The following is a 134,883-nucleotide window of genomic DNA, read 5'->3' as shown; positions in this document are numbered from 1 at the left end:
CTTCTGAAAGACGTATCAACTATAACCACATCTGATAAAGATTAACATGTAAAAGATATACATAAAGTATAAACAATTTATGAAAAAAAGAACTTTGTTAGCAATAAGTGGGTAATATAATTAGGATTGATATTTGTTCTATATTTGCTGCTTCAATGTAGAATAAAGATAAGCGTTGATTGGCACATCATTACACCATTGTCCAGAGAGCTGCAGTTAACGGAGAAATAATTCAATTCTTTTTCCAGCCCAACTGAAGCTGGAATTCCCAAGTTGGATGTCTATGATGAGCTGTTGGATGACTGTTTATATGCTCAATATTTGAAGGCTTCCTCTTTTCTTTCGCTATCCCAGCGATTTCTTTAGTTCACCCATCAATAATTACTGTGTGCCACAGACAGCTACAAACTTACCTCTATGAATCGATCTCTTTCTCCAACTTTTCGAGAGAAAGTATGGTGTGAAAAATTTGTCATGCACATGAGATTTCATTGTAAGAAGTATATACAGCAGTACTGGCAAGAAAAAAGATCTATAATTCATTGGCAGTGCTGACATATTCAACTAGTACAAGCCAACAGAAAATCTAAAGATGCAAGCCCCTATTCCTAGACATGCTGTGGATAAGAGAAGAGAACAAGAGAACAGACAAAGACATTACAAATACATTTCATCAGGTCCCTAACCTCTTACTGCCACACTCGGAGCAGAATTTAGAAGTCTCTCTCAAATAGGGGGAACCACATTCGTCACAAAACTTTGCAGGACTTGTTGGCTGAAACATAAAACCCATCAAAGTGTAAGCAGGAAACTTTAACGCAATAAAAAAAGGCAAAATAATGTATCAGTTGCTTAGAGACAGTTTCTCATAATTTGATTTTTCAGCAAACCATAAAGATTAAAATAATCTTTTAATACCTTTTAGCGTGTAACAAAAGAAAGGAAATTTTCTCACCACTAGATGCAAACGCCCTGCAAGATGGCCCACAGAGAGTGATTGCAAACAAGGCACGTGTTGGGGCATATTACGAGGTTGATGCTCTGGAGGAATATCAGGTACATGAGAATTATGTCCACACTGATGTATGCGAGGAAAGTGTGGAGTATGTTGGCTTTGCTGAACTATTTGGTGATGTGTTTGCTGGAGATGGTGAAACTGGGGTTGGTTTGGCAGTTGTTGCATATGCTGCTTTGGTGGAGACTGCTGCTGATTTTGTGGCTGAAAGAGTAGATGAAGCAAAGTTAGTACCTTTTCTGAGTACCTTTTCTGCCAAATTGACACAAGAGATACATTATACCTATAAATCATCACTAGCAACTGAATAGTTGAAAAACATAATTTCTTAGATTGCACATATGATCACTGAAATTGCAAAATCATATCAACTATCTATTTTACAACAGTCCTGTTAAATATCTTTGCAGCCCTTATTGCCCTGTGATCCTTTTTATCCTTTCATATCCAACCAATCGGCGAGATTGTAACCTAATGCCAACCGCCACTTTTCTCAACTTGACAAATGCCTTGCCTTTAGGTGAGCCCACACTTGAATAAACGAACCAGGAAACATAATTCACATGACACAATGCTGATGTTAGCAGTTCATTTTCTTGCAAGTGCACAAAAGTAATGATATTCATTTAATCCCCCTTTGTAAGGACATTTAAGATAGAAAACTTCATCTCTGTCAACCAACTAGCAAAGGATATTTTCTTTTATGACATCCGAATCTCAGGTGGAACATGACAAGCAAGTAACATACTCATAGAACAATGTAGACAAGGAATGACATCAGGCGCTCTTACCTCATTCAGTGGTGCACTACCCAGTGGTGAACAATCACTCCCTGAGAATGCCTAATTAAGTATAAAAGAAAACAGAATGACAGAAATTAGTTGCCCTCTGTGTAGCATATAAATCCCGAGGCATATATTACTTAATATGCAACTTACAGTGGAACCAGGAATGCTAAATGTTGGTTGAGATGCAGTTCGCCTGTACTTGTGACGAGGGGAGTAAAATTTATAGTCACTTGCAGATATAGCAATCTCATTTCGACCAGTCAAGCGTTTGAACCTGTTGTCCCATGCATATTTGTCATGAGAAGATAGATAAGACAGCAATCTCATTTCGACGAGTCAAACTCATGTTTTTCCATCAAACAACTAATTCATCCAAAATAAACTCTTTCTCAAATATTCTCGGAAAAAGATAAATAAAGGTGAATGAATTACCATAGTTCATTATTCTACTTATTTCTAATATACTGTATTTGCCTTCTAGATTAATTTGCTTCTTTAAGCATCTCGATGCTGAATGATCAATGCCCCTATCGAATTCTAACGATTTCTTCCCTTTCTATCCCTCTTGTTCGACAGATTCCTGCTAATAAGGAAGGTTCCGATAGTCACAACGATAGTCGTGCCATAGGCACGACACAGCACAGCACGGCACGACACGTGCCGTAAGAGAGGAAGAGAAAAAGGTAAAGGACTACTCCCTTCACCGCTCGCCGTCGCCGGCTCGTTGCTTGCCGAGACAACTTTGCCGCTCGCCACCACCTGAGCTCGCAACGCTCGCACCCTTGTCGGGTGCCCTAGCTTGAGGGAGGAAGAAAAAAGGGAGAGAGAGAGGGTCAGATTGGTCAATTAAAAATTTAAGTTGCAGATCTGGATCGCGACAGGAGTCTGAGCGATGCAAGCTCTAGCCACTGGCACGACCATCCATGCCTATAGATAAGTTAGATAAGCCTATCCAGTTTAAACCCCTTTTAAGCATACACCATATGACAACCAAAAGAAGTGATTAATGTCCCCTTCAGACATGAAATATCATTTTACACCTACTCTCTTTAGGTATTTGAGTCACTGATCAGGCTTTTATTTTTATATTTTGCAACTCATGCATGATAGTTTACTTGTAAATAAAATAAATATGCCTAAATAAAGTCATAACCAAAGGCATCATAAACTCAGATTTTTGTAAATATACATACCATTCGGCATCCTCCATAGTCATACTGATTGGTTTCTCGACAATTTCCAAACCATTGATTACAACAAAACGAACTCGCTTTTCTTCTTGCACTACAAGCTCAGGAAATCTTGTCCTCGTTGAATGAGAAGTTGCCAGTTCCCTTCTCTTAAAGCTACAATGACCTAGTACATCACAAACAGGAAAGTATAGATAAACAAATCAGTCACACAGAAAGTTAGCTCCCATCATCTTGCATATGCATGTAAGCTCCACTGTACCTTTTCTCGAAAACTTCTTTGCTAGCTTCCTATACAAACCACCAGCAGCTTCAAGAGCTACTTTTATTGTTTTCTCTCGAATACCGTCCAACGAAGCGAGGCGGATGTTAACATCATTTACTAATGTCTCATACAAATTTGCAATATACATTAATGGCAAGGCAAACCTCGGGTCACCTTCATAACGAACTTCTCGTGGCTTCCTTTTGTTCAATTTGTCGTGCCCTTGAACATAATCCACCGCAGAAGATTCTGCTACCTCAACTACATGCTCAGTGATAAAATGATCAACAATGACTTCCAAGAACCTCGCCCTTGCTGTTTCAAGCGGCAAAACATCTGCTCCAAAGTTGGAAATGAGAAGGACCAAAACAAGTAGGAGAAATCAAAGTTTGCAATGTGATACCAATATTATGAATCTGCCAAGATAAGATACCTTCAGTGGTGAGGATGTTGTAAGGCGGAGTAGAAGACCTGCTACTGTTCTCGAGTACAGAACGCTCTTCATCTACTCCTACACCATGCAGAGCTAACGAATTCCTATACGATTCATGCATGCAGTCCTGAGGAACCATCAAAGACAAATATTTTGTGTAAATGAAAACTCCAAACTCCAAAATCCAAACAACCCAAAACCCCATATCTAATCAACTCCTCATGCCACGATAAAGAACAAATCTTCTCAAAATTCAAACTTTTATGAAAAGACCAAGAGACCGAGGCATCATACCACGGAATTGGACTCCTCATCCTCGTTCTCCAAGCTATCCTCAGTAACCGCCTCGCGATCCACATCGCTGATCCCTTCGATCTCGTTCTGGCGACCATCCACGGTGTTAAGATCGTGCAAAGAGCCACTGATGTAAGAGCTCCCTGCTCTCATGTTATAGTGCTGCATCGGAACCCGAGCTCCCATGGCTCCAAGACCTCCCTCCGCCGTCTCCTCCACCGCCACCGCCGGAGCCCTAGCGACAGCTCCCCTCCCCCTTCCACCTCCTTCGACTCCCCTCCGAAGAAACCTGGGAATTGGATAGAAAACCCTAGCGCCATTTCCGGATTTGGCTTGGAGAAGCCCAAAATTTGAGCTCTTAGAGAGAGGGAAAGAGAGGTACAGAGAGAGAGAGAGAGTTCCGAACCTGATGACGGAGCTGAGCCTTAGAACGGCGGAGCCTGTCTCCGAGGCTGTCTTCCGGCAACTCCACACCTGCTTCCGAGCCGGTAGTCTCCCCGCAGCCTCTTATAATTCCTACTACTAAGCTGAATAGGATAGTTGTTTAGTAGTATTAATAGGTACTATAATAATAATTTAGAGGCAATAGGAGGGTCGAATTACAAATAGCTTGAAATTTTCGTAAATACTAAAATATAGGGTGTAATTTGAAATTTTCTCCCCCCCCCCCATAAACCTCACCGATAAAGCCCCCAAAAGAAACCCAAACTCCAACCCACCATTAATGGCTCTCCTCTTCCCTCACTCGTCCCTTCTCTCCCACCCCATCAAACTCCTCCCTCTTTTCTCCTCTCCCAATTCCGCCCCTTTCACTCCAAGCCCAACCCTAACCTTCCCATATCTCACCTCCAAATCCCCAACCGTCCTCTTACGCACCTCGGCTCGCCCTTCCTCGTCCTTCACCATCTCCGAGACCACCGACTTCGGCATCGTAGATGATTGCGTCGACGAGGACCTCGCCGGCTCGCCGTGGGAGGGCGCCGTCGTGTACCGGAGGGACCCGTCGGTGTGCCACGTGGAGTACTCCACCACGCTCGAGCGGCTTGGGCTGGGGAAGCTCTCCACCGCCGTGTCGAGGTCTCGGGCGTCGGAGATGGGGATAAGGGTTCCGGCGAGGAGGGGAAAGGAGGCGCCTTTGGGTGAGGAGGAGACTCCGGTGCTTGTATCGGTAGATGTGACGAGGCGGAGGAGGAGGTTGAGGTTGGATGGGATCGTTCGGACTGTGATCACTCTCGGCTGCAACAGGTGGGTGTGTCCCTTTCCCCTTCTTGCTTGCTTATCTTCGTGTCTGGAAAACTTATTTCTTCTCTTTTTGGGTAATTGGATTTCATCGATGTTCTTTCTATTCTATGTATAACTTCACCACTTATATTAAAATGGCATATATTACTTTGATTGAATGATGTCTAATTGTTCCAAAACTGGATGTTTCTGGAGTAAAATGGGACCTCATTTATAGAAGAGGCGTATTACACTTAGAGCAAATTGACACTCTGATAACTGTGTGTGTGTGTGTGTGTGTTTGTCATGCCGAAAAAATTGTTGGATTTTCTCCTCTCTTTTTAAGATTTTTGCTCCTAGCCTTCTAGTACTACTTGGGTCTTCCATGCAAAGTGAGGAAAGAAGTCTGAAGACATGGAAAGAGATTTAGCTCTGTCTAAGAATGATATTATAGTTTCCCTTGTGTCATATCTTTATTTACCTTGCTTTCTTAACTGAACCTTGGTTTCTGTTCTGGAATGTGGAGTTCTTACAACTTTACAAGGAGAAAAGAATCCTACAGAAAATGATGCAGACTGTTGCTTTCACATGCATGTAGTATGTTTTCTGTCAATTGCTCTACTTGTTTGTCTCAGTGTATACCTTCCATCATGTATTTTACAGCAGAGGTTGAGACAGATGTGCAAACTCTTCGGGCACGCTTCTTGTATAACACAACTAGAGTTATGAAATGTTCTGCACCAATATACATATTCAAAATACTGTTCAGATCAGTAACGTTGGAAAGTTTGGGACTTTCACTTGGTATTACTTGGTCCACTATTGAGTAATAATTTCGTCCCTGATTTGTTCTTTCCACTGTCGCAATTACTCCTTGTTTTCTTTTCTAATGCAATGGCTGGCAGCCTGACACTGTTAGTATATCTGCGAATAACATTTCCTTTTCCCAGGTGTGCTGAACCAGCTGCTGAGTGCATATTCTCAAACTTTACTCTTTTATTAAGTGAAGATCCTATAGAGGAACCCGATGTAATCAACATGGGAGTGATGTTTGGACAGGACAAGTCGAAAAACTCCTTCGGAAGCAGCAATGAGGAAGATGAGGATGAAGACATAGACTTGGATGACAGGCTCTATTTTCCATCTGAAGAAAAGGAAATCGATATATCAAAGCACATTCGCGATATCGTGCATGTGGAGATAACAATAAATGCTGTATGCAGTTCAATCTGTAAAGGTTTATGCCTCAAATGCGGCACAAATCTGAATAAGAGCAGTTGCAATTGCAGCAAAGAGGTGATCGAAAGTACGGACGAATATGGACCTTTGAAGGGATTAAGAAAGCGGATGCAGCAAACTTAACATATTGCCGAAGCAACATTATATTAGCTGAGTTTTATCGAACAATCTGCATACTGATGACTTCCTTGCAGCTGCTTCATTGCTCTGAGATTCTATTTTGTTGTGTCATTCTTACAGTTGAGACATGTAAACCAAATCAATTTTTTTTTCTTTTTTAATGTAATTTGAAGCATGATCAAGGATCAAATTACTACTATTGGCTGGTAACATTATTTAAATGGTGACTTGAAGAACCTTTTTGTACGTTGTTGTGTCTCAACAGTCAATACTTATCCTACCGATTGAGTGTTTGTTGTTTCCGTCTGAAAAAAGGAAAAGGAAAAGAAAAAGAAATCACGTATTTATGGGATTTTATTCTATCCCACCTATAAGTTGAACTCTGTTAGTTGAGATTTTGTGTAATCCTAAACTAGTTAGTTAAGATAGAATTTTAATGTATACAGTAACCTTATCCATCTGAAACTCGAATAAGATCGTATCATTTAAAAAGTCCAACTCATCCTCTCCTTAACATCTTTATCATCTGAATTTATTGGTTCTCATATTTATCGTCATCTCAGATTCTCAGCGGGATAATTCTCTCTTCATTTTATACTGGAAGTAGAGAGATTCCATGGAGAAAGAAGAGAAGCAATTAGTACGAAGAAAGGAAGTTGTTGCTCCACAGCCCTCAAATGAAGCCACCTTGAAATGCATAGAGAAGGTGGCAGGAGTGGTGGCGTTGTCTCCGGCAGCAGAGTTATTCATCAGGCAGATAACTCTCGACGACGAAGATTTCGCGTTCATGGAATCCGAGAACTCTTTGCATGATTACTACAAGCACCGGGTTGCGTTGCTTCGTAGAAAATTCTACCGTTGCTAAGGATGGAATAATGCTACTGTCTTCCTGCATAGATCTACTCGGTACCAAAATTTAGTAATATTTTCTACAACAAAGTTTGTAAAAGTAGTGGTATTTTTTATCATTCTATCACGTTTTATCTATTTTTCACTCTACCAACTCTAATACTCCGTTTAGATGGAGAAAGAAAGAGAAGAGAAGAAAAAATTTAGTGGAGAGAAATATTTTCTCTTCTTTAGATTAGAAGAGAATAGAGAAGAAAGAGAGAAAAAAAAGGCAATCAAATTTTTTCCCTCTCCGAAATAGAGACTTGGATGAGAGAAATAAAGATATAACCAAACCTTTTTTTCCTTTATGTCTCTCGTAAATATAAATCTGGAGAAAAGAATTATTTCTCTTCTCTTTTCTACCTTTCTCTTGTATTCTTTTCTCACTCTCACTCTCTCTTTTTCTTTTTCTTTTTCATTCCCTCAATTCAAACATAAATGCCACATATACGTACAAAATAAATGCAAGATGTGCTTGTGATGCAGAGCATCTGAGATGTTGATAGTTTAAAAATTGGCAAGTAATAATATACCCTCTGCATAAGTAATTCATTATCTCATCTCTTTGACGCATAGATAGACAAAACAGTTGCAGTCAGTCAAGTAAGTAACACAATAAAAGGTGACCACAAGGATCAGAAACTCAGTAAAGCAACACTGAGTCCTCTCAACTCTCCTCTTCTACTCTCATCCTAGGCTTTGCTACTGTAATAATAATAAAAAATAACAGCGCCACCAAATTCTGAGATTCGAGAAGCAACAGACTTTTGCTTCAGTCACATGAATAAAGAACCACGAGTGTCTGTTTACTCAAATCTCAGGAAAACATAACATCAACTTTCCTGGCAAAGTCATCCTCATCGTCCAATTCATCGTCGACCTCCTGATATGCCCCCTCTTCTGCTTTGGAGTTCTCCATTTCCTCATAATCAGAATCTCCATCCTTCTGATCATAATGCTCTAGCTCTTTTCCATTCATAGCACCCATATCCCTACTGCCTACAGTTCCAAGCACATCACCATTAGCTGAAGACTGACCATGATAAACTAAATCATCAACTTCCGGATGGATCAGACCCTCCTCTTCTCCTTCTTCACTGAAGTTATCATTGTGTTTCTCATTGTGTTTCTTCTCCACCACCGAAGTAATGCACTGAGCTTCTGCATCTTTTTCACCTTCTCTTTCATCACTGGACAGCACACCACTGCCGGAGTCTGCCTCTCTTTTCCTCTTCAATATGACACTGAGAGACTTGGGGCCTTCAAATGGAAGAGTACCTTCAGATTCTCGATGCTTAACTACTTTGCCAACTTTAACGCAATCCAGCTCTAAACCAGTAGTTCTCTCACTGGTCTTTGGATTTTTAAGCTCTGCAAGACTTTTTGGACCAGCAAAGTTCACAGATTCCACACCATCTCTTTTAATCAGCCTGCCTCTGTAGCTCCTCGCAACCAAAGAAAACTCCTCATCTGGCTTCCGCCTTAGTCTTCCCTGGAGCCTCCCTTGGAAGTCCATTGGCCTCACTGGTGATAATCTGTGTCGAGGTCCTCCGTCTCTTTCTTCAGTTCGTAAATCAATCCTATGTGGTGAAGACCTCCCAGGAAGCTTTATTCTACCTTGCAGGCGGGTGCTAATGGAGGCTTCACGAGGAACCTGCTGCCTATCACGAGGACCATCCCGTCTCTCCTCAACGTAGTGATCCCTCCGGTGGCGTTCACCATGAAGAACATCAGGATTAGCAGTGGATCTTGAACCGTTATGCCTTCTCCGCTTTAGTAGCCGATGGCGCAAATCAGAACTGTCCATATCACCATGCTTGGTCTCCCTATGCAAAAGTCTTCTTTCAGATAGGGATGGTCTGTCTGAAATCTTCTCAGCGGAACCCTCATGCCGTCGTTCCCATTCGTAGTTATCATGTGCCTGTCCAAGCCAGTCATACTCCTGCATTCCACTGTATCGATCTCTTCCATATTTGGCTACAAGTTCATCATCAGTGTGGTGGTATTCATAATTATCAAAAGCATTCAAATCCCTTTCACCTTGAGCTGATGCTCTACAAAGGTCTTCCTCATTGTGCATGTAATCAGAATCATCATCCTCATTGTCCACAAGAACATCAAAACCAGGAGAAGACTCCCCTAAGAACTCATCAGCCTCCCGACCATTTTGGGATTGGTCATCCGAAGGCTGCAGTTGGTAACTTTTTGTTCTGTTTTGTACATAGCAACTATCAATAGAAAGATGGTTTTGCTGGAAACTGTGATGGTCATCATCTGATTTTTCTGAATTCCCCTTCAGTGATTGTACACTATTAAATGCACCCTTAGCCCTGGTAACAGGCTTTGCTGAAGTCGCAGGTAAATTGACTGGCTTATGAACAGCCATTTTTGACTTATCAACACCAACTACAGGGGTATTTAGTTGACTAGCTACAATTTGTTGTGTGCACTCCTTTAAAAGCCAAGAATCTGTTTTCTGAGTCTGAGGTGTTTCAGTAATAGTTGTAGAAACCTTTGCCACCTGATGTGGAACAGGCTTGCCAGCTGCAGGTGGTCCATGCATGAAAGGACATTTATCACCTTTTATACAGTTACCCTTCTGAAAGTAATAACATGGAACACTCTGTTTGCTCGTGTTATAAGCAGAGTAATATGCAGGAATTGGCGCTGATGCTGGAGCTTGTGACAGAGAAGGTACAGCAGGTCCTGAAGTTGCAGGGGCTCCAAAAATACCATCAAGTGGCTGAGGAAAGTAAAAGCAGCCGTAAGCTTCTAATACAATATATAACATATACCTAATAGAGAAATGTTCAAGTGTTGTGTTTGTGCGTGCATACACACACACACACAGGACTAACCGGGTGCCGGAATGAACATTTTGGATTCAAGCAGTTACCATTCAACCAGTACCAACAATCCCTGGGATTAACTCTGGCACCTTCACTATGACGATATTCACATTCACTGCCCTGTTAAGAGAAAAATATGTTAAAAATGATAGAAGCTAAGAAGACTCAATTGAATCCTATATTTATTGAGTTAATCCTATATTTATTGCCCTCCGCATTTATTGGACAATACCTACAATAGAGCAGAAAAATACGGTCTATAACGTAAAAGAATACCAAACAAGAAGTGTGAAACATATTGTCCAATAAATGCACAAGCAAATTAGAGTGAAGGTTCAAGACAATAACAGTTACAACACCTCAATGAAGTCATCAAATAAGTCAATAACCAATTGATATCTGAACTCCATACAAATTTTCCAATTTACGGAACTAAAGATTCAGTCATTAGTATATAATTTGTTATTTTCTCCAAATTTCATCATAATAAATTCAAGCCACTATATTCCCACTTAATCTTCATATGATAGATAAAAGGAAACACAATCAAGTCCTACTAGATGCCAGAAGCAGATCAAATCCTCAAAAAAAAATTTCACCGAGAATTCCATAAAATTTATCATTGTCAACTATAGGGAAGAGATCAATTACCAGAAGGGAAAAATTACAAATGCTAGTAAGTTCTCTGGTAAAAGCAGATTGAAACAAAAGCACGACTTTATAGATCTAAATACAAAGCTCTTTCTTTATCTGTCTCTCTTTTCAAATATATGTGTACTGTATACAACCGTACAACAGTTTTAATTATGGTAAAATTGCAATTTAACTTGCAAGGATAATAATTAATAAATTTGTTTAACAAAAAACTGAGACTTCAAACTAACTAAAGTTTGCACAGTTAATTGTTTATTTATTTGGCCATTTTGAAGCAAAGCCATCCACCATCAGTAATGATGGCAGGCAATCATACATATTTTGACTAAAAATAGCCCCTATAAGAATTTAAGTGAAAGAAATAAGAAACTTAGGAAGATAAACAAGAACATACTAAAAGGACAAAATTATGCTTCCTTTTCTTCGAAGAAGTGTCAGTAAAATGGAGGTTTCACGAAGAATCCAGAAACTTATATAAAGCAATATGATGAGCTTAAAGCTAGCTTGTGACAAAGATCTCCTCTGCCGACTCAACTAAAGTGCAGAGAGGGAAAAAGGGGAAGGGAGGAAAAAGAAAGGAGAGACTAACAGAGAAAATAACTCTCACCAACTCTGACCTTCAATACAATCTTAACAAACACATTTTTCAGCTGAACTGAAGAAATATTTACACTATTTTTGCACTGGAGGAACCAAAGAGAAGGAAAATATATGAAAATTTCCATTTCATTGTTTGGAGAAAAGAAGACAAGGAATAAAAGGAGGAAAATATATGGAACGTATCCTCAGGAGACCCTCTATCTCTAAATTAATCAGGTTTGAATGAAAAAAGGTAGGAAATAAGAATAAAATTTGGGTTGTAATTGCCATTTTGTGCTTCTTTCTCTTTGCTTCTCTTGTCTTCTCACTGAAGAGGAAAAATCACTTTGCCCATCAACACAACAAAATAATGTTTCATGGTGATGTGGTCGTATGCAGTAAATATTTTTAAAGAAAATATGTGTAAAACATATATGATATATCCTTTAATGTTCAAAAAGCTAGTTAATCTGCACTACCTATATCTGAAATGTTTAGCCTTGGTGGGACTCTTAAGTATCTGCTATGCAGCTCAATTGACAAGTGGGTACCTAGATTCCGCGTAATGCAGAGCGTGAACTACATATTCATGTGTGGTTGCATATAAGGTATATAACTGCATTATCCAACAAAAGTAATAAGTTAAAGAGATTGGCAAACAGTTGCTGATATTGAAAGAAGCACTGATTGTGAATTTGCAACTATTCACTTGCCAAAATCTGACAGGATAATATTCTTCCTATTCATAGTGAACTGGGATTTTTTGGCATGTGATCTGAATACATAATAACATTACAATACTGATTAGTAATGAGAAATGTCGATTAAAGGGCATTAAACATTAAATGGTCTCATGTCTGTGTATGGAACAGTTAGCATTCAATTAATACCAATTTAAATTTGATTAATTCAAATAAAAGGTTACATCTTACATAAAAAGCTTTTGAACTTCTCACATGATAGAAAGAAAAGTACATCACATTAGTGATTCTACTCAAGGTAAGGTCTTTCTATGCTAGGTAGTTCAGGTCCTTCAGGATTACACAACCTAAAGGTGCACAGACCAGTTATATGAATGCTCCTACTACATGATCTTTCCCAACATTATTAACAAAATTACCAAATAAACAGTAAGATGAATAACACCTGAGTTCTGATTAGGTGATTGTTACCATGCAGCAGGTCATATAGCACTAGTAATAAAAAGCTCAACATAGAGCATGCCTAAATGTAAACCAAAAATCTTCAGAAAGAAGATAAAAGAAATAAGAACAAGTATGATGAAAGAGTAGTAAAATGTCTACAGCCAATTCCCACGTCAGTTTCTCTTTCTTCCCAAGAAAGCAATACTACCGAGATTTTGATCTGATTTATCTCAATCAAAAACCTGAACCACACAGACATATCAACAACAACACAAAAAAAAAAAAACTTTTTCCTACACACCACCAGTTTCCCGCTCTTCCGCAACCAAAACCCTAAAATTTCTAATTTTGCACTACCCAAAATCTCCAAGAACACCTAAACCTAACATAGCAAACACAAAAGCAAGGAAACACCAAATATATAAAAAAGAAACCGCCATACAGCATATAATCGGAAAAGGAAACAACAGAAGGAAAGAGAAAAGTACCTTCTTGCAGGTCAATGGCGACGCCAGGAAGTAGACGCAATCCGTATTCCTCTTCTGCGCCTCCTCCTCAGCCGTCATCGTACGGACACCCTCACGGCCGCTGTCGGATTCCATTACCCAAACGAACAACCAACCAATCCAAGGTCGATTCGACCTCCCCCCTGCGCGGTTCCAAGATGGAGAAGTCGATCCGTGAAGAGTATCCCAGAGATTACGGCAGAGGTAGAAGTTCGCGGCGTCACGGCGGCGGGAGAAAAAGAGATGAAGGTAGTGAGAGAAAGATAGGGTAAAGAGAGAGAAATATATAAAAATTAACAGATCTAAGGAGGAGAAGGAAGCACGAGAGAGATTAAAAAAGAACGCCGGGAGAGGGAATTACATTAAAAGTCTTTGGGGCTTTTGCAAACAAGCCCTTTAAGTATCCATAAATTATTTTTTACTCTACATTTTAATTAAGAAAAGGGGGTACTTGGCAGCCTCTAACCGGGTCGCAATTATAGACCGGAAAGTTCCCGAACGCAGGAAATTTCTGCGGTAGGAAATGTAAAGGATCTGCTCACGTGAGTGCGAGTGCTTCCCAAAAAGGAAGCCACTTTGTGTCTGTGTATTTCCCTTTTTATCCTCCCTATGTAATTACATTAGTTAGAGGATTCTTTGGAAAAGGACCCTCTGTTTGGCGTTATTATTACCAACAACCGGACCACTTCAAGGAATAGAAGAGTGAAGGGTATTTTCGTAAAATGAATATTTGGTTAAGAAGGTGTCATTAGATTAAAGTACCTAACTATGCAACGTGTTCAAGTGAGAGGATTCAAGAAAGCTTAACATGAAGATTATGTGACTCAGACTAATAACGTGATGCTTTTGGTTGGAGATCGATCACAGCAACTTGAACACCTGGCTGTAGTATTCAACCTTACCAAATACCACCAACTAGTACATTTGGATAGAGTTAGGATTGATCCGAAAGTGGTCAGTATAATAGTACTTACATTGATTTAAACAATACAAACTCAAAACCTCGATATCATATTAATTAACACACCAAATATTCTAGATAACTGCATAAGATTTTCATACTAATGCACAATGCTTTTAGAAAGAGGCAATTTGATCTAGATCTCTTGTGTGCAAATTATACATATTTTATTATAAAAGGATGTATATCTAATATAAAAAATAAATGTACTCAATTTCAAGAGACCAATATTGCCATTGCAAAAGAAACGGCATAAGGCTGCTGCATACATCTTGCTCTCCCTAGAATCCATGGAAAGACTAAGTCAACTGAGATCAACCTTTCTGTGTTTTTGTTCTTACATAGCAGAGAAATTAATTAGCTGCTAGACTTGCAAAAGAACAGAAGAACAAACAACTTGCATGAGGAAATCACTTTTTATTACCTTGTAATACAGTTGTTCAAGCTTGCACAATTGGTGGAATAAAAGAATTAACATTTTGAAACACTCTACTTCAGAGAGAGAGAGAGACAGAGAACTAGGAGCACCAACTCCAGCAAGAAAATGGGGGAGGAACGCGGCCAGTTCTTCGGATATACTCTGCTTGCTGTGCTGTTTTTGCAGCTTGTTGGCTTCTTTTGGCCTCTGCTAATGCACGCATTTCCTCGGCCTTATGCCTTGAAGCTGCTAACTTGTTCATAAGCTTCTCCTGCGAGCGTGCTCTCATCCTTTCTACCTCAACCTTCACATACATGGCGCAGTTTAATATCGTATAGAGCAAAGCATATTGCAGCAGATACTAACTATTTTTTAGTAGCCTTCTTACTATCTTTACCAACTGGACAAGGATCGCATGTGTCTGAGAGATAAGTTATGTATGAAAAATAAAACAATATTGCATATATGAACTATGCCATATTAACCTTGTCTCTCATGTCCTTCAGGTGGCAATTCTACCATATATCAGATTAATAGATACATGACTTTCTCCGTAGAAAAAAGAACATGACAGTTTTGTTCTACCAATTCTCACGGTGTTTAAATGCTTAACTTAATAATAGTTGTTGAATATTTCTGGTATAAGCTTTTTAAATGCTTACTTTGATACTATTTTGCCAGTTGCAAAGTGAAATATGAAGTTACAAAATAGACTTCAAACTACTTCTTTCACTACCAGCAATTAATTTTGGTTTCAGAGCAACTTAAGATGACTAATATTGCTAGAGCAACCTAGCAATCATTCTACCACCAGGTATAGGCACCATTCCTAGGGATCGTCCACAGTTCTTTCTTAACATACAGTACAAACAATGTTGCAGCCTAAAAAAAATGCATGACGATAAGAAAGGAACCGAAATGACATCACAATCCCCTTTTAATTTGATTAATGCCTCTTCACAAAATTCTTATTCACAATGACAGTTTATTACCTCAATTTTTCTCAGTTCAGCTTCTGTTTTTGCTTTTTGATGATTTTCCCATGCCTGGATCTTGATCTCTTCCCGTTGAAATCTGAAAAATGAATCCTTTATTGTCCCAAAGAGGAATTCAGAATGTGCATTCACCTAGAAAAGACTACTTAATCGTTGGAGCATTGAAATGATTAAATGACAGTGAATTGCTTTTTCTTGTTTTCTGATTTAACAGTGAATTGCTTAGGTTCAGAACCTGGCTAAATATATCGACCCAAAAGTATAAATGCAAAGGTTCAGAACCTGGCTAAGTACTTGGCTGTCTCTGCATCCTCCCAGGCAGCAGCACGGATCTCAATTACACTTTTGCCAGGTTGATCCACTGGCAAGGTTTTAAGGTAAACAGATGCAGCCGTTTCTTCCTCCTCTTTGCTTGCCCATGCTGCAATATTGGTCTTTCCTAACTGAGTGCCAAGAATCATTATCTCTCGTCTAGTTTTCATCTGCAGTTCCTTTTCACTGAGTTCTTTTGTGCTACAGTCACCAAATTTATCTGAAGTATCAGCACTGTTGGGACTTTGGTGCTGTTCGTCGTGGAGTCGATTGTCTAGAAGAGTTAGGACTTCTCAAAGGTGTAGTCGCCGTAACAGGAGTTCCTGTCCGAGAAGGCTCTTGGCTAGCAATAGGAGTCATTTCAGTGCCCATATCTCTCATGGAAACAGATCTGACTGTTGACAGGGGAGTCACAAGTGTCGTAGCACTTTGCAGTGATGTAGAATCATGACATATATGAGAAACTGCATAATTAACATTAAAACAAAAATCTCAAACAAAACTTGCATAGAGACAAGTTTTAAGTTTCAACACCAAGGAATCCTTTAAATAAAGACAAAAGATGTAGCCCATATACTTTATAAATAATTTTAAGTATTTATCAGCCATAAAGTAACCACTTTTTTTCATCATGAAGATATCATTGTCAACAAGGTACAAATATGATCTTAAAACTTTTCTTCTTTCTAGGAAATGGCCAAATTCCACGGTACTGAACAATTCTCGAAAAACTGCTTTCAGGAACAAGTACATAATGATAATAGAAAAGGTTTTTCTATTTGCAATTATTCTGATTATGGATATGCAAGTGGAAAACAAAATTGTCTTACTTACCATATAAACAGGCTACCATAGGAAGACATAATGAAGTAATGCAAAATCTAGTATTGCTTACTTGAAGAATCAGCAACCACATTTTCGATAAATGCAGTCTTGGCACATGAATCTGGTTCTGGTAAAGGGTCTGGCACCCAATTCACAGCCTTCGGCCTACCAATCTCCTTCTTCACTTGGCTATGATCAATCCTCTTAGTTTCTATTTCATCTGCAATCTCCATCACAACCTTTGCCGCTTGCTGCCTGCTGCTAGCTAAACCAACCTTCTCCATCTTCTTTTGAGCTCCGCTACCCTTGCTTTGCCGATTTGAAGTGGGGCTTGCGATCCACTTCTGGGCATCATCCCACTTGGACGGGGCAGGTTTTGAGAACGGCGGCACAATAGGCGATCGGCTAGAGACATGTTCCTTGTGGAATTCAAAAGTGGATGATCCGTTCTCAGAATCAAATGAATCCTCCTCCTGTGATCTAATCCTCGAGATCAATAAGGCGTTATCTTTCAACTTAGTAGAGCATTCCGAGAGGGAGCTCACCATGTTGACATCCTTACATTCATCCAAGCCGCTACCACCTACCAAACCCCATTTGCAGCTCTATCAATTGAATATTGAAAGGTCAAATCTTTCCCACAAATTTCACAATGTGGAGAGAATATAGAAGGGGAAGTTAGAAATCTTACGCATTTCTTCAACCTCTGTGCTTCCGGTTTCGGATCTCAGCGAGAACTTAGACTCCATCTCTTCCTCCTCTTTCCTCCTTTTCTCCACTCCCAGCAGCATCGCTCGAAGCTTCTTGGGAGAAAACCCTCCTCCCTAAATATTAACAAGATATTAACGAAATTACGTATTTTGCTTCACAAAACCCTAGTTCTTCACACCAAACTCTACCACCGGATCCCGGACGCCAGTCGCATTTCCTCCCAACTACAAATCTCGCTCTTGTAACTAGAGAAAACATTCCTAGTCCCACGAATTCGCACAGTATCGAAGCAATAGGAATCCAATCTAGCAACTAGACTAGGTAGCAATTGGAGAAGCGTATCATATATATATATATATATATATAGAGAGAGAGAGAGAGAGAGAGAGAGAGAGAGAGACGGAGATTACCTGAGAGAAAGGCTTCTCGATCCGCTCATAATCCATGGATGTCTTTTACGTAATTACGAGCTCAGAAATGGCGGCGGAGGTGGCGGCGCTGTCACTTTTGTCGGCGTACCCGCCGGAGATGCGAAGAAGCTTGAGACTAAGACTTCACTGGGAGGAGGATCCAAAACTGGCTGCAGTTAAAAACTCGTTCTAAGCTGATGATACTGACTCTACTGAAATTGGAGCTATACTTGGCTGATATTACACTCATTGCCACTGTTCTTCCATCACCTGCCCAGCTCCCTCTCTCATCTGTTACCTGACAATAGATAAAGTCTTGTCATATTTATCCATGATATAGGAGAAGACATCCAAAATTATGTTGGTATTAATAAGTTCTAAGAAGATGATTATTATTTAACAGCCGGCCACCCTTCCTTACCCTTCATGTGCTGGTTGTGACGATATTATGGTTTGTTTGTTATAGGGTAATTGTGAAATTTGTGGTGGTTGTGAGGGTGTTATCAAGATGAGGACGCGCGGAGTACCTCAGTAACGGCCAGTCCTTGGAGGGGCCCTATCTGGAGTACGTAGCGGGTCAAATCAGAGTCCGAACGCCGTCAGGCTGGACATTGAAGGCTTTATCGGGAGTCGCTTGTCTTCTACTTAGACAAATGTCGCTATCGTACTGGCTTGTTCCTGCTACGTCCAAATAATGTTGCTGTCGTGCCCACACTGCATTCAATAGTTAGCATACTATCCATCATGATGCCACATTTATGCCCCTTATAATTGTAAAGATTCCTCGAGTTTTGCTTACATGGATTTTGATCATCATACCCATAACGCCAACCAATTACTTATCCGTGGAGAGGGCTAGTTAGCGGATAGTGATACGTAGTCTGGTAAACTAATTATGAGGTTCTTGCGAGTTTATCCACCTCATGCGCTCTCCTCTCGTGCCAGAGAGAATAACACCACAAATTACACAAAAAAACATTACACCTTTGTTACCTGTTGCCTAATAAAGAGACTCTAAATCATGTAAACACAACGGAATGTGACGTGGAATAAAACGAGGCGACTCACCTCCTCCCATGATATCAATCTCGCAGACGAATGCATTGCTTTTATAACACTATAAACTTGAAGGCGTAGTACATTTATTCGTTCGAATGGAAGAAGCAGCAAACTGGGGAGCTCCAAAAGAATAAAAAAGAAATATAAGCCCTGTTTTATGAGCAGCAGAAGGTAGCTGAAACAACAATATGATAACTGGATGTTTCCTTTGAGTTTATTTGTCACACAACTGTCATTTTTATGCAAAAACAAGCTTTGAGACCAAGTGAATATTTCCCACTTTAAATACATTGCAATTGCAAGATAAATTGTACCTTGATCCAAAAGTGTTTCATGCAAGCGTGACAACGAGCCTGTCATCTAACATTCGTTTCAGAATACAGAGTAAACATATAGGCTTCCTCTCCAACCTACTTCATTGACATGAGAAGCATAGGCCATGAAATGTGTAATATGTTATGGCATTCTAAATGCTTTTTATCTTCTGACTAATCAAAAAGTCGGAGGTCCACAGATAAAATAAGGGATGAAAGGTAGTCAAGGAAATGACAAATAAATAAAGAAAGAATACAGATAGCTCAGTCATCTAAGTGGCAGCAAAGAATTAAATAGACTCAATATTACATGCTTGATCCAGCTTCACTGGCAGTTTTACTGAATAAAGATTGAAATTTGCATATTTTGGCTTGAATCAAGATCCATTTCCTTAATCAGATAGTGATAATCTAGTAATCTACATACCTAACGCTAAAAACAACAATATACTAAGTCTGGAGGAACTCATTGATTGTAAGTTAGGTAAGAGTAATTGTCTTCCAGTTGTCTTAAATATGCTATATGTTTATGTAATAACAGATACATATGGATGCACAAACTAATATGGACTTATCTCCAAGCTCATATTCATATCACTATTAAGCAAATACGATTATTATGTTTGTTATCTATTTAGCATTTATATTTCACGAGGAGACTAGCTACGGATGCAAATCTGCCCACTATCGGATTTGTTTTCTACGCTATTTGGATGGTCATACAGTACTAGAGATGCAGGCAAAAATGACCATATTTATACTACATGACAATTCTTGGGCAAGCACTACTAATACAACTGCCACCACGACGACCATCACCACCACGAATGAAGCCTATACCTAGCTGTTTGGGATACCAACTGAACCCTTTGGTGCAATTCAGCTGGAGCTCCATCCTTCTGAAAAGAACAACCGATATTTTATAAAAGATATCCTAGTAATGAAACAGGGAATAAAAACTAATGGCAGAGGTGACACCATGACCAGATTTCACTGTACAATGGCAGTCTACCATTTGTACTTAGGCCTTCCAAATGAGCTGTAGTAAGCATTTTTACACAATGATGAAAAGAGCATAATTACTCCAATCTTCTAAAAACTGCCGTACATTTAACTATTAAGAATAAATAATTGAGGATTCAAGTCAGTTACCTGGCAAAAAGGGGAAATGGAGAGACTTCTGGTTTGCAGAAGGAAAGTTATTGTGATCTTAATCTCATGACAGGCAGAGCCATCAACACACAGCTCAATCATAGGAGGGGATCAGAATCTCTGATTTGTCTTACTATACAGACCTCATCCATTTAGTAGTTTTTGCTACCATTCATCAACATGCAATTCATGATCCAATATTTGCAACGAAGGGCACTAGACGCTTGTGATCCCTCTTCCTACCTAAAGCACAAGTATCAAGCACACGCCCAAGAAGCAAGCGAGTAGTTTGCAGTGCCACTTCTCGCGGGGCCAAGCCACCTTCTGCTGTACTTCCACCACCTTGTCCTATTGCAACCCCAAATCCAGATACATACTGCAAGGGTCCACTCCTAGCCTTGAATGATGTCTGAGGTGCAAGAGTACCTGATGTAAACTTCTCTCCTAAACCATAACCATTCTCATTCGATCCTGGCTCATCATTATGCCCACCTGCCACACTGCTACAACTCCGCAAGAGTGCTTCTGACACATTCAATGCCTCCAAAAACAATGTGCTCTCCACAAGCTGTGAGACAATATTGTACACATGTGGGATCTGTGATGGATCCACCGGAGTTTGGTACAACAGTGCTTTTAGCAGCAAGAGTATCACTTGTTGGTAATCCATGGGACCCCTCTCAAGCAGCCTCAGTAAGTGTCCAAATGCCAAAGATAAGTGTTTTGGGAACCACTCAGCACAGATTGGTGGTGATGCACGTATAAAGAGATCTTCAATAGATGTGATCTCACCATGGGAATAAGCTAGAAAAATTTCTGCAAGATCATCTAATGATTTTACACGGCACCATAACGAAATATTGGATGCCACATAGCAGGCTTTCTGATATTGCTCTTGTAGAGGCGAAGCTGACCCAGGGGAGGCCGCTTCACTAATGAGCTGCAACCCAAGCCACGGCAGCAAGCCCATGATGTGCATTAAAAGTCTTGTCTCTGGGTTACCAAATACAGAATCACAGGAGGGAACTGTTATTCGAGATAAAACCTCAATTGCTGAGCCATGGCTAACAGTGGACATGAGCCCTTTTAGCACAAGGGGCTGCACCCCTTCAAAGGCAGGCACTTTTCCACCCTCAGGTGGCAATCGTTCTCCTCCAGATCTTGATTCTTGTCTGTGAAAATCTGCTGCATCATAATTGCTGTTGTCCAGCTCATCACGTGGCATGCTGGATATTAATACATTCTCAGTTGTCTGATCATGGAAGGATAGACGATCAATTACTCGGGAAAAAAGTTCAAGCACCTGACAGTAGATGTGCACAAAGTCTGTATGCATCATTGCAACACAACCCCAAAAGAGCTGTGGATAAAGTATTACCTTCTCAGGCTCCATATTCTCTACCATTACTTGCAGAGTTAACAAAATCTCCATTGCAAAGCCCAGAGAAACTGAAACAGGATTTCCCAAACACCTGTGAAGGCATCGAAGGAGCAAGACACAACTATCACTTTTAACACTAGGTCGGAGAGCACGATATATCTGGTGGGAACGGCATGCAAGGTGCCTGGATGTGCATTCCATGGCCCATTTTAGTGCTTCAGCACCCCATGTTTCACGAAGGTCGCCTTGGAAGAAAATGGCATCAACCATGCTCAGTACAAGTGCTGATAGTAGTGAGGTACTAGGAAGCTCCGTTCGTACAAGAGAAGGATCCTCATTCTCCCACATCAAACTGCCACGCTTAGACTGAATGTACTTTATTAAACTCACTACATGATGTTTATTCTCCCCTTCACTGCTCTCAACCTCATATAACTCTAAGTGCCGTCCAGCAAGTGAATAAAGCAGATTAACAAGCAAATCTTGACAGTGTTCAAGCACAATATCTTCTGAACTATCCATTGAAACACATATAACATGGAATAGCAGGGGCAAGTTTTCACGGAAATCTTCATCATTTTCATATGCAATTTCAGCAAGAAGAATTAGAGCTATGTCAGCACGTGAAAGTAAGTGCTGATGGTGACCTTGCAAGGCTGATTGGAGCTCACTTGCATTGATCCCATGAAGTCCGCTGCCCCCTTGATGCAAAATATCATCACCTGAGTTGGGTGTATCAATTAAGTAATCTCCACTGTCTCGGGAAACATGACGGCTCCTTAAGTTACCAGTTGAACTTCGGACACCCATCAATGGCCCTGACATGTTCATCAGCGCTGGAAGGAGCTGACCTGATCGGCCAGCAGTAGGATTCACAATGTTAACCTCCGGAGGCAGCGGGCTCAAGGGGCCCGAGATACTCCGGCCAGTTATAGCTGAAGTCCGCCAGCTCAAACTTCCACTGGCATTTCTAAGTGGGCCATCAAGGGAACCACGGACAAGCAAGGGAGACATGTGAGGCTGGCTATCTACAACAGTTGCTATCTGGGTTGCACTAGACCCTTGAGAGAACTCCAATATAACGTTGGCAGATGCCTCACCCTTACTTGGTCTAATAGGTTCCTCACAATCCTCCAGCATTCTCTGAGATAACTCGCAGACCAAGTGATCAATAGTCTGTTGTGGGCAAATGCGAGCAAGATATAAACTAACACGCTTAGCAACTGAAAAATATGTAGCAAATGCACCAGTAATCTCTGCTGACGGATTGGAATCACAGTCCTCAATCCCTTTGGTGATCAAAAAATCAAGAACCGGAATAATATTACGGGTATTGCTAGCAACCGTGCTCCAGAGTTTCTCAATCTCATCAGGAAACTGATCACCGTGCCTCCATGTCACATAATAAAGACTTTTCAGCAATCTCTCACTCCAACCAGATTCCCATAGTTTTAAGAAATTAAGATTTTCTATCCAAGGAGCCATGCACGTTAGGACCTGATGTTGGGCAATGATGTCTACTGCATCAAGTTGGCGCTGCATTATTTCCTCACACAGGAGCTCACTCAACTCAGGATGGTCCTTGGCAAGTTTTGATGAGAGCTTGTACTGGAACTGCTGGTAGGAGTCAGGAAGGTTGCCAACCACAGAAGCTCGATAACGTCCAATGCCCTCAGCATCATCCTCAGCCCACTCACGAACAGAGAGGGTCTCCAACATTTGGAGGGCACTATCACGAATTTGTTTAGTTTGATCAACCACCTTATAGAGAATCAAACTTAGGAGTCTCTGGATTTCACATTTTGGAATTTCTTGGCGCATGTAGACTTCCGCAAGCACACTAAAGTAACCATCTGATAATGAAGGATCTGGAGAATAGCACTGTAACATGATACTACTATCTTAGTTTGCTTACTAGATTCATCAAAAAAGATTGAGATATTAGGTTGTCATAAACTGATTCAGAATCTAGGGGACTCCTAGTTCAAGCTAACTGAAATAAACAAATCTTCCTTGTAGGGGAAAAGGTCAAGTACACTACGACAAATGAATGCAAAAGCTCAAAACAAGTACTATAATCCTGTTTTACAATATCTACCAACTGAAACTCGAGTACACTACGACAAGGTTCTAGAGCTAATAATGTAGAATTGATGTAGATCAGAGACTAAAACAAAGAAAATTACTCCTGGCTACCACATTCGTAGTCATTCTTACCTACCAGAAAGATATGAAAAATTGTAAAAAATTGTTACATGCTAAATTCAACTCTTGGGACTAAATAAACTTATACACACTTAAACAGATCTGATTAGATTGTAGTATTTCTTCCTTTCTGGTACAGTTAAAGTTACTTGCCATATATGATGCAATTCAAGATTATCAGTATCCTAATGCAGCCACTACTTCATATGAATAAGTCGTAAATGCCAAGTGCCTTCTAGAAAGAGTAGACAGTTGTGCATATCGCAACTAGGTAATTTTATAAAACTTTGTTTAGCTGCACAATAGCTGATGCCAACATCAGACTTAATTTTCTAGATACTGTTTTGACCCAAGAACTAAAAGAATGAATAATTTCTTAGTTCTCATGCAGAATAAATTACTGACAATAGAAATTTATGTGCTACCAACTTTGTTGAGAAACACATGCAATAAGTGCGGAGTTCATACAAGATTTGTGAGATAGGTGTCATAAATGAAGTTGAAGAGGAGAAAGGAACACAATAGAAACTGACCTGATCAATGCAAGCAGGAAATAAATCCAAATTTGTCTGCAAAAGATTCTTTAACGCAGTTTTTGCCAACAGAACTCGGAGGTGGCCACTTTTCTGTTTGTCCCGCCCACCAAACCGTCCTCCCTCACCTGTATACTTTGAGTATGATGGTGTTCGTGGATCTACTGGTGAATACCCAAACGGTGCTCTTGTGGTTGGTTCTATAAACAAGCTATTGATCCAGGAGATAACCCTGCCAGTCATCTTTCTTGCATTATCATCAAAACAAGGCCCATACAGAAGAGAAGCAATGGCATTCATGGAAGCCCACTGAATTGCTTCCACCTGCTCAATCACTTCCTTATCAAATGTAATTTTGTCTATTGATTCCCTTGAACGGTTATGTTGACCTGACTTATAGCGCTCAATTTCACGTCGATAGTCACTGGTGCTTTCGTGGCCCCACGTACTGCCTGTTTCCTCACACCAAGTAAGAAGTAGGTCAAAGAGCTTCTTACGTGTTCTGCCATCAAATCGCTCAGACTTTGACTCCACAAATTCTGGAGCTAGATATCTCAGAACTGATGCTAATGCATATCGGAGAGGCTGTAAGTCCTGAAAGCCATCAGAGGTTTGTGTATTAATCTGGCGGTATGTGTCTTCAATGAATCTGAGGTAATGTAGACGGAAAACAGGTTTACGGCTAAGCGTAGCCGGCCAAATCTTCTCAGCAATCATACGATGCACATTTGCAACATGAGTGCGAAGTTCTTCACGACGTGACCTCTGATTCTGCATTACCATAAACATCAATTCAAGAAATACTGCATATTCTAGTCACTCTAGATGCCTTCTGTTTGGTAGGTAAATTTGTACCTCATGAAAACAACAGGAATATTCAGTCACTCTTTAACCTAATGGTGAGTTTGTGTTATTGCGAAGTCATATTTGAGCCTAAAAATATGTCACAGAGGAAAAAATAATGGAATACAACAATGTACTCAACTTTACATGATCAATCATCCATCATGGATTTGCACTTTAGTATTTTCTATTAAAACTATAATATGCTCTTCCTTTGTCATTATTATATGCACATAAAGAAAGAGAAGTAGTAATAGAAAATACAACAATGTACTCAACTTTACATGATCAATCATCCATCATGGATTTGCACTTTAGTATTTTCTATTAAAACTACAATATGCTCTTCCTTTGTCATTCTTATATGCACATAAAGAAAGAGAATAGTACATCTTCCAGAACCTGAACAATTTGGAGAATCTTGTTACAACAATTTCATCCAATCAAATAATTAAGATTTCTGTAGTATTAATATTGTTCAGATTAAACAAAATATTCAGGAAACAACTTAAGGGAATTCTAGCTGAATGCATCCAATATAAACTAATAAGCCTTTTGAAGAGTGAAGACTAACTACTTTCTGTGTTATCTAGAAGAGGACCTGGAGAGAAAACAAGGTTAAATGTGTGCTATTCTCTATTCTTCCCTTTCAGGACTGATATGCATTTGTGTACTGATCCATTCATTCCTCTCTTGGAGAATTAATGATTGCAGTAGCCTGCTGGTCCCATATTCACCAAGGGTGAATTTGCAGCAGTTCATATCTGTTCTTCTCTAAATCTTTTGGTATAACTTTTATTCTTCCTACTTATGTATAACATATTCCATTGCAAAAGTACTGTTCCAAACCTTGCAGATAATTTCCAGAGAGTACATGCCGGTGCAAGTCAAATGCAGTCATGCATGTTATGTGTCCAATCATAAGTGGGGTCATATGGTCCAATGTGAAGAAGCCACTGGAAAGCAATGGGATAAGCAGGCAACATAGTGGCATATGCAACGTGCCTAACTACATTTTCAAACACCTTCTTTGGACTATAAACAGGGATTAGCATGTTTCTATTTGAGATCAACAGCTAAAACATATTTACTCTAGGTAGATGTACAATCTCAACCAAGTAGCACTGCTATATCTTACTTCGATGGAGATAGTCCAAATCAACAAATTTCCAGCTTTAGAAAGCAAAAGTAACCTTCAATAGTGCTCCAATAGCAAATTGTAGGAGTCATTTGGTTTCATGTATTTGAAGAAACTGCCTCTTATTCACCCAAAATGTAGTATGAAAATCAGTTTTTATTATATAGATATCATAATATAGTCTTTCCAAGTGTCAAATTTCCAGCTTTAGAAAGCAAAAGTAACCTTCAATAGTGCTCCAATAGCAAATTGTAGGAGTCATTTGGTTTCATGTATTTGAAGAAACTGCATCTTATTCACCCAAAATGTAGTATGAAAATCAGTTTTTATTATATAGATATCATAATATGGTCTTTCCAAGTGTCAAATTAGGCCTATATGCAACATGCCAGCATCTTGACATCCACTCAGATTAAGTAGGTGTCAAAACACAGTTTTTCAACCATTGGTGCGAATTTTAAGGTTTTGCTCAAATTGCTCTCATTTAGAGCTGCAGATGCTGCACATCGATATACATGAAGCCAAACAGCCCCCTGTTGTTTAATCCTACATACAGAAGACCACTTAATTGAAAACTTCTGCATTAAAACCCGGAAGATAATTATTTACTATTAGCACGGTAGACATATTATGTGTTAAAAGCAAGATGCAGCAGTTCATAGCTGGTCCAACTTCAAGTGGACATATTTTCTGTCACTTACGATAAATTCTTTTGTTCTTTGGGTCTGAGGATAGAAGCCTAGAAGGGGAAATGAAGCAATCTAACTGATGAAACCTTTAAAACTTGTATATGAAGGATTTAGCAGAAAAAGAGGCTAAAATTTATTTTGATTTATACTGATAAAAGGAGAAGATTAAATGTCTGAGATACCTTCCATTTTGTTTTTGTTTCTGTTTCTGATGAAACCTCTTCAAGGAAGGATGCAAGTTCACCAAACATGGTTTCACATACTTCTAGATGTGAGTGACCAAGAGCAGTAGTAGCAGCAAGCTGTAAGAAGAAAAATAATATAAGTTGTTGACCATTAAACTGTTTATGTGAAAATAGCTAAGGACAAAGAATCAAGTAATCAGTATGTCAGCATAAGCCCTTGCTGCCAGACTTGGATAAGAATCCACAAAGAAAATTTATACTATTCACCTGGCTCAAGCTGAGTCAATAACTTAAAGGATACAACTTAATAGAAAACTTGGTATATAAAGCAAGCAATAAGACCAAAGTAAATGATGGGTTAAATTCTAGTAAACCTTTTTCACCAACACTAGTATCTGAAAAGTGTGGATATTATTGGTACCAACTTACTGCATGAGCCTCAGATCCATGTCTAAGTGATGGAAAAATCAGATGGAAAAGCTCTTTTGCTGCTGTAAGGCGAACTTCTTCTCTATTATCAGATGGGCAGGCGCAAGCAAACATAGCATATATTATCCATTGTTCCAACTTAGTTTCTGAATCTTGCGACTGCTGAGCCTTTCCACCTAGTTCAACAGGTGTAATTTGCCCAAGTCTCCGCACAACCTCTGACCTATCAAATAATGAGTGACAGGTAAATTGTCAAGCCATTAAAGAAAAAATAGTCAGAACTCGCAATCACATCCTGATAGACTTTCTGAGTAATCTGATAAAGTTTGACAAATTAAGATAACAAGAGAGACTACTTTTAGTTTTGGCATGGATATGTTTTTCAAGGATCTAAAAGCACCTCACAAGAAAACAAGCTCTTCAATGTGAAGAACTGAAGATATTACCACTACATGTCTGATGCAAATTTAAGGTCAGCATTTTCTTTACTTTCTCATCATCTTATGATTGTCATCTCACAAGTCAGCCTTTGGTTAGAACATTCAATCTGCTTATCAGATTATGCCAGAACCAGAGGGAGTAATTTGTTAATTGGCATGAAACTATTCGTTCAGAAGCATTTTACATTGAACTGTGCTGCTGTGAAGTATCGCAACCAATAGAAAATTTGCAAAAATAGACTGTAATCTCCATAACAAGATCAGAAAGAGAGAAATTATAAGGCAGCACACTGCTTACAAGACAATACAATTAACAAGGTAATATATATAGACAAAGTATTTCCTTGCCTTGCTTCCAGCACAGAATTCGGGCAAAGATCAGCAGCATACTTTACAACTTCACTAAGACAGCGGGCCCATCTGTTTTTATCTACTCCTTCAAGAATGGATTGAAGTGTTATGTCTGGTGGAATGGGATCCATCTCCCTTCTCAAATCATAAGGACGGCCCGGATCCCAATAGCAGCTCTGAACAATGTCATCCTGCAAACTCATCAACATAAATCTTTGTAAGTTGACCTTATGAAACTATTTCTTAACCATCCATGTAAAGGTCACATAGAGAACTTCCGATTAATCTCTCCCCCTCCGCCGAAAGAAAAAAGAATAAAAAGCATTGAAAGTGAAAACTCACCCCATTTTCTTCTAGGATGTCGATGATAAATATTGGTTCTGCTTCATGCTTCAACTTATGACCATTTCGTTCATTTACTAAGCACTCTCGAATATCATTTTTTAAGAATCGAACACAACGCAATAACTCTAAAGCAGTATGCCTTATTTGAATATCCACAGAACTGAGGAAAATAAGACCAACTGCATCCATTTCTGATGTACGGAATTCAGCCGGATCCCCTGATTGATGAAAAGGGGACCTCTGGAACGAATTACTTCCCAGACCAGATCGCTTCATATTCTGTGTATCCTTCATTAAGATCTCTTCAGATAAACAAACCCTCCATAGTCGCATAAGTTCCACAAGACGGCCTAGTGATGTTTGAATAAGAAGTGGAAACTCATCAGGAAGTTTTAATATAAAGTTTGCCATTCCCTTCATCACAGCATATCGTCGGTGTGGTAGATATCGTACAATCCGGTTCATCACCTGTACTGCTTCTTCACGAACACCTGGGTCAATACTTATACCATGCTGGGGAATTATTTCAGTTATCTTATCACTACGCCCCACTTCTTCTATCAAATACGGTATGCACTTCAGCACTGACCTGAAGAGAGATCCCTGAGATTTTTCTTTTGTTACAGCATCTGGAGAAGTTGACATTAAGTTTCATAAAAACATTTTGGAAATAAAACCAACTTGCAGAGCACATACATATTCAACAAAAAGTAAATAAAAATAATGCAACTATAGGAACACTTCAAAAGTCAAGTAATCTAGAACCAGTTGTTTCAGACAGAACTTGAAAGTTAATCTAGATATCCTATTTGACCACCAACTCTTTGCCTTAATAATACCTACAAGACCTGGACTATATGCTGATCTTAACAGCTTACCTAAAGATAATTAAACATTAAAATGTATGCAAATAAAATATCTGACATATGACACAAGAAGAAGACAGAGTGATAAGGCAGTTAATTGTACTTCATAGGTAGCTATTACAGTCTTCATTGTACTTAAATAAACTCTATAAATATATACAAAGGACAGAACTTAAAATGAGAACAATGAGAATAAGAAAAATATACCTGTGGTAGTCTTGGGTGAAGTAAGAAGAGCTACACTATAGGCCTTAGTACAAGACCTTAAGATTGACTCAATTGCAGATTTCACTTTTGGGACGTAGTGACCAACACCATGAGCTGAATGTTCAATGAATCAATAAAAATACTGTTCACAAGATAGTTATCAAATTGTTGAAATCAAAATGCAAAAGAGAGATTCTCTAATGAAGCAAGGGCATTACCATGAAAAACATCCAAAATGAATTGCTGATTAGAAGGAGACATGACAATGGCAAGCAGAGCCCTTAGACCAATAACCTTTGCTTCACTTAAACTATCAGCTTTCAACAGTTCCAGTATCATGTGATTCATGGAGAAATCTAGGTTGCTCTCAGATAGAGTCACACAGAACTCTACAAGCTTATCATGCTGAACATCTTGAGTCAGCAAACCTTTCTTCAAAATTGTCAGCAACTGAGATGTTACACTGTCTAAATAATCCCATACGCGGTTTTTAGATTGATAATCTGCATAAACATTTAAATAGAACTTTACAAGTCGATGAAGACAATCTAGTGCCATAGAACGATGGTTTTTATCCTGCAAAAATAAGGCTTCAATCAACTTTTCTTTTTCGTGATGAAGAACACAAGAAGTTGATTAGCATCTTTACTCAGCTGATATCATAAGAAAATGCAATGGAGATCCAAACAACTGAAATTAATACTAGCTTCCAACCTGAAGTCAACAATATATATGCAAACTCACCTTAAGATGCTTGTACAGAAGTTCCATATGTGACCCAAAGTTAGCATTGAAGGTCTGGGGATCACCAAGACAGAGTAACACGGTCACTAGTGGGAAGCCGACCTGGATAAGGAAATATACTTCCATATAAAAAAAATTAAAAAAAAGGTAAAAATTAAATTCTAAAAAAAGAACCAAAAAGGACTTCATAAAATGTTGAATCTGAGAGCACAACATTTCTATAGTTCTAAGCAATTTTCATTCATGTAATAATGCATTTAGTCAAGTAATCGTGCATAATGAAATTTAAGAATTACAGCAAGTCAACAAAGCTTCAACAAGTGTGCTCTGATAAACAGCGGTTAGAAACAAACAAGAGTAGATAAAGAGGGTAAGCACATAACATGGGTAGTCAAGAACTCAAGATATTGGCAGGCAAAAAGAAGCTCAAATTGCAGAAGTATCAGGATCTCTACTCGAGGATATTGTTGTGGACATGTGGTTTAATTGTGCTACCAGATATCTTGGATGATAGTAAACTAACTCAAACAGAAAACATATTTCCACCATCCTTAACAAAACAAGCACATTGACTCATTGAGGTCCAATTAGAGGAGATGGAAATCAATAGTTCAATACCACTCTTAGAGAACAGCCTAAAGTAATGAAATGAGTTTCTCCTACAGAACCTACATAATTATGGAAGAATTCAATTAATTAAGATCCAGAAATTGCAGCCAAAAAGGTTGAGATAGTCATTGTATGTCACCAGTGTAGGTCATCCAATTAAACAGGTATATTTATCACAGACAAGTAGAGAGAATCAATCTTCCTACAAAGTAAATCTTACAAAACAAACTTACAGCTATGTGTTTGCTCTGTTTGTCCATCCAATGCATCAGCTGACCTCTAATTCGAGCAACAGCTTCATACCACAAATTTAATGCAGGATCCACACCCAATGGAGGCCAATGATTTTTTCCACCCTCTGCAAGCGGTGCCAGTATGCTTGAAAGCATGTTGCACAATGCATGCTGGAGTTCACTCTTTCTTTTATGGGGAGCACGATTAAGAGGGTTTGCTTTTGCAACAAAGGATGCTGACGCATTCAGTCCACCCTCTGTCTTAACCTGGTAGAGTTCATAAGTTGCATCAATCAATTCAATCAACAGATTAATAGAGAGAACCACGGTTTAGCAAATCTAATACAGTACCAATATGTATATTTACTATCTCACTGTTTGAAGTTTGAACTATGGTGGGAAAAGTAATTAAATTGAGAAATCAAATGCACCGCTTTGAATCATCAATTCCATTCTAACTTGTTGCAACTAAGACAAATCTTCACAATGCAGATATACTCTTTTGTAACCTGTGGCCCACTAGACTTTTTATTTGACCAAAAGATAGCAATCCATGGAGTGGTCCACATAAACCAGCGAAATTATATTAAAAAAGTTAAACTGCCAGTTTTCATGGTCATGTTAAATAAGCAGCTTTCTGATTAATAGCTTATCATGTTATACCTAAGTTGCCAGGTTAACAAAGAGAGATAAAAACCATGCCACTAAATTTTATCATCCCTAATCTAACTCGACTCAACCTATTTATCAAACAGTCCAGACAATTTGGTCACTTAATAAAATGGGTCGCAAGTAGTTCCTAGGTTTTGACGGATTCACCTCAGCACTTCTGTCCTAATACATGCCATATTAACCAAGCCTAAAGCAGCAAACTTAACACATACCGTCCAATGATCACTTTAATGTCCTGCCGGTTTGATGGAAATAGCAGCTTGTGTTACATAACTAGTTAAGCAAAGAATAGATTTTGACATATGGTCGTCAAAAGTGCCAATTGTCAGTAACAACCCTAATCTTGCTCTGCTATTTATTGGCTATTACCCATTAACAAAAGCTTACCATAACAATAACAAATAGTAGAGGTAGATATAGGATTCACTTTAGAAAGTAAAAGCAAATGAAAGGTCAAGACAAGAAAAGGGAAAATTGATTTGATAGCACTGACAGGCTGACAGCTAATGCATACCCCCAATTTAAGATAGCGCATCCCATTGATTATGCTAAGTGTCTCACTCCTGGCAACACTGGTATCAATACGTCGAGTATTCAGCTCCATGAAAAATCGTTCTGTCACAGAACTAAACCTGTATAATTGAATATAATCAGACTGTCATAGGTATCATGAGAGCCTTCAGTAAAGAGAAAAGCAAACTCTTACCATTCACAAAATCATACAAAATGAATCAAAAAAATTTAGCATGAATTAAATGTCAAGACAAGGAACTTTGGAAAGATTAAGGCACACCTAATCCGTGATAAAGCTCCTAATAGTTGTGCAACAAGATCTAACAGAAGTCCTCGTAAATCAACCAACGAAGGATAGTCAACTTGGCTAACAACCCTATACAGAAAGCAACCAATTAGTTTCCTCTAGAAAAACAATGAATTAGACTTAAAGTGATCGCGGCACCACACAAAAATTTCCAGCTCAAGATAAGCTTTTGCCAAGGAAAAAGGTATGTTTGATAACCATTTGACGGAACCTCACCTGTCTGCATTAATTAGCCAATCGAATACAAAACTTTCCAGACCAGTCCAAAGTTTCTCTACAATAAGATAAATCAAATACAAGATTAGAGGATAAGAATCCTACATGTTATTTGAAAACAAATAGAAGATCAGTATGAGGATAGATAACCTGTAATTCCCTCCTGAGGGCAACACTCTGCAAAACGAATGCAAGCAGAGCAAAATATGCACTCCACTGCAAGCTGCACAATTGAAACGAGAAGAGAGATTAGAAATCTTAGGTTGAGGGTACAAAACCCAGAGGGAAAGTGAATATATGTAGTAAAGTTCTTTAAACACCCAAGATAATGCATAAGTGCCTCTTTAATATTTATTTGTGCAAAGTAAGGGTCCTCAAACTAGTATAACAAAAAGACCGAGACAAGAGCTATAGGTCCATTAGGTAGAGCACCTCATATAGAGATGTGCCAATGCTTTTCAAGGGAGCTCATTATGCAATGAATTTAATTGATCTCACTGAAAGACCATTGCATCACTCTAAATTTGAGAGAAAAATAAAAACAGTAGGTCAACAAATGGTTTGGCCCAAATCTTGTGTGGACTCAGGTGCCCAATCAGAAAAAATCAGTCATGTTCTCGTGGATTTTCCAGTTAAAAAGGCAAGTGCCTAGCCCATCAGATACTAGACATAATGAGTATAAGGGTCCATGAAAACCTGTTCTCTACCAATGAACTTTAAGTTTCATATTTGCCTCCATTTCTGGTGTTTCAGTAACCTTTTATTTCTTGCAGAAGAGGGAGAGAGAGTAGACTCCATTTAACTTAAGCTCATCAAGAGTGAAGGCAGATCAAAGAAGTCAAAGTAACCTTAACACTTTGTTGGTATTGCTTCTAGATCTGAATATAGACAATGAACCAGAGCTGTGGAGCCATCTCACTACATTCATGTAAAGAAAAATATAGCACACTAACTGATCTTTACATCAGTTAGCAACAAAATTTGTTTAGGACTTTCAGATAGTTCAAACTGAAATACACAAGTATAAACGAGTCAACAGCAACATGAAAAGAAAAGGAATATACTGTTTATCTGCAAATATATTGTTTTCTAAGAAACCACCTGTTAAACAGATTCCGAAACTAAAAGAACCCTTATATAGATTATGGATTAGGATTTCATAATTTTTATTTACCATATTGCTAATCCTTCATTCATAGAAGGATTTCTGTTAAGTTGTCCAGAAGATCCTTTATGAGGTTTTTCTTTTCCACATTATTTACAAAAATCTGCATGCAGATTTTCTTTCTAGTAATAAAATAGCAGAAGTCCATCACAGATGATTTTCAACATATGATTAAGAGTACCACAAATATGTGCACTGTTGAAGGCAAGGCAAGAACATTTATTTGGAAATCAAAAGAAAATTTTATTCAAGTTGGCAGTAAAAAATCTTTTGTTACATCATTCAAGAAAATAAATTAACAGCTTACAAGTATGAATTCTTCTTCAACAAGTTGCATTTAGCTTGTGAATGGACAAAAGAATTGAATAATTAAACCAAAAAAAAAAAATCACACAACCTTTCCTAGGATAAGACTAACTGATAACTTGGTTTACAAAGAGATGATAATTCAATAAAAGTTGAACCTTCTTTTGATACGTCGAAGCATCATGTGCTCCCTTTGGTGATTCACTGAAAACAAACAAGAAAATTAGATCAATATCATCAAAGACCCAGGTATCAACACAATCATATAGAAGCAGTGAAAGAGCAATCTCATTGCACATATCTTTTGGTGACAGTCATTGTCTTCTGTGTTTCTACACTTCAACTGAGAGATAAAACTTATCTTTGACTATAAAGCAGGGCAGCGTCTAAATTTTATAAGTAATAAATTCAGTAATCTTAGGTATAATTACTATCTGTACTCTTTTAATGAAAGCAACAAAAAGAATTAAACAAAATTGCAAAATCTCTGACCCTTAAACATTATGAAAAAGTGCAAGAACAAGAACTGAGAATCCACAACATGAAACTAACTGTCCCTTTCCATGGAGAAGTATTCCAGAGGAGTCACAGGGTAAAAGCATCATTGCAATCAGCAATGATGATGATCTTAAAATTGTTTAACTGTTGCACTCCATAAAACTCTTAGGACAGGAAAACTCTACCTATGACATCATATATCAGAAAACTCTTTGTGCCTATTTGGACAGCAAAAATCCCCATAAAAAACCGTGGAATTTAGGCTTTCCTTAGGAATTTCCATGGAGGTAGGAAATATTTTCTATCTGAGTGTTTGGATGACATTTCCTAGGAAAAATATTCCACAGGAAATACCCCTTTCCTGAGGAAGGAAAAATGAAGTTAGATTTCAATTTTTTTTCCTACTCTCTCCCTCACTCTCTTCTCTCTCACTCTTCCTTCCCTATAGAGCCCTATCCCTCTCCGAATCACCACTCTCTTCTCTCCTCCTCTGCCCATCATCACCACCACCAACTCCTCCTTCTTTGCCGTCAACTACCTCCCACCCCTCCTCGTCCTCCGCCCACCATCCAACTCCTCCTGTGCCGTCATTCACCTCCTCCTTCTCCTCCCTCCTCCTTCCATCTCTCTTCTTTCCATTTTCTTTCCTCCAAATTGTTTTAAAATATTCAAACAAGATATATTAAATCAATCCAAAGGAAAAGGAAATCACATATGATCCTTTGGTTACACATTTTCATTTCTACATGTTAAACTTCCTATAGTGAATTTTCCTAGATTATCCAAACAGACCCTTATTCTTTATACTGGGAATTGCATAGAACAAGGTTCTCAAATAGCACACTAAGAAGCATAGAAGATTTACTTTATAAAATTAATACATGATAAGAAGAGAGAGCAGCTCAGTAAAATGAAGATACAAAATTCTTCTGAAGGGGGAGAAAACTTCAAATAGAATAGATACATGTGGACTATTATTCAACTATCTTTTCTGCAAAATATATACTGGATCTAAGGACCAAAATGCCCAAATTTCCAGAATTGTCTAACTATTTCACCAGCAGCACTATCAAAATTTCAATTAATTAGTTTCCCAAAAAAATATAATCAGTTAGCTTACTAAAATAAGTAGCTTTGTGTATGTTGATTTCTAAGGAAATGAAGCAAGTACTTGCAGAATTTGGGGATGTCATGTCCTGTATTTCTCATTTTACTAATTAAAGCAACAAACTCAAAACTGTAAACAAAAAATACTTAAACGAAAATCTGCAAAAGAACGAATGGCTGTAAGATTATGTGCATACCTTTCTCTCCACCGGAGAAGTGCTTCCAAAAGGGGAACAGGTGTATGTCGAGAAACCATGGCTAACGAATCTAACACTTGTTCATAACTTGGATCAGATGGCCGAAGATATTGCCCATCCTGCTTGCATTATGAATTAGTTATGACATTCTATGGCAATAAAACTGTAGATAGCTAATGTTCACCTAAAGAGAGCAACTTTTGCAAACATGGTCATTGGTTAGATGATAATAAGTAGCTCAGATGGTTGAACTACTTTCCTCGTAACAATTCAGTGTGATGCGACGGAAAGGTTATTCAGCATCTGCTGAAAGTGGAAATTGCTTCTTTCTTACATTTGTAATCAACATAGTACCATATACACATAGAGCTAGCCCAGATCTATGATATATCTCTAAGTACTTTTCAGATCTCAAGATTAATTAATGTCATCATTGCTCCAGCCTTTCCCCAGATTAAATGGGATCATTTCATGATTTTCATCACAAATCGAAGTTGAGATGTCTTAAGGAATTACATACAACTATATAAGCTTATAAGCAGCTGCCAAACTGACATCAAGTCCATATTGAAATCTATATATGGTAATCTTACAAATTTAGGGAACACTTTAGGATATGACCTAGAATATCAATCTGGTAGGATCTAAGAAAGGCCTATTTAACAATGCAAAGAGGGGTGGAATGCAACGTCATCAACATAGGCAGAAATATGAAGAAATACTCAAAGTTATGAGTTACCGGGACATGATTATTTCTGTTAAGTTAGAGTAACTATCCAATGTGATGGAGATATAATAGAAGTTATAGACATAAATTAGATTGGAGAACTTTGAGTACTGTCTTGCTTGATCACCCACCATGTAAAACCAGCAATATTTCATCATTTCATTGTTTTGAATGTTAGGAAATTAGAAAATAGCATGCAGTAGAGTAACTAACTAGAGAATATTCAAGTGGTTGACTAGTCTTGAAAAACATGAGAAATGAGAAGATTGTATTCATGGGGAATTAGAATTAGTACCGGAGGATAAGAAAGAAAAGATAATGTATCATAAACAACGAAGTGTATTAATAATGGAAACGGAAGGCCACAGAAAAAACCAGGAAGAACTGGGAAAAGGAATAGTGGGCATGATGCTAATAGGACACAGGCTAGTCCAAGATAGAAGCAAATAGAAGAAAAAAATATTTACACATCTGACCTTAATTGAAGCAGGGAAAGAGCGCCTTTCTGTCATCATGACATGAAACTTTTATAACATGCCTAACTCTTATTCTACTGATCAGTAGTTACCATCATGCAATTTAGGTATAATCCTGTGAATGTTGATCTAAATGATCTTTACCAAAGAGAAAAATAAATGCGGACAACTTTGATTTACCGAGAGTCCTCACATATGAGACATAACTAATCTAATGACCAGAAAGGAAAGCAATCTCAAGGACCTCAAATTCAACATTCTAATATGTAAAGAGTCACTCCTAAATTTCTAGATAATATTTATGATATGTAAAAGTGATAATAGCAAGATATATGGTTATTGGCATAATGTGACACTTATTTTGCTCTCCTTTTCTGTTTCCATGTGATCAAATATAAATTCTCTGCAGAGAATCGAGCCATACGGGCGTTAATCTTGAGGAAGAAGAAAGCAAGATGCAATACAGCTCGCTTGCATCAAGTTGGATCTATTTCCTTTCAAACTTTAATCTCTTTCCTTCCTTTTTTTTCACTAGGCTCCTGAAAGATTTCTGCGGCTCATCCTACTCAATCACATTGACGAGAACTGTCATGGGCTACTGAGCCCTAATATCCACACACCCCCCAACGATCAAGAACCCAAGACGCCTCAAAGAAAGGGTTTCTTCAAAGGCGTCCTGCAGGGGAATCGCTCGAGGAATCGGGAGCAATGAAGAAAGGGATTTAGCTAGCGAGAAGAGGAGAAGGGACGACCTGGGCTTGAGCGGTTTCGATGCGGCGGCGGGCGAGGGGGAGGAAGCGGGCGAGGAGGGAGTCGACGATCTGCTTCGCGGCGTTTCCGGCGCTCATCTCCGGCATCGCCGCCGGAGGAGGAGGGACGGGAGGGAGAGGAGGAGGGAAGGAGAAGAAGGCGGAGGCGGCGTTCGATCTCGGAGTGGAGGAAGCCAGTGCGAGAGATTTTTCCCTTTTAGCAATTTTGGGGGAATGGCGAGTTTACGCGAGCCTTCGAGCTCTTGGGCTTTTCCGAGTCTTAATTTATTAAGAAATTTATCAACGGAGATGGATAATATACTAAGACTATGAGCCCGACCCGGAAGTTTCGGGCTGTGGGCCCTTCTAGATCTCGACTATTAAAAAATATAAAAATAAAAATAAAAATAAAAATAAAAATCTTCTTTTCCCCCTTTTTGAGAAAACATCAGCTTACTGTTTTTTTTAAACAAAAAAAATTACATCAGCTTACTTGAAACTTAACATCCTACTTCACTTTACAATTGTAAAGTAGGATAATCTTTTAACTTAATGATGCTTATGCGTTTAACTTTAGAATTAATATGTATCAATTTGTAATATTATTTCCCTCAAATTCTTAAATTTATTTCATCTCTCCACTGTTATTTTAGAAAGCTACAAATGCTTAGCCTTACTGCCCTATTATGGTCACAGTTAACACACGAGATGCCTAAATCATTAGTCAACTGTTAATGTTGTTTGTCTCGATTACAAGGAATGAAAGAAAGATTTCACTTGGTAATACACATATGGAATCAACTCATAAAACTAACTCATCTTTGAATCAAAAACTTTAAACCTATTTTTGTCAGACATGAGCAATATTGAGACCTGGATAAAGTTAAGCCATTTATAAGACTTCGGAAAACAGAACAGAGCTAGAAATTACTATAAGGACTAATTTGGAGAAAACAAGATATATAGCATCTGGACAACTGATTCATAGGTGGTTTACAACCCACCAGTCTGTAAGCATTCAAATTTTTTATAGAACCATGCTCAATTTTATTCAAATAATGTATGTTGCTTCCTAATAAACACGGGACAATAGTTTAAAGGGCAACAGACACACATTGCTCACTTGCAGACAATACTAATATGACATACAGAGAAGAGGTTAAACAGTTAACTCAGTCCTTGAGATCAGAATGCCATCAGTGTCTGCGTAAAGCCACTCGCCATCACAAATTCTAGTACCAGCAATGTGTATAGGGACATGCTTCTCGCCAATGCCCTTCTTGTTAGCCTTCATAGGATGTGAACGTAAAGCTCTCACACCAATATCACAACCATTAATCTCATCAACATCTCTTATGCAGCCATTAACTATAATACCGGCCCATCCATTGTTCTGTGCTTGTTGAACAGGGTTACCGCCCAATATGGCACACCGCATGCTACCACCACCATCAACAACCAGAACTCTGCCATTACCTTTCTCCTCGAGAAAATCACGCACAAGAACATTGTCCTCAAAGACCTTGAGGGTCACAATAGGGCCTGCAAAGACTCGCCGTCGCCCATAGATTTGGAAAATTGGCTGCAGTGCACGAAGCTCGCCATTTAAGATTAGGTGTGAATTCGCATCACATACTTCAGCAGTCGCCAAAGGGAATGCAGCCATAGATGCTTATTGATACTTCATTGGGAAAAAAAGAGAGAGAGAGAATAGTATCAGATTCAGCAATGGCAATGAAGGGATTTCTTTAATACTAGACAATCCAAAAGGAAAAGAGAAAGTTGTACTGTAATATCACTAAATTTACAAAGACATCTGCATGCCTTTTGCAGCAAGAGCAGAATATATCTACACAAAATTACATAGCAAAATGACCCATTTTTCTCTACCAGCTGCAGTATACAGTGCCATAGCCAAGAAATCACCAATTTGTCTCGTTTATCAAATGTCAAATGTATGGCTTCAAAATCCAAATCAAACATCACAAGAATCATACGACATGACTCCAAACAACAAAGTGATTAAACCACTCAGAGGAAGTAGCACTTACTAACACTATAAAAAAGTATTCAACATAATTTTAATGAAACAAGGAAAGAAATTTCAGATACAAGATGATGTATCATGTATCAAATAGCCAACTTAGCTAAGTGCAATTCCACATGAATAGGTATTCAAGCTAAATTATCTTAAGTACTAATCAAATGACACCTGCATGCTGAGTATAGAGCATTGTATGCTGAGTATAAAGCTGCTAGTAGACATATTCCTATCCATGATACATAAAAAGAAGAGAAAGGAAATTCTCACTCGCAAGACCCGCCCTTTAATTATTTTTTTAGTTCTTCGAGAACGGCGAAGAAACGCCCTGGTCAATTAGTTCCCCATCACGATTCTAAAAAGGATTGGCTATTGGAAGATCACATGAATCGCTGCAAACCGCAAGAAGATCGACAGCCAAATTCTCGAGAAAACCCTAATCGACGTGACAAGGAGAGATAGATGGGGAGATCGCGATTGCTTACCTTGAGGAGGTGGGAGGAGAAGGCTATTTCTCGATTCCTCCTCGCGATTAGGGAAGAGGAAGCGGAAGGAGTTACGAGATCGGACCAAAATGGCCACGCGGCGATCGGCGAAGAGAGGAATTTGGAATCGGAAAAGAGCTTCTTAAAAGAGATGGTGGTAGTGGAAGGCATCGAGGTATTCGACTGTACGGAAGAGGAATATTTTTACGTCATCGCGGCGTCGAGAGGATTATTCACCTACGCGTCACGCGATTAGGGCCGGCCCAATGTGGAGGGAGGTGTTTCCACGGGCTATAAACTTCGAGATTCGTGCTTTTGAAAGTAGCGGTGTAATAGAACTGAGCCACTCTAGCTAAGAGCATCTCCAACAGATGGGCTCCAAATATGGAGCCAAAAAAATAATATAATATATAAATATTTATATTAATTATTTTAAATTACTTAATAGTTCTCTTAGTGTTATTATTTTTTAATAAAAAATATATAAATACTAGTATTTAATAGTTTTAGAAGTAATTTTAAATTGCTAATTTTTTAATTAAATGCATCGAAATTATATTACACGAAATAAATATTAAAATAAGCATTGCATGTCATTAACTAAAAATATCAAAATTTATATTACATAAAGTAAGTAAAAATTAATATTTTATAATAAAAATAATAGATGTTTAATAGTCTGGTAAGTTATCTCCATAGCTACTAATTCTGATTTCGTAGATATTTAATATTATGGTATTTCATGTTTGATATATTTCACGTTTAATATATTTCATATCTGATGTATTTTAATATTTAATATTTATATTGGAAAATATTTTGAGTAATTATATTTTATAACACATAATTTATTAGACTCAATTTTATATATAATACAAAATTTAAAATTTAAATTAACTCAAAAATAATTTAATATTAGACTCATTTTAAAGTTCTCAATGAGACATTTCCAATAGTATTATTTTTATTATAAACCGATTAGTGAAATTAATTATATACTCAATTTAACTAACTAGATTATTTAATAAAAAATACAGATAAAATTAAAATTATTGAATGCAATAATTATTGAGAAAATTTTGTATATGCTCCTTTTTTTTTGTGGAGCTCCAAATTTGGAGCCCCATTGTTGCTAGCTCTAAATTTGGAACTAACATTGAAGCTCGGTTGAAGTTGCTCTAAGACTCGATTTTATATTAATTTTGAATTTTTAAAAAAAATTAGGCTCGGCTCAATTATATTCTAGCTTAGTCGGGTTGAGTCGAACTGAGCACGAGTTGAGCCCGAACCTAAAATCAAGGTGAAAAAGGAAGAGGCGACGACAGCTTAAGGAGCGACCGACTTATTAAAATAGGAGGAAGCTTGCTGACAATGGAGAGAGAAAAGATGGATGCAGTTGGCCAACGACTCAGAAAAAAAAAAAAAAAATATATATATATATATATATATATATATATAGCCGAGCCTAAGTGAGAAATCGTGTCTAATATTAAGACTTATGCTCGGTTAGACTTGAGCTAAGTCGAGCCTAAGCCCGAGTCACTCCTTTATTTTGACACCCCCATCTCTGACTAATTTAATTTTTAATTTATAACGCCTACTTGCTTATTAGTGTAAATATGTGAATATGAAGTAGAATTATCTTAGAATTTATTCTCCAATTGCAATAGTGCTGTTACATTTACTTTGCTTACTCGTAGCACCAATTAAGATCTCCAAATTATTAATAGGTTTTATGTTTTGCGAATACAGGATTCTGCGACAAGTGAAGAGGTGCAATAGCACACTAAAAATGTGATTAGATATTGATAAAGTGCATCAAAGAGCAAAAAAATAAAATAAATCTAAAGCATAGATACACGAGGTTTGTTGCACCTCTACTATAGTTTCATAAAACTAAGAGACAATCAAGATTATTCTGACGCACAAGAACAAACCATATAATGATGGACCAACTGACCGACACATAAAAAGAAAGTTTTTACAGCAGGCAGTTGAGCCATTCACATATAGAGTGAGTTGGGAGGCTATGGATAGTAAGCATGAGTTTCTCTTCATAACAATAAGAAGAAAGATTCAAGAAGACGGTGAGGGTTGAGTTCGAGCTGCAGCTCTTTCTAGAGCCTTCAATCGGTTGGCTACCATGCGCGCTCTTTGCTCTTCTGTGATTGAAATCTTGCTCATTGCGGTGCCAGTAGGAGGTGCCACTTGACTTGGTTGCTCACCAAAAGATGCATGTTCAGGATTTACTTCATGGGAAGCAATCTTCTCTGAAGCTTGACTTGCTTCCTGATCTCCAGAATTGTGCAGTTCCTGTTGTTGCAAATGGAAATTCTGAAAAGTTATACATCATAGGAATGTAGAGACATTTCACAGAAAAATATGTCCACAGATGCCTATTAACTGTTAATGAGTTTTTGACCTTAACGATACAGCAACTAAAAAGGAAGTAGATTTTGAATTCAATTATAAAGAAAGAAATAAAAGAGAGAGAGAGAGAGAGAGAGAGAGAGAGAGTAGAGAAATCCATATTGTGAGAGATGGAAGACTCCCATTTCAATACCTTAAGGAATTCTCATCCATGGTATTTAATTGTTGATCTTTGTATAGAATTTACTGTTACAAAGTTAATATCAAATTCATCCCTTGCCGCAGAGGATTCCTCTTCCATGTTAGTTTTTCAACTCTGCCTCACTAGGCTATTCTATACTTTGTGCAACTTTTAGATGCTTACAATTGTAAAGGTAAATATGAACTAAATATGAAAGGCGTCATGAATAGAGGTAGGATGCTAGTAAAAAACAAAGAAAATGAATGGCATAGGTTCTCATGGTAAATACGAACTAATATAGTGGCTGCTGTTACAACCTCTGTAGTATTTCGATAAATATCATCAAGGATATCTTCTTGTACAGCGTCAGCACCGTGACCTTCCACTGGTGGATCTACTCTACCCGAAGCTGGGTCTCCAGTGGTAGTATCTTCTGTGACAATAAGAGTTACATTAATCTTCCAGTTTCATGCAGAAATATAGTGCCCAGTAGTTTAACTCAACTACAAGGAGGAAATATAAAGTGTGAACGAAGAATAAATCAAGAAACATGAAGAAAATTTTGAATTATTTAAAGATTGCTTTCCAAGTCTGCCAAAATGTATTGACCACAAAGTTAACACATGATATTCAGTTAATATTTTCAACTCATTAACTCCAGGAGCAATTTAACACCAGCTTTAAATCCAGAGTCCCTCCATACAACTCGTGAATTAAGAATTCTCATAACGACAAGGTCTACTCGATATGGATTAGGCATGAATAAAACCCTTGACAAAAATCTTTCAAAAATTATTCAGTTAACTATATATAGCACAACCCAATCCAATCCTAATCTTTGTTTTGTAACTTGAGAATTGAAGTGATCCCTCTCTTATTTTGATTTGTATCTATTTCTTATTTTGAATCTCAATGTCTAAATACTGAGGAAAATTCCCTCTTCCCAGTAATAATATATGTTGTATATGTAGATCCTAGATGTGAAAATAGACATAATTGATCAATGAAAGGGTGTACATGAAAATCCATATGAAGAGAAAAAATAAAGCACATCGAGCAATAAGATCAATAATATAAATCATAAATCAAGTTTGGGTTCAAATTCCATAGGTAATATAATCTAATATGGATCTTTTTGCTATATTGATAGAGAAATGAAACACATTTTAGTCCTAATTTCATCTACTTAATTTTTTTTCTGAAAAAAAAGATTGGCTGAACTTGAGAATTGACTCATTAAATGAGTAAATGATTGAATCAGATTAAGTTAGGTGGTACAAAATAAATTGAGTTCTATCTCCTATTTATAAGAGGCTAATGTTTCTCCCAAGTATTTTTTTATTGCACTAGGTATAAACATGAAACCAACCAATAACCTGTGCTGTGTATAACAGACGAGTCATTCACAAATTGAATGTTACTCACCTACTTCACAATCTGGGTTAACTTGTTCAACTGGTGGCTCATGCAATTTTGTAGGGTCTCCTCCCCTAGAAACCCTGTCTCTCAGCTCTGCAATGCATCTCTATAGAAGAAAAAAGAAGCAAGAAGAAAATTAGTAAGGCAAAGAAACAAAATGGTGCAGATATGTTGAGAAAATTAAAACATGTTTGACAACACCAAAGAAATTCAGAAGGAAAGCAAGGGGCATGCTTGTTCATTTACTTCAGAGGCAGAAGTCCTTTGTTTGAAAGCACATACCTATACTGACACAATCCCTCCTTAAATGTTTACCAACTAATCATAAATCTACATCCTTAGCCTGGAGTAACAAACATACCAGAATCCTGATTGCCAAAATTTGTTTGATGGTAAAAACAACTTCAAAGAAATAAAAGGGAAAACTTGATAGGTGGATTCTCATAAACAGTCGTATACAAATACATAAACTTGATTACAAATTATTGATTGTTTCAATAGAATAAGCAGCTCACAACTTCCACTTGTTCTAATTTCCAAGAGAAAGCATGACTCACCTCTGCAGTAATGCAGAAGAATGTCATGATCAATTGTCAAATCACATAGATTGCTATATGATTTCGTCAAATCAAACAATTGCTACACATGGGGTCTTCTCCCTAGGCAGGACTCCACCAAAATCACCGTGACCACCATATCGAGATAAACATGATAATATCCCTCTTCGTCGTGATCAGTAGTTTGACCTCTAATGAAGATGTTACAAACTAAGCAATAATATTCCCTGGACAAAAATGTTAAGGGCCAAAAACTCCAAATACACCATGAAAAATCATTGAGATAACAAAGTTGCTTCACAAACTACTATGTGACACAACTAACAAGCAATCCCAATTGGGGAAAAAAACACATACTTTGGCAACTGAATCCCTATTTTTCATCAATTTCACCCCGGCAAGTTCTTGTTAATTCATCAAAGAAACAGAAACAGCCAGGTTGCAAAGCACTTGGTGAGAAAACCTTTCTTTTAACTGACATTAAACTACAGCTTACTTTCTTCGCCTGATTCAGCTGCTCTTTTTTTTTATTTCAAATGGCAGGCAAACTATTAATACTTTATGCCAACTGTGATCCTCCATAATCCATAGAACTAAAGTTGAACCTATCTTTAATAGCACAATCAAATGTAGGGATGCTTCCATGGTACCATGCTGAACTCTTTTGTGAGGAAGGTCAACTTACCCTAACTCGCTTAGTAGCCCCAACCTGCTCTGTTTTCCGTACGAACTGATCAAAAGAGTAGTAAGGGATCAAATGAGAGTGCCATTCCGCATATAATCCTATCAGATTACCCAGATCGGTCACCTGCACAAGAAAGACACGATCAATCCAAGGAGAGAAGAAGAGATACCAACTTACCCAGTAGATCTCTTTCTTCCAACAATCTGACCTAAAATGAAACCCAACGCTTTTTATACCAATTTTCTTTCAATAAAAAAGAACAATGTTTTTCTGGAACCAAAACGGATCGTATACATACGGTGATGACCTTAAGCCAGCCGAAATCAAGACCTGAAGGGAATCGAAGGCAAGATCGGAGCTTTACCTCGTGGCCACGACCGTGGTACTTGAAAGAGCGGGGGAAATGGCGAAGGACGTAGCCGAGGCCATCATCGGAGAGCAAAAGATCCGGTGTCAGCTTAGGCCTCGTCCGCGGTGCCTTCTTCGCCGAAGATTTCACCGCAGGGTTTGCTGCTGAAGAAGACAAACCGCAGTCTCGGGACCAGTGTCCCGGCCTCCCGCACTTGAAGCATCCCGTCGCCGGCGCCGCCCCTGTTCCGGTTGCTTTCTCACTACGCTGCATCCTCTCTCTCTCTCTCCTCTTTCCCTCCTCTGGTATTTATGGCGGTAAAAATGAGCGCCAAAGCTTTTAGCGCGATTCGACTCTGTTTGAGCCAAACGGGAGTCGAGGGCGGACCCAAACGGATCCGGTCAGGTCGGGCCCAAACAGCGAATCTAATATCCGGATTCGCATGTAAGTCTTGTTCGAGTAAAATACTGACCAGATTCAATAAACGGGCGGCGCCGGGGAGGCCAAAGTAATCTCCCTCCCCTTCCATGACCCCCAAGATCTGTTTGTTAAAAATCCTCCACCGCAACGCCCACCGCCCTTCTCTCGCATGGCTTCTCTTCAAGCACCTCATCTCCTCCCCCACCTCTCTTCCCCCTCCCCTCTCCTCCATCTCTTTCCTCTCCCGCCTCCTCGCCGATGCGCGCATGCTCCCCGAGCTCGACCATCTCCACCGCCTCATCCTCGTCCTCCTCCCTCGACTCCCCGCCTCCTCTTCCCACCTATATCTGTCCTCCACCTCCCTCGCCGCCTCCAATGCTGGCCTCTTAGACCCAGCCCTCTCCTTCTTCCATTCCCTTCGCTCTCACTTCCCTTCGTCGCTTCCCCCCATCCGCTTGTATAATTCCCTCTTAGACCTCTCCCTCAAATCCAATCGCCTCGAACTTGTTGAATTCTTGTATAAAGATATGCTAGTGTCCGGGATACATATGGAGACGTACACTTTTAATATTTTGATGGGGTCGCTATGTGATTCTGGGCGGCTGGACGACGCCCGATTGGTGCTCGACAGAATGCGCGTGAAGGGTTGCCGGCCTAATGAGTTCAGTTTCGGGATATTGGTCCGTGGGTATTCCCGAGCTGGTCGGAGTCATCAGGCTCTGGAGCTTTTGGATGAGATGGGACGAGTTGATTTTAAGCCAAACTTGGTTATTTATAATACTTTGATATCTGGGTTTTGTAGGGAGGGGATGGTTGATGAGGCTGAGAGGCTGGTGGAGAGGATGAGGAAGGAAGGGTTGGTTCCAAACGTAGCGACATTTAATTCAAGAATTTCCGCTCTTTGTAAGGCGGGAAAGGTTTTGGAGGGTTATAGGGTATTTAGAGACATGCAGGAGGATGAAGAGTTGGGTTTGCCGAGGCCAGATCAGGTCACATTTGATGTAATGCTGGATGGATTTTGCAGATCAGGGATGGTGGAGGAAGCTAGAGCTTTGGTCGAGTCGATGAAAGGTAGTGGCTTTTTAGCGAAGCCGGAGAGTTATAATATATGGTTGTTGGGGTTGGTTAAGTATGGAAGATTGCTAGAGGCCCGAGAGCTGTTGGAAGAAATGGTACGTGAGGGTTTGGAGCCTAACCTTCACTCATATAATATTGTTATCAATGGGTTGTGCAAGGAAGGGATGATGTTTGATGCAAGGTCAGTGGCGGCCTTGATGAGAAATAGTAGAACCTCACCTGATACAGTAACATATACTACTTTACTCCATGGGTATTGCGCTAAAGGGAATCTCTCTGGGGCCAACAGGATTCTCCATGATATGGTCAGTGATGGATGTTTTCCGAATTCTTTTACCTGTAATATCTTGTTGCACAGTCTATGGAAAGAGGGTAGGATATTGGAGGCAGAAAAATTACTAGAAAAGATGAATGAGAAAGGATATGGCTTAGATATCGTAAGTTGCAACATTGTGATTGATGGATTATGTAAAAATGGGAAATTGGATAAGGCAATAGACATCGTCAATGGCATGTGGCAGTATGGAAGTGCAGCCCTTGGTGAGCTTGGAAATTCATTCCTTGGTCTAGTGGATGACGCACATGACACTGGAAAATGTTTACCTGACCGAATCACCTATTCAATTTTGATTAGTGGCTTGTGCAAGGAGGGCAGGCTGGATGAAGCTAAGAGGAAATTACTTGAGATGACAGGGAAGAATATTACTCCTGATTCTGTTATCTATGAAATGTTCATATATGGTTTCTGTAAGCATGGAAAGATGTCATCAGCTTTTAAGGTTCTAAAAGACATGGAGAAGAAAGGTTGCACTCCTGGAACAAGAACATATAACCTGTTGGTATGGGGATTGAGAAGTAAACAACAAATTGATGAAATCCTTAAGTTGATAAATGCAATGAAAAGCAAAGGCATTCGTCCTGATGTGATGACCTACAATAACTTGATTCAGTCTCTTTGTGAGGGAGGAATGATGAACAAAGCTGTTCCTCTTTTAGAAGAAATGTTGCAAAATAGCATTGTACCTAATATAACTTCTTTCAGCCTGTTGATTAAGGCATTTTGTAGGGCTTCCAACTTTGAGGCAGCTCACCGCATTTTTCATGGTGCTCTGACTACATGTGGCCAAAAGGAAGTGCTTTACAGCTTAATGTGTAATGAACTTTGTACTTGTGGAAAACTGTCCAATGCTAAGGGGTTGCTGGAAATTGCTTTTGAAAAAGGGTTTTATATTGAGAGGTTCCCTTATAAGTTTCTAATCGACGAACTGTGCAAAGTAGATCAGGTTGATCATGCCCTTAGCCTACTAAATTCTATGCTTAGTAAAGGTTATCTGTTTGATCCTGCAACATTCATGCCGGTGATAGATGCACTTGGAAAAAGAGGAAATAAGCATGAGGCTGATGAACTATCAGAAAGGATGATGGAGATGGCAGCTCATGGTGATGACTCCAGTGCTGTCTATCATGCTCATTGTGGTGAATTGAAAACTAGACATAGGAAACAGAAGCAAGACATTTATCTTGAAACTGATTGGCGCACTCTTTTGCACAGGTATTACTTGTTTTACTATTCTATATTTCCTCTTATACTTTTCCTAAATTACTGAGGCCATTCTCTGGCCACAAAGATTTGTGAGGGGAATAAAGGGTTTCCTTGTTTTCTATGTTATCTTTAAGTGGTTAACTCCTATTGATCTGCAGAGATGATGGGACTGGTATAGCTATGAAAGTTCTGAAGCGAGTTCAAAGAGGCTGGGGTCAAGGAAGCATACCAACTCCACGGCCACAAAAAACTGACCTGCTTGACGAATGGGAAAGCTCTGGGTAGTTATGCATCACTGGACTGTTAGTACTTTGTGTAAGCACTGAGAAGACCTAGCTGCCTGAGTATACTGCATCACTATATTAGAAGACAAGGTTCTTTCCAGGTTTCAGCAGTACTCTTCTTAGTTTCTCTTAATAAAAAAGAAATAAGTCGCTGTATCTTTTTCTCTCCTACCTCTTTTATCTCTTTATATAAATTTGCCAGGAGTGAGTTCTTATAGCAGCAAACCTCCAAAGTTCTCTGGTGCATGTATCTACTCCGAAAACTTGTTAAATTTCTGACATAGGAATACCATATGGAGGTACCCTTTCTGGTTATGAGAACTTCCTCCGCAGAGTTCAAGGTTTGGGATTTCTCACCTAAAAGTATCCCTTCACTTCTGGAGCTTTATTCTTTCTTTCTTAACCCCTTTGATTTTCACAATTTCAGGGTTACAATGCAATGGAGTTGACAGAAGTCATAGTCCAATGCTTCTGATGCTTATAGAAAAGTATGTAAGTGTTCTTCTCCTTTCCGTATTTTCCAGCTCCTATTTTAAGTTTGATTTCTTATTATATCGTTTATTTCTGTGGCGCTCAATGTTTCACTAACTTTATCTATTCTTTTGTCAAATAAAATCAGTTTACATTTATTTTTCATTTGTGTTGCTGTTGAAATTTTTATCTCTGCTTCACTTTAGGGATGGATATTCTTCATTTTACATAAGTAGGACCTTCATTATCAACTTATTCAATCAAAGAAAACTTGTTTGGTGGTTCTAAGACTGTTGGATCCCTTTGGGCAGACCTTCCTCAATCACTGGAGGAATGACTACAGATTGCAACGAGATGCTGCTTGGTTCTACAACTTGATTTGGACTAAGTTTTTGCATGATGACCTTTCAAGAAGATATCTCGAGGAGTATCACATTTCTCTGCTGCAAAAGTTTTGTGCGTTTAGAGCAGAAATCATCTTACAGTCAATGCTCTTAGAAAAGGTTGCTGCAATTTCTTATATCCTTTGCACTCTTAATATGCAAAAGTTCGTTTGACTTTCAACAATGATATAAGTTTGCTTGCAGATTGAAGCTCTGGTTGACATTTCAGATTTTCAACAACACTATTGTTGGCGATGGGTGGAAAAAACCACTTAAAGACATCAACATACTGATACAGCTTGTTAGTCACAAACCATTATCTTGTATTATGTTGTGAGAAAGCTTCGAACACCGTGATTCAAGATTATATATAAATCTCATCTCAGTCTTATGGTTTTCACATATGACTCGAGGATACGAGGTTTTGCTTATAAACTAACTATCCTTGTTAGTTATCTATTTCCTTTTTTTGTAGTATATGAAATTTGAATGAATATAAAGTTCAATAGTGAACATTTGTAGTAGGCAAAAATCATTGGAGAGTTAATGTCGAATTGTGTAGGTGTAGGTGTAGGAAAGGTGAATATATCAGAGGTTATTGGAATATCTGTTTCATGACATTTGCATGGCCTTTTTGCACCATCTTTATCTTGGTTTTTATTGAATGATTTGAAACCAATTGGAGCTCTAACTTCGTTTTAAGAAAATTGTGAATTATATTGCTGTAATTTTGCAAAAATACACTTCTTTTATTGTACTTTCTATTCCTCTATCTTCTTACTCTATATTTGGAATTAAAACTGCGAGGTTTTTTTTTTAAAAAAAAAACTTTATATTGTTTGATTAAAAAAAAGTGAAAATAGAAATTAAAAGTTAAAAACAAAAGAATTGGTTTACATCTACTGGTTGGATTACTGGATCGACCAGCCTTTACCGAATCAATTGCATTTATAATCTAATAATAAAACCGAACTAAAAGTTATCCGATTCTAATAATTGTGCCAGAAACTACCAATTTCATTCACTTCTCTCTCGTATTTTCCAGCAACCGAACCAAATAATGGTCTTTTTGGCTGGAAATACTCGCTTCCCCAAACACGTCTACTGTATTGTATTTTCGACTTCAAGAAGGGGGAGGACTCAATAGCAGCCCTACCCTGCCTTTGAAAGCTTCCTCCAATCCTCTTAGTAAGGTTCGTGCTCTTCTGCGAGCTCTCTTCCCACCTCTCACATGGCGGCGACGGCGGCGGGTCCTCGGGGACGCGGCGGTGTGGATGACGAGGCCCTGGTCTTCGAGACGACCCCGGGGGTGGAGGTCATTACTAGCTTCGACCAGATGGGGATCCGCGACGACCTCCTCCGAGGGATCTATGCGTACGGGTTCGAGAAACCCTCCGCGATCCAGCAGCGAGCCGTAATCCCCATCATTAGTGGCCGGGACGTGATCGCGCAGGCGCAGTCCGGGACGGGGAAGACATCCATGATCGCTCTCACGGTTTGCCAGATGGTTGATACCACTAGCCGAGAGTATGGAACCTCTTTGTTTTCTTTTCCTCTTTTTCTGTGTTGATATAGTTATATTCTTGCTAAATGTATAACTTCTTTGTAGAAAAACTTGATTTTGATTTGCTTAGCGGGATAAGTTTTGGAAACCCTAGTTTATATTTAAGTTGCAAAAATTGGAGGAACGTAAGGTGTTACCTTTGGGATTTCGGGAAGTACTAATAACTTGGACTTCTGCTTGAACTGTCTGTTTGGTAATTGACTAGTTATACTATAATTTGCGAGTTTATTGGAAGCATGCGTTTAAAGTAAAATAGGGGTGTGGACTGAGGAGATGCTGATCAAACAACTGACGACTTTGGGCCAGCCCTTGACTCCATTTGTGTTGAAAATTGTGTTCTTACAGTATGAATTTGTGGATGGACCTCATAATAGCCTTAGCCGTCAGTTAGACCTTCTAGTGACATTTGCTACATTTACATCTTTTGCATCTGTATTTTACAATTTTTATATTTTCGGTGCAAGATTCAATTTATTTCATTGGGAGATTCAGCTTATACGGTCAAAATCATTCAGCTTTTGGTAAATTAAATATTCTCAGTAAATTTTCCCTTTTCTTTCTTTAACAGGGTCCAAGCATTGATTCTCTCACCCACTAGAGAACTTGCCTCACAAACTGAAAAAGTAATATTGGCTATTGGTGACTACATAAATGTACAAGTTCATGCATGCATTGGTGGGAAGAGTATAGGCGAGGATATCAGAAAACTGGAGTATGGCGTTCATGCTGTCTCGGGAACCCCAGGCAGAGTCTGTGACATGATCAAGAGGAGGACATTACGTACAAGAGCTATTAAACTCCTAATCCTTGTTAGTTTTCATTTCAACTCCTTTTTTTTGGAAAATTAATATTTAAAATTATCCTCCCAGACTAATTCTATGGCATTGGAATAGGATGAATCTGATGAGATGTTGAGCAGAGGATTTAAGGATCAGATTTATGATGTATACAGATATCTTCCACCAGATCTTCAGGTATGATTTTTTTCATGCCTCATAATACTCTCTTTTCTGCTTTCTTCTTGATGTACTATGTTTCCCTATCTGTTATTTCAACTTGTAATTTTTAACACACCAAAAAGCTAGTACTCCATGGAAGAAGTACTCCAGATCGTGTTCACTCAATACATTTCTAGAGAGGTTTTAGTTTTAAATAATTTCCCTTTTCTTGCAGCCATATTGTATCTATCTGCCGTTTGCAATATATACCTTGCAGACATCTTTTTTTCTTTACTTTTATATGGTATAGTATCGCTACTTTCTTGGAACTTGATTCTTGGTCAGTTGGTCTTTTGTTTTAAAAGACATGAACACATCTGGATTAGGTTGATCAAATGCCTATTTGGTGTAACACACCAAGTAGAGTTCTGTTCGGGTTGGAACAATAGTGCTATTTGTCATTCTCCGTTGAAGCATTTCGCACATTTGCTCCCTCATGTTCTCTTATCGCATCTTTAATTTACCATATTCTATATCATATTCCTCTTTCTTCACTGTACTTGCTCTCTTTTCTAGTGCTATTCGTCTTCTCAGCATCCTTCGACTTATGTACATTCATGTGCTGTTTTTTGAGACAGAATATTAATGAGTGCTCTTTACGTTATATTCCAGTGAAGGGTCTCATTTCAATTTGTCCCTAGATAATTTCTTTCAGGTTGGCCATAGTTTAGCATCTGATTGGAAAATTCCTTAAGCTTATTGTTTTCTTCGGGAAGTTAGCCTACAGTTCTCTCTGTAAACTGCTTCATGTTCTCAATCCATTTCTTCAAGTTATGTAATCTTTTAATGCCTACTCTTACTGTTTTGCTAATGAACTCAATCTGTTGCCAATTACCATTAATTCAATGGACCTGGTTGGATGTCAATTTTATATAATGCATAGTCATTTATTCTCCTTTTTGTTTTACTTGTCTTTTTACTCTTTAAATTTGAGTTTGCCATATTTTGAAGACAATTTATCATGTAGTATGTAGAAAATTTTGAGTTGTTTGGATCTTGCGTCAGTGTAAACCTTAAACACATTATCTCTGGGCTAACTACCTTGGAGGATACATGGCATTTATACCACAAAAGAAGAAACAATATTCTTCTTGGACTGCTGGTTCCTATGCATGACACATGCCGCAAGGTCAGGAAGAAGTCTGGATGATCTATCACTGAAAAAACAAGAAAAACAGGAAAAGACTGCAACACATACTGCAGATTTATCAGAGAAAACAATACATTCTTCTGAAGTTAACTACCAGCTGCTGACAATTACTTCACCCAGCTGGGGTGGTGCTGCTGCTCTGCAGCAAACCATACTTTAACAACACAAAGAAATGGTGAGCACAGAAAATCTTTGCAAAGTATCAATAGCAGAGAAAAGAGGCTAAAGTAGTTGGTCAATTAATCCAGGTCTTGATGCCCCGAAAACCAGCTTGGATGTTGGGGACCTTTAAGAATAACCATCTGCCCTGTAGTTTCTCTCGGGAGCCTAGGTGGAGAAGTTGATACAGTATTGATGCATCATTACGAGCTTTTGTTGGCATTAATTATTAGAAATAACATGTGCCTATCTGTACTTGTTTCTGTAGGTTGTTCTGATATCTGCTACTCTTCCTCACGAAATATTAGAGATTACTGGAAAGTTTATGACTGATCCTGTTAGGATACTTGTGAAGCGTGATGAATTGACCCTAGAGGTAAATATATCCTCTGTTCTTATTTATTGTTTTGAAGTTCCCTGTTTGTGCTGTTTCAGTGCAATATTTTCTCATGCAGGGAATCAAACAATTCTTCGTTGCTGTTGAGAGAGAAGAATGGAAGTTTGATACATTATGCGATCTTTATGACACTCTCACTATCACCCAAGCTGTTATTTTCTGCAACACAAAGAGAAAGGTGAAATCATATATTTATATCACTTCTGTACTTCTCATCCACAATACATAGTTATGAGAAATACATAGTTCTAACCTTTGGTCTAATAATTTGGTTTCCATATTTCCAATTTAATGGCAAAACTTTTCTAGAAAGTGGAAACTGCAATAAATGATGGTTCCATATAACAAAGAATTATTTGTTATTTTGACAGGTTGATTGGCTGACTGAAAAAATGCGTAGCAATAATTTCACAGTATCTTCTATGCACGGTGACATGCCTCAGAAGGAACGAGATGCAATAATGGGCGAGTTCAGGTCAGGTGCAACTCGTGTTTTAATTACAACTGACGTATGGGCTCGGGGGCTTGATGTTCAACAGGCAAGTTACAACAGACTTTTAGCTAGCCAGTATTGTTTTTATATTTTGCATTTTAGTGCATCCAATTTCTTCCTGAAAGTTCTTTTGCATTACTCCTTTCTGTCCAGTTCCTAAAAGGTGATAGTCTTTCATATTTCTGTTAGTCTCTTATGTAGTATGTACCATATATGTTTAATGCTCCTCTATCAGGAAATTTAACCATTTCTTTTTTCTCCTTTTCTTTCCTTTTTCCAGGTTTCTCTAGTGATAAACTATGACCTTCCAAACAATCGGGAACTCTATATACATCGCATAGGTCGCTCAGGACGTTTTGGGCGTAAGGTATTTAGTTGTACTTTTTTACATGAGAAGCATTTTTTTGTTGGTTTTATTAAGCTACTTTATGTTCATTCTCGCTAATAGTTTATTTATCTCAGTCTGCTTGAGTTGGTATGATATTACATGAATTTGATATGTTTCAAGCATTTCGATCTTTGCACACTAGATGTTTGCAAATAGTCCATTAATTTCTTTCATTTTTGAAAGTTAGGCCCTCTTTTTACAGAAATTGGCTGCGCAATATTTTTACTTTTCCATTGATGGAGTAAGTTTGCTTCGATAGTAATCAGATACCCACTGATGACTGATGTTCTCTTGGATAGATGTTTGTAAGAAGAACTGGGTGTTTAACATTCCTTTACCGGAAGAAATTGGAAAGAAAGTAGTGTTCTGTGGCTGAAGAAACAGCACAATGTTGCCCTGCTTTTTTACAATCTGAGCATTTAGGCACTTGACTATCTTGTTTTTAATCCGAACATCAAGGAATTTAGTTTTCCCTTAGTTTCTACTCCAACTTGAATGCTTGTTCATGCTATAGGTTACACTTTCTAAGCCTACTTCTATGATTATGATGTTCCTTGAAGTGCTTTCTCTGAATTTATCTTATTGGGATGTTGCAGGGTGTGGCCATAAATTTTGTGCGCAAGGACGACATCCGGATACTAAGAGATATTGAGCAGTATTACAGTACACAAATTGATGAAATGCCTATGAATGTCGCTGATCTTATTTGAAAGTCTTTAACTTTTCTGAGGAGAGACTATTGTGAAAGCAAAATGTGAAGGAGAATATAATCTGGATCGTTTGCTAAACTACTGGCTTCTATCTTGTGAAGTTTGTCCAGTGTTGTGGTGATGCCAAGTTTGCTTCCTTCTTACTGTAAAAATATGGCTTGCAGGTTGGTGGTGGCTGAACAGAGTTGTTACTGGAGTGGCTTTTCATTTGCCTGTGTGTCTTAACACCCTAGTCTTTATGACGGTCTAAATGATTTATTTTTCCAATGGACTCTGTAATTTTAGTAACATGGTCGTGTTTTAGACAATCGCATGTACTTATTGGAATGGCGACCTAGATGAGGTTGGGTTTTGTTGGTTTATCGCAGATTGGCAACAAATATACTGTTTATTTACACGTCAAGACTTGTTCATAGTAGAGTCCCATGCAAATGTGCATTCTTTTCTTTTACGGCATGAAACTTTTGTTGATGACTGCAAATATCGCACTGGCCTCTTGTCCTTGTTATATACTCAAAATGTATTTATTATCTCCTATCCTTTTCTCTTTATTTTCCTTTTATTTCTTGCTGGAAAAGTATTCATACATTTGTTAGTTGACTTTATTATGCTGTATTAATGCTTCTATGTTGTTTTGCGACCTCTTATATTTCTTGATTCTCTTCAAATGTATACCAGCAGAGAAGCTCCACCAAACATTATTCTTAAAAAAAGAACGGATGTTCACTTGTTGCAATATTCCACAACATTAGACCTAAGATATAATTCACGGCAAGGTGCAAAATTCTTTTCGAATTCCAAGCTTGCAACTTTCGAGGTATGAACTAATAAATAAATGCCAAGCTTCATCAGTTTGAGTTTGGTTTCACCCACAATCGACCAAGTTACAAGACCAAGAAAAAGAGCCAAGTAGACGAAAAATTGCACAACCAACGGAAAGCAATCGGTGAACTAATAATGAGAACTTCTGTCCAATATTTACAATCACCCTGGTTAAATTCATAATATAAACCGAATTGATCGTTGTATTATTTCCCCCCTAGTGTTATAGCAGAGCGAATAAATTAATCACTGGCAAGCATCAAAGCTATTTCCAAGTTGCATTTCAGTGAGCATTTGGCTTCAAGCTTCATACTGGAGGCTGAGGGCGAAGAGTCAGCTTGAAACTCAAAACTCCAAGAAAACATCTCATCAGCTTGATGCATGTATCAGTATAGGATACTCTTCTGGTTCTGAAGTGGGTTCTTCCTCCACGATGTTTGTACATTAGGGAGAAAACTCCCACCACCTTACTGCATAAGATCTAATTACATGAGCCCACCATTGTCCTATGGTAAGGAATCAGCATCTTGGTTCTTGCTTCAAATGAGAATTACTGGGTGCACCATAGGTAGCAGCCTTCACAAAAGAAATAAACTATATATCAGTCTTAACTATCTGAACATTTTTCTTAATAGTAAACCATATCTTTAAGAAGACCAACAAACCAGACCATGATATAATGAGAATCTTACAATCATTCCAAACAAATTAGATAGCATGAGAATCTTACCGTTCTGTTGAGTTGCAAAAAAGAACTTAGATATCCGTCGTTTACATGAACCGGTAGAGGAGGCATCAGGCACATTATCCCAGGCATCTGACTCATTCTGCACATGGATTTGCCATGCCCAACAAATTTATACTAGCTAACTGCTAATTTTTCAAGTAGCACGACAACAATTAGGATTGATAGTTAGAAACATACCTATTCAAAATTGTTGTGATGTTGTTACTTGTGTGAAGGAACAAGTCCGTGTTCTCCTGCATCTACATTAACCAAACGAGTGGAACTCCAACGATAAACATAAGATAAGAATATAGTTAATTTTGAAATTCAATAATTTTGTTGCCCAACGTAATCCAGGTAAGTTGTTCCAAGAGAACATTTGAATAGGTATACACACCTTCAATGTTTCTAGATTTGTTGCAATCTGGCTAAGTAACCGCTCATTTTCATTTAGAAGATGCTGCGTTATGCTGTCTACAACAGGCACTATTTGAACAGCAAGAAAAAAAAAAACGATACATGATGAGAACAGGTACTCACAATCAGTACAAATAATTGTGTACATTATTGACCACATAAAGCAAGCAGATATTGTCCTACTGTGACATTACCATTCTCATCAAACATCGGCTCGAAGAAATAAAGATAAGGTGCTTTATATCAAAGAAAATGAATTTGTTTTTTTCAGTCTGGTCATATTTCAAATCAAAATCCAGTGTTTAACATGACACATCAAATGAACATATTTAAAAGATTGAAGGAGCAAACTTTTCATAGACCTTGTTAGCTAATCTCTCATTATGTCAAACAAAAGTATTGCTTACTACCTAGAAAGTTTGTCTTTTCACCAGATGATGTCATAAGTGCATCTCTGTAATATAAGCTCATTACATGCAAGCAATTAATGTCTAACAGAAATTCATGTTGGAATTGTGAAGAGTAGATGTGCAGTTGTGCACAAAATACTCTCATTTTTAAATATATTGTTTCAAAATCATGAACCACTGATCTCCTGAATACAGACAGAACTTATCGTCATACCAAGTACATCCTCTGTCTAAGAGATAAAAAAAACTAGCAAAAACATTTCATAATGAATGACCGCAAACCTTCATTAGAAACCAGATCGTTTTGCTTAGAATGATGCATCATGAGTGAATGAGGAGCCAAATAGCTTGAGGAGGAAGCCATGTGACAGTTAGCTGTTGGAGTAGAAGACACCATCTTTTCCTGAAATCAACATAAAACAGGTACTGTATCATTACAAATACAGCATCCTATATTAGGAAGTTAAAGTTGCGGAGTAGAGTTTAGGACAAAAAAACTACTATGTACTAAGACCTTTTAATACTATGAAAAAGATAACATGAAAATCCATCAGGGAATGACGAGAGATTTCATCAAAGACAAGTACTACATATATCTTATAGACTAATCCCTATTCAAATCTTGACTCATGGGACCATTTGAGCTAAATTTCTGCAGTAGCTGATTGAATGATGTAAAACAGATTCACAAGCAATTATATACTGTAAGCACAGAGAAATCCAATATAACAACAACAAAAAAAGTACCTTCATGTCCTTTAGTTTTTTCCCTGTATAATGTTCATCAGGCTTCCTCCTTTTACCAGTGTCCCTGTTCTGTAGCAAATACATTTACATCAGGGTAAAAGGTGCAGACCACATAAAAGCAAAAAAAGGAAATTGAGAGAAATATACAACCACAAATTAGCATAGATTATTTCTTCCTATTACATTAAAACTTTTTCGCAATATGTCAACTCAACAGCCAGTACAGGATTACAGTAAAATCGGTTACACATTTTATGCCAAATAAGCCTGTGTTTCCATTAAATGCCTTAATTAATCATTTTCTTGGTTTCTGTGATGCTGAACAAATTTCTCTTTAAACTTGAAGAAATGCTCAACAATGCCTCCACATGAAATAAGGAGATCCAATAATGGATATGCACATCAGTATCAAGCCATTTTAAGCATATTTAAGATTCTCCAAACAAACTAGTTAATTAACTTGAATTAAACGGACAGTCTGGTATTCCAATCATAAGCTTAACTCATATGACTTCTGACTGAATCAGACAAAATGTGTTCACAAGGTAGAACAAAAGGAGAAGGAACATCACAACTAACTGCAGAAGAAAACACAGTTGAAATATCTGAATAAAATCAGAACGTAAATGAACTCACAGAAATCCAGCAGCACCTCAAGGCAACATCCCTGATTGTTCTTGTAGGCAGCATAGCTGCTATCTTGATATATTTCATTATATTAGGTTCATGGGCATATCTGAAATAGGCGATGGAAGAATTAATATTGAAACCAAGAGTAATATATTAAAAGAAATCAGTAAAGGGAGGATGACATCTAATATTAGTCAGAATGAGATGATGATAGTTTGATGAGAAGTACAAAGATACAGATTACTGAAATGGTTGCAGAGGCATCAGTTAGTTATTGTTGGGGTTCAAATGATTAGTCTGGATGATAAGTTTTAATCTAAGTCATAGAAGACAAGCACAGCAGGAAACTTAGATAGAAAAACAACCGCTTGTAAGAACTTAAGTAAAAGCAATATTTCTGCAATCTTCATGAGAAAAGGTCCAAAGAGATTTGCCGAATTACATCTTTATAGAACACAAACAAAACATATTCAACTTTTTATGGTGAGCAAAGCTAGATAGTGACAGAAGAACTTCAAATAATGATCTAAAACAGAGAATAATAACAAGGTAAAAACCAAGAGGCCAAAGGAACCATAGCAATACACAGAATACCTGATGAGGCCTTCCTTTAGTATGGCCAATTCATATGGAGACCAATCAGTAGGGGTTCCTGTAACATGTTTGTACTTGGGCGTCGATCCGAGCAGCACATCACTCGAAGAGCTCCCAGACGGACTTATTGCAGGCATATTAGTAACCATGTTCCTGGGAAGATACATCCCAGCCGTGCTGCCGCTGCTACTGGTTCCACCTGAGCTGCTCATGCCTCTCGATGTCATCCCTGCACTGGGTTGTCCTGCCCCAGATTGGAACGAGACCATGTGGCGATCGTAAAATGACGAAGGAATCATCCCCTGGTGAAAGCCCATGCCGGAATCGGCTGCCATTTACGTATTAAATGCCACCAGGAAAAACTATGCAGCAACCCACTGCATTGATTGCAGGACGCTGTGGTCTAGAATCACTGATCTGAGCTCTAACTTACGACCAAGAATCCAACTTGCAGCAAAAATGAATCCGAATTAGCACCCCAAGCTATTTCAATGATCCAACCAAGCAAGCATCTCACGCACGACAAAATGCCGCTGAGACCGCTATCCTCGCTCCCCCCCGCAAAAGGCACCAAATTTAGCAGCTCATAAACCTACAAGAAGGCACCTTTTTTGTCCTCCCCCCTGCGACGGAGCCGACCAAAACCCTAAAACCGACACCAAAGAAAACCCGGCTCGGAATCCAAATCGAAACGTTAAAGAGGTACGAAGGAGAAGAAAAAGAAAAAGATCGTCTCTTTCCGAGAGAATACCTGGCTCTGCTTCCCCCTCTCCGGCTCCTCCGGGCTCGAAAGAAACAAAACCCAAGTAGGATTAGGATTAGGATTAGGATTGGCTTCGGCCTTCTCTTCCCCTTCTCTCCAATGGGAAGCCAACCAATGGCATCCCTCTCTCTCTCTCCGATCACAGACACCCAAACAAAAACCCCCGAAACAAAAAAAAAAGAAAGAAAAAGACGAATAAAATAATTCCAACCTCTAGAAATTCGGCACAAGGCTGCGCGAATCCCAATACCCACCTTTGATGCTAAAAGCCTTTTAATTTAATTATCTCCCTCTCCCCCCCCTTCCCTCTCTCTCTCCTCCTTTCCCGTCTCCTTTCCCCTCTCACTTGTCAAAAGAATTCGTTTCTTTTTTCCCCCAGAGAGAGCGAGCGCTGTGTTTAAGACCCCCCCATTCCGGGCCCACTTCAACCAATAAAGGAGAGTAGGCTCCAATTTCGAGTTAACTACGAGAGTGGCATTTTCGGCGGCAAGGTGTCGGGTTAAGATGATACGCACCGCCCGCGATGGAGGAGATCTGGCCGTTGGATTTGACAGCTTTCTCGGGAAGAGCGAAGGGAATCTTGAATCTGTTTGACTGTTTTTGGAGCACATGGTAGGACTCTTCTTTGGGGGGGGGGGGGAGGGGGAGGGGGAGAAAGGGGAGGAGATTAAATAAAAATTATTTGATAATTAAAATAAGTAATTGGACCACAAATTTTATGTTAATATTTTTAAATATAAAATTTATTAAAAGATGAAAAGAGATAAAAGTACTCAATTTTTTTTTAAAATTTTTCAAAACTCTGAGATTAGGTTTTTCGAATCTTGAGATATATACTAAGTCGGCACTAGTGGAGCCGTGTATACCCGGGACCATTACCCCCCTTTAAATTTAGATTTTATATGAGAATTATTTTGATGAAATATTATATATTGTATTTTACCACCTACCTCCCTTTTTTTTCTTATAAGAAATTCGAAAATTATTGACTATTGATCCTTAAAATTAACGTATTTTTAATTAGATTTTTTGTAAGATATAATACATTCAGCAACTACTTGTAACTGATTAGATAAGAATTTATTAAAGATAAAATTTAACAGATAAGCTTAATCCCCATCAGAAAATTCAAGCACGCATCTTAAAGTTGATGATATATTCAGATATGCGTGGATTCCACCAGGGGTAAGGCGTGCTCGTACGTTTTTGTCCTTGGACGGGATCCCTTATCGGAAAAGGGCGGTGAGCCAATGTGGGGTGGAAACGTGTCGAGATACAGTTGGTTGCAAGTGGCGGCAGAAAGGGTAGGGCCAGGGTGGAGGAAGAAAAAGGCAAAAAGGACCCTGACATAAATAATATTCGGACAAGTGGGCCCAGTCCGCTGCACCCAAAGCAAAGCCCACCAATGGTACTTTGAATGTGAATCCCAAACCAGTGGGAAAAGAAGAGGGTCTCTCACACACTCTATATATATATATCCAAACTATTCTAGTTTTGTAGATCATGGGAAAATTTATCCCAATAATTTCAACAAATTTTACAAAAAAATAATATTGGAGTATAAAAAAGTAGATTGAGATTTCAGCGGGATAACTAATTTGTTCTTTTACCGGTCCAACCATTAGCATAAGTCATGTTGTATATTTAAATTTGGTTTAAATATTTGTGACAAAAAATAATTCATTGTGTGCCGAATTTTTAGAGCATTAGTTTCGAGAGCTAGTCTCATTAATCAATTTGTAATCTACATACTCTTGAATTGTTAAATTTAAAAAAAAAAAAAATCTTCTGCCACTGCCTTCATTTGAAAAATTATCATTATATTTGATTCTTTTGTCTTCTTAATCACAAATCATGCTGTGTTTTTATTAATCTATTAAAAGTTTTGGAGACAAGATGCATGATATGCCATGAGAGAGAGGAAGTGAGGCATTGAAGCTGACCCTCTAAAGAGGTGATTCACTTCAAAGGGGAAAAGCATCAGACACCATTTTGAGTCTCTTATTGATCCAGTGGAGTTCCAACTTGCATGTTGCTCCAGCTTTTGTCACTAGATCCTGCAAACCAAATTTATTTATCTAAATCGAACTTTTCCCGATAAATATTAGGATTGATAATTAGCAAAATCCGGACGGGGGAGCACTATATGCGCATAGTTAATTTGCTCTTTTGTTTAGTCTATGATTAACATAAGAAATAAGCTTTTAATTAGTTTAATTGGATGGTTAATGGGACACTGGGAATCAATGTGTCTACTGTGACATGGGAAAAGTTACAAAGTGTTCCACATTGTGTGGCTCCAAAGCAAAGCATAGATTTGAAGGCCAGAAGAGCAAAAGCAAAGATTTATAGGACGTGAGATTCTTCTTCCAGCCGTGCAAGAATCCTCGAGGGAGTCATCAGCCTCAAAAGTTCTTTCAAAGATTCCCAGAAAGTGACAATTAAACTCATCGTTGTTCCTGGGATCTAACATCAACCGAAAGGAATCTAACCATGTAAGCCAATCGTCACAACGTGATCACATGATTAAATATTAATCCACCAAATTAGAAGAATTGATAAATGTACGGCTGTCAAAAAAAAGCTCGAGCTCCGAAGATTAATCAAACTGGATTTTCCAGCTCAAAAAGTTAATCGAGTCATACCAAGCTTAATTTTTAAGCTTGAAAAGTTAATCGATCCGAGCTAGAGTCAGCTCGCTCAAGCTAATATTATTAGTTAAAACAACTACTATTAACTCTCCTATATCATTTATTCTCCAGTATTTTTTTTTTCCCATAGGGACTCTTAGATATTTAGTCCCATATAAATAATTGGGTAATGTAATTATAATTTTATAATTATTTTTTCTCTAAATATAATAAAATTGGCTACTGAATTAGCATAATATAACAATTAGATTTTGAATCGAGTCGCAAGCTCGTTAACCTCGCAAACTATCAACTTGAGCTCAAACTGTGTGCAACTCGCTCAAGCTTGGCTTGTTTACACCCCTCGATAGACGTAAGAAGAAACAACTATATGTATATTAGTTTCTAACTATATATAATGCAGGACTCTTTTACCCTCCTATAACTCATATAATGACCATAATATCCCTACTTAAATTAGCTCGATAGTATCATTATCTTCTTGTTGAGTAATGAAATATTCTCTATTTTGAGGTAATGAAGACAAAATACTGACATCGAATGATAAATACTTATATGTAGGTTGTCTTTTTTATAAATTTCCTATACACAATTTATATGCCAAATCTTATATTAAGTTCTCCGTACAAGATTCCTACAAGTAACACAATTAATTTAGATAAATATTCCATAGAAGTCAGCCGAATTAATAGCTATTCTATTCTTACTTTATAGTCTCCTTTGAAGGTTGTTTAACTTAAGCTAAGCACTTAGTTTATCACTAAACCTTTCTTTAAAATTCCCTTCCATGTGGACCGTCTCGAGAGTGATTATGTTTAATTAAATCTAATCATATTTATAAAAATGGGAATTCGTTATTTAGCATCTCTAACAAGTAAAGGACAAATGCAACCATTTAGCAGAAGCACGAATTTCGATGCTGGTTAAGATTAATTAATTACTTCAAATGCTTAAGCAAGTCCAGTTTCAAAGATAAGGCCCATTAGGAAATTAAGAAGGTATTATAGTTTTGGCCTGTGAAATATAGGGCCCATTAATTAATTTATTTTTTCCAAGTAGATTGCATATATTTTACAAATTTGGGTTTTTCTTTTTCACATTACACCACCTATATTTTAGTCCTATTATCTAAAACCTCCGCCTTTGTGACATACTTTAAAAATGGTCGATTGGTTTCCCCCTTTTAAAGGTATATTTTAAGGGGAAAAAGAAAAAGAAAAATATTCGACGAACGAAGTGTTTTTTATTTTTAAAACAATTTTACCTATTAATATGTATAGCGAACGAAAAGAATAATATTAAGGAGAGGGTATTAGGTAAGTGTGGGCAAAATATAGACAAGACAAAGCATGATTAAATCTTAGTCTTAAAGAAAAAATTTCCTTTTCTCCTAGGAGGCACTACCAACCCTGATAAGATGCTCTTTATAACCCTATATCAACTTTATTTTCCCTTGTTTCGTATTCATTAAGGTTCTTCTTTAGGGAGATAATTTTTTTTTAATGTTAGTCTATATGGAGGAACAAAAGATAAGCTCAAGTTATTGCACAATTGCTACATACTCTTAACATTCTTTCACTTTTTAAAAAAATATTATTTTTGCAACTTTAGATGATTCTTAGATGACCTCATTTACTGATAAAATATTAGAATGTGTGAGTAGCTTAATTAACAAGTTCTGTAAATTTTTTAAAAGCCATCAATAGAAGCTTGAAACGTAGCTCAGAAATTAAGCAAATTAATCCATCATATATAAGTAGCCCCCAAGTAGTGGGGGGATCCTTAATTAGTACTCATAGGTACTAAATATCAGTAGCTTATAGGGAATTGATTCAAAAGAACTGCATGAGTTCATGCAGAATAGTATGTGTCATCCCTCATTCAGCCAACCACAAGCCGCCAAGTTTTTCGACGGTAAATATTAAACATTAAAGTAAAACTGTAAGATTTTCCATTCTATTGTTAGACAAACTGATCAGAATAAGAGTAATTTGGATACTTCAGTAATTTGTTATATTTATTACAGTAGGGGGTTAAAGTGATTTTACATTAGTGAAAAGGGTAGAATATATTTAACACTTTATATATTTTAATGACTTGCATTCTATGCTAACAAAAAAGTTTTCAATCTTACAGGACTTCACATGTTAAGATGATGCCAACAGATTTGGAGTATATATGTGTGAGTGTGTGTGTACATATATATAATTACAAGAATATCATTATTTTTAAGCTCAAATAGGATAGATGTGGGATAAATTGGATATCAAGATTAAGTTTATCCAAAGGATGGACTTTAAAGCTTCTAAGTGTGTGGATGGAAGTGCAATGATGCAAACTTTTCTGATGCAAGTATGGGTAGGTTCAATGTAAGCAATAATATTCTTTGGGGCATTGGAAGGGAGTGAGCTATCATCTCACAGGTACATGTGGATCTTCTGCGCAGCAGTACTACAAATCATACAACAATTGGCAGAAATTTAGATTTGATTCCTTTAATGTTTGATTTGGATATCCCCCAAGTTGGAGGCAATCAAATCATCAAATTGATAAACTTTTGTCTAGAGGAGCACAAGGAATCCTATAGACTTGGACCACCTTGTAATCTCCATCATCAGAGGTCTGAGGATTAATTAATGCATGCATGCATGCAGAGATCTCACCCATGATCTTTACCCTCCTTTCTTAGCCGCCTAGTCTCACCACCAAGACCAATCTTCTTGCCTTTAAAAGAGAATTATATAGATTTGGTCATCTGGACCCTATTAGATTCTACACAAATTAAGGACCTCTTCTTGTATTGCGTTGAGATTATAAAGCAAGATAGCCCATTTGAATGGAGTTCATGCAGTGATCGAGGAATTTGTTTCTTGACCTCTCCTTGTCCAATCTCAATTAATCTTTTGGAACAAGCTGCCAATATCGTCACTGAGATCACATATGAGTAGGATCATATCCTTCTCAAATCCCTCTATCTGATATTGAATTGTGAAGCAACTCCTCTCCATGGATTTTGCTTTACTTTGCGCCAGAGTTTACACACTATTCCTCCTTGTTCTTCTCTATTCTCCATGCATGCATGTTAGAAGCCCCATAGATCTTAATCCTTTAAACAGCATCCTTCAAACCCCCACCGAAGCATCAGTAGACTATGGAAGGATCATCTTCAACTCTCCTGCTGCTATCTTAAGACCCAAATCACCCAAAGACATCTCCCTCCTCCTTGGGTTTCTCTCTTCTTCTTCTAGCAATAAGTACCTTACAGTTGCAGCAAGAGGGGCAGGTCATTCTATCTATGGCCAGGCACAAGCAAGTGGTGGAATTGTAATTGAGATGGACTCTCTTCCTTCCAGTATAAAAATACACAGATCGGGAGATGGAGATAAAATTATTTCCTATGCTGATGTTAGTGGTGGAGCTCTCTGGATTGAGCTACTGGAAGAAAGCTTAAAACTTGGGTTGGCTCCTAGATCATGGACTGACTACCTCTATCTTAGCATTGGAGGGACTCTATCTAATGCTGGCATTAGTGGTCAGGCCTTCAAGTATGGCCCTCAAATTAGTAATGTTCTTCAACTCGATATAATTACAGGTAATTATAAACTATTCACTTTGCTTTGTTTTCTTTTCTTTTTAAAGTCAAAAGATTAACAAAGAGTTTTATATATGTCCAGGTGAAGGGGAGCTTGTGACATGCTCGCCAAGTAAAAGTTCAGAGCTTTTCTATGCTGCCTTGGGTGGACTTGGCCAATTTGGGATTATAACAAGTGCAAGGATCATTCTTCAAGAAGCTCCAAAGAAGGTATCATCCTCTCCAGTTGATCTCCTAATTTCTTAATCTTGTTAATGTTGTAATTTTGATATAATACTATTATCTTAACGACAAGTTCAGGTGAGATGGGTCAGAGCATTTTATAGTGATTTTGACTTGTTCACCAAGGACCAGGAGATGCTGATATCAATGCCAGAGAAGGTTGACTACGTTGAAGGTTTTATAGTATTAAATGAGAAGAACTTCCACAACTCCTTTGCTGCCTTCCCTTCTTTAGATTCTATGATCCCTAAGTTGGAGAAGGGTATTCTCTCAGAAGTCTACTACTGCATTGAGTTCACAGTCTATGACTACCAACTCAAAGATTCTAACGTCAAGCAAGTAATAATATATATTCTACTCCCCTCATTGATCATATATATAGATATATATTCATGATCTACATACATAGTAACAGAAGTATCTCTTAATTTTGTTGGTGTTTTAGGTGGCGGAGGACATCTCAAGAGAGATGAGCTACATGCCTTCACTAATATACACTGTTGAGGTTTCCTACTATGACTTTCTAAATAGGGTGAGTATTGAAGAGAAGAGTTTGAGGGAGAGAGGGATGTGGGATGTATCACATCCATGGTTGAACATCCTTGTGCCCAAGTCAGGCATTGAAGAGTTCAAAGACTTGCTATTGGAGATTATCTCACCTGATCAAGAGTTTGAGGGTTTAATACTCATTTATCCACTTTTAAGAGACAAGTAAGCAAACTACTACTTGTTAATTAATTTCTCTAAATCTTCCTATCTATCTATCCTCAGTACTCCTATCCTCATGCATATATGCAGGTGGGCAACAAACACTTCAGCAGTGCTACCGGAGTCCGACGAAGTGGTATACATAGTCGGCATTCTGCGGTCCGCAAACCCTAGCGACCGCCTCTCCGACATCCTACGTGAGAATTGCCGCATGGCGAAGGCGGCTGCCGGTAATCAAGCCATTAGAGCAAAGCAGTACTTGCCTCACTACCACGGTCAGGAGCAATGGAAGGAGCATTTCGGGTCTGGATGGGAGCAGTTCGCCGGCCGAAAGATCCGGTTCGACCCGCGTAACGTTCTCGGGCCGGGTCAGGGAATCTTTCCCAATTGAGTCTAGGTTAGATTAGTAGAAGATCTATCCTTCCATTTCTACGATCAAGCATGAGGCACGTACGTGAATTATTAAGATGTCAGTGCATGCATGTATCTCAATTTTCTCACTCTTTTATACGTAAAATAGTGAAACTACTCTCCGCGTACATTATTTATTTACCACATTATGCATCCAAATCGTAGATAGATCCTACGTGAATCTGCATGCGAGTCGACAAATGCATGTGGAGAAATTAAGAACCAAGTGGATAAAAGTGACAAATCTTGTCATCTTTTCTCCAACCTTATCCAAATATATATATATATATATATATAATAATGCATGCATGCAAGTTGCTCTCGGTCATGTTCATGTATCCTGCGGATTTATCATCTGACATACCCATGGCCCATCCATCTTTCAGCTAATAATGATGGGAATAAGTCCTACTATATCACTGAATAATTGATCTTATCCAAGAATACAGTACGTCGTATCTGTTATATTCTAGCTGTCTTTGAACGTTAGCTTAACCTGTTATTATTATTTAATTTCTATCATTCCATCCACAAAAACTTTTGGACTAGTCGCATGTAATCATGAGCATGCTTACTGGTACAATCCAAGGCATGTTTGCCAACTTGAACCACCACTTGATTGAATCGATTTTAAAGTAAAATTTATATATCATGAATATGTTTAGTTTTGAGGACATTATATATTATGAAGCCATAGATAAAAGTCTATTTTTCAAGCTTATTGGGAGAATATGTAAGCTTCCAAGCTATTTGCAGGAATAGTAGATAAAATAATTCTTCGATGACAAGAGCAAATCATATTTTAGTAACAAATCCAAACTTATTTCCTCAAAATATTTTGGAAATTCATCTATTGGACTAGATAGGCAGCTAATTCAATCTCTAATATTATCTTGATTAGTTTAAAAAAAAAAAAAACCTATATTCCTTGGTTGACTTATGCAAAATATATTAATTATCTTCCTCTAATGATGAAATGTCAACCCCAATAATTAGCCGTCCCAGTATAATGATTTCAAACTGCCAAGTTGACTCGAAACCAGGTGATTTATGCTACTAGTTTATAGGATATATGAAAATGGTAGCTTAATGGAATGAAATAATTTAAGTTTTAAAGTTGACAATGATGAAATATACTTCTTCTTTTTTCTCCTCTCTGAGATTATGGTATTCTAGTTCCTAGTTTTCAAATAGATTCAAATCCATTGATTGGCTTCTGATACTATTTTCGTTGACATTAGATTCGTGCAGTTGAGATATCCAAATCTTTTTCTTTCAATAATTAAATAATGCAATCATTAAGATGTGCTGGCATATAAGCTTAATGAGGAGACCAATGCACATTTGATTGAAGAAGTTAAGAATTACTAGGTATATATAAATATATAATGTTTTTATTATTAGTATACAAGTATCTGACTAGGAGGTAAGATTAAAAGTCAATAATCTGTGTTCTATTCCATGTGCCATGGAGTTGACTTTTAACATATTTAAATCCAATAAAATATATATCCTTCTCTAGTTGGTTGATTCCGATAAAATGTTCTTAACTTATGAAACAAGACAAACATTTAAAAGTTAAAATATATAATTTCTTGTTTTCCCTTTTGACCCCTGAAAAAGAGATGAAAAGAAATATGTTTATGAAAAAGTCAAGTATTAATTTTGCAATTAAAATCTAGTTTGGTTATTCATGAAGCGAGCAGCATAATCTATTGTTATAGTTTAATTGGGATGTCACATATTCTAATATATATCAACAAAAATTAAGCAAAGAAAAAAGATTTGCCAGATCATACTAGAATTTGAATACGTAAGATTAGGTGAACAACTAATCCATAATATTAGAGAAGATCTTTAGAGATTACAAGTACATTATCTTAACAAAAATATAAAATTTCCAACATCCATAGGAAAGTGACTTTGTTCTCCTATTAGGAACATCAATAATATTTTTTGTGTGAAATTTATTAAAAATATCTTATATTTTAATTTTAGTAGCTCAAAACTTACTTGAATCAGTTTTAGCATAATAGAAGAATATAGAATATTCATTTACTTTTAAAATAAAAAAAAATATAACATCTACCTCAAAGTTTGACTTCACTTTTATTTTTTATTTCTTAAAGATTTATGTAAGAGTTTTTAACTTATTTTACATTTATAAGAAGTTTAATGTGTCTACATGGTAATTGTATGTTAACAAACTAATATCAGAGTATTTTTTTAGGCACTAAAAGTAAAATGTAGAAAATCAAATAATAAACATCATATAATATGATGTGAATGAGAATAAATATATATATATACAATGTTTAAGAAAATGAATTATGTTATTAAAAATGATGGAAACTTGCAAATTATTTTCTATTACAAATAAATTTATTTCGAGAAAAGGACGAGAGCATATCTTGATAGATACGGCAACGTGGAACAAATAGGGACGGCACAGGAGGATTCTAAGGGGGGGAAAGCGTTGACTTTTGGGGGCTCGCTTCCCTCACCAACACTCCAGTCAACGCATTGACTTTTCTTTCTATCCCAATATTAAACGGGTCGGTTCAAATTACATTTTCCGTACGAGGGACATGAGAGAGAGAGAGCTATATATATAAGACCAAAGAGGCAGGAAAATCCGGAGCGGGTCAGGCGTGGACCCTGACCCGGATCCGCCGGGATCCGCCTCGGATTCCTTCCCGTTGGCTGGAGAGTTTATTATATAAAGCAGCCGGTGAGGAGCTTCTCCTTCGTTCTTCTCCCTTTTTTTTTTTCTCCTCTTCGAGAGAGATTCCTATTTTCCTACTCCTGGAGATGTCGTCGGCGAGAGGAGCAGGCAACGCTACCGGCGGAGAGCTGGACCGGGTGCTCCACGTACTCGCGGTGGACGATAGCTCGGTCGACCGCGCGGTGATCGCTAGACTTCTCCGCAGCTCCAAGTACAGAGGTACTCCCTCCTCTAATCCGTCTTAATTCCCTACTAATAAACCCAGATTAGGGCTCAATTCGACTGCTTAATCTCTTCTGGATCTGGCAGTGACGGCTGTGGACAGCGCCAAACGAGCATTGGAACTCTTGGGATTGGTAATTAATTAATTTTTATAACTAAATTCTTCCATTACTCTTCTGTTTAAATAAACACCTTCTTTAATGGCAGGAAACGAGTGTTAATATGATTTTTACGGATTATTGCATGCCGGAGATGAGTGGGTACGACCTCCTCAAGAGGGTCAAGGTTCGGTTTTCCAATTCGTAGTATTTCTTGGATTTAGAAGATTAATTAGTTTTAATTGGATGGTAATTGTGGATTTGGGCTTTGTAGGAATCGTCCGAGTTTAGGGAAATCCCAGTGGTTATAATGTCCTCGGAAAACGTGCCCAATCGAATTAGCAGGTGCTTGGAGGAGGGCGCCGAGGATTTCTTGCTCAAGCCCGTTCGACCGTCCGATGTTTCGCGGCTGTGCAGCCGCCTCATGATGCGATAATAGCCGTCCGATGAAGTTTTTTTTTTCTTCCTTTTTTCGGTGGCATGCCCTTTTTTTTAATAGATTTTCTTCGAAAGGGTAAAGGGTAGTGATCACTTCAGTTGTTTTTTTTTAAAAAAAAATATATAATTTACTATGGAAAGGGAAGATGCTAAGAAGGCATCGATTGTTTGAACTGGAAGCTATAATCTGAGGACAAGGTGGGATTAGTCAAAGTACTAATTTGTTTCATCTTTTAAAGTTCTTAGATTATGCAACAGATAATGTCTAATCTTTTCTTTTTAATCTTATGGCTAAATCAGAGTTCAGATAACCAGTTGTCTTAAAAGTTTAATTATTAGGTAATAGAATATAAATAAAAATTTATTATTAAGTTTTTAAAAACAGTAAATTTATCCGTAGCATCTTCCTCTCAAGTTGCTTTTAAAAATATAAATGAAACTTTTATTCAAGAAGTTATTATTTATTTAACAAATTTAAGGAACATAATGGGCTTTTTTTTTTTAAATAAATATATATTAAGGTCATGAAATGGATAAAATAGAAGAGACGCTATCATTTTCACAATACTCCTTTTATCTCAATATAATTAAAAATGAGTGTGTGTGAAAAATAAAAGCGGACTACGACCACATCCACATGTTAAACTTAATCCGGAACGCGAACGCACCAATAGGCAATAGGAGATGAAGATGGCCCGCCATTTCCCGCACCGGGCTCGCCTCGGCATCGTTGCGCTCCGCGTTATTATAGCCGTCGACATGTTCACCATCACGCGCCTGCCTCTCGCTCGCTCGCTTCCTCTCCATTACTCTTCTTGTTCCGCTCTTCCCAAACCCAGATCCAAATCCAAACCCTCCTTTTGCCCTCTCTCCTCCTTCTGCCTCTTACCTCGCTACCCCAAATCCACCACCACTCCCATCTCTGCCTCATCGTCCTCCTCCTGCGCAGCTCCCCTCTCATCCATGGCGTCGGGAGACACGAACCCGCTCCTCCAAGACTTCGATTTCCCTCCCTTCGACGTCGTCGAGGCGGAGCACGTCCGGCCCGGGATCCGGGAGCTGCTGCGAATACTGGTGAGTCCACTAGTGTTCTCCACGGCCGCGGGGGACCTAGGGGGTTAGGGTTTCGGTTTCTGACGGTTAGTGGGGCTTGTGTAGGAGAATGATCTGGTGGAGCTGGAGAGGACCGTGGAGCCGACATGGCCGAAGCTGGTGGAGCCGCTAGAGCGGATCATGGATCGGCTGTACGTCGTGTGGGGGATTGTGAACCATCTCAAGGCTGTTAAAGATTCTCCTGAGCTTCGTGCCGCCATAGAAGAAATTCAGGTAGCCTATTCGTAAGAGGGTACTTACTGCCTATTGCTACGCGTTAGGGTTTGTTTCATTGATTATGTGAAATTTGCGTTTTTAACAGCCCGAGAAAGTCAAATTTCAATTGAGGTTGGGACAAAGCAAACCCATTTACGAAGCTTTCAAGACTATAAGGAACTCTTCATCATGGGAAAGCCTTAACGATGCTCAAAAGCGTATAGTAGATGGTAATTATTCTCTTATGTACATATGCTTTAGAAAACTTCTTCGACTCAATGTTACTTTGTAAGAGTGCAATAGAATGTTCTGAGGTAACTTTCTGCCAGAAGTCATACATGTCAAAATAGAGTAATAGACCATAGAGTGCATTGTAGAGGAGGTTTTTTTTTTTCTGAACTTGCTAGACAATAGGCAGAACAGACAAGCAAGGATGGTGTCTCTAGAGTGAAATGTAAATATATGCGTCGCCAAGCAAAAATCTGTCATAGCTTGAATCTGGTGGTTGTTGTGGTGCAAGTGTTACCAGAGAGGAATTGGAACCATATCTCTCAGATGTTTTCCCAACTTATTGTTGATTGAGGAATGGTGTCACCTCTCAACCATATAATTGTACCATCATTGTCAACATATCTACACTCTTATCTTCTTTTCTTCTGATTGATTAAAATAGAAAAGGAAATATGTGCGATGTTTCCTTATATTTTATATTCCGCCTTTGCAGGTCAGATTAAGGAAGCTATTCTCAATGGTGTGGCTCTTGAGGATGAACAGAGAGAAAAGTTTAATGAGATTGAACAAGTACATTTCATAACTGTGATTGCTTTTATAGGCTTATAAGTTGATTGTCTATGAATCTCTAACTTTCCTCTATATAGACTAGGTTTAAAATCTTGGCATAACTCTTGGTTTTTAGATTAAATCACTCCATTATTTCTGCACTAGAAAAGAGCTAAGAGACAGGAATTATAGAAAGAACTAGTCCTAGTATTCAGAAAGTGTAAGCTCGGTTATGAGCTTTTCTTCACATCCTTTTACATGTAATGTTCATTACATGTTAGATACATTTTCCAAGTGATCATCTATCATTTCAGATATTCCATTATGAGGTTATATTCTTTGTCTCTTTGTTGAAATTTTCTGTGATACTGTTTTATCCATGCAAGTTAATCCCTTTCATATTCAGATTGATTTTTTGCGCCTGCTTTTAAAATGTATTTAGTTGCTTTATCAATTGATTTGGATTGGAGAAGAAAGATTGCTAAGGGGAAAAATGAATCTTTTAAATTGCTGAAATTTAGGTGAATTAACATCTGAATAATGCATAGAATTTGTTTGGGTATAGAGTTGACTAGGCTAGTTATCTTTATTTGTCTTATTCAACTTGATGTTAGAAAGAACTATCGAGTATAAGGCAGCTCCACTTGTTCTTATGGTCCATTTAAATTTAAATTGTATATAGACGTCTGAGCAAACTGAGGATTTATTGGGCAACCAAGAAGCTCCTATTTGATATTGATACTTATATAGTTATATCTATGTTAATCGTGATTGGTTAATTCAGTACTCATGCATGATATCTTGATAGGGAAGCTCTCAACATGTCCATCTATAAGTTCATTGGAACTTTGAAAGCAGATGTCATCTTTTCTGTTGAAGGCAATTTGTATTTGATCTAATAAGCCTATCTTAATTCAATATTCAGCTGGATTGTATGATATTTAAATTAACACGTTTTTAGCACTAGTAAAAAGACTAATTGGTGAAGGAATTATTTTGTAAAATTTTCAGCAGCCTACACTTCTGAAACTAATTTAACATGGGTTGTTCTAAAGTTGAATCTATTGTTAGACCAGCATTTCTATTGATATTGCCCTTTCTTCATGGCTTTGTTATTTCTTAGCTATTTTATTAAAATATTTTCAGGAGCTTGAAAAGCTATCACAGAAGTTCAGTGAAAACGTCTTGGATGCTACAAAAAGATTTGAGAAATTAATAACTGATAAGAAAGAAATTGATGGTTTACCTTCTACAGCACTCGGTCTAGCAGCACAAACGGCTTTATCAAAGGTATCTCCAGTTAGAAGTATAATATGTCCGCTTTTATTATCTTTGTTGCCATTTACCACAGATGCTGTGTTACTTCTACTTTTAACGTGTTTTTTTTGTTTTGCACTGCCAATATCATTAGGGACATGAGAATGCTTCTGCTGAAAATGGGCCTTGGGTGATCACACTAGATGCACCAAGCTTTCTTCCTGTCATGCAACATGCACGAAACCGATCTCTGCGTGAAGAAATTTATCGTGCTTATGTAAGCCGTGCTTCTAGTGGCGATCTTGATAACACTCCTATTATCGGTCAAATTCTTAAGCTAAGGTTGGAGAAGGCTAAACTTCTTGGCTATAATAACTATGCAGAGGTATGGTATCTATATACTCATCCACTTTTGTTTAAAATGCAAGGCCGAAAAGAAGGTGGGGCCTTGTTAATTTGCCCTCACTAAAGCGAAATTATATTTGAAGGTAAGTTTGGCACTAAAAATGGCATCAGTTGATCGAGCAGAAGAGCTTCTTGAGAAGCTACGTAGTGCTTCCTGGGATCATGCAGTTCAAGGTTATCATCTTGCATTTTATATTTCTTGCAATTTAAGAACAATTAAGAAAAAGATTATTATGTTATACTCATGTAAGCATTTTATATTGCTTGCACTTCATCATTTCTATTTTCTTTTTCTTTTTCTTTTTTCTTTCTTTTTTCCTCTAAGTTCACATTTTGTGCAGTCTGATTCCCTTCTAATTATTAATTTGAGTAATTTCCTAATAACATATGCTGTTAGCTTGTTCTCTAGAGTTAAACTATTTCTTTGATTGTTATTTACATTACATTTCTGAAGTTGCTGAGATTTTAGTAAGTGGATGTGAAATGGCCTGATGATAAACTTTTTTCTCTTGAGATGCAGTCAGTTATCCTATTCTTTTAATTTTTGTATCCAGATTTTATGTAGGAGGACAAAGACACTTGCTTTTATCAGTACCTGTGCATTTTCTGATTCTTCTGATGCATAGATCTAACTTGTTTAATGCTTTTGAGTAATTGTCAATCACTCAATTGTTTACATTTTTGGTAGTTAATCTTCTTCACTAAGCTTGTTCAGCTGTTATCTGTTGATGCATGTAGATATGGAAGATCTCAGAACATTTGCTAAAGATTCTGGTGCTCTAGAAGCCAATGAACTAACTCACTGGGACATTAATTTCTGGAGTGAAAGGCTGCGGGAGTCTAAATATGACATAAATGAGGTTTCTCTTTGCTCTATCTGCCTATGCTTGCATTGCTGGCACATTTGAAACAATTCTTTCCACTATCTGCTGTTAAGTATTGCTCCTGTTCAGTGAGGACTGTTGCTTATATTATTGAATTTCCATGTTCCTACGGTTTTATCTAATACGGTGCTTTAATATTCTTTCAAAATTTGGCTTCTCTCTCTTTCGTTCTCAAAGTTACACACATGTATTTTATGTCAATTGTGTTGAAATTTGGTGTTGATATGGTGCTTATATTATTGAATGAACTTGGTTTATTTCCTACATAAGGATAATTTTTTTCCAGTATAGAGGTGTATATAACAATTCACAAAAGGTTGATTGGTGTTCTTTCTTTTGTAGGAAGAATTACGTCCTTATTTTGCACTACCCAAGGTTATGGATGGCCTTTTTAGTCTTGCAAAAAAGCTTTTTAATATCAACATTGAACCAGCAGATGGACTCGCCCCGGTAAGGTCCTTCCTCTTCTTTTTACTATGATGCAAATTCTTATGATTGCTATAAACCTATAACACGATACTGCAATTATATTTTCGCCAGGTTTGGAATAATGATGTCAGATTTTATTGTGTGAAAGATTCCTCTGGTAGTCCAGTTGCATACTTCTATTTTGATCCTTATTCCAGACCTTCTGAAAAACGTGGCGGTGCTTGGATGGATGAGGTGTTTTCTCGTAGTCGTGTACTTGCACGTAAAGGCCCCGTTAGGTTGCCTATTGCCCATATGGTGTGTAATCAAACACCTCCAGTTGGTGATAAACCTAGTCTGATGACTTTCCGTGAGGTAATGGTGTCTCAAACTTCTCATTATTTGCAACTGATATTGAAATGTCGATTAAGAAATTGGCAGTGGTTCTTTTGTGTCAGTATAGAAATTGAAAACCATATCCTGTTAAATATATGCAGATTATCTGCACTCTGTGAAAATCGATTATCATCAACTTAAAATTTAATAATTTATGGTTACTTAGATATTAATATATTGTGATGATTTGAACTTTTAACTATTTCCAATAGGTTGAAACTGTATTCCACGAATTTGGTCATGCACTTCAGCATATGCTTACTAAACAAGATGAAGGGCTTGTAGCTGGAATTCGGGGGATAGAGTGGGATGCTGTTGAACTACCTTCTCAGTTCATGGAAAATTGGTGCTATCATAGGTAATACCTCTTATATTTTTTGTTATTCTTAAGTTTCCTTGTGCTTATGATGACAATCTTAGTAACAATATCAATCAATCTTTACTCCCATTTTACCATTTGTTCTCTGGGTCTGGCTATCTGAAGGACATCTGTGGAAATCCCAATAGTTTCTCAGTCTATTCCTCCCTGCATCTACAAGATATTGGCAGATTTAATTCCTTTAGGAGATAGTTTCATTATTGAAGGCTGGAAGTGCATGTTCTTTGTGAAATATGGCCAAACGACTTTCAACAAATCTGCAACTCTCAATCCATCTGCAGGATCAATGAGTTTGCATGATGTAGCATTAAGATACTCGATTATGCTCTGTAAAATCCTTGAGTCAATCCTCAGCCCGCCAAGTTCACCTAAGCGGTCTGGCTGCCAATGGGTGGCCGCACCATAGCTGCTTTTCAATACAGTGGTTACTATTGCTATACAACTAGATATTATTCAGTTTTTTTGCTTGGGCTAAATTAGTTCAGTAGTTCAAGCAAAGTTCTAATTGAACTAGGTTGTGGTTTATTTTTTCTGCTAGTCAGTAGTTCAAGCGAAGTTTTGATGAAACTAGGTTGTGGTTCGTTTTCTATGATAATCAGTAGTTGAAGAGAAGTTTTGATGAAGGATGTAAATGAGAGCGAGTCGGCTCTAGCTTAAGCTTGACTTGGAATTAGTTTCGAGCCCTAGTTTGATGTTTAGGTTTGGCTCAACTCAACTTGAGCTAAGCCCAAGCCGAGTTCAAGCCGAACCCGAGCTTGCTTAGAGGAGGAGGCAGCGGCGATGGGGACGACGGCTTGCCGAAAGAAGTTTAGGCGGCAGCGGCTTGGCAATGGAGGAGGATGAGGAGGCCGACGGAGGAGGTTGGTGTTGGAAGAGGAGGTTGGTGTTGGAAGAGGAGGCGGTGACTTGCCGATGGAGGAGGATGCCGTTGGAGGAGCCGGTCGTGGGAGGGGGTGACCACTCACCAAGAGGAAGAACTACTATTTTTTTTTCTTGAATCATTGCTTTCCCCGTTGGTTACTTGGTTATTTGAAGAGAAAAGGAGTAATGGTGTTTGGGAGTAATGGAGTAACTAACGGTTAATGGAAGAGGGTTACGTGATGTTTGGGAATTTGTGATTGACAGAAGAGAAGATGAGTAATGGAGTAGGTAGGTTAGTCATATTAAAAGGAGTAATTATGGGTCTCATGATGAGTCTATGTCAGAATTTAAGAGGGTTCATGTGTTAAATGAAAATGAAAAGTAAAGGTCAAAGGAGCTAATATATATATATCTTATCAAGTCGGCTTAGACTTAGGCTCGGCTCAAAATTAATTTCAAATATCAAATTTAGGCTTAGCTCAGCTCAAACCGAGCGAAGCTGAGGCCGAGCCAAGCCTGAGCCGCTCGTTTATTTTGACACCCCTAGTTTTGATCAACTATGTTCTGGTTTATTTTCTATGCTAAAATGCATTCAGTCAGTTCTTGAAGCCTTCTCTAATAATCAATTTGACTTTGTCTTGTTATATTGCAACCCTAGGCCAACATAGTATTTTGTGTAACAGCTTGAGCCAAAACCACTTATAACTCACCCAAATTGGACTCGATGCACTACCAAATAATTAGATATGTTTAAATATCTTTTATCAATGATTCATTTTTATCTGTGTCAGGGATACTCTTTTGAGAATTGCAAAACACTATGAAACCGGTGAATCTCTTCCTGAAGAAGTATATCTGAAACTTCTTGCTGCAAAAACTTTTCGTGCTGGTTCTTTGAGTCTTCGTCAGGTCAGTAATGTTTTGTACTTCTTTAGCTTATTTATATAATTATTTTGTTAGAATACCTTTCTTATTGCTAGTACAAAATTTGGAGTTAATCTTTCAATGTAGTAGCATTTTTTGTTTCTTTCCTTTTATTTCTATTTGCATTTATGTACAGTGCCTTGATGGTTGGATGTACACTAAAATCTATGTTTTTGGATGGGCAATGCTGGAATCCCATGATTTTTTTTAATCTCTGACAATGTTTTGCTCAGTTCTTATTTCAATCATGTTTCATATAATCAATAAAGAACATCGATGCACTTTCTTCTGCAGATACGATTTGCTAGTGTAGATTTAGAGCTGCACACAAAGTATGTCCCTGGTGGAACTTTATCCATATCTGATATTGATCGACACGTTGGGGAAAAGACCCAAGTTATTCCTCCTCTGCCAGAGGACAGATTTCTTTGCAGTTTTAGTCATATATTTGCAGGTTTGTTTATACTTTACGCTTGTAGATTCACTTTTTATTCCTTATCTATTTAGCTCGTACAGCAATAACATGGTTTCATTTCCATGGTCTGCTTATAGGTGGGTATGCTGCAGGATACTACAGCTACAAGGTACATCATTTTAACTAACTATTATAGCACAAAGATTTAGCGTAACAGATCATTAATGAACTGTTTCTAATGAACCTCTATCCTGAGGAGTTCCCTAGATAATTTGTACAATGACAGAAATCAAAATGCCATAATTGCTAGTTAAGAACATTGAAAATTTAGGGTTGATTCTTCATCACGCTGATCTTTTGATATTGACATGCTAATTTTTTTTTCATTTTAAAATATGGTCTTACAAGAATGTAATTTGAACAATATTTTTGTATGCAAGACTCATTTTACTTTATTATTTTACAGTGGGCAGAGGTGTTGTCAGCCGATGCTTTCTCAGCATTTGAGGATGCTGGTTTAGATGATGATAAGGTATTGATTTACTTTTCTGCCATAGTTATCAGCACCCAAAGATGATAGGGAAAATGTGAGTGTTGCAGAATTAATAGATTATCTCATAGAACACTCTGAGGGATGAGCAAATTATAAGTGATTGATGTAGGTGATATGGTCCTTAATGGTACATCGGGATAACTGATGGCTGATCTTTTCTGTGACAGGCAATCATTGAAACTGGTCACCGATTTCGGGAAACAATTCTTGCACTTGGAGGTGGACAATCACCACTTGAGGTTAGTTCTCATCATTTTAGTAGGTTTAGCTTTAAACTTTGTAAATACTATAATACTTCTACTGTTTTCCATACACAACTACCTCCGAAATCCAAATGGGCCTCAGTGTGTAACTGAATTATTGTTGTCTACATTAGGGATGCAATGTGGGAATTATACATTTTTATGGATGTCTATTATCTCAGGAATTGAACCTAATCACCATAAGCCAAAGTCTGCCTAGATAAGTCCTTATGGATTTTCCTGATAAGAATCAGTTCCATATATATTCCATATCATCGTGGTGAATAAATATGTAGAACCGAGGGTGGAGTTTTTATCAAAGTAGAAAATATCATAGATACATATTCTTGGTTCTGGATGGTCTAAGGGTCATTAACCCAAAGCGATTTCTGGCAGCCAACTTGTGCAGCAGCTCAATATTGGTTGGATATTATTTATTAGTGCTACTCTCAGGCCCAAGCAAAGGATTGAGACTCGTTTCAAAAGCCAGCTACCAAATTGACCTCAGGCCTTTAAAAAATGGTTTTAATTTTGTTGGAAGAGTAAACTTTGGCAATATGCAGACTGGAATGCATGTAATTCGGTAATTTTATGGCCAGTTAGTGGATATCTGCATTTTACAGTTTGATCTTATTCAACTGAGAGGATCCTTTGGTATACTCACAGACATGGAAATGGATTTGAAAGGGAGATAGTTACAGTGGTCAGCATTTATTTCTTCCTTGCAGAAGTAGCTAGCCGGATTGTGGTTAATGAGAGACTGAAATAAGACTAGTACTTAGATGGATGGACTATATGGAAGTTAGTAACAACGGCCTGTTATTGCTTTTCCTTAGGCTTGCTAATATCTGTTCCCATGTGGGAAAGAGAAATTGGAGCTAATTTAGGAACTTAATTAGAGAAATTGGAGGGGAAGAATAAGTGAAATGGGAATAACTTGTAAGCATGCTCCAATTTGGATTTATTGATCCAATTGATACGAGCGCAGATGCATACATACGAGCGCAGATACAATTACAAACTGTGTACAACTACACTCCTGCTGGTGGATAAGAGAGGTTTTTCAGGATAGATAGAAGACCTTAGGTGCCATGTAGTCAGTCCGGTGCCCTGGACTAATCAACTGCATAGTTTGAAATGTGCAATTAGTTATTGTGCCTAGGGTATACTGCCTCTTTTTGATAAATAAACTTGCAATTTGCACCACAATTGCTGCTTAAAAGGAGATTTCACAATATATTTTAATTCCACCTGTTTCTTGAACCTCTGAGCATCACAAACTCTGATCTCTTGTATTAGCATGAGTCATAATGAGAGTTGCAAGTCGTATCATTTGCTAGCCAGCTGAGTATTGAGCGGTCCTCTGCATTTTGTTCTCACAGTAGTCTTATGTACGTCTGAAAATACCGTTAAAACTTGCTCTTCATTTTGCTATATATGGTAATCTATTTTAACGAGTAACAAGTAACAGGTTTGGTTCTCTCTTTTTTTATACTAATGGCAGGTATTTGTTGCGTTCCGAGGAAGAGAACCTTCACCAGAACCATTACTTAGGCACAACGGCCTGCTACCGGCTATTACTTCTGCTTGATTCCTCCAAGATCATGGCTGCCTATAATGTTGCAATGCATTTTCATTTCTATGCCTGATCATATTCAAAACATCTGGATTTGTCTGCGTCAGAACTTCCAGAAAATATGAAGAAAATAGCTTATTAATTTTTTAATGTCGCACCTACTTTCTGCCTAGGAAGCTCTTTTAACATCTTTTTCCGTTAAATAAATTTTTTAGATATCAAAGTTAGATATGAAGGTCAAGGATTGCTGGGCAGCTTATCTCTTACTGGATTTCCTTTTCCAACTGAGATTTTATTCAAAAGATGTGATGTTAGAGCTCGCTTACACAAGGTCGATTTATGCTGTACGAAGACAAAACTTCGAAGCAAGAAAACTTTTGGATGACGCGACATTGTGGATGATATCGCGTTGGACCGAGTGGTAAGGCCATGATCTGCAGGGGAAGGGATCACTCATTCATTCTTCTATTGGGGACACAGTGACGAGTCATTTTCTCATTACTTTGGCTCTCTCATTTTCTATTTTTATAGGCATTACGATCGCTGGATTTCAAAGACATGGGCTTCATTTTTTTAGCTTCTCATTACCTGCAGGAGTCCCACTGCCGTTAGCACCTTTTTGCCCAACTACAATCTATCTTCTACGTGCGCCCCACAAGCACACACTATAGGCAAGCACTCGGGTCAGCGGATCAGCTTAAGAAAAGTGACCAAGATACGACCAAAATATCGCTAAAGATAATGTGATCTGCAAATGTAAGCTCAAGCATCTAAAGCTAAGAATAATACTGCTGACGCATTACCGTCTTCTAGCTTTCTGTTGCCATTTTTATTTCATTCATAACTATACGAATATAGTATATTCTGCATACTAGCACTCATGTCATCCTAGACATACAAATGCTGGTTGCTGACCAGACATGCTTCTATAGCTGAATTCTTCTCTTGGTTGTCGGCAAACCTGATTCGCCGACCATGTCCTGGAATATTACTTCAGGTTAGCAGATGGACTTGTATGAAAGACTTAACCAACGTTGGATGGACTATCATGTGTAACTAGCTATATTTTACATGGATAGATCCCCTTCGTAATAAAAGCAAACAAAAGAAGATCAATACTGGAAGAGTACACCCACCAGGTAGAATCCACTCAAAGTTCAGGTCTAATAACTCCTTAATACTGTCCATTTGCAGGCTAACTGCAAAGAAAGTAAGAAAGTTTAAGAGAATGTATGGATCTCAGTGCACAGTATAAGACCAGTCGGATACTAGGATGAGTACCTGATTGATTGTTATATATCAGAGAAAAACATAGATCATCAGATTCATTGGATTTGGCAAGATGGTCTCCAGTGAAAAGGACTTTTAGTCGCTCATAATACAAGCATACTGAACCCTGCACAAATAGCATAAATAAGAATCAAGATGGGAAACAAATTCTGTTCTTACAGTCCAGAAATTAGACAATTTAAGATGACTGGGTAGACAACCAATTGAAAACATGTCAAATCCGTTGGAAACTTGTCATAGACCCCCAGTTTTCTGAAAAAGGATTGCAGGATGATGACACTGATGGTCTAGCAAATCCATTAGACAACTAAAGATTTGAAAGAGTCAAATGAGGGAGAACCCTACAGGCTCAAGCAAGTTTAGCTAAAAAACAATGAAGAGTAAATCGTAAAGACATGAAAAGTTGTTCTTGATATATTAAAATATGCATATTTGCATATTCTTCCCTGGCATTAGTCTCCTAAGAGTTCCTACTTGGTAAAAACCTTGCACAAGGAACAGCTAATTTTGCAGAACCAAAGCCGTAAATTTTTCTATAATATCTCCTCTTGCAATTACCTACTCCTGTATGCAGATTCTACAATTTATACATCACGTTCTTTAATTATGGACTCTTTGCCTACATGTCTAGCTGCTAATTTTCCTAGTTTGGATATTATGCGTCCTGCCTCTGAAAAAAAGTTCAGCCAATGTTTTAGCAGTTTCATAACTTCTCTTTTTCCATTCGCATTCACTCATCACTTGTTTGGGCTGAATAGAGTACTAGCCTCAAGTTACTTTCAGCACTTAATTGAGAATTGATTGCAGCTTTCTCTGGCAAACTTAACGAAACATTATTCAAGAGAATATCGTTTATTGTACGATTGAAAAGTATGATAGTGAACATGGCAAACATGGTATGTGCAATGAGCAGGCAATTGCAGCTAATCTAGTGCAGCTCCTCCACTTGGGTTTATTTACTAATCATAATGCAATTACTAACTTAATACACTGGCATCACCAAGATTAAAGTGGCTCAGCTACCGAATGAATTATGTTTAAAAAGCACATCATGATCACAAAATGAGTGACTCCTAAATTTCACTCATTGTTATGCCTTTCTGTTTTCTTTATTATTTTCTACTTTATTAGTCACATAAATTCATTTAGATCCTTCTACTGTGTGGGTGATGAAATTTCATTGGAATCTTCACAAAAAAAACATACAAAAACATTTTCCAGTATTCTTACTTCAGTATGGCCTGGAGTATGAATGAGCTTAAATTCAGTTCCAATGCTCCATGGGCCATCCCCATATAGTTTCATCTCGACTTCTTCAGTAGAACCCTCTACCTATAACAATGCACAACAAGGACAATATTAATTCAGACATTGAAATCATTAGAAAAGATTACAGCTTGTCAACCATCCATAAGTAAAAAATATACGCAATCCACACAAAATGGTTTCGGTTTCATCATATGCAAGAATTGGAAATTTATAAGCATACTGTGAAAACTTGTGCATGCCTGTACAAGTACAGTACAGTACTTAATAAAACATCGCCCAATCTAACCTTCTAATTTGTATGTCAAGCCTATCTTAGCCTCTTTTGCCTCTGGCAATACTTGGGCTTGAATTGGTAAACTCAGATGGTTAAAAATAATTCTAAAGTCTTGCCCATAACTTTCTCAACCTTATGCTCAAGTCAAACCCATACAGTTCGGAGAAGGTTTAAGTGATACGCCATTGGCAACTTCTAAGAATGCTTACTATCCTATAAAATTCTTTGCTTAAGAATTTCTACTTTTGGTGTTCTTTTCTTCTTCTCTCGAGAGCTCCATAAGAATTCTTCTTTATCTTTAAATAGTGTATATGCCTGTCAACCTAAATACATTATTATCAACATTTTCTCTCCATGTTAGCAACTCACCTGTCTTCTTGATTAAAATATTTGAAAGGAAAAAGATGTATTATATCGTAAAGTATGGAGTCATACATCGCCAGAATGGAGAATCCTCTCACATTTTAGCTGCTTGGACCACTTCTCATGATCTCCAATGTCATCCCTGTTGGTGAAACTGGTCAGATACTTTTCCAGCAACAAAAGGAAATAAGTATCATGTGAAGAAAACAAAATTTCAGTTCCTTTATCATACTTGTGAGTCAGAAACATGTAGCGGACTCCCCCAAGCATCTCAATATTACGTGCCAACTTCTCTGTATATCTTGGACTGCAAAACTATGGATCATTATGAGCCGAATAAATCTGGTAAAGAGATTGTTTCAAGATTTTAACTTCTTAACTTAATTCCAGTATCAGCAATTGAAAACCAGAAAATGCCCAATTGAGATAGATGCAGATTTTACAAACTACAAAAAGCCCTTAACAATCTTTTTTTTTCTCAATTCACATGTTGCCACATTTGAACATAAAAATAAATAAGATAATTGCATCTGAGAATATGTACTTTTTGGAGTTGGATACTTTTTCTGACCTCAATGCCTCATAATGTAATTTCTTTATTATACTACTAACCTTTTAGTTTTATATGGGGTATGGAACTATAAGTCTGACAGCCATGGTGGTCGCTATTTTACTGACTAACGGTATAGCATTTTATTCAGGAGTGACTATCTCATTTGATAAAGTGGAACCAAAGTGGCTGTCTTTTAATGAAAATCCTACTCATTCTGAATTTTGAAGCACTAACATTTATTGAGTTCCAGGTCTTAAAGGAGCGCCAGGAATTTGAAATTTGACACTTTTCCTCACCCTTATTATAATAAACTTAACTACTATGATGTCAAACGACAAAGACTTGGAAGACTAATCCATCAGGAAGATGACTGAAAGTTATTACCTTGTCATAGATATCATAAAGTTCATTTATTTCCCACTTCTATCTTCAGTTCCAGTTTGACAACAACAAATCCTAGTATCTTTCTAAGACTCCACTGAGTTATTTTCTCTAATTGCTGTTCAGAAATTCTAAACCACACAGAATTTGCAAGTACTCAACCATAATAGTAGATGGATAGAAATCTATATTACATAAAGGCCTAATAACTTACCTATCAACCAATATGTTCCCTTCTGGGTGAGTGATAAGATAGGATGTTGCTGCAAATGATCTCTCAGAATGGTAACCACAATGATAAACACCCTGATATCACAATAATATATAAGTTGAAAAAAAAATGTATTTGCTGCATAAACATGACTGCATACATGTTCATAGGAAATATCAGTGAATACTTATACACAAATACAAGCCAAGAATTCCGAAAGTGCATAACACTATAACCAGCTTAGCGCACAGAGATGAATTGTATAACTTTTCTCTGAGATCCCTTTTTTCACTAGAATTAAAGAAAATAGCTGAGATGTGGCAAAGTAATGAAGGAAGGGGAAGAAAAGCAGTCCATATTTTGAATTGCTATTTCGGAACAAGAGCTGTGGTTTGCAGGACGGCAACTAACTAAAATTGGATTCAGCAAATTGGCTGCACATCCATGCATAAGCAGCACTTAGTGCTGCCATCCTCTTCTCTGGCAGGAAGATACAGATACTAAATTGATAACAAAGATAACTTTTCAGCACATCCATAAACCTGGGAATCCAAATAAGTAATTGTCTAATGGTGATGAAACAGAATTGAGATTACAAGAGCATACTGGAAGTGCATTTTCATCTATGGGAAGAGGAAACATCTTCTGCACTTCTAAAATTTTCTTTGTAGGTTTTTCAGTATGTATTGAGCTTGTAGGACAGGAAAGCAAGGCCTGCAAAAGAATAAAAATTCAATGAAAAAGAAAAGCCTACAACAACCTGTAGACGAACAATTACTTTCTATTAGAATGTAGATGCACCATCATCTTTACTTCTTTAAACAATAAATTATGTAGAAGGTCATCTTACGCAAGCTAGGCATTTGTAGATTTCATGTAAACTTCCATGAGAAATAAAGAGAGCTATACCTGTAACTAGGCAATTACTTTTTATTGGAACATAGTTGCACCATCATCCCTACTTTAAACAACAAATTGCGTACAATGTCATCTTACAGAAGCTAGGAATATTGTAGATTTCATCTAAACTTCAATATAGATTAAGGAGATTTATAGCACCAATAGTGTTAATACTCTTAGACCCAAGCAAGTAGTGCATGGAGTTAATTTCCTGAGGCCTTCTGAAATGCCACATGGCTTCAAGATTCAATTAGTAAATGATAAACCAATACACCATCCTAATTTCTTCACGTTTTCTCATATCCACATCTTATTACACTGAAATGACTGAGGAGAGAGAAGCTTCCTTCTGCAGGTCATCATAAAAGGACTTTTGCCAGCGATATGAGATCGGCTTGAGCACAATTCAAATATGAGAAGGCTGCAAATTACAGCGGTTGTTGCCAATCTGACATCAACCTCTAAAAATTTGATACCAATTCCCGCTGCAAGCAAAATCAGGCAACAATAGTCTCGCAACAAGAGCTATCACATTGCTTGGCGGAATAATCTACCTTATTCTTGCAGTTTAAACCTCTCCAAATAGGTCATTAGACATGGAAATTGTCCAACGGAAGGAGAAAGATGACAACTTCAGTTATGGCTTTCCTCAAACTTCACAGGACCAAGGTGAAGTTTGTTGGGCTGCCTTCTATTAGTTTATCAGTGACTAATTATTGGGAAAGATTAGTAAATCATGACCTAGAGAAGACATGGCAATAGGATAAGAATTATTATATTCAAATCAACCGAGAGTATTCAGGAAAACCCCATCTTATCACTCAATCAGCTTAAGCAACGCAAGACAACTGCGAGAAAGGTTAATTTGTGCTAGACTACCACTAACAACGACGGAGATCACCTGCAGTGCCTTAATCTTTTCCTCCTCCGAGCTCGGCTGCCGGGTTACCGCTGATTTCCCATCAACGCTCGTAAAAATCTCCTGCAAAAGTAATCACGCGATGCTCTAAGTTGCAATCTGCAACTAAAACCTACGGAGCCAACCAATCCTACTCACCGGTGCCATCCAACGGCACGTATCGCAATCAATACACCGGTGATCTGCAAGAGATCACAACCAAATCAACTTATTCGAAACCCAACGAAATAAGGAAAAGAAGGGATTTCTTTTCTTTTTCTTTTCTTCTTTCTTACCAACGAAGAAGTCCCCTTCCACGTTCTGCGGCCGCCGCTGACGAGTCGAGGCGGCAGCTTCTGCCCTTACAGAGAGGCGGCGCGTGGCCCCTCGTTCGTTCCGGAAACGAGACGAGGGAAGCGATGGAAGATTCTTTGGGCAGAGGAAGGAGTCCTTTAGTGCCATTGCCATTGCCATTGCCATTGCTATCAAAAGTGTTCGTCGAAATGCCCCAACGGAACGCAAAAAAAAAAAAGAGAGACTCAGAGAGAGGACAAGGGGTACGTGGGCATCGCACTCCCACTCAAGTGGTGTAGAAAAAGTCAGTGATGACGCGCCGCCATATCGCCATGCAACAAAAGTCCAGACAACGCTAGCCGCCACGAGCGTCTTTGACCAAACTACCACTCTTTAGTATCTTATTTCACTCAACCATGTGAGATGAAAATTCGCATTTTCTAGATAATTTTTTTTTAATTAGAGAAAAAATATTTTTATATTTCAATATATATATAATATTCGTTCGTACTTGATAATTTTTTTATGTCAAACGATTTTTTAACTCATATAATATCGTATTTAGATTATAAAATAAATTAGACACATAATATAAAATTTTAGTAGATTTAAATTAGTCAAATACTTTATCAAGAATCCATCTCTCTCTCTTACATACACAGGCTAAGTTATTCCATTTTGAATCAATTTCACACTGCCTTGAAATTAAATTAGAGGAATGATAGGAGAAAAGTTGGTTTTTAAACGACGTGGTAGAAAGATATGGTAGGGCATTAGTTCTGAGATCCCTGCTTATTTGTCTTCTTATCTACAATCACATAAGATCTATTTTATTCTCACGACTTGCATTAAGGATCAAGTTTGCTTACAAGATACAAGCAAGGTCAACCCCCAGGATGACCTATTCTGCTATTCAGCTATAAGAATATATATATGATCGATTTGTCATCTCATCTCGTGTATAAATGCTGATGGCTGACGAGAAGTTCTTCTATAGCTGAATTCTTCTCTTGGTTGTCTTTAAACCTGATTCGTCCACCATGTCCTGGAAAGATCATTTTCTGATTAATAAAAGGTCAAGTAAATTCTACAATGGACACAATGCAGTCTCTTTAACTACAATTATTTTCTATTCTAATTGTCTCAGAATATTTAGTTTCCATATAATCCATGAATATTTCCTTCATACTATAACTATGATCAAAGAAGAAGAATGCTCACCAGCTAGAATCCACTCAAAGTTCAGGTCCAATAATTTCCTCACACTGTCCAGTTGCCGGGTAACTGCAAATCCATGCGTTAGATTCAATCAGAAGAATAAAAGAAATTAGAGAGCATCAGTCTTGACAAGATAATTTTGAGTAAATCGGTTTACAAGATTTTCGTGTACCTGACCGCTTGTTATACATAAGTTGAATATGTAGATCACCAGACTCTCCAGATTTGGAGAGATGGTCTCCCGTGAAAAGAACCTTCAATGACTTGTAGTACAAACAGACCGAGCCCTGCATAGACAACATGAACAGGAATCAAGATGCTCATTTAAATATCATTACTAGAGTATGGAAATGGACTGCTTTTTTCGATATGTTTTGCAAGAGAATAACATAAAGCAACTAAACAAACTAGTATTGACTACAAATCTGTCCTAGCGATTTTTCAAAACCAAGTTCCTCATGCTAGAAATGTACATAGAGGAATAGTCTTGAAAACACAACCAAGAAGTTCGATTATTATACCTTCCGCTAGCCTTGTAACTATTGTGGCAGCCAAGAAGTTTCTTTCACTAAATTGACAAAATATCAAGAAAATTTAAAGAGAAGACTATTCGCTATGGTTATGACAAGTCAGAGAGTCTGCTTATACCGTGATGCATCATCTTTCTTATATAATGCTGCTACACTGGGGGTCCACTTACTTCTACACAATATATATTACTTTGGAGTTCTGAATGCTGCATGCAGGAGAATCTAAAATATAAGCTATATAATGCTCATATTTCACCTATTGGTCCTTTCTATTTCCTAAAACTTCTTTAAGAATGTGCCTGATTATGATACCCAGTAGCCGAATCTAGCATCCTGTCCATTTTTCCTGTTATTTGGAGAAATTCATCTAAATCTTTATATGAAAAATCTGTTTCAAGTGTCCATCTTACATAGAAAAACATTTTTATTTTTCTTACTTCAGTATGGCCTGGTGTATGAATGAGATCAAATGCGGTTCCAATGCTCCATGGACCATCTCCGTAAAGTTTCATCTCGACCTCTTCAGTGGAATCCTCTACCTGTGGTAATTGCACAATACACATGCAGTTAAGGAAGGGCATGATATGATAATTAAAATAAGAAAATTGAAAGAATAACTACACTTTGACATTGATGGAATACATATTATAGAGGATAAATTTGATTTTGAGGGTACAGATTCCATCATGTGCAAGATACTAAGCCTACAAGCATAAGCCTGTAAGAACTTGCGTATGCATGTATAAGCATGGTACAGTATTAATAGAACATTCCAATCTTTCTTAGGTACAAAACTCTACACTCAAATTAACCTTTTAAATTGTATGGCAAGCCCATTTTAGCCTCATTTACCACTAGCCAATTACTGGTCTCGAATTTGAACTCTCAGGTTGTTAGTTGATTACAAAATATTTGTCAATCCTTCCAAGTGGCACTCTCAAATTTATGCTCAAACCAAGTCCATAGAGTTTGGGAAAAGCCTATGCATGTACTTGCGTGGATGCTTAATGTTCTTTAAATTTTCTTTGATAAAGAGTTCCTATTTTGTTATTCTTTTCTCACGGCTTCATCACTTTTTTTTAACTTTAATAGTTTTTGGTTAGGCCAATATTTCCTTTCTTTTGCAACTTACATGCTCTTCCAAATGATGCACTTAGGACAGTATTTGAGAGAAAATTAACAATGGTAAAACCATATTATATGATAAGTATGAATTCTTACATCTTCTGAATGGATAATCCTCTCGCATTTCAGCCGCTTAGACCACTTCTCATGATCTCCAATATCATCCCTGTTTGCAAGTTTTTTTTGACTTTTTCAGATCCAAAGGAGACAAGTATCATGGAAACAAAAACCAGTTTTTCTAGTTCTTTTATCATACTTGTGAGTCAGAAACATGTAGCGCACCCCCCCAAGCATCTCGATATTATGTGCCAATTTCTCTGTATATCTTGGACTGCAAAATTGTACAACAGTATGAGCAGAATATATATCAATGAAAGTTGTTTCAAAACTTCAGCTACATTCAAGAATCATCAGATACAAACCAGCAAAGCCCTGTTGGGACTAAGAGAGTGCCTAAAGCTTGAGAATTTGAGACTCATATTACATAGTCATACTAATAAATCTAGTATTCATATTGCATAGTCATATTAATGAACCTAAGTGCCATGAGATAAGATGAGAAAGGCTTGAAAAACTACTCCATCAGGAATGGTAGCTGAAAGTTAGTTGTCATGTATTTTGTAAATTTTCATTCAGTCCCCTAGTCCTAACATGAACGCCACAAACATACCTGTCAACCAATATGTTCCCTTCTGGGTGAGTGATAAGATAGGATGTCGCTCCAAATGATCTCTCAGAATGGTAACCGCAATGATAAACACCCTGAAATCACAATAATATGTAGTTGAAGAATAACTTGCCGCATAAGCATGATGGCAAAGATCAATAAAAAATATCTACCAATACTGATACAGAAAATATCAGCCAATGCATTCATGCAGTGTTCAGCCAGTTCTGGAGTGTGTGCTTTAAATTGAAAATATTTGTGAAAATTGCAAAGACGGCATGGCATGTACAGCAGTTCTGGGATGCTTATGAGCTCCAACTCCCCATTGTACTTCATGACGAATTATTCAACATAGCATAGGAATGTAAATCCATGTCAGAAAGAACTACTCTACTCATGTAAGATGCAGAAACTAATTAAGATTTAAGAAATGTAGCATGGGAGGAAGACACATTCCATGTCTTAAATTCCTTTTTGAAATTGAGACTGTGCTTGGGATCAATGAAACTAGCTAAAATATACGACAAATTGATGTGCAAAATTGGCTGCACATTGATGCCTAGGTAGCATTCAGCTATTTAATCCTTGTCCTATGGAAATAAAGATACTAAATTGACAACAGAAAATCTTACTGTCAGCACATGAGCACATCCATACACCTGAGAATTAAAGTAAGAAAAGATCAAATCAAGATTGAAATATCATACATGAAGTATCTTTTCATCTATGGGAAGAGGAAACATTTTCTGAATTTCTAGAATCTCCTTTGTAGGCTTTTCAGTATGTATTGAGCTTGTCGGACAGGAAAGCAATGCCTGCAAAAGAAATAGAATTCAATCAAAACAAGGAGGCCCACAATAACCTGTAACCAAATGAGTACGTGCATGTGTAGAGTGAGACGAATGCTTCATCACAAGGACAAGTTGAAATATGCAATGCTACCTTCTAATAGCTTAACAGGGATTTGATCATTGAGAAAGAGAGAGTCAAATTATATTAAAAAAAGATGTAGAAATAGGACCAGAGCTCTGAAAAAAGAGGGCTATTAGGGCCTCTCTCTAATTTATCCTACAAAGGATATGATTCCTTCTATTTACGTCAACAGCAAGGATTCAAGAAAACCATCTTATCTTTTGATCATCTTAAGCTATGTAGAACAAGTACAATAGTAAAGAAATTTACCACTAAATTATTACAATCAACAAGAAGGATCACCTGCAGGGCCTTAACCCTTTCCTCCTCCAAGCTCGGTTGCTGCGTTACGGCAGATTTTCCATCTACCCTCGTAAATATCTTCTGCAAACACATAAGACCAATAAATTTATAACCATCCAATGCTCTGAATTGCTACCAGAAGCTGAAGTCTACAAGACCAAACTCACCGGAGCCATCCAACGGCATGCATCGCAATCAATACACCGGTGATCTGCATCAAATCACCACCAAATTAATATAATACGCCGGACTTGTTATAAATAGAAGAATTTAATCTTCTCCTCACCTACGAAGAACTCCCCCTCCACGTTCTGCTGACGCCGCTGACGAGTCGATGCAGTAGAAGCTGCTGCCCTGACCACGAGGCGTCGGCCCGCCCTCCGGTCGTTCCCGACACAAGAGGAAGGAATCGAGGGAAGGTATGTGGGGCGGAAGAAGGAATCTCTTAATGCCATCAAGACGTTCGAAGAAATGGCTCAAAGGGAAGGAAAGAGGTGGGAATCGGATCGCTGAAGGAGAAGAGTGAGACGATGTGAGGAGATGCATGGCAATAAGTAACATGAAAAGGATGGCGACTGGCGAGGATGAATCCAAATAGCGACGCAATAGTAGTACTACATAGTCCGTACAAAATAATTGGGAAAAAAAAAGAAAAAGACGACGACTTTTTAGTAAAGCCAGGCGAGAGTTTTTGACTTTTTTTTATGTCTATTAAATTTTTTATCACATGTCTATATTTATCTCATAAAGTTTTCTAAATAAAAATCGCTTTTCAATTTAACTGACTTATCTAAAAACTTAAAAATAGCTGAATAAGTTCTTTACATGATTGCTTATGCACACGATGAAATCTTTACTCTCGGTTGTCAAATTTATCCTAAGAGTTAAAAAGAAAAAAAAATCAAGAGAAGAGAACAAAAACAATACATTAAAGGTAGAAATTTCTTACACATTTGATGCAGCAAATAACTCTTCTATATCGCTATGCCTATTGGGTTAAACTTCTTTAACAAGATAAGAATTCATTCTTCCAGTAGCAGAAGAATGATCTAAAGGAAAATAGTCACATAGGGGCATCGTTCCTTTGTTACAGATGATGGATTACACATTTGCTTTTTACAAGACTCAAAAGGGATGGGGCCCAGGTTCCTCTTTTCCATTTCCTCCGGTAAATGTAAATGGCATCAAAACAATTACATGTACATGGACGACCTGCCGGAAAATGTACAACCAGCCAAAGAGAAACCTGAGAGCCCTCACTGTAACCAACTAATGAAAGAGTCCACGAGTCAACTGCTAGTTAGAATCAATGGCTGGGTTCGCGACCTCTCGTCGGTCTGAGAACTGGAGAGTTTCTGAAGTGACCGGTATTGCAGGCGTACACTTTCTCCGCTGTCAAGAATCTTGAGAAGATACCTACAGATCAGTAAGTAACAAGATTAGAAGTTCAAAAGCTCATGAGTCACGTTATGTAGTGTGTCTAAATTAAAAAGAATTCCGGGCATGTTTTAGGCATGAAAATCTAAGGTTGAGAGATGAAGTACATATGAAGAAGGTAAGGTAGCACTAAGAGTCAAACTTTTCTTCTCCTTTTATTTTAAATTCAATTCCTGTCCATTTATTTTAACTCCCTCTGACCAACCAATTAAGGGCATAATTACAGATTGCCATGGCTACATGACACCACCGTAGAAATTGGTTATTGAATTGCAGATTTAAATCTAAATGCATCAATGACTTTCTTGTGCCATAAGAACAACAATATCAGATAGACGCATCCAAGCGTTATCCTTCAATTTTTGCCCCATAGAAATGATTGATGCCAAGAAAATTACCAGCCGTTCAAGCATTGGGATGTAATCACCGCTTCCCTTCCAACAAATTTGCCAGGGGTCCTCCTATTTCCCTGTCATGCTTTCTATTATCAGAATCTCCTTTTTTTACCTTCTTTTCTTTAAAAGCCTTCTCATATCTTAGTTTAATTGACAGAGCTTTGATCAGGCTTCTGTGTTACCTTGATCAGAACTTTCTCACTAACTGCAAATGGGTACTGAACTCCTTTTAGTTGCCTAGGGCTGTCAGCATCAGCGGCCACATCACCATTTTCCTGAACATCACACAAAAACACTTATAAGGAATAAAATAAAAACAAAAAAAATATCCCAGATCTACACAACAGAGTTCTTGAGCTATGTACTTTGCCGAGTCTCTTAAGTGCATCCATTTGTTCACCAATTTCTTTCCTGCGTTTCCTAAGAGCAGCATTATGGAAGAGCCTCCTGTCATCCTCGATCTTTACTGCTGTAGCCGCTGCCCTCAAAGCTTTGAGAAAAGAAGAAATCTGAATATTAATAACCAAACTGACACATGATATGGTAAAGAATTGTTCCTTGAAAAACTATACGAGGATGCACCATAGTTAGGAATCAAGGATCCGGAGTCTATTTCTGCATTGCAAAGCGTACATCTGGCCTGATTGCAGAAGAGATATACCATTAGTACCGGACTAAGGATGTCTCAGTGATAAAAAAAAAAACCAGAAATATTGGGTTACAATTTCATTTGAGGACACCAGGGCATAATACTAAAATATTACCCAGTGCCCTCTTGCAATTACCCATGTTGGTACTTGCAAAGAAAATGGCCACTAACAATAATACCCTGCAGCGAATGTAGGTTGTGCAAGGTATTTTGTATACCCGCAAGTTCCTTTTCTATTGCTAATTTCCAAAGCCACTTCTATATAGTAACATTATCTTTTTTTCAAGTTAACCAAACATTGAGAATTGAGATCACTCCATATTGAATATAATATATACATATAAGGAAACGCAGCATCAGTTCATACTCAAGGATTGTTTCTCAAGGAAAAGAACATAATGCAGAAGGCCACCTGACAGTCTGACACTTCTTCAAGGCAGTTACAAATTGGTTTAGCGATCCAAGTATATCGTAGAATTGTTCATTAGAATTTTTTTCCACCAATCAACAGAATTTAATTTCTGATGTTCATCATATTGTTAACCCATAGAATATGTACGCCAAATAATTATTTAAATATTAATGGAAACACGATTCATTTTTCTAATGTTAATTATTGCAGCACTCAGCATCCTATACTAAGATTTTGTTTATATAGTACTGTAAAACAGAGTTTAGTGATAGTTGTAGCTTCACCTATGTACTCAAGGATAGACTTATAATAAGCAGTTTAGCTAATACTGAATGTTACTGTATTTTAGAGATTGAATTTAGATTTTAGAGAACATGATATAATATGAGTAGGAAGGATCAGCACATACCATTTCAAAGACTTTCTTCAGCATGTGGCCACCAAAAGAATGCCCACAAGAGACGACCACAGCATCTTCCAGGAATGTCCCACTGAAATAAAAACCACAATTACAAGTAGCACAATGAGTTGTCTATAATTTCAGTCAACGTCAAAGTATCATTGTCAATATATGTTCATATCTTCATCTATTCTATTCTAAAAGTAAGATGAGGCATTCAGAATTCACTCAGTACAATAAATTTTAGCAATAAGAGGTAAACGATAAATTAAAACCACAAGCTGAAAACCAGAACTTACGACAAGGGGTCTGAGAGGACACTTCTCAATGATGGTTCCCTTATGAGATTATTTTGATCTTCCTGTGATTGCAAGTTCAAAATGCATAAATGAGAAATTCTTGCCGTGTAAACTGATCTTGCATTCTGATATATAAAAAATTAATCAACAAAAAAAAAATTATTTGCACAATGAACAAACAATAACTTTGAAACAATAAGATGTAATGAACTTGGAAATTGTGATGCTTCAAAAATACGACAGTGAAAACAAAAGTTGTTCAGGCAGTAGAATGAAATTGTCACTTTTCTCTTTTCACCTTCTGCGTAGTTAAAGTATGTCATGATGAGTAAGACAAGTATCACATAATCTCTTATAGTATTTGGTATACTTTACATAGTAATCAAGCCAAAAAAGGCATAATTTCATGGGCTTTATAGTGGAACAAATTGTATTAGATGGAAACTCATGAGGCTACGAATCATGAAGGATTGGTCAGGTGTAACTACCATGAGAGTTATTATGGAAACATCTAAAGTAGTCTAAACCTCCAATGCTCGTGAGTGAGTCATGAGTTAGTTTGCAAATCAAAGATCACCATATCTCTTTGCCATATAAAATTTATAAATAAATCCTGCTTCATTAGAGTACTTATTTTCCTGTTATTCTCCTTATTCTCACATTTCAGCTAATGAAGGCCAAAATTTGTACCCTTCTTTCTCTACTTTCACTACAGTAGATTCTTTATTCCCTACTCTTATTTAGCAGATTTAACTTCAATTCTTCCTGTATATAAGTATTTGAAGCATCATAATCATAAGACCACTGGACAACAAGATCCTCATGTGTTATACTCTTTCTATATGCTTTACCCTTCATTCGCATTTCTAAGCAGAAATGACAACAACAAAAAAGTGGCCTGTCCATTCACATCACCAAATATAATTCCAATGAATGAGCATACTAATAGAAAAAGGTAGAAAGGAAAACAGCTCGCAGCAACCAGTAACTTTAACCCAGACTTGAAGCTTTAGTTTACTCACAAAAAAATTTTCTGGGTGGTTACACATGACATCTTCAGCAGACAAATCATCCATAAACTGGCTTACAGATACTGGCTGATAACTTTGTGGGATGACATGGCCAGCTGCTGAAATTGGAGAACAATCCAATATAGCATTGGCTTGAGGCATGAGCCTAAATGTGAGTGATGCCCTGCAGAGAGATCATATAAATAAGATGTTGGTCATGTAAGGGTCAACATCCAAAGCACGACGGTTTCTGTTGGCATTGCATATAAGAAAGATCTAAACTAGGAGATTCATGAGAATAAGTCAAAGAGAGGTGTCCGAATGAGAGTCAAACCTTCCAATAGTCATCGATCCCGAGGAGTGCTCACCACAAATCCTATATGAGGCAGCAGGGCGCAGACCTGCAGTAGCATGACTTAAGGCCCTTCCTGTGAGCAACAAAAGGTCCCCAGGACCTGCCCCTCCATCTGCTAGGTACCAATGACCATTTGGGTCACAAACCTAGCAAAATGTAGCTAAACAAAATGACTCTTAAGGAAAATAATCACCCAACAAGAAACACTAACATAAGACATCCAAGAGAAATTCAACTCCTACTAAGAATAAAGTTTGCACAGAACCAACAACAACAACAATGTACCAATTAAAAGGGGCTGGATAATGATTTTTTTTGTTCATTGCTCCAAATATTAAAAAAATAGTAATATGCATAAAAGGTCTAATACAGAAACCTTTGAGTGGTCGAAGTACCAAAAGTTGGGTGAGAATAGATCTAAGTACCTGTATTCCAGGATAGTCAGATGCAATTAGTGTCACTAAACCCTTTTCAACTTCATTAGTTGAAGATCTTACTCCAACAATAGGCCCTTTGCCATTCTGTAGTGACCAATGAGAAAAAGCAGCAACCAACACTGAGGATGATACCTCATTAACAGGTAAAGGAGCATCATCAAGCAAATGGTTGAAAACACTGCCACATGTTAGATCATCATTGAACGAGAGGGAAGAACCAGTGCTAATAACATAAAATCTCCCTAAAAAGATCAAGCAATGAACATATGAACAAAGAAAAATTCTTACTCGCTGCGCAATCGAAGATGCTTTGCTACGGCCGAGAGTGCAACACGAGCTGCCTTCCCCAGACATCTAAAGGCATCACTCATGCAAGGAGGTGACAGGTCCCCATCTTCCAATGACCTAACAAGAATTCCAACAAATAAGTCTTTAGCACAGAGCATAGTAACTATGAACATGTACAACCATGTATCAATCGGTTAGGAACTTTTTCTTATTCATCATGTACACATAGGTCTCTAACATTCTTCGCATACTATACAACCACGGGTCATATTGTTAAGAAGTATTTACTCAATGTATGAGCTGACAATGTGTAAGCATGTCAATCCTACATTTCACACTTATTTTGCTCAACTGAGGTAAAATTTTAAATGGAGAGACATAAAAGAAAGTCATAAAAGTTATCCTAGTGAGAAAACAAAATGAGGAACAAGCAAGCCCAGAATTTGGTCTACAACTTAGCAAAAAAATCATCACCTTGGAAAAGCTATGATTAGTATTCATTCATTGGACTGATATACTAAGCCCACATATTCCATAAAAAATGTCATTTTTAAGAACACGGATGATAGCTACTCTTAGTGAAGTTCAAACAAGTCTAGTAGAGATCATCTAATGTACCAGCAAGAATGCTCTAATTCAAGTTGAGTCACTTAAAATGGAATAGGATGACCAAAATTTGCTTGAAGAGACAACATAATGTCCTTTAAGTAAAGAGAGTCCACAATCCTATATTGGAAACAACTACCATATAGTAGGACCAAATAGTTAAACCCTGCATGACAAGGAAATGGAATGATGAAAGGAATCACAGCAGCAAACTGGTTTCCTGCAAGTCGGGTTGGTTTTCTTCTTTTCCTCTATTGAACACTAATACTTCTCTATCTAAGAAAGATAGGAATTTGAGATAAATAAGGTACCTATCATCTTAATCATATTCTTCTTCTTCTCTTCTAGCTAGGTACTCTGAAACATGGAGCCTTCAATCTTCACACCATCATGCTTTGGGCATCTGATGCATGACTTCTCACATAGTATAGGATTCTTCAAATTAGTACGCTCTCGTACACTTAAAGAAAAGAAATGAAACTAAAATTTACATGATTGTCAAAAACAACAGTACTAGCAGAACTTTCCTAATCTGCATCAATACCATCCCAGTAAATAAACTAAACACTAGCTCATCCAATTTAATCATGTAAGAATGTAACTCTCCAAGAAGTGCTATAAGGGAGATTGTCAAAATTTAGTAAAATGAAAGGCAATGTCCGACATACAGTATGTCAGTATGGCTTATGAGAAGGCTTACCCAGTAGATACAAATCATCTGCACCAATTATGCTAAAACCAAGCGAAAAGAATAAATCAATTGAGGTAATTGACAAGCTAAAATTCTTCAGAAACGAGAAACTTACAGGGGCTGCACATTTACTTCTATAATAACTATATCACCTTCTACAATTTATGATAGCGTATCATATCATCGAGCAGCTAAATGGCATATTGAATCTAAGGGCTTCAAAGATGCCCAACTCAAACTGCTTCGATTACAATAACTTGCATTGGCAATGACAAACCAAACCATAAATCACACAAAAAGGAACTAGATTATCTACCTCCCAGCGCGGTATATGTAAATCTCTCGGCTTGATTTCCCCGCCCTAGCCTTAAAATACATCCTCGCCGACTCCAGCGCGCAGCGGACCACGACGGCGTCCTCGCCCCCGAGCTCAATTACCGCCGCGTTGTGCCTCGTCAGCGATCCACACAGCGCCTCCACCGCCCTATGGTAGGCCTCACTCGGCGCCCCATCGTACGACAAGATCTCCGCCAGCCTCACCCTCGTGACAGGGATGTGCTCCGGTGCCGCCGCCGGGGGCGGCGGTGTGACGCGGGGAGGAATGGGGACGGGGGCAGGGACGAGGCCGAGAGAGAGGGGATGCAGCTGCGGCGGAGGCGGCGGTGATCGGGAGGCGGAGGAGGTGGGGGCAGCGGCCGTGGAGGCGGAGGAGATCGGAAAACGGGGGCCGTTCATCGATCATCGTGGGGTCGGCGGGAGGGGAGGTGGAGGAGATGGATTACGGTTAGGGTTAGGGTTTTGGGGGATGGGATCCATTGGGAGAGAAGGGCATTTCGAGGGAGAGAGGAGGAAGAGGTTAGGGTTTTACTCGTGTCGTTGATCAGAGATGCTGCCTTCTCTCTCTCTCTCTCTCTCTCTCTCCTTTTCCTTTGTGCTAGTTTTTGGTTCTGTACGTGCGCTACGGAACGCACGAAGAAGGAAGACGGAAAGCTTGGCTTTTGTTGGTGCCAAATTACTTCGCTCACCTACAAATTGAAGAAAATATCCCATTATTTTTTTAACTAATAGAAAGTTTTTATAAATTAGTCGTCATGGGTACAAATTTTTTTTTTTTTAAATTAGAGTCAGATTCAGCATAAAAATCTTAGTTACCACCCTAGTCTAATGTCTTACCTAGATTAGCCAACCAATCAATCAACAGAGCGATTAGCTTCTCTAAAAATATAATTTATTTTATAATTTTAATAATTATAAATAAAGTTAATGATATCGCATATGTAAGATCGCCCTCCGTTTAAGGAGGAGTGCTACCATTCAAAATATTGACTAGAGTTAAAAGAGTTAGATTCGATTCACAAATTTATTTAGGATATTTTTAAAAATGTTCGACTCATTCTCTTTGCTTGACCCGCAATGCACCAAGTTAGCTAGCAAGCCTGTGAAATGACAATGTGGCCACTTGAACCCAATTATGAGGTCCCACCGCATTATGTTGAGTGCATAGTAGCTTAGCGAGGCAACCAACTAACTTGATTTTAAAAACACTTAACCACCTATGAATATTTTTTAAAAAAAATCACTTAGGTCACCATTATAGTGTATAGATCGAGTTTTACTAGTTGTTCGAATCTGTTATGAACATTGGGGTCGATATTTAGTAAGATTTTCAGTAAAATATTTTAGATCTATTGTGACTTTCTTAAACATATATATTAGGTGTTATGTTCTTTTTATACATATTTGCATATATATTAGCTATCAATATTTCTCAACATTTAGATAATATATCATGCATGAGGTCTTGTCTAAATTAAATTGGCTCATATCAGTAACACTAATTTCATATGGACACAGTTAAATTTTCACTTCTTTTAAAATAATGTATTTAGACAACAATACGATTTTAATATTCATTTAAACAGGTGAACTAATCTACTTTCTTTGGATGATAGATAACCAAATTCAACAGAGAAAATAATTCTATACCACTCCTTTTCTATTAATTAATTTATATATTATATGTATATAATATTAGATACACACTAACTTTTCTTTAAAGGAAAACCTTCACACACTCTAAGAAAGCCCTCAAGCATCAAAGTTTATCAACTTTGCCATTATATATACATGCCAACTAAATGATGTGTCATTTTCCTCATCCAAATCATAGCAGGTAAAAAAGATTAGGTCATGAAATAATTCTCTCAGCCATAAAGCCAATGTGAAGTTAGAAAGTCACTCTCTTCGTTTTCCCACCTTGACTGTGTGTGTGTATATATATATATATATATATTTCTCTTTTCTGAGTGCTTATAAGATATTTTGGTTCTCCATGGAAAGCCTCTCCAGGGAATGCTTACGATGTAGAGCATATAAAGTGTATAGTTTATTATGAGTCATGTAAAGGTTAGCGGTTTAGATTTATCCTAATCCGATTCAAACTATATTCTTATTTATTCCTTTTGGCAACTTACTTCCGTAAATAGAAAGTCGTAGATTTAAATTGGCAATAAGTTAATCAAACAACCTGAAGGAGGAGAGAGAGAGAGAGAGAGAGAGAGAGAGAGAGGAGATGGAGGACACCATCGACGCGATGAGCGAAGCTTACGACGCCTTCGTAGAATCGGCGGCGGCTGTTGTGGCGGCGCGCGACGCAGCCGGAGGACGGCGGTCGGCGGCGTCGGAGGCCGCCCTCGAGCGCTTCAAGTACCGGTGGGAGCTCTTCCGGGTTTCCTGCGACAACGCTGAGGAGGTGATCCGATCCACGACGCAGCGGATCGCCACCGAGGGCGTCGCGGACGCCGCGACAGGAATGGCCGCGGCCGCGGGAGGGATCGCGCCGCCACTTAGCTTCCTTCGGCTGCAGAAGGCATGCCACGTGGCACAATCGCTCGTTGGGGAGATCAGGAGCGGTTATTGCGCCGCCGCCGCCGCCGGAGAGGACGAATCGGGAGCCGCGCCATCCAAGGACGAGAAGGTCGAATAGTTAGTTTTTAATTTTCTTTTTTTTTTAATTTTCTTTTTAATTCTAGCACTTAGTTTTTGTGTCTCGTATAATTCTAGATGCTTCTTTTTCTCTCTCTCTCTCTCTCTCTATATATATATATTTTTTTTTTTTTTTTTTTTTCCTGCTGTCTCTTTACGTAATTGGTTACTTTACTAAACAAATTTTTTTAAGAGTTTATAGTGTTTTTAAGATAAAGTTTCTTTTTGTTTTTATTCTTGAACAATTAGAGCTAATAAGACTCCATTATCCTAATGCTAGTTCGTTTGACTTGGTCAATATTTGTTAGCTTTCTTTTTCATGAATAGAATTGAAATGACTTTGGATTCTTTGGTCAGAACCAGTTAGAAATAGGTAAAGAAGAAGGATTGCATGGTCCAACGAGATCAACATATGGCTGGCATTGTCTTAATATACCATGCTTAATTGCTGCAAAAGTTGCTGTTCATATACTTAGGCATCACATATCATATCATATCTTCTTATGCTAAACAGCAGTAGTCCATGATAGATATTATCACCTTGAATTTTAGTGAATTTTTCATTTTCTTAAAATGTGGATCTCATTAAAAATTAATCCATGATCAATTAATTATTAATAGCTATAACAACTGGTTGGGTGGGAGAACAATAATAGTGCATCTCATCTATCTCATTAGCCACTAATTAATTGTACTTGGCCCAATTAAGCATTAGTGGGCTATGATTGGAGCCCAAATCAAATACAATCCCAGGAAGTACCAACTACATTTCAGAATGGCACAAGCACCTTCTGTGTCTTTGTAAATTAGGTTGCCAGATCTCAAGGACAAGCAATCTCAAGCATATCCTTTAAAGAAGAACAACTAGGGGAGTGAAAACTGATTGTGTATGGATTGGACCGAATTCGAATTCGAATATAAATAATGAATTTGATTATCATATCCATTAAGTACAACTATCAACTATGGTTATGGATCAGAGTGTATCTTTTTTTTTTTTCTGGATCTATAAGAATTATTAATATGATTACTAAAATCTATAGATAAGCAGTAAATGTAATACAAAAATTATATTAGAGCTTCATATAAAAGTACAAAAAGATAATTTACACTACTATTTTCATGACATTTTAAAAGTATGATAAACAGAAAATAATTGGGATATTATTCTTCAATCATATCCGTATCCACATAGACTAGCCAAATATGGATATTAAAAACGGTAGGGTAATATCTCAACTTGTATCAAACAAAACTCAAATATGTATCGAGATCGGATTGGATTTTAGCTAACCTATGTTCACTCCTAGGCGCAACAAAAGACCATGGGCTTACCGGGCCATTGTCGGTATGAAAGCCTAACGACGAAGCAAGGAATTATTGCATTGCAAGTTTTTTTATATAAAAAAAAACCACAGATCCATTCTCGAACAAATATAAATACATATGCACCTCTATGGCTAGATACCAAGAATCAAACGACCCTCTCAATACAGGTAAATTAAACTAGACTCCAAACTATTGCATCCAATGACCACTTGAAATGTTATCAGTATTCAGGGCCATGAAAGCAAATCACAGCCTGAGCCAGCCCAGCCTGCTACTAGTTGCATACTTAGTGCTCTGAATACAACTTTGTCTCTGTCCCACTTGTTCATTGCTCCTGGATCCTTTTATAGGATTGAATGGTACATAAATACTATTCTTTGGTACTTTTGTTATAGACTAAGTGACATAGCAAACATGGACTCACAGTTATAAATCCATGCATCTTGTGCTCCTATAGAATGTCTGCAGTGTTCTTCACAATAAAATTACTATAAGAAATAGATCTTCTTCCGTATGATCCAAATCAGGTTACAACCCTAAGATCTAAGTTACAGCTAGTAGAGCCACACCTACCATTCTCTGATTGCAACTTAATCTGGACCACAAGAAGATTAAGCGGGCTTAATATTAAAGTATAATAAAAGAGTAAGTTAAAATTGACTTGAAGAACTAAACTCGAGAAATAATAATAATAATAATAATGATAAGAGTAGCTGAAGTATAATCACAAACCTTCAACATAGAGTAGCTAACTTTTCTTCCTTTTACGACAAAAGATCACGGATAGAACGAAAGTAAACGCCTTAATGACTCTTTTTTCCTTTATTTTTCTCAACTTTTTCTCCAGTGGAAATGAGAGAGAGAGAGAGAGAGAGAGAGAGAGAGAGAGAGCTACTGAAGAGATTGATGCACGTCACGGGAAAATGCATAACGTTTTGGTTGACTAAATTTAACTTTGAGAGCTGCTATCGAACACCAACGATGGGAGTTCATCGTCATATGATTGGCAATCCGTAGCTGCTAGTGAGGTTGATGATGAGATGAATAAGAAGAAAAAGAACAAGGAATCCGTGGGATAGCTTATCCAGCAGTGTCGAAAACTTGAATAAGATATTACTTATTCTATATAAAAGGAAGAAGAAGAAAAAAAAATTCCGGATAAACGTATTTGAATCCGCAGTTAAACAAGTGGGAGTGGATAAAAACAAGACGACGACGACGACCCCCACCAATAATTCTCTCACGGCTAAGAACTTCTGAGGACATGGTTGAAAGGTCACCACTGCTGCCGTACAGGGATATAAATGGAGTTGACTGGCTTTATCCGGCTAGACTTGGATCTCTAATTATGCACCCGTGGCTCCCATATATTATAATTATAATCATAAAAAAATAATATCATACTTTAAACTATAATTTTTTCGACTCCTTAAACTATCAATAATATGTTACCGAATCACTTTCGGTTATATTTCTAATAACTATTTTATTCATAAGTTATCATACAATAATTATGTGATAAGAGTATAATATATTTATATGACTAAAATGTTTTTAATATAGTTCAGGAGGAGTGTAAAGAAAATTAAAGCTAAATTTGATAAGCAATCCACTCTTGTATTTGACTTTTATTATTAAAAAACACTAATACTTAAATTTAACCTGACAGCTACTGTTATGTGATAGTAAATGCAAATTATAAGTAGTGTTTTTTTTTTTCAGAAGAAAAAAATTCTCTAATTTATAATTAGAGAATATAGGGTTAAATTCTAGTAGAGCCAGAAAGGTCTTGTCAAAAAAAAACTATCCATGGATAGAATCATAGAGAAGAAGATATTGTTGGTTGTAATGGCCCGTGAACCCACGAGGTGCTGCTGCTACAAGAGACTTGCAGCTGCTGCATTTGAATTGGAATTTGAATTTGAATTGAAATTGGAATTGGAATTAGAGAAGAAGAAGAAGAAGAAGAAGAAGAAGAAGATTCATTCATTCACTCCTCCTTAATTCGCCCATGAATGATTAATAGATTCCTCTCCTAATGTGCAATCACTGTCACAAAAGTGGAACTTTTCAAATATTTGCAATTAATCATCTCATGTTATGTTAGCTCATAAATAATACTACAAGCATATTTCATTTATTTTACAAGGAAAAAAGAAAAACATTATGTTAAAAATGGTAGGTAAAATCTAAGTGACAAAAATTTGCTTCCAACAAAAGCATTTCTAGATTCATTCTAATAATAGCACATGTTCTATTATTTTTTATTTTTTGGCCACTTAATTCCCTAGCTTTTTTTATACTCAATTGGACCACTCACACATCTACCACAAGGAACATCATTTAATGATGTGGGCTTTGTCTCCTTAACCAGAGTTCTCAACTGAATTAATGAGTGATATATATTTATATGCTTCAGCAAACTTATTTACATTTCATAAAAATCAAAGGGGAAAAAGAAAATCTTATTTGCTGAAGAAGAAGAAGAAAAACACTCACAGTCAAAGCCAAGAACTCTTCTTCCCTTTGAGATTTCAAAAGGTTATAGCTTGTAGATATTTTCCTTGTGACTGCATACATAATATTTACAGTTAGTAATTTTGAATAGGAAACCAAGTATGTCAATTAGAAACAACAAGAAAAACAAGTGCTGCTGCTGTTAGTACTGACAGTTAGTATCATTATAATGTAGCAGAAATTCAATTGACTGAGGACATGAGATAATAGATGGAAGTAAGTAGGAGTGGGACTTTAACACCTGTAATACTATGGCAGATAGATCTGAGCTGAAACAACTCAGCAAGGAGTTTGGTCTGGCTCTTTGTGTCCCTACATTAGTACATTCTCAGCACTGGAAATTTGGCAGGATGACAAGCAACCCACTAAAAGTTTTCTTTCCAACAAGCAAAGTATTCTAGTGATACAAATCCAACAGTAGATTATAGAATTTTGCAGAGTACAGTACGTTGGCTTGAACACTGAGGACAGTAACCTGAGAGGAACTCTGAAAGCAAACCCAACACCAGCTCAGACCCAATCAAATACAGTTCAGAAAGGTGGACAGGAGTAAAAACATTGCCATGCACCGTGAAACTGGCAATTTTTATTCACACCCAGGGAACATTGGCAACTCAAAATATTACAAAATTATCGAAGAAAAATTATCTTATTAGAGTAATTTTGCCGCCATTAATGGGAGGAGAGTAGAGGTTGTCAAGTGTTGTGATGATTAAGTGGGAACATTGCCTAGTGGGATGTTTTCCTTTTCAATCCAGGTCATACAGTCAGTTTCAATTGGGATCCAGAACTTGGTTAACTAAACTGCAAGCATGATCTTAGTTGCGTTTCCCAAGTATGGATAAATAAGAGCAAAGCCATTCTTGTAACTAGTGAGTGGCTGTTAGCAAGGCTATTGCTTTAGAGGGATTAGCAGTAGTAGCCTAGTGATCTTATCTTTTGATTGTTTGACTTAAGAATAGGGATTAAAACACCACCTCAACTAGACCCTTCTTCATTCACATTTCTCTGAGCTTCCCTCTTCCTCCACCTACAAATTTTACCCAAATCACACACTCTTCTTTTGTTCTTCTTAACAAGAATCCAAGAAATGTTCAGCTGATCTTGGAACTGTGGAAGATGCTGTTGTTTTGCCTGTTGGTCCTATCTCACATACTGGTAGGGGTGTGTTCTTTATGAGTTCCAAGAGATGATCCCTTCCTCCTTTTGAGAAGCCTTCGGGTTTCCATGAAGCACTTCCTCTCCAACTCCCACATGATCTAAGGTGTAATCTCATGTAAATCCAAATCATTGTATGGTATAAAACTCCAGTGGTGACAAACTTATTCAAATATATTACACCAATTGGATGCTTAATTTCCAGAGGCTGCCACCTGCTCCGGACAAAATCTATAAATTTACAATGCATAGTTTAGAGAGGAATGAAAAAAATAAACACCCTTCATGGAAGTAATAGCCTACAGTGACATACCTGTTTTGTTTGTTAGGAATCATGGGCATATGTGGATAACTGAACCACCCTTGCCACATGCATACACACACACACACACACACACACACACACACACACACACACACACACACATATATATATACACATAACTATCAAACAACTTGGAAGTGTGAAGCAACCAAGTCCTCTTCCTTTCAAGTATATTATAACCCTTTCCTTCTCTCTTCTTCTCTCCCCTCCCTTCCCATTCTATATTCTTTTTCTCTATCTTTACTTCTATCTCTATCCCTATCTCCATCTTCCCTGTAGCCATTCAACTCCAGAAAACCATGCAGGAGCTCTGTGATCTCAAGGTTCACATCAATGGGCAGCACACCTTCCTGCTCCATCAGGTTTTCTTGAAACTCATCTCTTTAAGGGCTATGATTCTTGCAAACTAACATAAATGGGCTTCTCAATATCTTATTTGCAGAGAGTCCTCTGCACATACTCGGGGAGATTGAAGAAGATGATGAAGCAGGAGAGGAGGAGAAACCATTTGAAGGGCTCAGGGCTCAAGATCATGGATTTCCCAGGAGGCCCAGATGGGTTTGAGCTTGTTTCAAGATTCTGCTACAACAATGGGAGGATCCTCATCAGCCCCTTCAATGTCTGCCTCCTCCATTTCTCTGCCATCTTCTTGGGGATGACAGAAGAGGTCTCTTCCTGCAACCTCCTGAGCCAAACAGAAACCTTCTTGGAAGGGATGTTCTACTGGACATGGAGTGACATCTTGATAGCCTTGAAGAGCTGTGAGACCTTCATTCCCATGGCAGATTCTTCTGGGCTACTCCAAAAGCTGCTATCCTCTCTTTTATCAAAGATTTCAGCCAATTCCGAGATACCACTCATAGCAGCAGCAGCAGCAGCAACGATACCATTGCCTTCCTCCTCCTCATGCTCCTCATCGCCTGATACATCTGGGTTCAGGTGCTCCTCCTCCACAAAGACTCCAGAGTCCACAAGGGCCTGCTTTAGTAAGGAGTGGTGGTTTGATGACCTGACCATCCTTGCCCCCACCATCATAGAGAAGATGATGAGGCTCCTTGGAGCCTATGCCAATGACAACAAGAACCTCATCCTCACCAGGTTCCTCTTGCATTACCTAAAAGCATCAGTCCAAAAACCAGGCTTTAGCAATGGACTTGTTGCCTACAAATCAGAGTATGGTGGCCTTGCAGACACTGCAGTCTACGGGGTGGTCCTGATGGGAAGAACAGCTTTTTCTTGCAGAGGACTCTTTTGGGTCTTGAGAGTAGTGTCTGGGCTGGGGCTGGGGCTTAGCAGGGATTGCAGGCATAAACTTGAGAGGTTAATGGGTCTGATGCTTGATCAAGCCACATTGGATGATCTTTTAGTATCAGGGGGTGATGGAGGTGTGTATGATGTGAATCTTGTGCTCAGGTTGGTCAGAGTCTTTGTGAGCTCAGAGGAGGATGGTGTGACCTCACAAAGGATGAAGAAGGTTGGTAGGTTGATTGATAAATACTTGGGGGAGATTTCCCCTGACCAGAGCTTGAAGGTCTCTAAGTTCCTTGGGGTGGCTGAGAGCCTCCCTGACTCTGCAAGAGACTGCTATGATGAGGTCTATAGAGCTTTGGATATCTATCTTGAGGTAAGAAACTGGCACTTCCCAAGTCTATTCTTCTTGTGCTCTCTTTCGATTGTTTCACCATAATTGGAGGGAAGAAGGAGATGGACTGAGTGGTCCTGGCTTATTATTCTATTATTCAGCTAAAAAAACAATACCATATGGTCTGCTTTATATATATGTATATATATATATATATATATATATATGAGAAGTACACTTTGTTGTTGATTAGCATCCAATACTATTATTTGGTCATAATGCAGGCTGGATCCATGCATCTGTCCTTTCTTCATTTCACATGAAATTTGTTTGGTATTTCTCATCTTTTAATCTAAAGTTGGCTTTCAAGTGGAAGAATAACAAAACCCAGAGAGATTCTACTCAAGGCTTGCCTTTAATTCTCCAGTATCCTAGTGATACTTTCATAGCTATTTGTTAGTGCAAAAAAATTGATTTCATGTGGGCACAAAAGGTGGAAGCTAGGAAAGTTCCTGCACTGTTTGCTTTCAGTACTAATGCAAATGGGGCTTGTTTAGCCATAAAAGTTCTCCCTTTTTCTGGAGCTCTGGTTTCCCAAGATGCCAGTATAACTACTAAAAAAGGTGTCGTCTTTTGCATATGCTTTTAAAGCTGTCCAACCTGCAACAACCATTCATTCACTTTCTTTTGGCCTACACAATACAGTTAACCTAGCATATCAGATTAGTGAAGACTGAGGAGGAGACTACCTAAGAGCAATTTTTTTTTCTTCTTTTTGACTAGTATATGGTTGTAAAATAAAGAGCATATTTATCATTGATTAGCTATGAATACTTGAATACTCTTTTGCCGTTATAACTGAAGATTTTGGTGCTACTTGTTCATTAGTCACACCCGACGTTATCGCCGGAAGAGCGGACTACTCTATGCCGATGTCTAAACTATGAAAAACTTACACTGGAAGCTTGCAAAGATCTAGCTAAGAACAGGAGAATTCCGCCCGGAGTTGCAGTCCAAGCACTGGTCTCACAGCAATCCAAGTTCCAGATCAGGCCTAGCATTAAGGATAGACCAGACCCTTCACAAACGCCAAGGAGATTAACGTGCACCGAAGGTGCAGAGGGCGAGAAGGTTTCAACAGAGTTGTTAGATGAGAAAGAGCAACTAAAACTCAATCTGCATAGGATGCAGAGCAGGGTGGTGGAGTTGGAGAAGGTGTGTAGAGAAATGAAGGGCCAGATGTCTAAGATGGCTAAGACCAAGTCCTTTAACTCACACAATGGCAGGGGAATACCTAGACTCTGTTAACTCTCTCTCTCTCTCTCTCTCTCTCTCTCTCATGGCATGTGATGCAGTTTACCTGCTTTTTTTCTTGTTTTCTTATGTATATTTCCCATTCTTATTTTTGTTGATCGGAGGGATGTAAAGTTTTAGGCAGTGTCCCTTGCCTCACTTCTATGTTTTATTTGCATGGTTGTGATTTGATATTTGATTTCCTCATATTGTAAAATTGTGATATCACTGACATTTATTTGATCAGTTTGTATAGCTTAGGACTATGTGAGCTGACAAATAGAGATTGTCTGAATCTGAATTGGTAACTTTGTTTTCTTCTTTTTCTTTTTGAAGAAAGCATCCAAAGAATTATCATCTATAGACAATGGTACAACATGATAAAGACTGATCAAATATGAAATATATTGGAAATTAAACAAGTAGAAAAGTACTACAACAACCTACTAAATTATAGAACAAGCACAACAAAGCATATTCCAGACAGACAAGCTCTCATTAAGTGGTCAAGAAAGGCAAAGTTAAAGCATCTGGCTAATAGTTTAGTTTTCTCTTAATCAAAGAAATCGGGCAAAACCATGGGTTAAACATGGATTAAGGACACAATCATCTCATCGTTTGTCCTAATCCAGACAGGAATAGAGCAGAGCACATATCTCAACTCATGAATCAGACATCAAACCATTAATCCAAGCCAGTGTAAAGAAAAGAAATTTTTTCGATCATAAAACCGACAAATCCAACAAAGTTTGATGAATCGGACATGACCCAAAAGAGTGGACAAATCCATTCTATAATTTTGATGCCAATACTGTGCATTCTCATGACATATTTGTTGCCATTACTTTCTGTTGAGCCACCAAAAGATTATTCTCTCATTAGGAGGGTTTGTTCCATAGCATAATAGCTAGGATTCCTATGAAGGAGAAGGCAGTGTCACTTGGGAGCAACTTGTGATCGAGTAGGCCATATTCTATTTTCTTGGCTCAGACAACACAAACTCCAAGATGGGTTAGTTGTAATGGCAGCAGGCCCCTAGTTTAACTACCCCAATATAGGAGCATATTAATTTAATTTAATTTAATTTAATTTTTTAATTTACTGCATACTTTTGTTCTCTGTCTGATGACTATGACTAAGGCTCTTCACATTTATCAAACCTCTCTTTCTCTAGCTAAAGTTCTATCGAAGAGTGGTAAGCATCATAGGAAGATGACAAGAACAACAAGATTGACAAGAGAAGCATAACTTCAATGGAGGCAGTATAAGATTAACAAATGCAAAAGGCAGCATGAGATTTGGTACCTGAAATGTTTGTACCACCATCAGATTTGTCAATGTGAGCCGCAGAATGCTAAAAATTTGAGATGCTTCACGGACTTGAAAGCATATAAATCCGAGACAAGAACATGATGGCATTGGCATCTGGCATATCAGACCAAAAACAAAGAAAGAAACCTAAATTAACCACAAAGATACAATCATGTAAATATCTAAATGTTTAAGCATTTGGTGCTTAAGTCTAACACGAACTAATTGCAAAATAGCTGGCTCAAATCAAAATGTAGTAGGATAGGTTAAAGGGCTATCATGCTAATAAGACTTGAAGAGTGTTTTATGACCAGGCATGAGAATGTGTACTACTGATTGAGGCTGGGTACTAATACCAGCAGTCATCTGATGATCAGAAGTTGAGAATTTGAAGTTTCTCAACAGGCTACATATAAGTTATCAATTTGTCGATCAGGAAAATCTTGAGAGATACAGATGAAAGAGATCAGAGTCAGCACATTTATGACATTATTCCCTGACAGGAATAAAAGAATAGTATCAGCCAATTATTACTGTATAGTATATATCATGAAAACTATTGAATGAATCCGTATGACTATTAAGTGATATCTTTATACCTATTGGGTGATGGGAAGTATAATGAAATAAAACAAAATCAAATAAGTCTAGAGAGAGAGAGAGAGAAAGAGAGAGGGGGATCTTCTATGGACATTCAGGGACTAAAATAATACCAGTGATAGTAATGAAACATCCCAAAAGAAAGTCAAGTTGACATCCATGGAGTTATGTTTTAAATGAAAAGCAAGGTAAGCTTACAAATGCATATGGTAACAACAAACAATCAATAATCATGCAGATCAATTCATTGATTTGATTTGGCCTTGTACTCTTTACATCAACTACGTTGAGTTCCGTATGAACTGACCACAAATTACTATCTTATCAATTCACTAAATATTATATATATGTTTTACTAGAATTACACAATAAAAACAAGCTTTTACTCCCAACCATTTGGGGGTTATAAAGTTAGCTGAGATAGTTGCATTGCCCAGCTTCTCTTCAGTTTCCTAATATATGAAGTAAACCAACATTAGGATGGCAAAGGATTTTACTTCCAAATCGCCAGGTTGATGACAGAATTGAACCTTGATTCACCAAGAAAAAAGATAGTTACATGAAAGGAAGAGAGGAGTCTAGCTACACAGATGATCATTCCTCATAAGCACAAGAAAAATATGTTTCCAAAATCAAGCAAGAATGTCATGAAAACTATATCAGGGGAACTAAAAGTACACTTCTCAATCAAGAATCAATGGAAGAAATGAGAAAAGAAATGGCTACTGATAAAATCTACTCATCAAATCAGAGCATAAATTAGAAGACGACAACTAAGAACAGTAATTCTGCCATATCTGATAAGTCTTAGCAAGACAGTTGTCTCCTCATTCATCATCATAATTCTCATACCATGTAACTGTAATAGAATTCTCAACAATGTTAAGCTTCAAATGGAATTACGAGAAACAAGTTGAACATGATCAAGGAAAATTCACATATCTTTAAACTCTAAAGCTTTTGGCTATAGTTATTATACTCCTCATTCAGCTATAGTCAGCACTTATGTTGCAAGCATTAACCAATTTATGCTTAGGAGACAAACACAGTCAATATCAAACTCTTGTCAATAGTTCAATACAACTGTAGGCAAAAATAGAAAAAACTAATCAAACACAAGTACCTGAAAAGATGATAGATTACTACTTATGAAGGACAAAGCTGATTCTGATGTTTCTGCCATTACAACAATGCATAAACATCGAATAGAAAAACATAAAACATTAAGACTATTAATCAAAGAAGAAAATATGCGGTGGTGATATGGTCGGATTAGTCCTTAGTCATCCCCCATAACCTTCTAAAAGAGATCAGCTCCGAGATGGATAAAGAAGTGGAATGCAGTGCTCCTGTTTGAAGAGTACAAAACAATAACCAGAATTTACATAGAAGTAGTCAAGCAAAGAGAAAGGGGTATCCAGAAAAGGAAGTTTCCAATTATCAATGATCTAAACATAACCTCATAAGACATCATCAAATCACAATACAATTCAACTTAAAGAACACAGGTGTATTGCAATAGGATTCAACTAATATAGCATAAATCCCTCTCTTTTCCCAATTGAAGAATGTTGCTACCTACTGAACAGTCTACATTTGCTTGAAAGTAAAATTATCAAACACAAATTGGCTGGAAGAGAAAGCAAGACTTAACACTAAAATGTTTTGCATTTAAAAATTGTCAGTTTATTGCACACAAAATTCCACGTTACAATAGTCATTTGGTGCTACATCCTTCAAATCTAGCCTGGCAAAGCCCAAAGCAGACACTGGTGCCTGTCTGGACAATCCTGTATCTCCTCAAAACAAAGGAACTAACCTCCATTTGCCATTCATACCTCTGCTTCACCAAAATAATAACTTAACAGACCACACGCATGTTATCCCAGTCCTCGATGCCATACAAATTTGTTGCAAAGCTTAGTGCTCTCAGACCTTATGCGACAGTCACCTGCTCAGAACCTTTAACATCTGCACTCAACCCAACCACCTTCTCAAGCTTCTTCCAATTCCCGATAAACTCCTCAGGGAACTTCTTTTTCAGTCCACTAACCACCCTCTTTGCCGCCCTAACTTTTGACTCCTTCACCAGTCCCTCCACCAAAAGCTTCACTGTGCCATAATCCGGAACCTTCCCCTGCTTAACTCCATCATTAAAAACCTCCAATCCCTTGTCAAAATCCCCATTCTTACACAAAGCTGCCAGCAAATGTCTGTACGTTGCATAATTTCCCACACAACCCTTCTCCTCCAACCCCTTATAAACCCTCATAGCCTCCTCAAACATCCCATTCCTACAATAGCAACTCATAAGATAATTGTAGGTGATCGTATCTGGCTTCAAATTATTTGACTCAATCTCCGCGATCAAATTGAGAATTTCCTCTGGGGTTTTATGCATTGCATAATACATGACGCGGACGTTGTAAGCGGGGAGATCAGGGGCGATACCTTTGGCAGTCATTTCTTGCCAGATCTTCTGGGCCTCTGTGGGGCGGTTTTCTTTGTAGAAGGAATCGAGGATTGTGGTGTAAACGACAGCGGTGATCGGGAGATTGTTCTGCTCCATCTTCTTGAGGATGGGGAGAGCGGAATCGGCGCCGCCGGGGGAGAGGCAGAGGGATTTGATGAGGATGGCGTAGGAGACGTGGTTTGGTGAGATGGGTTGGGATTTGCGGGCGGTGAGATCGGAGAAGAGGGAAGGGATGCGGCGGGAGAGGTGGGGGGAGCGGAGGAGAGGTGAGAGGAGGGAGTTGAGGGAGAGGGAGGAGGGGGAGCGGAGGGAGGAGAGGTGGCGGACGGCGTGGTCGAGCATGCCGGCGGAGGAGTAGGAGGAGATGATGGACGAGAGGAAGGGCTCGGACGAGGAGGAGGAAGAGGAGGTTTTGACGAGGGGTTCAAGAAGGGATTCGATGTCGGCGAAGCGGCGGAGGCGGGCGAGGCGGCGGACGGTGGAGGGCTCGACGGGGAGGCGGGGTAGGGAGGAGGTTGAGAGGTGGCGACGGAGGAGGAGGGAAGAGGAGGAGACCGCCATTGGAGTTGAGGAAAAAAGGTCGAAGTTTTGGAATTTTTATGGAGGGATCTAGGGTTTAAGGAATTCTTTTGGAGAAGAAGATGGTCGAGAAGATGGGCTTAGATGGGCCGAGGGATACATTTTGGGCTTTGACATTTGTATCCTGCAATGGGTTACTTGGAGCTTCCCTTCAATTCTCTGAACCATTAGTGGGCTTAACATATGATACAAGGTTCGTTTTCCATTAGTATTCTTCATTAGTTGCCAGTTTTACTGCCACCACTCATAAATTTTAGGCCTTTCAAGACTATTTTAGCTTTATTTTACATGAAAGAGAAATATAAAAGTTAAAAGATAAAAAATGGTTATTTGATATTTTCCAGACGACAGGAAATGAGAGATATTAAGGAGTCAATGTGCCATAGAAAAAAAATATATATAAATAGGGCAATCTGTGTAAAAATGGGCAATATTTTGGGGTTTAGATGTAATTAACTCTTCATATAATCTATATATTATATGAGGATGAAAAAGATCTTAAAAAATAAATAATTCAAGATGATCATGAAGAAGATATAAATTGCTTGAATCCTAATGGAGTAAGAGCTCTCATGTCGAAGAACATATGAGAAGTCTTTTGAAAATGTTACTCTAAAAGACTTTATCCCATTCATTAGGAACCACTTCAATCCTTTTTATTTATAATACAAGAAGGAACTAGAACAAGGATACATACCGTGATATCAATGTAGGATTAGCTTCGGAAGCAGATACCTCTAAGGAAGCAAAGGTAGACCATTCTTCTGCTGCAAATCTAAAGGAAGACAAAATAGATAGGAGAAAGATTACAAAGTTTCAGTTTCAAATAATTTGGGTCTCCTGTAAGAAGTCTCCAGAATAACCAGTACATCTCTGTCAGCCAGCAGAGTTTGATAAGAGAAATTATCAGTCTGTATTGAATGAGAAGCTAAATTTTGGGAGGTTACTAGAACTATATTGAACAGAAACAGGAATGAGATGACAAAATTGACCTTCATCCAAAGAATTACAACTTTTACAACTTATGGAGGATTTGCAAAAAAAATATTGTTGCTCCTTGGTACAAGACTGATAATGAAATATATAGACGTGACGCTCGTAAAACAAAGAGAAAAGCCTCAAAGAATCTCACCATCCAGCAGATCTAAATACAGACATGGTCTTCGGAGCAATTTATTCTATGTTAAAGCAGAGCTTCCAAGTATTCATCGACGTACGCCAGGCATGGCCAATGATCAGTTCTTATTCGAACCAACGTGGAAGTATCACCCACTTCCATCAAGAAAAGTAGATGAAACCTGGGTGGCAAGAATATCAAAACATGGAAGAGACCTATGTGCCTCTTATTCATTAGTGAAGGATTTTCCAAATCAGTTTCATTCTCAATGAACTGAAGCTGAAGTGGCATGCTTTGTGAGTATGGAACCAAAGCATCACCTTCATGAACAGAAAAATCTGAGCCATCTTCTTCCCAGACAATGTCCCTGATCATTCCATTTGCTCTAACAGAGTTCACAAGTGGATCGCCAACAACGGTGACAACAAAAGGAGCAAGGTGTCTTTCTACTGCCCTGATCAAAGAATCTGCAGATACTTCGAGAAGCTTAACAGATCTTGTCCCGTAGATGGCCGCAAATCCTTTACCACCACTCAAAGGAAAGGTTTCTCGTCCAGTATTTGCAGAGTCGCCGCATGCTTCCCATAAAGCATGAAACAAATCTGCATAGTATTCGGTGACTCCATATTCAGGAATATCAGGTGGTATAGTAACCCTGAGAAACATGTCCTCAATACCAACAGTGATGCTCTGAAGTGGTCCGGATATTATCTGCCCATTCTCAGCATTTGCCTCGATGGCAACATCAATTAGACCAGGCATTGGTTCTCGAGGTTCCAATTCTATAAGTACCAAAGCAAGATAATTTGAATCTTCCCGAGAACTGTTGTCTACAGGAACTAAGTCCAGTCCACCAATTGCAGGTTCACCAATAAGAAAAGGAACCCGACAAGGAGGAATTTTACCAAACTTTGATGTTGAAGAAAAAGTGATTGTAGTTGCATACATAGCAGGCAACTCATCAACCACTTCAGTTCTCGAAGCAGATGCAGATCCCCAGGTACGACTAAATGGTTCAGCCTCAAATCTAAGTATACATCGTATTCTTATTTTAATTCCAGGCATGTATCGGTAATCTGGAATACATGAAAAATGCCTTCGTAGTACTCCCAGTATTTCTGCAACCTCTGAATCCATCACACGCAGTGGTTCCTTTTGCTTACTAATTTTCTCTATGCTTACATCAATCTCCTTTTCTGACTGCAAAGATGGGCTCGAACTGATGTCCTGAAAACCCCCCGAAGAACTGCCTCCATTACTTTGAATGCTAAGATTAGGCAGTGTTAGAGACCATGATTGCTTGACAAGCAGTGGAACAACCCTCTCAAGATGGATATAAGAAGCAACACCAGATGATTTTTTTAAATCTCGAGCCACACGAGGTGATGGTACTTGGAACAGAGAACCAGGATGAGGAGAAGATGAGACACTTGAAGATTGTTCACCAATACCAAGTATGTGCCTCAGCTTCTTCCCGGGAATGCATGCAAGCATCCGCAAGTAGATCCTGGACAAGTTACACAAGTAAGAAGAAGATAATTGAAGATCAATCACGGAAACAAGCAGTGCTGATATCAGTAGTTCAGTACCTTGCATTGTCGCGGACCTCCAAGTCAGGAAAGGATTGACAGGTGTAGCCAAGAAGGCATGAAAGAGGAAGGAACACTCGGGAGCTGTGGTGATGCTTAAGCATCGTGCGGCAGATGCCTAACACTTTACTCCCTTGAGACCATGACCTCAATCCAGTATCTGGACCATGCTTCTTAGCAAGCCAAGTCATGTGCTTGGTGAGCAACCCTAACAAGCCTCGCGGTGGTACTGTATCATTCTGAGCAATTTTCTCAAAAAGAGAAAAATACGAGGACAGTTGGTAGCCTTCTTCAAGCTTCGGAAGCAGGCGTTCGTCGAGTGTCTGGAGCAATTGCTCGCCCACTCGGCGATGTGCCTCGCATCCTAAAAGCCGATCGATAAAAGCAGCAATGACCGGAACCAATCCGCGATGCTCCAATGCCAAACGCACCAGAACACACTGCACAAAGCCAAGAATGTCTCGGCATTAGAAACACTAGACTCATTGCAAGGAAAAGATGCTACTAAGTAGACGATGCAGTTACTACCTGAAGATTGTTGAAGATGGTAGACTCCAGGAGAGCGCCAAACCAAGAGGAATCAGAGGAATCAGAGGAATCAGAGGCATCAATGCTATGCGGTACTACTTCAACCAAGAGCTTGTGGAATGCCCGAAAGGCCACCGAGGTCTCTGTGCTCCATGGTGGAAGCCACTTGAATGTAGAAACGCAAACCAATCCATCCTCAAAGAGCTTCACCACCACCATATCCTTCTTCTCACCATTGGAAGCATCAATACTAGCTGCAACTCGTGCGAGGGCATCTAATTTCTTAACTTTCAGTGCGAGTGGATCGAACACTGCCGGGTAAAAGCACGGCACCAGGGGAATGAGCGAGTTCTCGCCGTTGGCTAATCTCGGCGAGCCGAGCAACCAATGGAGGGCGAGGAGGCGGAACACGAGGGGTTGGTGGGCTTCTTTAGCAATGAAAGCGAGGCGGCGGGCGATGCCGGACTCATCGTCGCCGGCGAACACATCTGAGAAGCGGCAATACAGCATCAGCACAACATGGCAGAGGATAGGATCATAGGAGTAAAGCAGGCCAGAGAACTGCACCTTCAGCAGCGCCGGCACCGCCGGCACCCACGCCTCCACAGCGCCAACGATGCCCACGAGAGTGGCCACCAGCTCCATCGTAGCCGCCGGCGTCAGCGCCTGTGACCGCTCCATTAGGAACGCCACCAACCTCTTAATCTCCCTCAAATTCACATCCGAAGGTGCCGGATTTGTATCAAACGACTCCGACGCCGGGGAAAGGAGCAATTGGGGGACATTTAAGGGGACAAGAGGGGTGGCGGTGGAAAAGATCGAAACATTCGAAGCGAGAAGGCCGAACTGGACGACGTTCCTCGCGACGACGGCAAGGAGGAGGAGGTAAGATTGGGCGGCGTGGGTGCGCTCGGCTTGCGCGAGCTCCCACACGTGGCCGGCGACGTCGGAGAGGAGGCCGGGGAACGCGGTCTCGAGCTCCCGGAGACACTCGCAGGCGACGGCGCGGGTTTGTCGATCGGGGCCGTGGCTGGGGCGGTTTGCGACGGCGAGGAGGAGCTCCGTTAGCGACGCCAAATCCGACGCCGAGGAAGGGGAGAGCGGCGGAGAGCTCAGCACGGAGATGGCGATGGAGGTGGTCGATATCAAGAACTGGTCTTTGAGAGACGAATCGATGGAACGGAGGGCATCGAGGAGGGACGGGAGAGGGGGAGTAGGTAACGGGAGGACGGGAAGCGAGTCTTCGAGGAAGAGGAGAAGGAGGGGTTTGAGAGAGGAAGGGAAGTCGCGGCGGAGGATGGATAGGAGGGCGAGGTCGAGTAGGGGGAGGTGAAGCCACCGGGAACGGCGAGAGAGGTCGCCGGAGGAGAAGTCGTCGAGGAGGAAGTCCCAATCTTGGGGGGAGAGCTGAGGAGAAGGAGAAGGAGAAGGAGGAGGAGGAGGAGAGGATTGCTTCTCCATTGACGAGAGCTCGAGGGTTAGACGGAGGAGAAGGGGGAAGGCATCGATCGGAGGAAGGAGGGTGGAGAGTCGGAATCTCGATGGGTTCGGGTTCGGGTCCGGTGGAGGAAGAAGAATGGGGAGGGTTGCGTTCGTGATCTGGCTTAGTCCGAAACTCGTCGTAAATCGTGATACTCGTGGCCGCGGATGAGAACTGAGAACGGATGCCATACGGATCGGATCGTGACAAAACTATATCCGTATCCGCTTTTTTCTTCAAATATAAATATAAATACAGATTAATAAAGTTTGGTAAAATATAACCCCTATATTTTAGTCGAAATGTAAAGTGCCCATTATTTTATTTTTTTGTTTCAAAGATAACATTGAGAGTAATTTTTTATTAACAATTTAATATAGTAAGTTCTTATTTTACGCTTTAACACCACCACTATTTTTCCACTTATTATCTCTCTCTCTCTTTCTCTCGCCACCCATTTTATTTTTCTCATTTATCTCCGCCTCACTCTTTATCAGTATCGTGCTCTTTTTAATTAGTATCTTTGGAGCCTTGCCATGCTCCTTTAATGTGTAGTTATCCCTTTTCGATGTTGTTATTAAAACCTCACTATATCGTTCCTCCCTCATTAATTCTATGCCTTACCACCACCCAGCCAAACCCAATCTCGCCACACCTTCCTCCTCTAAGCTCCCCCTCCATGGTGTCGCTCTAATGTGTTTGCTTGAAAACCCTCCCTCCTCTCCTCCCCTCACTCTATTTTGCTACTAATATAGTCATGTTGCCATCAATGCAAACCTCTCCCTCTATGTTTCCTTTTTAATTGTAGGTTCAGCTTTGTTAGCTGAGCCGATGAGGATCTATTGGGTGAGATACTAGTTAACATGTGCTTACTTAGTATCTAATCTAATTATTTTCGATGATAGTTAGCTCTTGCACTATACTTTTTGTGGGTTCATGGCATTGTTATCTTTATCTTGTTCAATTTTTAGAGTGTCGTAGGAGTTATTTATTTCTGATTGCTTTCTTATTAGGTGCTTGCTAATCTTCTTAACTTTGGAGATTTCTCAAGATCGCGTTTTGGACTGATAGAACAATATGACATGCAGATTGACTCAGGGCATTATGCTGAGGCCATAAAAGCTCGTTGTCTCATAAGGTTTGTTTAGAGCTCGACTCGAACTCTAAATGAGTTGAGCCAAGCTGAAAATTTGAGTTTGAAAGTATAATCTAGCCGAGCCAAGTTAGCACATGCTCCATCGAGCATAGCTCGATAATATATATTATCGTATATGTTCATAATTATTAAAAAATTTATGTTAATATTTATTTGTACCAGTTAATTTTACATTACATGATTTATATATATTTTTTAATCAATATTAGCATTAAGCCCATTAATTCCAAATTAGCCCATTGAGCTATTAAGAGCTGAAAATGTTCACAATCCAGTTGAGTTGAATTCAGCTTGCTCAAGCTCGGCTTATTTACACCCCTATTTGCTAGGGCAATTATTTTTTTTATTTATTATTTATTCCCTTGGGGCTAATGCTTTGGTTTTAATATAGTCTCGTATATTGTAAGCAAATGTGAAGTTTTTTATTTTTAAAAGCTTTGGATATTAATGATTTGCTCCGGGCTTTACCTAATATATATATATATATATATATATATATATATTTATAATGAGATTATTATTATTTTTCCTTAACCACGTGCATCTGACGCACGATTGATTATATGAAACTTTTAATTTCGTGCTAAATAGTGCGAAAAATATAAGAGTCCCCAAAGAAATGGCGGGAAACCATCCGAAGGCGCGATTGCGCGAGCCTTATATTTCCCGCGCCTTTCCTTTCCTCTTCTCTAATTCCACCTTCGTCTCCAAATCCGAGTTAGAGCTTCCATCCGATCGCGAGCAGAGATGTTCTCCTCCAGCCAAATCGACGCAGGCGGTTTCGCCTCCTCTCAATCGACCCAAAACTCCGATTCCACAGTCTCCAAGGTAGAGCACGAACCCCTAATTATAGGGTTTTATCTTTTAAACGATTTCTCTTAAATCGATTGCCTTCTCCATGTCCCTCGTTTGTCTCAGAGTCGCGGTGCTACGAGCACTCTTCCAGTGACCGTGAAGCAGATCAGCGACGCCTACCAATCGAGCGACGAGAAATCCAACTTTGCAATCGATGGGGTTTCCGATACCAATGTAAAAAGTTGCTTCTTTTTGTTGTTAATCTTGTTATTTGTAAGGGAACCCTAACCTTAGCATTGGATTTCTTTATCGTGTTATGGTACTTCTTGGGCCGTGGCAGATTAGGCTTGTGGGATTGGTTAGCAACAAGGTGCAGAGGTCTACCGACGTCACCTTCACCCTTGATGACTGCACTGGGCGGATCGATTTTATCAGATGGTGAGCAGATTTATTTGTATATTTGCTTTTAGGCAATTGGGTTTTGTTTCAATAACTCTAAGAGTGTTTTTGTAGGTTGAACGATGCTTATGATTCAAATGAAGCAGCTTCTATTCAGTATGTGTGGAGAGTTGGCTTTTTTTTTTTTTTTCTTCTGTTTAAATTTTACTTAACGTTTTGGTTGACATCATGAGATTAATCGTTTTCTTTTTGTGAGCAAAGGAATGGTATGTATGTGTCCGTCACCGGTAGCCTAAAGGGATTCCATGAGAAGAAACGCGGTGTTGCATTCTCTACACGGTGAGATTAACAGTGTGAACTTCTCTTAATCAAGTGCCATTGTACTGTTGCTTTTATCTTGATGAAGTGGATTGACTTGATAATTGTGATAAATGAGGTTCAGATTATCTCTTGCAGTCAGTATGACCACTACTTCTTTACTGTTTAAAACAGTGCACTTGGCCCTACTTACTATTCTCAAGCTATTCACTCACCTACGAGAGTCAAAGAATACAATGTCTCAGAGTGTCTGATAAGATATGCAGAGTGTGTTTAATACTCTATTATATATTGTTCCAAATTTCTCTTCGTAGACTAACAGATCTACATGCTATCCGCATAATCTCAATACCAAACAATTTATTGCAAACATAATGTATAATCCACTATTCCTTAGCCCAGTTGCTAGGGAGTTATACATTTGATCAGTTCCTTCTGTTGCAGTAATCTGTATGTTAGTTTCAGTGGTATCAGTGTAGTGCTCTATTATGTAAAGTTCTATTAGCATTTAGTCACTTCAGCTTATGAGGATGTTAACAGCCACTTCATATATTTTCGGTAACAAATAAAGCTGTTTACACTTTTACATGTTACAAATTTTGTTAGTTAACTAATGATTGCAAGTTTATAACTATAGAAAATTCCCCATACTCCTGTATCTAATAGTAGAGAGTCAAGTAAGAAGTCACATGATAATACAGTTTTCACTTAGTTCTAAATGAACAATTTAATTGAATTGGATTGTTGAGAACGCGACAGGTTAGGCAATATGGCAGAATGAGGGTCCAATAAATGTGTCTTGACGAGTTGGCCAAGTTTCTGGATAAATAATATTCTATTAGGTCAATAGTATTAGATGATGTAGTGAGATAGTGGCTTTGCTTCTGACATCTCGTTTGCATTTTGTTCTACTGTTTACTAGTCAAACATTCTATTCACATTTGTCTATATTGCTTATGACTAATAAATTTAGTGGAAAAGAGTAAGTCATCACTATTCTTATTTTGTTCCTGGAATTCATTTACAGTGCTGTGGGAGGTAGTTTACACTTTTAAGTTGACGTTTCCTATCTAATTGTGCATCTTTACATTTCGTGAAAACTAATTCCACCGTCACATAGAAGGGAATGGTTTTTCTTATCCTAGGATGACATCGACGTGTCTAGACCCTAATGATAATGCAACCATCTGCCATATGTTTTGAATTATGATGTTTGATCGTACTAAGGTTTTACTTATTCTTACTCAGATAGATGCAAGAAATTAATTCCCACATAACCATGTGATCCTGACCTCCAAGTAGAACATCAGCTATTAACTGCTTTAGGTTGTTAATGCTTTTAATTTGTTATTGAGGGTTGACCAGAAGGGCCTTAGTACATGTGACCTGTTTCTTTGCAGGCCGGTGGTTGACTATAATGAGGTTACACTCCACTTCATCCAGTGTATTCATATGCATCTGGAAAACACCAAATCAAAGGTATGCATCTAATATGTAGATGGGTTTATACAGCCACATGGATATAATAGACAGGTTCCTGCTCATCTGTCCTTATTACATAGGTTGGCGGGCCTGCTCCAACCCATGCAAATTCAGTTACTGGAACATCTTTCTCAAATGGGTCAAAAGAACACCAGACTCCACTTTTTCATCAAGTATACAATTTTAGAATTTTAATTTTGTTCCGTCAGTTGCAAGCTGTGCTAGGATCATAAGAAGTTATCTGATCATTAATTCCACCTCTTTCAGGCATCAGGACCTAAAGAAACAGATGGATCTGAGACTGACATTTATAAACTGGTTTTGAATGTTTTCCAAGATCCAGCAAGCCTGTATGTTGTTCTTCATAGGCTCTTCTATCCTTTTATAATTCCATTCATATGAAAAAGCTAAGTTCTTCATCTTAGATTCTACAGTTTGTTTCATATCAAAATGTGATGTCTTGGTCTTCTTTTTCATCTCCCTAAAATGACAGAAATGTGATTGTCGAATAGTAACAAGCTTGCTATGCTAGTCCTTTTATTCAAATCAGTCTGGATTTATCCATTCATGTATCTCTTTGGAATCCATAAATCCTGGGATGTAGTTGCTTACATGTGATGAAGTCTATTCAAGAAATAACTGATGTCATGACAATTGATTGATAAACACAATTTTCTTATAATTGTCACATGAACGTTCTTATGTCTTCTCACAATTTTACTGCTCAATTAAAATGCAGCATATTGTATGTCGACCTATTCAATTTACTTTGCTTTTAGTTACTGCTGCTTCATTCAAGTTACCAGCTATTTCTGTATCCTGACATATGAAAAATTGCTAAGCAGCGAGAACGAACATGGATTGCATGTCGATGAAGTCGTCCGACGTTTAGGAATACCAATCAACAAGATCAAGTCTCTCTCTCCATCCTTCTCTCCTCTCTATGTATTGCATATATATGTATTTAGCTGCTCTTGATCATCTTCCTTATGGATGCAGGGAAGCTATTGATTACCATGTTGATGTCGGTCATATTTATTCTACAATAGACGACTACCACTTCAAATCGGCATTGATCGACTGAGCTGCCATCCCCACCTGCATGCCCATCTACTGCATCAACTGCCAGCTTGATACTTATTATAAGTTTTCTTCCATAGGCAAGTTAGCTGGAATGGGTGCATCTGCCTTATAAGGCTACTGTAAATGAGACTGAATTCTATCATCAGTGTGTTTTGCTTCATGCTCTGGCTGATACATTTGTAAAAACCTGCAGATCTAACTCTCTTAACCTCATTTTTTTTTTATTGATGTGAATTGGTAGTAGTAGTAGTAGTAGTAGACATGGTTTACTTCTCTGATCTTCCCATTGGGTGCTTTTCTTGCTCAGAGTTGACATTTGGCAGCAGGCATGGTAGAAAAGCAGAATTGTACTGGAATTTGAAAGAGAAAAAGGATAAGTGCTAAAAAGTATAATAAAAAATAAGAATTTGGCGTCGCCCGGACTCGAACCGGAGACCTTCAGTGTGTTAGACTGACGTGATAACCAACTACACCACGACACCAAGTTGCTAGAGGTAGTGTCCTTTTAATCATAGATTATGGAGATGGCTTAATAATTTTGATTACGTCTGGGCCCACAGGCCAATTTGAACCGTGGAGCACGAGTCCAACAAACAACTGGGCTACACCATCCCACTTTTCCCCTTTGTCCCACCTCGGGTCATTCCTTCCCCCCTCTCCGGTCCCACTTTCAGGTCCATTTTCTCGGTGCCTTTTCTCCTTAATCATTCCGCTTTAAGCTCCCCCCAAAAAAAGATGAGGTAATTCGTCAGCGAGAAATCCGGTGCCGTTTGCTGACGTGGCAAAGCGCTGATTTAAACCCGCAAGGTAATTGACCATCTAATTATCGCAAAACGCTTCCAAACCTTAATTACTTTAAGAAAACAACAACTTAAATACATGATGCACAAAATAATAGACAACACACACATGAGATACTGATGATGATGATGATGATGATGATGATGATGATGATGAAAAAAGGGAGCGGTCCCAAAGTGGAGCTAACTAATTATTTAGTCTTAACTAACACATGGGGTGATCAAATAAAAAAGAAGCTACTAAGTTAGGCCCCCAAATTAGAATAGTCTTTTAATCTCGCTGGCCTATTTTCATGTACTATATAATGCCTTTGTTTATTTTCTAGTGCAGATTCCTCTTCTTGTGACTTGAGGAAAACAATGGAAGATTGAAAAAGTATGACAACAAAAGAGGAAGTGGAGCTTAAAAAAAGGAGACACCCTAGTTTGAGATTAGGGAACATTGCTTAATAACTGTTACAAAATACTTGCAATGCTCTTATAAATATTATTCATGTATAGAATGCTATATTCACTATTCGGCTTAAATAATAGTCACATTAATTATAAGATATTTTACTCATCAGTAGTGTTTATTAGCATCCTAAATGCTAGAAGATTTCTGTCGGCATGCATGCGTGTAGATCCAAATAAATATGCTTCATTTCAAATGCACTCTTAATAGTAAAAATTAATAAGATTAAAAATTAAAAAAAGAAAAAAAAGGGGGAGAGAGAGGTTGGATCCCACTTATGATATAAGGCCAAATTGGCAGTGCATCCAATTCTTGGTTGAGAATATTTAATAAGAGACGTGGTGACTCGTAACCCCTAACTCGCACACGACCGAGTCGAGTCGGCGACTTATCCGGCGCCCTGGCCGCGATAACGTGGAGCCGAATTGGGAATATGGGCATAGAAGAGAGAGTTTGAATTGGATCCCGATCAACTCATCGCGGCCGTCCGTTCCACCACCGGACGGCCCAGATCAGCCGCTGGCTCTCCGACGCTGCACGTTCACGTTACCCCCCATCCGAGAAGGCCACTAGTATCCCCTCCCCCACGTCACTCCCACGTACCACCCGGCAGGAGACATGTGTCATCTCCCAATTGGAGTGCCGCACGTGTGGCAAGTTAGTTGGGCCATTTCGTGCGCTTGCGTTTATTCTACTCCTCTATTTAAAGCCGGCAAATAAGCCGGCTTTCCTTCTCACCAACATCAAAACTTTCTCCATCTCTCTCTCTCTCTCTCTCTCTCTCTCTCTCTCTCTCTCTCTCTCTCTCTCTCTCTCTCCATTTCCATGCCAAAATGCTTGAGGAGGAGGAGGAGAAGGAGGAGAAGATAAGATCGTGGCTATGTTCTCCACAGGCTTTCTTGAACTGTGAACTCGTAAGAGTTTCTCTCCTTCTCTCTTTCGTCGTCTTCTTCTTCTTCTTCTTCTTCCTCTGAGATCTCTTCGGGTAAAAGAAGAGAATTTAAGATGCGAAGTAGAGAGGAGGAGGAGGAGGAAGAGATAAGCTTTTGTCTTGTTGATGGTTCAAGAAAGTCCTTGGAAAACATGACAGATCTTTGTAGATCTTTGTGGTTGTTTGTTTTCTTTTGGGCTTCTTCTTCTTCTTCTTCTTCTTCCTTCTTCTTCTTCTTCCTGTCTATCTCTATTCCATTATAGTGTTTCCAAATTTGGTAACTAGTGTGATCATGGTCGTGTACTATTCTGGACGGCTTTGGTCTGAATGACTGTGAGATCTTCGACTGTTTGACCATTGATTGGTCTAGTAAAAAAGAAAGAAAGCCTGGGATTTCAGAAGCTGAGGTGACCCAACTGACTCCAACTTTATATATGATTGATTATTTTCTTTCTTTATACTTTATTCTTGACAAGACCTTTTGCTCCTTCTCTTCTTGCTCTTAATTACGTTTACATATATGTATATATAATTCCATGCATCAACTGAATCATCCCTCACACACTCAGAAAAAACCAATAAATAAATAAATAAAATAAAATAAAAGGTGAGAGAAATGCAAGGGAAAAAAGAGGCGAGAGATGTCTCATCACTCATTCCTGTGAATTCTCAACAACAAAAATATCACTTTAATTTTCATATTTATTAGAGAGAGAGAGAGAGAGAGAGATGAAGATTGTAGAAAGACAAATGGGAGGATGTGAGTGGATTTAGAATCTATATAACTTTATAATAATTTCAATGGATTTGATAATTTGAGATGCAATCCCAGAAGAATTCATTTATAACTTACTCAACCAAACTTTTTCTGTATTTCATAATTGCTCGTAGTGTAATAATTAATAAAACCAGTCCAGGATAGAATAAATTTATCTAGATGTTTAGGAATAAATAACTATAGGTTTAATTTGTTTAATAAATTATGTGTATATATATTGTACAGTTAATTAGTATTGATATAAAGGTTATATATAATAGGGAAATATAATATATTGAAATAAATTCCTAGGTATTTTCAAACGACAAAATTAATAGAGTTCTTTCACTTTTTCAAATAAAATTTAATTAAATTTTTGTCAAACTAATTCAATTAAAATATATTTGGATTTGGTTCCAGAGCCTTAGAACTGGAAAGCCCAAGTAATTGGGCTTATAGTGGCCCAATTAGTTAACGAGGCCGGGCTCAAATAGAAGCTTCTCTTTATTAGTACTTTTTTTTTCCTTTTCTTTTCCCTCTTCCACGCCGCCGCGACTGCGATTTCCATGGCGTTGGCTATCTTGCGCGCCGCGCGCAAGCTCCGGTATCCGACTCCTCTTTATTCGATCTACCTCCTCTCATACTCCTTCCGATCCCCAAACCCTTGTCCTCTTCCTCCTGCTTCTACTACCCAGGGTTCGAATTGGATCGCGTCGCCGCGGTATTCGAGAGCTCTTCCCGGATTTCCCCAAATTCTATCCTTCGCTTCCATCTCTAGCTCGTCGGGAACGTCTGAGAAGGAGCGGATTAGGCAGTCGCGGTCGTGGGTGGATATCTACTTGCCCGAGTCGGTCCGGCCTTACGCGCTTCTTGCTCGGTTGGATAAGCCTATTGGGACTTGGCTACTAGCTTGGCCTTGCATGTGGTACAATTCTATCCTCATCTCTCCATCTGCTGTTTTATTTGATAGAAATTGACTTCTTAGGAAGGAAAACTTTGTCTTTTTACAATTCTGGATGAGTTCTCTTGTATTCAAGCATTTAGTTGAGTGTTAGATAGAGATTAGAGAGGATTTTCGTCTTCTTTCTCATCACAGAAAAATTAAGTCTTGATAATATGCGCCAGTTCTCATGGTTTTTTTTTTTTTTTTTTTGAAAAGCTTAGAAAGCCTTTTTATTATTATTTTAGAATACGAAGTAACATATGACAAATTTTAATATCCCCACAAAAAAAAGGGATCCAAAAAGACCTGTCATTACAGAAAGAAACTGCCACAGAGGTAGAAGGCAATAACTAGATCCTGCAAGATCCCTGTGGAATGTTATTGCCATTTAGATATTAGCTATCTTCTCTACATCTTCTTGAAAGAATAACTAGTAATCCTTTTTGCCTTTATCATCCAGGTCAATTACTATGGCAGCAAACCCAGGAGAGCTTCCTGATTTGAAAATGTTGGCTCTTTTTGGATGTGGAGCTGTGCTTCTGAGAGGGGCTGGTTGCACAGTGAATGACCTTCTTGACCGCGACATCGACAAGAAGGTAATTTCCTTGCTTTTTACAAGTACAATGATAGAACTTTCAATAGCCTTCAATTACTGTCTAGATTGTTGACACAGATTTCACCTAGTATCTGTAGAATGTTGATGTACATTTCATTTATGCTAGAGAGTTAACACAAATTTTCTTCACAGATTAGGTTATTCATATGTTAACTTTACTTATTTGCAGATTGTATAATACTTAATGGGTCTGTTAGTAATTATAGGCTTTACAGTATAAGTGGTGCTAAACATGCTGTATCTTTATCATTGTACTGGTAGAAAATTGCTTAACTCCTCATGAAAATTTTCTTCTTGCCTGAGTACTTATACAATATTTATCTTCAGGTCGAACGAACCAAGTGCAGGCCTTTTGCATCTGGTGCTTTGACGCCTTTTCAGGGGCTCTGCTTTCTCGGGATTCAGCTTCTATTAGGTTTAGGAATTCTTCTGCAACTCAATTACTATAGGTATATTAAATCTGTAGCTTCCTACTAAAAAGGGATAGGGTGATAAATTACTTCTGATATACCTTCTTATTGGCTGTTGTTAGGATGGAAAGTTGTGCTTGCCCTTTTTGAGTTCTAACAAGTGTTTACATGGGAATGTATTATATCTTTGCTAGCTGCTTAAATTCCTGATTTGCAAGTAAAAATTTATACGCCCATTTAAGTCCTATACCTGTTTGTTGTTGACCCTTGGTTTGATGTGATAGTGAAATTTATTTCACAAGGAAATGATGTATGTTTGTTCGACATCTTTGTAGAAATTGTATTATGTGCTTCTGTAACTTCCAGAGTAAATCGTATAGGATATACTTGCTACCCAGAACCTTCTTCCAAGATTTTTGTGTTGCTAGGAAGAACTTGCTGTATCAATAATACTATCATATACATCAATTGTATGAGCATTCTTCAGCTGTAACTTCATTGCACTTATTTGATGTAGCATTTTTCTGGGAGCATCGTCACTTCTGCTAGTCTTCTCTTATCCTCTTATGAAGAGGCTAACTTTTTGGGTATGTGCTTCACAGCATTTGTTTGTAATAACTGTTATAACTTACATGTCAGCTCATGGTTGCTACGAAAGGAATTCTACTCATGTTGGTTGATGTGATCATGCAGCCTCAAGCATATCTTGGCTTGACCTTCAACTGGGGGGTTTTATTAGGATGGGCTGCTATAACGGGAAGCTTGGATCCTGCTATCACCCTTCCAATGTACACTGCTGGTATATGTTGGACGCTTGTATATGATACAATATATGCACATCAGGTCTGTTTCTTCATTGGCAGTTTTTCTATATGCATTCACTTAGTTTCTTTTAATGATGGTGGTCGAATTCAATTTCTTTTTTCTTTTTTGTGCATAATTTTGAAATTACTCAGGATAAAGAAGACGATTTAAAGGTCGGAGTTAAATCCACTGCTTTGAGATTTGGAAGTTTGACCGACCGTTGGATTGCTGGGTTTGGTGCTGCTTCTATTTGTAGCCTAGCACTCAGTGGCTACTATGCTGAGCTTGGTATGCATTGTTTTCTTTTCTACTTCTTTCCACGGTGGGTGTGTAAAGCATCTTTTCCGGTCATATCATACTGACTGCACTCTTATATTTCCTAGGACAGCATGGCCCTACTATGCATCTCTCATTGCAGCAACTGGCCATTTAGGATGGCAAATTTTAACTGTTGACTTGTCGAGTCGTGCAGATTGCAACAGAAAGTAAGTTATGTAGTATCAGTTTGATAGTTGCATCTGAAAATTTTAGCTTTAATAATCTAATCAAATTATGTATCTGAGCCTTCTTTTTCTCTTTTTTCATTGACTGCAATTGCATTGTAGCTGCCTAATATGGTCATTATACTGCTTGAATATTCTTGTTCTGTATATGTTTGTCGGCATTATTGGAAGTTGATAATTTGACATACTCAGGGACCTGGGTGCTAATTGTTTTTGAAACAGATTTGTTTCTAACAAGTGGTTCGGAGCTATTGTATTCAGTGGAATTTTATTTGGACGGCTTGCATCCTGAGAGGTAATGCATGCATTGGTTGGGCCATGAATTTTTTAACTGCCATTTGATATATCAGGGAAACTTATGGGCTTATTATGAAACGCAGGAAGAGCAAATTAAAATCACGCCTCGTTCAGGCATCTAATGTAACGTAGACTGCAACAAAGTCGTCCGATTATGTATTACATTGTTTCTCCGCCAGGTAAAATATATCATGCTTCAAAGTTATTAGTTTAATATGTTTTAAAAGTGATTATACCCATGACAATATTTTCTTTGCTCATAAATTATTTCTCGATGTCTAAGCAGGTTTCCTTCCGCGACATCTATTATTTGGTGAATCCATTTCTTGGGAATTAGTGCAAAAAAAAAACAGGAGAGATTGGCCTGAGTTTTGTTGCTGTAAATTTATACCCTTATTGCTACCTGATATCTTACTTATATAGCCTTGTTAGATTCCATGGATCAAGGCTATTATATCCTTCACCTTTTTTCTTTGTATACCTCTCTACAGGACTTTGTAGAATCCTTTTCAATGCAAGAGAAATGATATCTCACCTTTAAAATTCAACCAGGTCCATGTTCTACAACCTTGGCAATCTTGATCCATTATTATCTCTGTTTACTTAACTATACACAGAGAAATTATTCTGAATAAGTTGTATACTTCTCTACCTTGTATGGAATATATCACAGACTATATCCATGGGACCATGGCAATAAACTCATCGAAAAAATTTAAATAAACTAATCATATAGCTATAGAAAATAAAAAGGAATAGAATTAGCCCAGGTGAGTGAAGTGAGTTAGAAGTTTCCCAACTCCTTTTAAAAAATTATAAATTAACAATATGCTGTAATAATCACATGAATGAAATTTGTGAGTGAGGATAAAAACAAGAGACAATTGATTCACGAGCTTAGATTATTTCTTTTTTTTCAAAAATCTTGGACTTTGC

General features: G+C 38.2%; 22 protein-coding genes and 1 non-coding gene across 33 annotated transcripts; 10 read left to right on the top strand and 13 right to left on the bottom strand.

Moving 5' to 3' along the window:
* Positions 1 to 516: 516 nt before the first annotated feature.
* Positions 517 to 4,514, bottom strand: LOC140789927 (uncharacterized protein At2g02148). The gene is made up of 9 exons (XM_073139838.1): positions 4,392 to 4,514; positions 3,986 to 4,274; positions 3,692 to 3,818; positions 3,256 to 3,594; positions 2,997 to 3,159; positions 1,954 to 2,077; positions 1,807 to 1,857; positions 956 to 1,219; positions 517 to 775 (listed from the first exon to the last, which is right to left on the bottom strand). The coding sequence occupies exons 2-9, from the start codon at positions 4,169 to 4,171 to the stop codon at positions 674 to 676; spliced, it is 1,356 nt and encodes a 451-aa protein (XP_072995939.1). The 5' UTR covers positions 4,172 to 4,274; positions 4,392 to 4,514; the 3' UTR covers positions 517 to 673.
* Positions 4,515 to 4,676: 162 nt separating this feature from the next.
* On the top strand, positions 4,677 to 6,811 carry LOC140788113 (large ribosomal RNA subunit accumulation protein YCED homolog 1, chloroplastic). The gene is made up of 2 exons (XM_073137243.1): positions 4,677 to 5,230; positions 6,157 to 6,811. The coding sequence occupies exons 1-2, from the start codon at positions 4,710 to 4,712 to the stop codon at positions 6,566 to 6,568; spliced, it is 933 nt and encodes a 310-aa protein (XP_072993344.1). The 5' UTR covers positions 4,677 to 4,709; the 3' UTR covers positions 6,569 to 6,811.
* Positions 6,812 to 7,989: 1,178 nt separating this feature from the next.
* Positions 7,990 to 13,517, bottom strand: LOC140788752 (zinc finger CCCH domain-containing protein 32). 2 transcript variants are annotated; one of them, XM_073138177.1, is made up of 3 exons: positions 13,172 to 13,517; positions 10,315 to 10,425; positions 7,990 to 10,199 (listed from the first exon to the last, which is right to left on the bottom strand). In XM_073138177.1, the coding sequence occupies exons 1-3, from the start codon at positions 13,283 to 13,285 to the stop codon at positions 8,274 to 8,276; spliced, it is 2,151 nt and encodes a 716-aa protein (XP_072994278.1). In that variant the 5' UTR covers positions 13,286 to 13,517; the 3' UTR covers positions 7,990 to 8,273. The 2 variants fall into 2 exon arrangements, with proteins under 2 accessions (XP_072994278.1, XP_072994279.1); XM_073138178.1 differs by having other exon boundaries at positions 10,353 to 10,425.
* Positions 13,518 to 14,574: 1,057 nt separating this feature from the next.
* Positions 14,575 to 17,480, bottom strand: LOC140788753 (uncharacterized). Its single transcript, XM_073138179.1, is given in 6 exon segments — positions 14,575 to 14,872; positions 15,561 to 15,642; positions 15,846 to 16,121; positions 16,123 to 16,339; positions 16,771 to 17,305; positions 17,392 to 17,480. Coding segments are annotated over 5 exon segments (1,257 nt in total). The 5' UTR covers positions 17,249 to 17,305; positions 17,392 to 17,480; the 3' UTR covers positions 14,575 to 14,668.
* Positions 17,481 to 19,069: 1,589 nt separating this feature from the next.
* On the bottom strand, positions 19,070 to 38,767 carry LOC140788750 (uncharacterized). Of its 6 annotated transcripts, XM_073138176.1 has the most exons (19): positions 38,481 to 38,767; positions 36,526 to 36,644; positions 34,882 to 34,927; positions 33,403 to 33,475; positions 33,253 to 33,310; positions 33,010 to 33,105; positions 32,731 to 32,848; positions 31,545 to 31,811; positions 30,703 to 30,804; positions 30,177 to 30,534; positions 29,959 to 30,072; positions 28,883 to 29,514; positions 28,538 to 28,731; positions 27,750 to 27,972; positions 27,318 to 27,437; positions 24,466 to 25,236; positions 20,347 to 23,608; positions 19,195 to 19,290; positions 19,070 to 19,109 (listed from the first exon to the last, which is right to left on the bottom strand). In XM_073138176.1, the coding sequence occupies exons 1-17, from the start codon at positions 38,583 to 38,585 to the stop codon at positions 20,534 to 20,536; spliced, it is 6,471 nt and encodes a 2,156-aa protein (XP_072994277.1). In that variant the 5' UTR covers positions 38,586 to 38,767; the 3' UTR covers positions 19,070 to 19,109; positions 19,195 to 19,290; positions 20,347 to 20,533. The 6 variants fall into 6 exon arrangements, with proteins under 6 accessions (XP_072994277.1, XP_072994274.1, XP_072994272.1 ...); XM_073138173.1 differs by having other exon boundaries at positions 19,070 to 19,293; XM_073138171.1 differs by having other exon boundaries at positions 19,070 to 19,290.
* A 733-nt stretch (positions 38,768 to 39,500) lies between these two features.
* Positions 39,501 to 41,164, bottom strand: LOC140789872 (putative 4-hydroxy-4-methyl-2-oxoglutarate aldolase 2). 2 transcript variants are annotated; one of them, XM_073139753.1, is made up of 3 exons: positions 41,004 to 41,156; positions 40,789 to 40,910; positions 39,501 to 40,158 (listed from the first exon to the last, which is right to left on the bottom strand). In XM_073139753.1, exon 3 carries the CDS (start codon positions 40,141 to 40,143, stop codon positions 39,637 to 39,639), a length of 507 nt encoding a protein of 168 aa, XP_072995854.1. In that variant the 5' UTR covers positions 40,144 to 40,158; positions 40,789 to 40,910; positions 41,004 to 41,156; the 3' UTR covers positions 39,501 to 39,636. The 2 variants fall into 2 exon arrangements, with proteins under 2 accessions (XP_072995854.1, XP_072995853.1); XM_073139752.1 differs by lacking the exon at positions 40,789 to 40,910 and having other exon boundaries at positions 41,004 to 41,164.
* Positions 41,165 to 42,784: 1,620 nt separating this feature from the next.
* LOC140789890 (uncharacterized) lies at positions 42,785 to 46,969 on the bottom strand. The gene is made up of 5 exons (XM_073139781.1): positions 46,580 to 46,969; positions 46,216 to 46,338; positions 44,980 to 45,079; positions 43,872 to 43,987; positions 42,785 to 43,316 (listed from the first exon to the last, which is right to left on the bottom strand). The coding sequence occupies exons 1-5, from the start codon at positions 46,835 to 46,837 to the stop codon at positions 43,080 to 43,082; spliced, it is 834 nt and encodes a 277-aa protein (XP_072995882.1). The 5' UTR covers positions 46,838 to 46,969; the 3' UTR covers positions 42,785 to 43,079.
* A 54-nt stretch (positions 46,970 to 47,023) lies between these two features.
* On the top strand, positions 47,024 to 51,346 carry LOC140789887 (uncharacterized). 3 transcript variants are annotated; one of them, XM_073139775.1, is made up of 6 exons: positions 47,024 to 49,613; positions 49,763 to 49,989; positions 50,091 to 50,229; positions 50,316 to 50,376; positions 50,671 to 50,862; positions 50,947 to 51,346. In XM_073139775.1, exons 1-2 carry the CDS (start codon positions 47,092 to 47,094, stop codon positions 49,887 to 49,889), a joined length of 2,649 nt encoding a protein of 882 aa, XP_072995876.1. In that variant the 5' UTR covers positions 47,024 to 47,091; the 3' UTR covers positions 49,890 to 49,989; positions 50,091 to 50,229; positions 50,316 to 50,376; positions 50,671 to 50,862; positions 50,947 to 51,346. The 3 variants fall into 3 exon arrangements, with proteins under 3 accessions (XP_072995876.1, XP_072995877.1, XP_072995879.1); XM_073139776.1 differs by having other exon boundaries at positions 50,316 to 50,380; XM_073139778.1 differs by lacking the exons at positions 50,316 to 50,376; positions 50,671 to 50,862; positions 50,947 to 51,346 and having other exon boundaries at positions 49,763 to 49,978; positions 50,091 to 50,230.
* A 481-nt stretch (positions 51,347 to 51,827) lies between these two features.
* On the top strand, positions 51,828 to 57,014 carry LOC140789888 (eukaryotic initiation factor 4A-III homolog B). The gene is made up of 8 exons (XM_073139779.1): positions 51,828 to 52,269; positions 52,875 to 53,115; positions 53,200 to 53,280; positions 54,882 to 54,989; positions 55,069 to 55,188; positions 55,382 to 55,549; positions 55,784 to 55,870; positions 56,488 to 57,014. Exons 1-8 carry the CDS (start codon positions 51,974 to 51,976, stop codon positions 56,599 to 56,601), a joined length of 1,215 nt encoding a protein of 404 aa, XP_072995880.1. The 5' UTR covers positions 51,828 to 51,973; the 3' UTR covers positions 56,602 to 57,014.
* Positions 57,015 to 57,522: 508 nt separating this feature from the next.
* LOC140789889 (uncharacterized) lies at positions 57,523 to 62,044 on the bottom strand. The gene is made up of 9 exons (XM_073139780.1): positions 61,700 to 62,044; positions 60,949 to 61,594; positions 60,361 to 60,460; positions 59,725 to 59,793; positions 59,260 to 59,380; positions 58,548 to 58,636; positions 58,349 to 58,410; positions 58,154 to 58,250; positions 57,523 to 57,999 (listed from the first exon to the last, which is right to left on the bottom strand). The coding sequence occupies exons 2-9, from the start codon at positions 61,281 to 61,283 to the stop codon at positions 57,943 to 57,945; spliced, it is 930 nt and encodes a 309-aa protein (XP_072995881.1). The 5' UTR covers positions 61,284 to 61,594; positions 61,700 to 62,044; the 3' UTR covers positions 57,523 to 57,942.
* A 5,324-nt stretch (positions 62,045 to 67,368) lies between these two features.
* On the top strand, positions 67,369 to 69,275 carry LOC140788396 (cytokinin dehydrogenase 3-like). The gene is made up of 5 exons (XM_073137634.1): positions 67,369 to 67,954; positions 68,037 to 68,164; positions 68,255 to 68,515; positions 68,622 to 68,887; positions 68,975 to 69,275. Exons 1-5 carry the CDS (start codon positions 67,369 to 67,371, stop codon positions 69,273 to 69,275), a joined length of 1,542 nt encoding a protein of 513 aa, XP_072993735.1.
* A 2,764-nt stretch (positions 69,276 to 72,039) lies between these two features.
* On the top strand, positions 72,040 to 73,007 carry LOC140789361 (two-component response regulator ORR3-like). Its single transcript, XM_073139029.1, has 4 exons — positions 72,040 to 72,239; positions 72,330 to 72,376; positions 72,450 to 72,527; positions 72,615 to 73,007. The coding sequence occupies exons 1-4, from the start codon at positions 72,107 to 72,109 to the stop codon at positions 72,774 to 72,776; spliced, it is 420 nt and encodes a 139-aa protein (XP_072995130.1). The 5' UTR covers positions 72,040 to 72,106; the 3' UTR covers positions 72,777 to 73,007.
* Positions 73,008 to 73,443: 436 nt separating this feature from the next.
* Positions 73,444 to 83,420, top strand: LOC140788624 (probable cytosolic oligopeptidase A). Its single transcript, XM_073137968.1, has 17 exons — positions 73,444 to 73,852; positions 73,937 to 74,104; positions 74,193 to 74,316; positions 74,811 to 74,887; positions 76,013 to 76,156; positions 76,278 to 76,508; positions 76,612 to 76,702; positions 77,267 to 77,388; positions 77,755 to 77,862; positions 77,953 to 78,195; positions 78,429 to 78,574; positions 80,248 to 80,365; positions 80,675 to 80,834; positions 80,933 to 80,964; positions 81,262 to 81,327; positions 81,516 to 81,587; positions 83,095 to 83,420. The coding sequence occupies exons 1-17, from the start codon at positions 73,463 to 73,465 to the stop codon at positions 83,179 to 83,181; spliced, it is 2,379 nt and encodes a 792-aa protein (XP_072994069.1). The 5' UTR covers positions 73,444 to 73,462; the 3' UTR covers positions 83,182 to 83,420.
* A 545-nt stretch (positions 83,421 to 83,965) lies between these two features.
* LOC140788625 (uncharacterized) lies at positions 83,966 to 89,867 on the bottom strand. The gene is made up of 11 exons (XM_073137969.1): positions 89,602 to 89,867; positions 89,465 to 89,508; positions 89,309 to 89,389; positions 88,114 to 88,221; positions 87,511 to 87,602; positions 86,595 to 86,669; positions 86,435 to 86,504; positions 85,687 to 85,788; positions 84,448 to 84,562; positions 84,303 to 84,365; positions 83,966 to 84,146 (listed from the first exon to the last, which is right to left on the bottom strand). The coding sequence occupies exons 1-11, from the start codon at positions 89,783 to 89,785 to the stop codon at positions 84,055 to 84,057; spliced, it is 1,026 nt and encodes a 341-aa protein (XP_072994070.1). The 5' UTR covers positions 89,786 to 89,867; the 3' UTR covers positions 83,966 to 84,054.
* A 560-nt stretch (positions 89,868 to 90,427) lies between these two features.
* LOC140788627 (uncharacterized) lies at positions 90,428 to 94,913 on the bottom strand. The gene is made up of 11 exons (XM_073137970.1): positions 94,641 to 94,913; positions 94,522 to 94,565; positions 94,355 to 94,435; positions 93,847 to 93,954; positions 93,143 to 93,234; positions 92,729 to 92,803; positions 92,569 to 92,638; positions 91,785 to 91,886; positions 90,990 to 91,104; positions 90,821 to 90,883; positions 90,428 to 90,644 (listed from the first exon to the last, which is right to left on the bottom strand). Exons 1-11 carry the CDS (start codon positions 94,807 to 94,809, stop codon positions 90,550 to 90,552), a joined length of 1,014 nt encoding a protein of 337 aa, XP_072994071.1. The 5' UTR covers positions 94,810 to 94,913; the 3' UTR covers positions 90,428 to 90,549.
* Positions 94,914 to 95,255: 342 nt separating this feature from the next.
* LOC140788902 (uncharacterized) lies at positions 95,256 to 102,342 on the bottom strand. Its single transcript, XM_073138419.1, has 12 exons — positions 101,650 to 102,342; positions 100,037 to 100,153; positions 99,737 to 99,926; positions 99,291 to 99,457; positions 98,969 to 99,140; positions 97,947 to 98,008; positions 97,657 to 97,738; positions 96,769 to 96,826; positions 96,552 to 96,676; positions 96,369 to 96,461; positions 96,190 to 96,260; positions 95,256 to 95,770 (listed from the first exon to the last, which is right to left on the bottom strand). The coding sequence occupies exons 1-12, from the start codon at positions 102,066 to 102,068 to the stop codon at positions 95,644 to 95,646; spliced, it is 1,683 nt and encodes a 560-aa protein (XP_072994520.1). The 5' UTR covers positions 102,069 to 102,342; the 3' UTR covers positions 95,256 to 95,643.
* Positions 102,343 to 103,905: 1,563 nt separating this feature from the next.
* LOC140788395 (mediator of RNA polymerase II transcription subunit 32-like) lies at positions 103,906 to 104,319 on the top strand. The gene has a single exon (XM_073137633.1). It carries the CDS (start codon positions 103,906 to 103,908, stop codon positions 104,317 to 104,319), a length of 414 nt encoding a protein of 137 aa, XP_072993734.1.
* Positions 104,320 to 109,780: 5,461 nt separating this feature from the next.
* LOC140787915 (BTB/POZ domain-containing protein At3g19850) lies at positions 109,781 to 112,823 on the top strand. Its single transcript, XM_073136942.1, has 3 exons — positions 109,781 to 110,009; positions 110,090 to 111,271; positions 112,118 to 112,823. The coding sequence occupies exons 1-3, from the start codon at positions 109,947 to 109,949 to the stop codon at positions 112,535 to 112,537; spliced, it is 1,665 nt and encodes a 554-aa protein (XP_072993043.1). The 5' UTR covers positions 109,781 to 109,946; the 3' UTR covers positions 112,538 to 112,823.
* Positions 112,824 to 116,082: 3,259 nt separating this feature from the next.
* LOC140789468 (pentatricopeptide repeat-containing protein At2g18520, mitochondrial-like) lies at positions 116,083 to 117,646 on the bottom strand. Its single transcript, XM_073139177.1, has one exon. It carries the CDS (start codon positions 117,465 to 117,467, stop codon positions 116,370 to 116,372), a length of 1,098 nt encoding a protein of 365 aa, XP_072995278.1. The 5' UTR covers positions 117,468 to 117,646; the 3' UTR covers positions 116,083 to 116,369.
* Positions 117,647 to 118,459: 813 nt separating this feature from the next.
* Positions 118,460 to 122,482, bottom strand: LOC140789467 (uncharacterized). Its single transcript, XM_073139176.1, has 3 exons — positions 120,720 to 122,482; positions 120,192 to 120,631; positions 118,460 to 120,109 (listed from the first exon to the last, which is right to left on the bottom strand). The coding sequence occupies exons 1-3, from the start codon at positions 122,388 to 122,390 to the stop codon at positions 118,669 to 118,671; spliced, it is 3,552 nt and encodes a 1,183-aa protein (XP_072995277.1). The 5' UTR covers positions 122,391 to 122,482; the 3' UTR covers positions 118,460 to 118,668.
* Positions 122,483 to 124,009: 1,527 nt separating this feature from the next.
* Positions 124,010 to 127,654, top strand: LOC140789238 (replication protein A 32 kDa subunit A-like). The gene is made up of 10 exons (XM_073138852.1): positions 124,010 to 124,183; positions 124,274 to 124,384; positions 124,491 to 124,588; positions 124,664 to 124,705; positions 124,811 to 124,888; positions 126,268 to 126,346; positions 126,430 to 126,522; positions 126,617 to 126,699; positions 127,195 to 127,263; positions 127,349 to 127,654. The coding sequence occupies exons 1-10, from the start codon at positions 124,103 to 124,105 to the stop codon at positions 127,431 to 127,433; spliced, it is 819 nt and encodes a 272-aa protein (XP_072994953.1). The 5' UTR covers positions 124,010 to 124,102; the 3' UTR covers positions 127,434 to 127,654.
* A 186-nt stretch (positions 127,655 to 127,840) lies between these two features.
* TRNAV-AAC (transfer RNA valine (anticodon AAC)) lies at positions 127,841 to 127,914 on the bottom strand. The gene has a single exon. It is a non-coding gene; the product is annotated as a tRNA-Val (tRNA).
* Positions 127,915 to 130,891: 2,977 nt separating this feature from the next.
* On the top strand, positions 130,892 to 134,495 carry LOC140788007 (4-hydroxybenzoate polyprenyltransferase, mitochondrial). Of its 2 annotated transcripts, XM_073137086.1 has the most exons (10): positions 130,893 to 131,299; positions 131,778 to 131,913; positions 132,261 to 132,382; positions 132,861 to 132,930; positions 133,037 to 133,186; positions 133,300 to 133,435; positions 133,536 to 133,632; positions 133,873 to 133,945; positions 134,031 to 134,126; positions 134,234 to 134,495. In XM_073137086.1, the coding sequence occupies exons 1-8, from the start codon at positions 130,941 to 130,943 to the stop codon at positions 133,940 to 133,942; spliced, it is 1,140 nt and encodes a 379-aa protein (XP_072993187.1). In that variant the 5' UTR covers positions 130,893 to 130,940; the 3' UTR covers positions 133,943 to 133,945; positions 134,031 to 134,126; positions 134,234 to 134,495. The 2 variants fall into 2 exon arrangements, with proteins under 2 accessions (XP_072993188.1, XP_072993187.1); XM_073137087.1 differs by lacking the exons at positions 134,031 to 134,126; positions 134,234 to 134,495 and having other exon boundaries at positions 130,892 to 131,299; positions 133,843 to 133,945.
* Positions 134,496 to 134,883: the final 388 nt, after the last annotated feature.

The sequence above is a fragment of the Typha latifolia genome, chromosome 5 (assembly GCF_019914945.1).
Source record: "Typha latifolia isolate L0001 chromosome 5, TyphaL0001v2, whole genome shotgun sequence".
In the NCBI taxonomy this organism is placed as follows: domain Eukaryota; kingdom Viridiplantae; phylum Streptophyta; class Magnoliopsida; order Poales; family Typhaceae; genus Typha; species Typha latifolia.
The sequence above is the reverse complement of the archived record's forward strand: the minus strand, read 5'-3'. Positions and strand labels throughout refer to the sequence as shown.

Coding starts and splice junctions, on each gene's coding strand:
- LOC140788902 (XM_073138419.1), bottom strand. CDS start 102,068: ATGAACGGCCCCCGTTTTCCGATCTCCTCCGCCTCCACGGCCGCTGCC. Junction 97,739..97,946: donor GTCCTCTCAGACCCCTTGTC/GTAAGTTCTGGT, acceptor TTTTTATTTCAG/TGGGACATTCCTGGAAGATG. Junction 96,462..96,551: donor CACTTAAGAGACTCGGCAAA/GTACATAGCTCA, acceptor TGTGATGTTCAG/GAAAATGGTGATGTGGCCGC.
- LOC140789890 (XM_073139781.1), bottom strand. CDS start 46,837: ATGCAGCGTAGTGAGAAAGCAACCGGAACAGGGGCGGCGCCGGCGACG. Junction 45,080..46,215: donor GGGCTACTAAGCGAGTTAGG/GTAAGTTGACCT, acceptor TTTCTTCTATAG/AGATGCATTGCAGAGCTGAG. Junction 43,317..43,871: donor TTTATCGAAATACTACAGAG/GTTGTAACAGCA, acceptor TTGCAACAACAG/GAACTGCACAATTCTGGAGA.
- LOC140789468 (XM_073139177.1), bottom strand. CDS start 117,467: ATGGCGGTCTCCTCCTCTTCCCTCCTCCTCCGTCGCCACCTCTCAACC.
- LOC140788625 (XM_073137969.1), bottom strand. CDS start 89,785: ATGGCAATGGCAATGGCAATGGCACTAAAGGACTCCTTCCTCTGCCCA. Junction 89,509..89,601: donor GGAAGGGGACTTCTTCGTTG/GTAAGAAAGAAG, acceptor GATCTCTTGCAG/ATCACCGGTGTATTGATTGC. Junction 84,147..84,302: donor CTTTGAGTGGATTCTACCTG/GTGGGTGTACTC, acceptor GTAATATTCCAG/GACATGGTCGGCGAATCAGG.
- LOC140789872 (XM_073139752.1), bottom strand. CDS start 40,143: ATGGCTGCATTCCCTTTGGCGACTGCTGAAGTATGTGATGCGAATTCA.
- LOC140788113 (XM_073137243.1), top strand. CDS start 4,710: ATGGCTCTCCTCTTCCCTCACTCGTCCCTTCTCTCCCACCCCATCAAA. Junction 5,231..6,156: donor ATCACTCTCGGCTGCAACAG/GTGGGTGTGTCC, acceptor TCCTTTTCCCAG/GTGTGCTGAACCAGCTGCTG.
- LOC140788007 (XM_073137086.1), top strand. CDS start 130,941: ATGGCGTTGGCTATCTTGCGCGCCGCGCGCAAGCTCCGGTATCCGACT. Junction 131,300..131,777: donor CTAGCTTGGCCTTGCATGTG/GTACAATTCTAT, acceptor TTTATCATCCAG/GTCAATTACTATGGCAGCAA. Junction 133,436..133,535: donor TGGCTACTATGCTGAGCTTG/GTATGCATTGTT, acceptor TTCCTAGGACAG/CATGGCCCTACTATGCATCT.
- LOC140789889 (XM_073139780.1), bottom strand. CDS start 61,283: ATGGCAGCCGATTCCGGCATGGGCTTTCACCAGGGGATGATTCCTTCG. Junction 58,637..59,259: donor CGATCTGGTTTCTAATGAAG/GTTTGCGGTCAT, acceptor CTGTTCAAATAG/TGCCTGTTGTAGACAGCATA. Junction 58,251..58,348: donor ATCACAACAATTTTGAATAG/GTATGTTTCTAA, acceptor ATCCATGTGCAG/AATGAGTCAGATGCCTGGGA.
- LOC140789888 (XM_073139779.1), top strand. CDS start 51,974: ATGGCGGCGACGGCGGCGGGTCCTCGGGGACGCGGCGGTGTGGATGAC. Junction 52,270..52,874: donor GTTGATACCACTAGCCGAGA/GTATGGAACCTC, acceptor TTTCTTTAACAG/GGTCCAAGCATTGATTCTCT. Junction 55,189..55,381: donor TCTGCAACACAAAGAGAAAG/GTGAAATCATAT, acceptor TTATTTTGACAG/GTTGATTGGCTGACTGAAAA.
- LOC140788395 (XM_073137633.1), top strand. CDS start 103,906: ATGGAGGACACCATCGACGCGATGAGCGAAGCTTACGACGCCTTCGTA.
- LOC140789467 (XM_073139176.1), bottom strand. CDS start 122,390: ATGGCATCCGTTCTCAGTTCTCATCCGCGGCCACGAGTATCACGATTT. Junction 120,632..120,719: donor CCATCTTCAACAATCTTCAG/GTAGTAACTGCA, acceptor GGCTTTGTGCAG/TGTGTTCTGGTGCGTTTGGC. Junction 120,110..120,191: donor GAGGTCCGCGACAATGCAAG/GTACTGAACTAC, acceptor TAACTTGTCCAG/GATCTACTTGCGGATGCTTG.
- LOC140789361 (XM_073139029.1), top strand. CDS start 72,107: ATGTCGTCGGCGAGAGGAGCAGGCAACGCTACCGGCGGAGAGCTGGAC. Junction 72,240..72,329: donor CCGCAGCTCCAAGTACAGAG/GTACTCCCTCCT, acceptor TGGATCTGGCAG/TGACGGCTGTGGACAGCGCC. Junction 72,528..72,614: donor ACCTCCTCAAGAGGGTCAAG/GTTCGGTTTTCC, acceptor TGGGCTTTGTAG/GAATCGTCCGAGTTTAGGGA.
- LOC140789927 (XM_073139838.1), bottom strand. CDS start 4,171: ATGGGAGCTCGGGTTCCGATGCAGCACTATAACATGAGAGCAGGGAGC. Junction 2,078..2,996: donor ACTATGGAGGATGCCGAATG/GTATGTATATTT, acceptor ATGGGACAACAG/GTTCAAACGCTTGACTGGTC. Junction 1,220..1,806: donor GTAGTGCACCACTGAATGAG/GTAAGAGCGCCT, acceptor CTACTCTTTCAG/CCACAAAATCAGCAGCAGTC.
- LOC140788396 (XM_073137634.1), top strand. CDS start 67,369: ATGGATTTTGCTTTACTTTGCGCCAGAGTTTACACACTATTCCTCCTT. Junction 67,955..68,036: donor TCAACTCGATATAATTACAG/GTAATTATAAAC, acceptor ATATATGTCCAG/GTGAAGGGGAGCTTGTGACA. Junction 68,888..68,974: donor TATCCACTTTTAAGAGACAA/GTAAGCAAACTA, acceptor GCATATATGCAG/GTGGGCAACAAACACTTCAG.
- LOC140789887 (XM_073139775.1), top strand. CDS start 47,092: ATGACCCCCAAGATCTGTTTGTTAAAAATCCTCCACCGCAACGCCCAC. Junction 49,614..49,762: donor TGGCGCACTCTTTTGCACAG/GTATTACTTGTT, acceptor ATTGATCTGCAG/AGATGATGGGACTGGTATAG.
- LOC140789238 (XM_073138852.1), top strand. CDS start 124,103: ATGTTCTCCTCCAGCCAAATCGACGCAGGCGGTTTCGCCTCCTCTCAA. Junction 124,184..124,273: donor CCGATTCCACAGTCTCCAAG/GTAGAGCACGAA, acceptor CGTTTGTCTCAG/AGTCGCGGTGCTACGAGCAC. Junction 126,347..126,429: donor TGGAAAACACCAAATCAAAG/GTATGCATCTAA, acceptor CTTATTACATAG/GTTGGCGGGCCTGCTCCAAC.
- LOC140788752 (XM_073138177.1), bottom strand. CDS start 13,285: ATGGAATCCGACAGCGGCCGTGAGGGTGTCCGTACGATGACGGCTGAG. Junction 10,426..13,171: donor CGCCATTGACCTGCAAGAAG/GTACTTTTCTCT, acceptor TTCTCTTAACAG/GGCAGTGAATGTGAATATCG. Junction 10,200..10,314: donor AATGTTCATTCCGGCACCCG/GTTAGTCCTGTG, acceptor TACTTTCCTCAG/CCACTTGATGGTATTTTTGG.
- LOC140787915 (XM_073136942.1), top strand. CDS start 109,947: ATGCAGGAGCTCTGTGATCTCAAGGTTCACATCAATGGGCAGCACACC. Junction 110,010..110,089: donor ACACCTTCCTGCTCCATCAG/GTTTTCTTGAAA, acceptor TCTTATTTGCAG/AGAGTCCTCTGCACATACTC. Junction 111,272..112,117: donor CTTTGGATATCTATCTTGAG/GTAAGAAACTGG, acceptor CTTGTTCATTAG/TCACACCCGACGTTATCGCC.
- LOC140788624 (XM_073137968.1), top strand. CDS start 73,463: ATGAAGATGGCCCGCCATTTCCCGCACCGGGCTCGCCTCGGCATCGTT. Junction 74,888..76,012: donor AGTTTAATGAGATTGAACAA/GTACATTTCATA, acceptor AAATATTTTCAG/GAGCTTGAAAAGCTATCACA. Junction 77,863..77,952: donor CAGCAGATGGACTCGCCCCG/GTAAGGTCCTTC, acceptor TATTTTCGCCAG/GTTTGGAATAATGATGTCAG.
- LOC140788750 (XM_073138173.1), bottom strand. CDS start 38,585: ATGCCGGAGATGAGCGCCGGAAACGCCGCGAAGCAGATCGTCGACTCC. Junction 33,476..34,881: donor CTTCGACGTATCAAAAGAAG/GTTCAACTTTTA, acceptor TCAATTGTGCAG/CTTGCAGTGGAGTGCATATT. Junction 27,438..27,749: donor ATGGATCTGAGGCTCATGCA/GTAAGTTGGTAC, acceptor TTCTTCTTACAG/CTTGCTGCTACTACTGCTCT.
- LOC140788627 (XM_073137970.1), bottom strand. CDS start 94,809: ATGGCATTAAGAGATTCCTTCTTCCGCCCCACATACCTTCCCTCGATT. Junction 93,235..93,846: donor TAGATGAAAAGATACTTCAT/GTATGATATTTC, acceptor TTGTGATTTCAG/GGTGTTTATCATTGCGGTTA. Junction 91,105..91,784: donor ATACACCAGGCCATACTGAA/GTAAGAAAAATA, acceptor TTGTCTATGCAG/GGCTCGGTCTGTTTGTACTA.